The sequence below is a fragment of the Cryptomeria japonica genome, chromosome 5 (assembly GCF_030272615.1).
Source record: "Cryptomeria japonica chromosome 5, Sugi_1.0, whole genome shotgun sequence".
Classification (NCBI taxonomy): Eukaryota; Viridiplantae; Streptophyta; class Pinopsida; order Cupressales; family Cupressaceae; genus Cryptomeria; species Cryptomeria japonica.
Window position 1 is genome coordinate 192,029,226 of NC_081409.1, and position 144,179 is coordinate 192,173,404.

The window sequence follows — 144,179 nt, forward strand, 5'->3', positions numbered from 1 at the left end:
GAGGCTAAGCATATCTTTAGAGAAGCGAACACAGAGGCAAATGCTCTCTCAAAAGCTGCAGCATAAGGCATTTCTATTCACTGGTGGAAACAGGAAGGCTAACCTTTACAAGTTTTAATTCTGCAGCAATGATTTCTTCTAGTTTGATGCGAGCATGGTAGGGTTTCTCAAAGCAATCAAAAAGGTCTAGTAGAGCCTTTCCTTTCCATAATTTCAAACTTAATCCATGGCGCTAAAGTTTGGGGAACGGCTATTTTTTTGAATTCAAATTTTTTCGCCATCTCCAAGAGATGAATGGACACGTCAGCGGTGACGTCATTTATTTTTGTTCTTGTTAAAATAGAATTGTCTTACTCACCTCCCGAAAAGCCATCATGCGGTAGCCATCATTCCTAGCACTCGGCATGTGTTGTCCTCAAGATAGACATCATCTCAACAATAGTGAGATTTGACACGATTAGGGACAAATATCTTTCGCCACCTTTGCAGGCGAATTTAATGCAAGGCATTTCTCATAAATGCATGTTAAAGAAAGTGTCACCTAGCCTTTGCTAATCTTTATATGCAAGTTATTAAGTATTCTTTCTCTGCAAGTGCTCTCAAAAAAGATTAAACTGCTTCAGACCCTCGACAACCACCAAAGCGACAAAGAATCCGGTAGCCATGTCTGGTGAGGAGTCATTTGGGTTCATAATGAGCATTTATCCAAGGCCAATTTCATGCTTTGGTGCAGACACTCTCATCTCCCTTTCGGCTTCCACCTGACAAGTTTCATTCAGAAAAATCACAGATTTAAGATTGAAGCGGCTACTGCTTTATCCAGAGCCAACAGTCATCCTGGTTGTAAAGATCATCTTGGGCAGTGGGCATATAAGCAGGGAGGAATACCCTCGTGACAATACTAGTATTTCATCTAGATTTGTTGCCTCCCTTTTGGACTTGAAGTTAGATAAGCAAGTTGTTTGGACCCTCACCAAGAGGTTTTTCCCAAACGAAATCCTGTTGGAATTGCAAGAGATCCTTAATAAGGCGCATCATGATTTAGGAGCTCCTTGGCCGAGTGAAATAATTTTGTTCAATGTTCTCAGGGAACTTATCAAATACTATCATTTTTTGCTCGACTTAAAGGCAAGGACATCAACAAGCACGGATCATTCACAGGTATGGGGCTTAGATTTCTCAAATGGCGCTTCCTTTGAGAGAATCCTAAAGATTTGGGCAAGGAGGAAGAGCTCCTTGAATTTGCTAGGCTGAATGGAGTTTTGCCCCAAAAAGAAGAAGAAGAGGAACCCCATGCAGAACAGGGCAGGTGAGGTGGTGGCAAAGGTTTGGGTCGCGGTTCTGGTCGGGGCGGAGGACAGCCTCTGAGCAAAGGCCATGGAAGAGGTAGAGCCCCAATGCCCCCTGCTGAGCCAAAAGATCTTTAAACAGATAGGTTCCTTATGCTGGGTGGTCCTTTGAAGATGTTACTAAGCCTTTAGTTGGTTGTTGGGCTTTTAAGTTTTTTTTTATTTTTTAAATTTAGATAATCTCTATTAAAGTTAAACTCACAAATACTATGATAAGCTTTTGATTACCATTGCTATTAACTCTTAAGGTCTTTAGAATTGATGAAGAAACTGTATAGGGTTTAATGCTTTTCAAGATAAACTTTTTTTCATACTCAGCTCAGAATATGTGGGCATTGAAGCTAGATTCCCTCACTGTATATTCAGGGATTGGTTTCAAATATCTATCTTAGGCTCTTTGGTTTTTTGGAATTCTGGATCTTTATGCTGTAATCTTTTCCAACAATGAATATATAAATCTGGCTCTACCTTTATTGATCAAAAAATATATATCTTTGTTTGTTCTTACATACAACTGCAAGTTTCAGATATGCAATAATCAATGGATAAAACATTATCCATACATATATAATAAGATTTCGAATGAAAAATGTGAAGAGTCTGATAATTGGAGGGAATTGGTGACCATTGGGTTTCATTATCCAACAATATCAACACATTCTTGAAGATGAAAGAGAGATTTTTGATAGCCGATAGACCAACAAGTGCCAAAAGGAGAATACTTCGTGCCACTAATGAAAAAGTGATTGTCCAATAAAAGGGAAGAAATGAAACAAGAATTTATACACACAATTATCAGCATGTTTGTAACTTTCAACGTTTCAAAAGCTTGCAAGTACTTTCAACAGCACTCACTAATTGATTAATAGCATGCAAGTACTCTTATCTAGACAAACTAAGAATATTACATATCATTTGCACGCCAGGGGTAGGAATCGCGTGCTCAATAAGCTATGGAAGGTTTTTAAAAAATAAATAAATAATAATGAAATACAGTTTATAGAATGCGCTTAGTCAGTCTTAAATCACACACACTAAGCAACAAATTAAGCCTAGAAGTGTATTTCTAGTGTGAGAATATATATTAAGCAACATATTAAGCCTAGAAAATGTCATTCAACTCTAAGGCAGTGATCCCATGGAAGGGGTTTAAGCTCTATTTTTAAAGAAGAGGCGGTCCCATGGAAAAATATTTTGTGGCTACCGGATTGATCAAAATATTTTCCTAAAAAATAGAGCCCCTACCTTTTAGCCTTGAAAATCTAAGCTGGTGAAAATGGGGTGGGGCTAGAAATTGCCCCACAACTTAGGAATATATTATGCCATTTGTCAATTATATAAATTTTAGAAAAAAAAACTAAATTTATTTACTACCAATTTACATAAATTTAGGAGTTTAAACTTAAGTCAATCTCACTACAAAGTTCATGACATCCTTAAATTTAAGAGTTGAAATTTTTAAGCTGAAATGCAAAAACGAATTCATGAGACCGCCACCTTTAAAATATTCCTAAAACACTTTTAAGCCTAATGTGTGTGAAAATATCAAAGATAGTTCATTTGCATGCAAAGATAGTTTAAGCTGAAATGCAAAAACGAATTCATGAGACCGCCACCTTTAAAATATTCCTAAAACACTTTTAAGCCTAATGTGTGTGAAAATATCAAAGATAGTTCATACGCATGCACCTCAGAATAGAAATGTCATGTCAAAAAATAATCTGATTTGAAGAAAGTTCATAAGCATACAGCTCAGAATAAAAATTTCATATAAAAAATAATCTTATTTGAAGAAATTTCATAAGCATGCACCTCAGAATAGAAATTTCATATCAGAATAGAAATGTCACGCGCCTGAAACAATCGCACATGCAAAAGAAGATAACTCCAGCGAAAACCAAAAAAAACTTGCATGTACAGGCGCGCGCCTCTGCCAAGAGAGGATAATTTTAAAATAATTTGACACTTTGGTCGAAAAGATTTCATCCGAAACCTCTACGTGGCATTTTAATTGACTGCCACCTCACCCTTTTGACAGTTTTTATTAAGCTCTTAGTTTCAATTAAACTTTTTTCAGTCAAAATTATCATATATATATATATATACCAAGTAACCAAACTGTTCTTCAGTCATGAGCAACCAGGAATCAGCACAGCCGCTATGCATTTGTTGCCTCGGAAAATGCACTCTTAAGGAAGCTGTTCTCAAACACGAGACATAACATCAAAATTTCAGCATATAGGCACTTTTTCCATTATCAGTTCCAGAAAATTGTGCCCACATAAACACTAATACCAGAGATCAAAGACAAACAGCATTAATTAGTGTTTTCACATCAAGAAGTGCGAGTATCCCCCCACAAATGGGCCACTAGCATCAGGTAAATTCCAATACCATCCGCATTAACCACAACTGGATATTTCAAAAGATGACCATTCGTTTCATTACTTCTTCTGTTGTGAATTTACTCCAATTTGTTTCAGCAATTTTACTGACCATTTGGGCACAGACCAGGCTTTCTGGATGATCGGAGGAAGAGTCAAGAGTCCCCAAATGTTCTGCCCAACGTGACTTCTTGTATCCATAAATCTGCATGTACAGAAATGTTGGCAATAAAAATATATACGATCAAATCTAAAGAAATGTTGAAAAAAAAATATACACCATCAAATCCAAAACAAACCTAAAAATCATCATTAATTTTCATAATTTTAAGAAATGCTTGTTTGTAGCTGAATGCAAATAAATTGAATGATAGCACTTTCACTAATATCTGTCTCCTCATAATGATAGCGCTTTCACTTTCACTTTCACAAATAGAAATTTTAACAATTAATAAAAGCTTAAGGGCATTAAGTTGGTAGTTGTAATTTTGAATGTTTTTAACATGGTTAGATGATAATGTACTATATGTGTTCAAGCCTATTTCGTCTTTGTGTATACGCATTTTCTAGTTTCTATTTTTAACTCAAAATGTAACTATGTAGTTGTAGAATTTAATTTCAACCAAAAAGCATAAAATCATCGTACCTTGCATTGAAGTGTGCTTCAATGTCTTGTCTTTTAAGTGAAAAAAAATAACACTTTATTTGTATTTAGCATGATCGTGACCATCCCAAAAACAGTATAAAGATTGTTAATAAATAAGTAAATATTGTCCAAATTAGATTGGTTTTGTTTACAAGGAGCTTCTCTTAATCTAAAGAAATATTATACTAACATTTATGTCACATTGCAAGCTTCAAATTAAAATGCTAACAAGGAACATTCTAATTATGTAAGAAACAATATTATTAAAATGCTAACAAGGAACATTCTAATTATGTAAGAAACAATATTAAAAGGCTTTGTATGCACGTATTACTTTGATACCTTGATGATTAATTTTACACTTGCAAATACACAACTACAATAATAGGTTCAATTTTATTGATGAAGCATTTAATAATCCATAAAAGTTAGTTTAAGGTATGTTTCCTTAAGAATCTTCTTTACTTCAAACACTAGAGATTTTTTATTATGGTATCTACATTCCTATTTATGGTGTGTCTAACATGTAATAAGAATATATAGGTAGAAAGGAGATACTGATACCATTAATGAGTAAGTTCGTTCAGTTTCTTCATTGAATAAATGAAGAAAAGTCAAACAAATGGTTATTATATAAAGACAAATATTCCTTACCATATGATGCATTGGCGTGACCACTAAGATCACAAATATAAAAACATACCTAATGCAATCAATTACACCAAGTTACCAATAAAAAGTATGATAAATATATAGATTGAAGCCAATATATAAACATCATCCAAGATGTAATTATTCTTCTTCCTTTAATATGATGTTTCTTGATATTTGATAATATGGGTTTTTGAAAGAGCAAGATACGGGACAAACAAAACAACTCATATAAATGAAACAAAGGAAGATGAAGTTGTAGCTAAGATGTCAAGCACAACAACAAAAAGAGCCAATAAGGATCCTCGAGATCCAACCTAGACAATGTCAAATCCAACTCTATTAAATCTCGCACCCTTTACACAAGTGTGAGATCGAGAAGATTTGGAAAGACCTTTCTTCTACCTTTGTACCACAATCCAAGAAATACTATCCTCCATGTTCTCAAAACAAGGAGAAGTAAGAATAGATTCCACCACAAAAAACCCATCTATGTGTGCAATAGTTGCGATGGGGAGTCAAAGCAAAGTGATCAAGCAATGAGCAACCACCACTCGGGTAGACTGAAGTAGATCTAAGGCTATAAGCATGAAAGGTTGAGTAGTCAGAGCTGAGACTCGCCAATAAGAGTTGATGGTACAACAAGGGTGGGGCTCACTAGTCATACCCTATTCATGAGAATCAACACCCTGAAAAGATGTGACATCCTAAGATTAGCCATTACCCAAAGAGACAAAGGCATGAACAATCAAGTGATCTTCACAAGCATTCTTCCACCATGTCGCAATACCTTTGTGCATGGAGAGAAGGTGCCCAACAACCAAGTGGCCAACAAAAAAACATCATAAATATCAAAAGGAGAAGCCCTCATAGTCAAGCAGTTGAGTTCAAGCCCTATCCCCAACCATCGAAACCACTTCTCTATGAAGAAGCTTTGATATGTCAATATCCACCAAAATACAAGCAAATGTTGAGTGACCCATGTATGAAGTGTTAAAGAGTCAGGCTTAAAGAAGTGACCAGTAGAGTTGGGAATGGACTTGTATCAAGAATCTTCCCAAAATTGATTAGGACAATGCGGAATGCAAACCTACACTAATGTTACATTGAGTGGTTTAGAAATGAGGTTGAAGGATGGAGTCCAAGGGTTAACAGAAAGATAGTACTCTTGAAATCCACAACCCACTTTCAAGCACCAAATCCCTATCATGTGCCAAGTCAAAGGACACAATGAGGAAAGCCCTACCACAAAGGAAGAACTTGATCTCACCCAAGATGATAGGCCTCAAAGATTCAAGACCCATTTATGAAGATTGAAAAGGGAAGGACAAAAATTGTTGAATCTGTAAACCAAGCCAAGCCTCTAGAGATAAAAATCTTCATTTTCTATCACACCTTGGCCACAAATCACCATCGAGGAAGATCTAGCACGAGGTTGTAAATTCTTATATAGAAGGGCAAGAAACTCCCATAATCTTAGCAAAGGAACATTGACCACCAACACAATAAGAAACAACTTTCACATTCCCAATAAGAAAGGCACTTGGAAACTCAATAGATTGGAACAAAGACCACAACAACACCTCCTCTAACCCCAAGGAAAGGCTAAGTGGAAATGTAGCCACAACACCCCCAATGTCAGCCAAACTAGGGTTGACACTAGGAGTGGAAAGGGTATGGGGCTCAACCAAAGAACTGCAGACAATAGGTGCAAGGACTCATTTGAAGCCATAAGAAACACCATCATTAGCAAGCGAAGCCAAGGTAGAACCAGCAACCATTGAAGCCAAAATTGGGGTGGATGAGTGATATTTCAAGCATTTCAATGGAGAAGTCACGTGATGAGCAAGAGGAGGTGAGGAAAAAACACCATGGACATTTGACAGCAACAAGACAGACCCCTCACATGCTATCATGGGCATGGGGTGCAAAAAGAACAGGGGAGGGTAGAACAGGCCCTACAAATGCATCCATGTGAGCAGGAAGAGGAGTGCAAGGAATTGGAGACACCATATCAAACTTTGTATTAATATAATGTTTAACTCTATTTCAGAAATCAAATTTATGTTAACATTTATATTTCCAAAACTCTCATGTAAATGTTGAAACAGAATCATATTTCTGTTTTGATTTGGTAACTTCCCCTTACAGATTTAACCTTCAGCGTGCTTTCACCATTCAAGCATATCCCATTCAACAAAAAACAAAAATATTTGAAACGATTGCAAATTTTCTTCCTTTTTATTTTTATGTTATAGATCATATGATAAATGTTAGGAAGAATAGCAGCAAATCTATATATTACACCACCTGACCAGACTATGCCTTGTCTCGAGAATTTTGGTGGTATAAACAAAAAATTAGGCCATTAATTAGCTTTATTTTTACTTGAAAAAAACAAATCCAGTTGATAATAAATGTCAATGCAAATGATGCAAGTTTTGCCTCAAAACATGCACTACTGGGACTTTTAAGGAAGCTGCTCTCAAAACCCACTTTTCTATTGCCAGCTCCAAAACATTGTCACCACATAAACACTTCAAACAGAGATCAAATACAAATAGAATTAACTACTATTGTTACATCAAGTAGTGAGAGTATCAGGAAGAGAGCCAGGTGCCCCCACAATTTTGCCACCAACATCAGGGAAATTCTCATACCCAGGTAATGGTCCAACTTTACCATCTGCACCAACCGCAACTGGATATTTCAAAAGGTGACCTTTCATTTCTATCACTTCTTCAGCTGTGAATTGACTCCAATGTTTTTCAGCCATTTCATTGACCTTTTGGACACAGTCCAGACTTTCTGGATGATCAAAGGAAGCGTCAAGAGTCCCCAAATGTTCTTCCCAAAGTGACTTCCTGTATCCATAAATCTGCAAGTACAGAAACCGTTACTTATAGCTGAATGCAAAAACAAAATGAAGATGCCCTTATCACTTTATCTCTTCACATGAAGATAAATGATCTTATCTTATGATGTGATCTTTATTGGATAAGAATAAATATCAATCCTTATAACTGCATATGATAATGGCTATATGAGCAAGAAGTTTTAAACATCAAATGGGCTAAACCGCTAAACTACTGTTCTTTACACTTTTGTGCAGATGTACTCTAGAACACTGGAAAACAGTCAATGAAACACCACAAAGATAACAAAAAATGATATAACTGAAAACTAAGAGAATGTATCTTTTCCAAGTAATAAAAAGTTCATTCCCCATACCAAACTAGAAATATTATTCAATGACTTTTTCAACCTATATCTTAAAATCATTATGCCCATGAATGGTGGCAGAGGTCACCACACCCATATTTCGTAAGGATGTTTTTGGTGATGGATGATTGTACTCCCTCGTATTACATCAGAAACAGAGAATGGGCACATACATGAACTAAGTATGGCAACATGCAAATTTTGTGCTTGAAAACAACATAGAATCAATTTTATAGACTACAAAACAAGGATTGCTTAAGGAAAACCACTAGATAGAATAAAGTCTCAATTAATATATAATACGCATCCAATTAAATATAGGAGGTTTATATGTGAAAAGCCATGGAGATTTGTCTGAGATTGAAAGGGTAAAAAACCATGCAGTATAGGGTTGCCCACTGCTTCAAAGACCCAAAATTGCACTGTAATAAATGCACCATCCGAAGTTGGGAAATGGAACTCGTTTGAATTTTGCACCAACATTAAAAGATAAAATGTGAGAACTCATTGATAACAAAGAACTCCAAGGTGAGAAATGAAGTTCATTTCATTTAACCAAGAAGAAAAATGAGAACCTCAATTTCCTTTTTCTCAAATAACAATTGCCTGCAAAACTAGTGATTTTATGAATGAACAGTTTTTCAACTGTGTCTCAAGAAAAAAATGTGGCCCCAAACTTGCTGATTAATCTTACCGATTGGCAATTTTACAAACACTAAATAAAACAATAAAGGTGGCAACCTCTATAAATATCAACTAGACATATTGATAATTAACTATTACAGATATAGGACTCCACTTGTGTGTATTCATCAAGACGGGGGAGAATAAGCTATTTCAAAGATCAAGTCATGAGATTTTCTTAAATTTGTGATTTTTTCATGTAAAATACTGCATGTCCGGCTGATCCTTTTTCATGATTAATGTAACTATGAAGCTACTTATGAGTACATGCATAACAACACCCAAAACATGCTTAAGGGAACATGGCCACATGAGGGCTTAACCTCAAAGGAACACTTTTGACCCCATTTAACTTAAAGCCTACATATTGTTGAAACATTGATGACAAATTTCCACTAGAAATGAACTACAAATGTTTGGCATATGGTGACAATGTCTTCGAAACATATTTAGAATTTTATCAATCTTCAAAAATTAAAAAACAATTCCATCTTGAAACAATTGTCTAAGACAATATTTTGTATAGTCAAAAAATAAAACTAAGTGTTCAAAGGGATCTAGTGCCAAACCTGCCCATGTGGGTGACGTCGTAGTTGAGCCCATGTATGGTGAGGTTGGTAGGAACCCATAGCAATTTCTGTGTCTCTTGAACCATCCAATGAACGTTCATTGATATTTGCAGAGCCAATGATTACATACTCATCATCAACTATCATGCCCTTTGCATGTACATATATCATAAAGCGGCGATATTTTTGAGCTTGACCCTGAAATCCATTTGCATACTTCAGTATTTCTTAAGTATAGATTTTCTTTGATTAAGTACCCTGAATATCAACTCAAACTACAATAAAATTAGCAAAATACCATAAAAATGCATTGCTAGACATGTTAAACAAAACCACGCACACCCCTAAGAGAAACATTTGTAGGCAGTGTTACTCACACTTCCATCTTTAGTAAACAATAATAATAAATACTTCTAGTGAGTTCTCCCGTTATAGCATTATTACTTATTAATTAAACGTATTACATTAGCTTGGTAATATATCTGGTCCTTTTTGGACAGTTACAGAAATACTTCCTTCATCTCCTCTCTTACATCCTCGCATATTTTATCCTTTCCACTTAATCCTTGTCCTTTGCCAATGCTAATAGATAGATATTGAGAGTTTCACTATATTAGTACTACCAACAGACGTTATATTTTGGGATGTTGGAGACCAATTGTAAGAAAAGTTCCACCCATCACTTAATAGTTAATTGAAATTCCAAACAAGCGTGAGATGACCATCAAACCATTAAATTTGTATTATACATCATTTTCAACGGATTTCAAATATAGTTAACCACAAATTTAACTACTTTCAAACACTTTTGGTGACCACTCAGTCTAACATTTTTTATTTTTTTATTTTCAAATCATTTGCTTATAATCAATATATGCAATCAGCATAGCTATAATTTTAAAAACTTACAAAAGTAAGAAACTATGCATCCCTTTATTTAAAATTCACTTTATTCAAAAAAAATAGTATTGAAAAAAATCTAAATTCTATATACATACTCTTTTAAATTAAATCTAAATAATAAGCTTTATTATATTATGTGTATTTAAACATATATATTTGAAGATAGTTTATAAATATAGCTCAAATGAGCATCTAAGATAGCTAAAAGTTAAAACTAATACTTAGCTCCTTATGAGGATTAACATTTTAGATAAACTTTAGAAATTACCACTAGAAGCTAACCAGTGGAAGAAGACCAAGAGTCCCCACTTAAAATTCCACCTTAGATGTCACTTTGGAGATTTTGACCTGAGTCTCCCCAATGAAAACCCAATGCTTTAACCACTTCATCACAACCCATTGGACTAAATTTGTAATTTTAAAAAATACCATAAACTTACTCCTTTATATTATTCTAAATAAAAATCACAACTTATTTTATATATTTTTTTGCATAAACATAGTAGATTCTGTTGATTGTGTATCTTGAAAGTAAAATTAAAATAACTCAGATAAGGAAGACTATCCTGAACCCAGCACATAAAAGCAAAATTTTACTGCAATCTTCTTGACATCGCAAATTGTGGTGGGTACATACTGGGTCGCCTTGCTGACTAAAATAAAAAATGCGACAAAGTAGAGGAAACACTAGCAATCAAAAAAATGGAAGACGTTAATATTTTCAATGATGCCTTTACAATGAATGCACTGCACAACTTGCTCAGCCACCACCAAGAAAAAGAAGATAAAAAAGAAGAAACAGGAGAAGCAGTGGCAGAGAAACAACCCTATCACCAGCTGCAGGGGATTTTTTAAAAAGAAAACTAACACCCTTCTGTGAGTGTTTTTGCAGTGTATATCACTGTGTTTTACCGAAAGACAAATTAAAACCCTACAGAACTTTTTCAACAATTTGCCCAGAAGCACCTCAGTGCAACTGCAATCATCCAGGTACGCACAGGCATGATTCCATACAAATCTGGATGAAAAAATCCATGCCCTGGCTAAATCTATATGCAAAACAAACCCGTATATGGTCTGAAACAATTGTACCTAGAGATGTCCAGGTTTTTAACACATTCTGTAACTTATGGAAGAAATGATTATTGACCTTTTTGGAAAAAAAAAAAAATATTGATTGGATGTTTCAGATTAACATTATTTACTAAAAAACAAAATCCTGAAAAATAAAGTACTAGAGTATCTATGCCTCAAGTTTAGGCTACATCAAAGTCTTAAATGTTTTGCAGGAGTTACACAAAAACTAGTTACAGCTGAAAGTTCATTACTTGCAACCTTGCAGTATTATTCCTGCTGCTCTGGATATTACCTGTATTTGCAAGAATCTTATCCACAAGATGGAAATTATATCTTACAGCTTGTCTCATTTCATGTATTTCTTATTGAATCTTAAAATATCACAAAGGTATCATCCACATTATCCTTAATTCCATCGTTTTCCCCTTGTTGTCCATAAATGATAAGGGGCATTCTCACAGCTTGCTTCTTTTCTAGCTAGCTGAGTGGACAATTCATGCTCATGGGGGATGAGATCCTGCGAGCCACTATTCATAAAATATGGTTTGATGAAAATTGCCTCAAAAATTATGCAGCTGAATCTTAATAAATTGTCACATAATTTGATAAACTACAAAAACACCACTTACATGAAAATGGATGAGCTAGGGAGCTCCATAATTAATGGTCCATAAAGAACACCACTTACATGAAAATGGATGAGCTAGGGAGCTCCATAATTAATGGTCCATAAAGAACAATACTTGATGAAAGTTTAGCAAATGGGACAGCAAGATAATTGGGCTTCAATGTGGGGGGAAATCCATTGCGAAGAGCACTTGAACGGCAATATTGGGAGTATGACCTCTAGGAAGTCCTAACACTTCACCATTGTGTATTACCTAGATGCAATGAATGCTAAGAGGATTGTTCATGCTCATGAAAGATGGATTCTTGTGAGCCACTATTCATGAAATGTGAATTGTTGAAGTTCTCCAAATGGAACAGGAAGCTAAGTGGACTTCATTGTGGGACTGGGAGAAACTCCATGATTAAGCATACTTGAGCTGTAGTACTAGGATAAGTCATGTGTCAGGTAGTTCTAGTGTTTCCCTCCTACGAGCATCACCTAGATGCAATGAATCCTAAGTGGACCATTCATGCTATTGAGAAATGAGATCTTGTGAGTCCCTACTCATTAAATATGCAGCGATGAATATTGACTCAAAATAATGCAACTGAATTCTAATAAATAATCCCATAACACATTGCGAAAACACCACTTTTATGAGAATGAAAGAGCTAGGGAGCTCTATAATGAATGGTTTATAAGGCAAAACACTTGTGAGCGAAACTTCATGGTTAAGCACAATTGAGCTGGAATAATGATGGGTGACCTCCAAGGAAGTCCCAAGTTTCATTCCTAATTCAATGACTCTTAAGTGGACCATTCACACTCATGAGAGATGAGTTCTCAAGAACTACCCATTTAATATGAGTCAATCAAGATTGACTTCTGAATTGAAGCTACATAGCCAAATCCCAGTAAATCACTACATAATTTTATATGCTACAAAAACACCAGCATTATGAGGATTTAATAGATTTTCCGTCAACATCTACCCATAGTTCTTTCTGAGATTAGCCTCACTTAAATCATCCTCAAATGTACTTTCCAAGAAGCTTGTTTTGCTCTTAGTTCTCTTGTCATGTCCCACCATGTTAGAGGAATCGCAGCCTTAATTATATTGATCACAACCCTTATTAATATTTAGATCTAGGCATTAAATAGCAATTCATAATAGAGGCCAACTCAGAATAGAATTGTTTGTGTTTATATAAGGGCCGACCGAGGAAAAATAGGAAGGGCCAACCCTTGCTGTTTAGCACCCACCCTAAGAAATTTAATTGCAATTAAATAAACCTTTATTTATTTAATGGTGCTGACCCCTTATGGAGCAGAATCAGAACAGAAAGAAAATATAGCAGATTTCAGAGCAGAAATGTATGTAAAAGCTTTGCATGCAGAAAGTTTCTAAGATGATATCAGATAATTAAAAGCAGATTTTGTACAGTCATCGAGCAGAGATACATATAAGATTTGCAAGTAGAAAATACGATAAATTAGTTAAGAGCAGATTCGTAAGGTGCAACAGCAGATATAGGAATATGTTATAAACAGATTTGGAAGGGAATAGGAATGGGAAGTCAGAGTGAATTCAGAATAATAGCATCCACCTATAATAATAATAATACGGGATTCAAGCATCTCCAGCAATCGTTACAAAGAACACAAATACAGACCAAGGAAAGATCATAGTTGAGCAGCAAGTGCGAACTAGGATCAGACCTGTAACAGATCAGATCTAGATTCATTATTCAAACAGATATAGCTTTAATAATTAATTTTGTGGGCAAATTCTAGGGTAAATCCAGAAGGGGACATTACAATTGGTATCAGAGCACCGTTCCTGCCAGCCTGAGGGACGGGGAATAATTGATGCAACATAGCCAAAGGGCGCAAAGGGCCTTGGAAAAAGAAAGGAAGAAACTTGCATCCACCAATAACCCTACACCCAACAACACAATGAGCAAACAAATGGGCAAGAAAATAGGACATCTTTTCAATCAGAGTAGAGTTAAGGAGCAGACCTTAAGAACAGAATATTGCAGATCGAATTGGATAAATTCTATCACATATATAATCTGCATTTATTAAAGAAGATCCAGTAATCGATCAAAGAATATCATATATATATATATATATATATTGGAATAAGTCACCCAATAAGAGCAAAACTAAGAGATAGAACTCATTCAAGGTGAATACAAAACAATGCATCTGGAAATTCAATCCTGATAAGGATTATCCATTACTTGTTGATATCAAAGAGTTATATTTTTATCATCTTACCACTCCTTGGCAATCGCCTTGTGAGGTCATGGGAATGATATAGGTGGGTCCACTTGAGGGGCTAGCATATATGGGCACCAAGGTGGGGTTAGGCCCCCTCCCAACCCTGAATGGCCTTTATGAGCAGCAAGGTGGGGTTAGGCCCCCTTCTTGGCTCATGAAGCAAAAAGGTGGCATTGGGCCCTCTTTCTGTCTTTAAATGGCTTATGAGCAGCAAGGCGTGGTTAGGCCCCCTTCCCAGCTCTAAGTGGCTTATGAGCAGTAAGGTCAGGTTAGGCCCCATTCCCGGCTCATGGGAGCAGAAAGGTGGAGTTAGGCCCTCTTTCTGGCTCTAAGTGGCTTATGAGCAACAAAATGGGGCTAGGTCCCCTTCCCGGCTCACAAGAGTAGTAAGGCGGGGTTAGGCCCCCTTTCTAGCTCCTAACAAACCCTTCGATCCACTTGCCCTTTGCAGATCCAAATACTTATTTCTTTCTTCTTTGATCCTGCCAGACTACAAGGTAAAAATAAATCAATGGATGCATTTTAGTCAATGAGAAGGGATCTAACAATACATGTATTTGTGTGTATGCTCCGTGTCTACATATATTCATATGATGCTTTGCTTTTTTATGTGTATTCTCTGTGTTTGGTTCATACCTGATGTATTTTCAGTATGTCTACCCCAATGGTTACTGTAAACATATTCCTCTCATCGTGAGATTTCTATTTTTGGTTGATCTAGAATATGAGAATAACTAAGAGCGAACCAAAAGATATAAATTTATTTAGAGAAGCACAATTTAAGGTCATAGATTTGTGTCATACTTCTAATCCTCATCTTAATATGTGTTAAGCTCACCCTTGCTTTAACGCAAAAAAAAAGATATCCATAATATTGAGTAGACATTTGGTCAACCTTTTCAAGTGATGCCAGGAGAGGGGACCGATTTTTAGATGCCTTCTTGTCCGTCCTCTCTAAATATGGGAGAAGACTTACTCAAAATTGCGAACCTTGCCAACTTTTGATTATGTCATTGAGAGTTATTAACAAACATATCCTAAGAAAAATTGCAACTTGAAATAATATAGAGTAGCACAGCAGAAATCAATTGAACAATTGAGGATCATCTTGAGCACTCCCTTGTTGGTCATCGCGATTTGAATTGCTTGAGGAAAAGCAATTTCGGGGAAGTGTTGATGTGTGTTTTATACCTCAAACAAAGAATAAAGTATTGAATATTCAATCCTCTCTTGAACAAAATCTTCTCAAATGCTGAACTAAGTGATCATTTGAAACGACTCCAAGGTTTATACTATCAGGTCTTGACGTGTGGATAGTCTCAATGGTTTATGTGATTGCTGGTAGTCCAAGGGGGACTTACGTTGTACTTGAATGCTGCTAGAATGTGAAAATTTACTTGATTTAAAAAAAAAGACAAAAGGGATTGAGGGTTGAGAAAGGCTACGCTACTCCTAAGATCAATGATGACAATCGATCATGCTTGGATGGAGATTCCTTAAACCGAGTTTTGCTTCGCTATGTCGCCAACAACTACGCAAAACAGATGCAATTTTCCAAGGGAAATGAAAGGTTCAGGCTAACTATACACTAGCGCAACTTGAATAAACAATACACTGGCGCAACTTGAATAAACATATCCAAAATTGAACTTAGCATATTTTGAGGTTCAGGCTAACTATACACTGTAATTGAAAATCATCAAACCACAAATAGTATGAACCAAGGAAGTATCTAACATCCACACATTACTCCATCATGATCAAAGAACTTCATCTAATTTTGAGGATATAACAAGAATGTTGGCATTGAGTTGTCATTGATGTCAACCGGTAGAGTGTGTCAATCCGGTATGAAGACGATTGAATCGGCATAAAGAAGAGAAGTATGATTATGTGTTGATAGATGATATCACTAGTATGAGGTAAGATGCAGGAGTGAGTTGGCATGCCTAAGTATTAACCGGTACCGGTAAGGAATAAACTGGTATGAAGGTTGGCTGTTTGTTTGTGATGAAGAGGCGGAATGTTAGATGAATCACAACAACACCCGGTAAGCTGAACTGAATGAATGGCATGAAGACATACCGGAAGGCAAGATGAACTGTCAGTATTGTGTAATGCCGATAGCAGTGGTTGTCCTGTGTATTTGGCATACCGGTAAAGACCTGTACCGGTAGAAGGGTTTGTACCGGCAGGGATGTTCAGGGTGGAACCGACTCTTTGTCGGTGAGTTGAAACTTGAAAGTATGTCGATGTGTGCCATGGGGAGCTGAGGTGGCAAACATGTAGAGGTTGATAAAATGTTCATCGACATAACTGTCCGTGCAGTTGGTGGTCATTAAATGATAAATCCAAAAATCACGGGATATTATCTAACTGTTGCGGCTCGAGGAAGAATGGACGACAAAGAATGATCAGGTAGTAGTTGGCATGGTGATCGGGGCATGAAATTCGATTGCAGATTGACCTTCAATTAGAAACAACTGGATGAAATGAGGTTGACCAAGATCAAGGCTGTAAAGCAAGGTAAGGTTTGCTATTTTTAGAAAACATGCATTGGATGAATAAAAACGTGTATAGATGCATCTCCCCATAGCAGGTGAATGATCCAAGGCGGATCAAACAAGATTTGATGCAGATTTGGTTGAAGGAAAGAAACCCTAACCGCTTGATGTTTGAATTTGTTTTTGGCGGGAAAACTTGTTTTTAAATATACAAGTCTAAATCAATGAGACTGCTGCTCCGGAATGATTTGTGATTATGTTTGTGAATGAAAGAGTGATAGAAAGAATTGTTTAAGTGAAAAACAAGAAATCTTAAGTAACTGTGTGTAGAAGGAGAAATCGGTCAGGTGTGAAGTGAATCCAGCAGACAGAGGAAGAGAAGTTTCAACAGAGTAAGGACGAGCATAAAGGCAGTGTTGCAGTGTGTGTGAAGATTTCACAGACCGATAAGATTAAAACCAGTAGAGCTAAGTATTGAAAGGTTGCAAAACTTCATTTGCAACAGGGAATTTATTTTGTATTTGAATCTTGATATTGTTTTCACTAAGTAGATGCTTAGTGCAAGGGTTGTAGCTTCTTTAGGTTGTAGCCTATAAATTGTTCAGGGGTTGGTGCTCCTTTGAGTCGGTGCTCATAAATCAGGGGTTGGTGCTCCTTGGGTTGGTGCCCTAAAATTGTAATCAGATCAATTTTATTGTGAGGTTGGATTGGGGTAGAAGATCTCCAGCAGCTATTCTTACCGAGGTTTTTCCCATATTGGGTTTTCCTTGTATATCTATTATTATGTGATGCATTATGGTGTATGAGTTATTTTGATGTTATAGCAAATCCCTTCATACATTTTGTTTGCATAGTTTGGCTTGTCGGCCAGCACTCTGTTTAATTCTTAGAGTTCCGATATATCCCTGTTTGAAAGAAAAAGTGGTAAATCATTGATTCACCCCCCTCTCAGTGATCCATTGTGTCCAACAATTGGTATCAGAGCTTAGATAGCCTGTTGTGCCAAAGCGTTCTCTAGCTTGGGTAGATCCTATTAAGTGTTCACAATGGCAAGAAATGAATCAGCCTCCTCAAAAGCCCCTATGTTTCATGGTGTCAACTATGTCTTTTGGAGTAGAAGAATGGAAACCTATTTATCTTAATCTAGGTTGTGATGTATGGATGTCGGTTGTCAATGGGTATACAGTCCCTAATAATCCTCCTACTGATCCAGATGCTAAGAAGGAATATGAGAACAATGCTAAAGCTAAAAATGCCATTCTTCGTGGGTTATCTGATAATGAGTTTGTTAAGGTCATGCACTGCTCATCTGCCAAAGAAACTTGGGATAAGTTGCAGAAGATATTTGAAGGCGATGCTAAAGTCAAGGAAGCCAAGTTACAGACATTGAGAGTACAGCTTGAGGATTTGAAGATGAGAGAGGAAAAGAAGATTGCTAACTATCTCCAAAGGATTGATGAAACAACAAACACCATTAGAGGGTTTGGTGAAGAAATAAAAGATGAGGTGGCAATGAAGAAAGTACTTAGATCTCTCACATCTAAGTATGATACAAAGGTTTCTGCAATAGAAGAAGCAAAAGATCTGAAAGTCTTTACAATGGATGAGTTGTATGGTTCCCTAACTGCTTATGAGATGAGGACTGTCGGTACTGAGGCTGTGAAGAAAGAAGTTGCATTCAAAACATCAAGGAAAGAAAAAGAAGAGTTTGCTCATGATGGAACCGGTGAAGACTCGAATGATATCATGGCAAACTTTGTCAGAAGACTCAAGACGGGTTCAGGCAAATACAAAGGCAAGCTACCCCTGAAATGTTTCAACTGTGGAAAGATTGGACATTTTGCTGCCAAATGTCCCTATGGTGATAAGAATGAAGATGATTAATCAAGTTGTAGAAGATCATACGGTAAGGACAGAAAGAAGAATGTCTACCGGCATGGCAGAAGAGGAGACCGAAAGCAGAGCAGCCTTTACACACATGAAAATGATACCACAGATGAGGAGAGTGTCTCAGATGACTATTGCAGTGAAGATGAAGTCAAAGCAAACCTCTTTATGGCTCAAGAGGTTTCGGTGCCTGAAGAAGGAGAAGAAGAAGAGCAAAAAGGAGAAGTAGACCTTGAAGCAGAGCTCATCAGCACCTTGGAAGAACTGAAGAAAACAAGAAGAGATCTGAAGAAGGTGAAAAAGGCTGCAGCTGAAGAACAAGAGTTGTTGGAAGAATCTCTTGAAGAATCCAAGAAAACAATTGCAGATCTAAAACTTCAATTGGAAAAGGCCAAGTGGATCTGTGAAGTTACTAGTACAAACTTGAGTAAAAAGGAGAAGGAGCATCAGAACCTGGAAGAAGAAATTGTCAAGCTCGGGAAGGAATTAGAGAAAAGCAAGGAAGAGGTGAAAGTGAGAAACAAATATGAAGGCAGCAACGAAGCTTTAGACAAGATGTTGAGCAAATAGAAGCAATCTAAAGATATCGGTGGCTTAGGATTTGAGGAGGGTCAAAGTTCAAATAGCAAAGACACATCCAGTAAGGAGATACCGTTTACTTCTTCAAATGAAGGTGAAGAGAAGAAGACATTCACAGTAAGCAAAGATACCGATAAGAAGACATATGCAGATGCTGTTAAGAACCGCCACACAAACCGGTATACACAATCAATGAACCGAAGGCCATACACAATGCACCGACATGCAGATCCAAGGAGAAATGCAAGAGTTGATCATGAAGGATTCACCAGAGTTGGCAGCATGAAAGGAAGACCCTCGATGAGGCAGTCATTTGCAAGACCAAGACAATCTAACCGGTATGTTCCAAACTTTCATGGTTATTGTCATCGGTGTAATAAGTTCGGTCATAGAATGGTTGATTGTAGGAAAATGAATGTAAACCCCAGTTTTGAGAGTAGAAACTCATTTGCTACATTGAAAGGTACAAATGTCACATGTTATAATTGCAATGAGTTTGGTTATAAAAGTTATGTGTAGGAGAAATGTGCAGATGTCCTACAAGAATGCTTTGGATACATCTTTCAATGCTAATGTAAAATGTTACAAGTGTCAAAATTTTGGTCACATAGCAAGGCATTGTAAGCTGAGAATTGATGAGCAAAAGAAAACAATACCGGATCAGAAGATAGAGACTAAACCAGAACACAAGATGACAGAAGAAGAGAAGAAAGAAGAGAAACGAGTCTAGATAGAGAAGGAGAAGAACAAGACAGAGTCAAGTTTGATTGTGCAAACTACTCTGCATGCTGAAAGGAGGAATCTATGGGTAGTAGATAGTGGCTGCTCAAATCACATGACCGAAGACAAGAAAAAGTTCATCAAGCTTCTTGATTGGAATGGTGGCTCTGTCTGGTTTGGTGACAACTCCTCTATTAAAATTAAGGGTCATGGTACATTGAATATTGATGGAAAGTTCAAGGCTCATGATGTGTACTATGTGGAAGGGCTAAAGCATAATCTGTTGAGTATAAGTCAGATATGTGACAAAGGGTACACGTTCTCATTTGACACTACCGGTTGTCAGATAAGCAAGCAGAGTACCGGTCAGGTTGTAGCAAAAGGAAAGAGGATGGATAATAATGTCTACAATCTGAAGGAATGCTACGAGTCCCAATGCATGATGGGATAGGTTGATGAAAGTTGGTTGTGGCACCGGAGATTAGGTCATGTAAATTTTGATAATCTAGTGAAGATAAGTAAAAACTGGTATGTGAGAAATATTCCACAAATAACTAATCCAGCAAGTACGTTTTGTGATGAATGCATCAGAGGCAAGCAAATCAAAGTGAGTTGCAAAATGAAATATAAAACACCTCAAGACCTCTGGAGTTAGTACATACAAATTTGTGTGGACCAACAAGGACAAGGGCTCTGTCCGGTGAGAGATACTTCATGTTATTCATTGATGACTACTCAAGGATGACTTGGGTGACATTTTTACATGAAAAATCATAGGCATTTGAGAGATTCAAGATCTTCAAAAGGATGGTTGAAAATGACAGTGGACACCAGTTAAAGTGCCTAAGATCTGATCAGGGTGGAGAATATTCTTCAAATGAGTTTATTGACTATTGTGAGAAACATGGAATCTGGAGACAGTATTCAACAGCAAGAACACCACAACAGAATGGTGTGGCAGAAAGGAAGAATAGGGCAGTGAAGGAAATGACTAGAACAATGTTGAATGAGGCCAACATACCAGATACATACTGGAAGGAAGCAGTTCATACTGTTGTCTACACATTAAACTGGGTACAGCTAAGAGTGAACAGTAGAATGACTCCTTATGAGTTACGGTATGACCGAAAACCATCACTCAAGCATTTCAGAGTGTTTGGAAGTAAGTGTTTCATCAAAAGAGATGTTGATGGGTTAGGAAGTTTTGAATCCTATTGTGACCTTTTTCACACACCGCCCCATTTCAAATGGGGACCCTCTCTTTTCCTTCTTTCTAGGGTTTTTGTTAGTGCCCGTGGCCTTCCACTTCAGTTTTGCGAAGCTTTGCTCAGTTTTGAACGGTTCGAGTCCTAGAGATTGAAAGTTAGTTTTTGCAAGCCGAGTGATAACATAGTCCGAATACCGTCAAAATGCCTAGAAAGGCCAAAGGACGAAGATCACAATTGATTTGGACGAATTTGAACAACTTTCTATTTTTAGAAAGTTCGTTTTTTTTGCTTTTTCCTATTTTTTAGAAAGTTCCGTTTTTGGCATTTTTAGCCCAATCCCCGGTATGGCTATTGTTAGAAAGTTAGAAAGTTTTCCCTATTTTTTAGGGATGCCTGCTTTTTGCTTTTTCGGAGTGGGGACCTAGGATTTGCACTAATACCACTGACCTGCTTCAATTGCGATCAAGAATTTCCAAGTTTTGACCTAAAAAGCTAGGTTCCTACATTTCAGGGGTCATGATGCTTCAGATGGTTTGCCTATGTATGAATTTCAAATTTCAAGTTAATCTGGTTAAAATTGATAAATTGAGAAATTGTTGAAATTTTCCAAATATTTTTGAAGTCTGGCTAATGAATGATGTTGAGTGTTATGGTAGGTGATGAAAACTCCGCCCAAGCTATGAGGGAGATAGAAGAAAACTCTGCCATCCTTGAGAAGTGAAGAAAACTCCGCCATGCTGGTAGAGGTATCATAAAACTCCGCCTTTGGTGAAGTCATTCAAAAGTCCGCCATGTTGGAGGGAGCACAAAAGTCTGCCATGCTGGTGGAGATGTCACAAAAGTCTGCCTTGGAGGTAAACTAAAACTCCGCCATGCTTTAAGAGGGAGCACAAAAGTCCGCCCTCCAAGCAAGTGGCCATCCAAACTCCGCCTTGCCTAGAGCCTCCAAAAGTCCACCCTCCTTGGTGTCTTTCCAAAGTCTGCCTTGGTGGTCATGCCTTCCAAAGTCTGCCATGAGGTGTCTTCAAAACTCCACCCTATGGGATGATAGCTCAAAACTCCACACTATGCTTGAAGAGGTCTTCCAAAACTCCGCCCTCCTTGGTATCTCATGAAAGTTCGTGCTTGAAGAGGTCATCCAAAAGTCCGCTTGCTTGAGAAGCCTTCAAACCCCACCCTCCAAGCAAGGTCAAGTTGAGAAGTCATCAAACTCCGCCATCCTTGGTGGAAGCCTAAAAGTCCACCTTCCTTCTTAAGCCTCAAAAGTCTGCCCTATGGATGGAATGAAAGGTGGTCTAAAGCAAACAAAACTCAAACATGAAAGAGGAAGTCAAAACTCCGCCCAAGCTATGATGGAGGTAGAGGAAAAGTCTGCCCTAGTCTTGGAAATTGAGGCAAAGAAAGTCCGCCCTCCTTGTGAAGTCCGCAAAGTCCGCCCTATGGATGGAATGAAAGAAGTTTAAGGCAAACAAAACTGTAGCATGATGATAGAGGCACCTCCAAACTCCACCCAAGCATCAAGTTGAAGTCTCAAAACTCCGCCCTACTCTTGGAAGTCAAACAAAGTCAACAACAAGTTCAAAATTGAGTTAAAATGCGAGTGATGTCATCAAATCTTCATAGAGTTTGAACAGCTAACTGATTTAGAAAGTTGAAAAAAGAGATATTCGAAGATCAATGAGCTGGGAAATCAAAATGGAAACTTGAGTTTGAACCATGAATCAAAATTAGAAAGAGGATATTTGCAGATTGAGGCAATTTTTAGACTGAGTTCCAAATTGGAAACCTTTTGGAAGATGCCAATCTATAGGCCTAGTTCTAATATGAAGTGGGAAAACAAATTAGAAAGTTGTAGAATAAGATTTTCAAAGAGACATGAAGTCGAATTTAGAAACATGAATTGGAGGGTATTTGCGTGTTTCTAATTGTGAAAACCAACTTCATTACAAATACATTATTCATTTCTTCATTCTCACACAAGAAGTTCGAACTTTCTGAGCAAGAGAATTATTTCGCAGATTGAAGGTCATTTGGAAGAAAATTTTGGTGTTGCAAGGATATCTCTTGCAGTTTGGGCGAGCTTCTTGAGGAATTCTGATTTATTAGCTTCATTCTTGTCAAGAATCCGCAGATTTTTGGAGTGGAACTAGCTGGTAGAAGGCAGATTCGTCAATTTTTATGAGTTTTCTTAAGATTCCTTCTATCTTCTAGCCTTATTCTCATTCATTCGAAGGTGAAGTTGGTTTTAAAATGCAGATATATTACATTTTTCTGAGTTTTCCAGATTCGTTGGAAGTATTTTTTGTGGACTTATTCAAATTTGTAGTGAGAAAGATCATTTAGTTGACTAAATGGAATGAGAATTTTGAAGTTATAGAACTTGGCCTTTTGGATTGCAATCAGAAATGTCCTTAGGTTGGAGAGTTTACATGTGAAAATTCCATTCTCATGGCTAAGTATGAAAATGAAATAAAATCTCCAAGCACTTAGCCATTAGCAGCCTCGATTTTCTTTAATCCAAGATCTGATTTCTAACTTAAAGCTTCATGTTTATTTGCAGATTTTAGGCACGATGAAGTTCCAAGTAGACAAGGATGCTCCTCCTAAGTCGAGAATGGCCTCGAAATGGATGAATGTTAGTGACACTAACCTCGGGCATATCAATCTGAGGGAGTTCAAGAAGCGGATGTTCGGTTTAGATAACCTTGTGCCTACCATGACCGCGCGAAAGATGATGAAGAGTGGCATCGTGCATGCTGCCGGTTTTCTCCCTACCATGGAGTGCACTGAGTTGGTATCTGAGTGCGCTAGGCACTACAACCCTGTCAGTAGGGATATTGTCACACCAGATGGAAGAGTGTTGGCAAATATCAGCGATGAGGCCATCAGGGAAGCCTTCAGAATTCCAGAATATCATAATGATGTGTACATAACCAAGGATGAAGCTGATCGCATGTATCAGGATCATTTGGAGGAGTATGACGCCATCGTCAATCATTCTTGGCTAGACAAGCCAAGGAAAGGTGCTTCCAAACTACAGAGGAAGAGCTTGGTGAGGGCGTACTTCAAAGAGGATATTGGAGATATGATTGTCCTGCTAAACAAGATAATGGGTAATCCCCAAGGCGCCCCATTTGAGCCTTGGATGTATTATTTCATAAATGAAATAATGAACGGAGTTAAAATGATAGACTGGGCTCGAATGATAAGTGATAACTTGGACAGCCAATTGAAGAATCTGGAAGCAAATAGGACCTTCTTCATGAGCTCGTACTTGTTCTATTCCCTGGCTAGAACCTACAGATACAAAGGCCTCACCTGCAAAGGAGAAGTGGGAAACAAAGAAAATCAGCTTCCCGTCTATAACTGTTATCCCCAGCTTCACATGGAAGAAAAGTTCCATTTCAAGAGGGTGAATGATACATTTCTCATGCACATCACAGGGACGCTACAAGTTGGACTACATCAAAGACTCTCTCAAGAGTCTATGGACTTCACAAGTAGATTTGGCTATTGGCATATTCAATACCCGAAGTTCACTTACATCAGAATTCAGGGGTTTTCCAGATCTCCCTATAAGCTCCCAGCTTACCCTACCAACCGAGTCGTGCTACTAGAGGTTGTGAGGCAATTAGAGGGATATATGACAGTTCAAAGAGATAAGCAGAAGAAGGCAGGAACCTCCTCTCTCACGATTGGAAATGGACTAGAGACGTGCCCGTCATCACAAGCCGCTGCCACTGCTGAGAAAGAGCTGGCTTGGTACCCTTTTTACCAGTACAAAACAAGAAAGAATTTGGATCAATTCCATAGGATGAAAAGGGTCAAAGGGATGACATTTGAGCACAGAGCTGATTTGGAAGATTATTGGGCTAACGCAGCCAATAGTTTCGAAATCAAGAGGAGATTTTGGTCAAGGATTCCCTTGAGCATGGTAAGAGCAACGGAAGTATTTAGAGTTGCTGATCAAGTAGAAGACAATCTTGAGCTTCAACAACCAAACTTTGAGAAGATGAGCAATGAGCCACTAGCCTTGATCGATTGGTCAGAGGGAGAGAAGTCAAATCTATCAGACCTCATGAGGTCGGTGGTCGAATACTCTAAGTGGTGGACATCTGAGAGGACGAAACAATTGAAGTCTAAAGGTGTGGCCCTGACCTATGATTTAATGGGGGTAGATGATTCTCTGTCCTCCAACCCTTGTATCTCTACGAGCAATGCTCGGAATCCAGAGAGTGTTGGGTCCCGAAAAAGGAAGGAATTAGTTGGAAGCTCTGGAAAGGCCAGGGGAAAGAAAATTGTCGGGGAGAGACGTGAGTCCAACGAAGGTCATTCCATTTTGAGTGCCACATCTGTTGTGCCTAATCAAAATGCAGTTGAAAAGCAAGAGATGGACACATATATGGTAAATAATGAAGTGAGAGTGCCTTCTCCTTCAATTGAGGAAATAATGAAAGAAGCTGTCCAAAGTCCGAGCAGGGAACAAGTTTTAAATGCAGCCACAAAAGTTGAAGAGCCTGAGCCCCCAGTAATTTTCCTCGATGGTATAGTTACTGGACCAGAAAGGACAGATGATGTGCTTGATCAAAATACTGTAGAGTAGTCAACCATTCCTGATTGGTTGAGGGAAAGGATAAGGGCTAAGGTTCCTAAGGAAACCCATTCTGAAGAGAATACAACAGCATTTATGGCAAAGGTGCACGAACCAGTCGTAGTCAAGCCACCTAAGCCGACCAAAAAATGCTCTTTGATTCAAAGGGATAGCGCAGGGTTTAGGACAGTTCAGATAGCTGTGCCAAAGGAAGGAAAAACTCGAGACAATATTACCCCGGAGGATTATAAGATTACCACTATAGAGTTGGGTAAGCCTACTCAAGACCAAGAAGTCCAGTACTTTGACGACTCTTGCAACGCTCTCAAGGCGAATCTAGCCCAGGAGAAGGAGAAAAGAAAGAAGGTTGAAGAAGAGAACCAGCAGTGGAGAAAATATGTTCTCCATCTCACCAGGCCACTCAACCATGAGATATTGGTCACCCCTCCGCAACCTCTTCAGCAAGAGTCAATGAAAGATTACGAGGACATGAAGGGCACATTCAACAGGGCAAGGAATGGATTTCAGATGCTTCGGCACGTGGTGACATTCTTGTAGAAAATTTAGTATTAGCACATGAGTCGGCCTCTTCATTGGTCAGCCGAATTCAGGACCTAGCTACAAATTGGGAAGATTTTGAAGAAATTCAAGATGAAATACTTCCGCAATTGAAGGTTATCCAAGGTCTGTCAAAACGAAGTTTGGTGGATGCAGGTGTCATACAGGCTGGGGATAGATATGACTTTAACACCTGGTATTATGCTTTGGTCACCAAGATTGAAGTACTGAAGAAATCCAAGACTAAGTGCTTTGAGACAGAGGAAAGTGTCAGAGAGATTTTGAGTAAGGTGTTTCATGTTGCATCAGAGATCTGGAAGAAAGAGAGTATACAAGAAAAACACTTGCAAGCAGAGAACCTGAGAGCCAGAATTCAGTCGAGCTTTTTCAAAGACTCGGGGATGATTGATAAGGGCGATCTTTCAAGGATTGCAAGTTTTCTCTTCATTGACAAGAACTTTCTTGCCCAAGCAGTTGAGTGGGAAGGCATCCTCGCCACATGTACTAATGATGTAGACATCATCTACTTCCAGATTAGCAACTTACCAAGTGTCACTATGGAGGAGGTCAGGCTCATCGTGTCCAGATACACTGAATCTGCAAAAGAGGAAACTAGACACTCACCTCAGTGACAATAGCAGATGTGCCACATGTCACTTTCTCACTCTTTCAAGCTAATAGAGTTTTGGGAAACCCTAATTAGGGTTTTTAGCTTCCAATCTGGGCCCTTGATCACTGTTTGATCTCGATCGTTCATTTATTTTTGAAAAACTATATAAGGCTACCTTCTCTCATTTGGAGAGTGTGAGGTTTTTGACATTTTGTTGCGTGAAGGTCATTTTCAAATGATATATTGCATGTGTGCTTTCTCTTAAGGCTTTGTAATCTCTGTTGTTTGAATGATTAGCATGGTTTCAATTTCCTCAACACTTTAGTTAAAGTTAATTTAGATTTGCTTTCATGTTGTTAGAATCGAATGAAGGATTTGATAAGTGTTAATTGACGGTGTATCTTTGCTCATACTTTTGGTGAATGGATGATTTCCATTTCACTATGCAGAGTTAGTCTAAGCCTATCCTCTGTGCCTGCCAACATTTCAATCATAAGCACAACCTGTTGAAGATTGCACCTGATTTGTGTAGTTGTCTTCAATGTGGCGAAGCAAAGTGTGGTTTCCCGAGAACACCCAATTGATACCGTTTCCAAAATTCGTAGGATTTGATCAGCCTTCTTAACCCTATCCCTGAAAATCAAAAAAAAAAAAGAGAGAGCCCCTAAAATTGCTAAATCCGTCTAAGTCCAGCAGCTTAAAAGACATTTGTTAACGTAAGTCCCCCTTGAGATTTTCAGCAAACACTACCCGAGTAGCTATCCCACTAAAGTCCCTCGTTCGCACATATAGACCTTGGAATCAGCAGTGATTTTTCAGGAGAGGCTAGAATACCTTTGGGTATCTTATTCTAATGTTTGGTAGATGATAAAACAGACACCAACATAAAATGGCGCTAGAAGGAGGGTCTTTCATTATCAAGTCTTGAACAACCGAACTCGAATTTGTATTTGCAAGAGTTGTCTACAACTTTTTTTTTACCCTCCTCCCACGCACCAACATAAAATGGTGCTAGAAGGAGGGCTTTACCAAGAGAACAACTTTCTAAACAATTGGACTTAAGATCACACAAATTCATATTTGCAAGAAATTGCCTACAGCTTTTAACCCCCCCTCGCACATGCAACATACAAAGGCATTAGGAAGGCTGTATTCCTATCAATGCAATATAAATGGACAAGACTGAATTATAACTACATAGGAGACCCCTTGGTTATATAGCCAACGTGAGAACAAAGAAGTGCATAAGGTTATGACAAGTGTCGTAATCTTATGACATGAGACAAAAAGTGACAACCTATCATCCCACATAGAGTGAAAAAGTGATAGTGTGATAACACCAATAGAGGTGGATCACCCACCAAAGTATTCTATAATGGTCATCTTCTATTCTTAGTGGTCATCTTAGTTGTAAACTTATTTAGCGTGTTTTGCTTTTTAGTTCGTTAAGTGAAACTAGTGCTTCTTTATTAAAGATGCATAGTTAGCTTTATAAGCTTTATTTAGTATTTTAAGCTTTTTAGCTTTTTTAGTTCACTTAAAACGACTAGTTCTCAATTAAGAACGTCATCTTGTAATCTCTATATATACGGTTGTATATCGTTGAATAGATCATTCAAATGTTTTTCATGGTATCAGAGCATGAAAATTAAAAATTTCGGAAGTATTTTTTATTAAAAAAATTTTGAAGTTCTTTTAATAAAGTTTTCTTTTTTAAATACTTTTTTCTTTCTAGGCGAATTTTTCATGGTATCAGAGCGAGCTGATGGGCATATTTAGGATTTGGCGATTTTTTTAATAAAAATCCATCGAGCCTTTCTACCTAGAAATAATTTCTAGATATTTTTTTAAGGTTTTTCTAATGAAAAAAGTCTAATTGCTCTTTTTAGTTCGTGGTCAGATTTTTCTTTTGCAAGGCATTCTTGAAGGTTCTTTTCAAGATAGGGTTTTCTATAGACTTTGCAACCTTTCCTGAGTTTTCCGGCGCAATTTTCACGTCTGAAAAATTGCAGACTTCAAGGTTTTTCTTAACGCGCGTTTTCATGGTCTAGTTCGAAGGTTTACTGAACAAAGAGTTTGTGGGCGACACGGCTGTTCTATGACCAATTATTTTTGCGTGAGGAAAGCCTTTTCATGTTTCACGATTTTTGTTTGTTTGCTCCTGCGAATCGCGTCAGGGTTTCTGCGATTTCTTTGAATATGATTTTTGTCTTTTCTCTTTGCAATTTCCACAATTTCTAACCCACGACCTCTGTGAGTTTTCTGGGTCTTCAATTTTGAGATTTTTGGTGCCGTGCTCTGCACGATTTTCATGACTTTCTCAGCACGACAACGGGAAATTTATTTTTCTGTGTTGTGTTTTGTGGCGCGACGTCGACTAGGGTTTTGATCAACCCACGCCCTTTGCAATCTGGTTTTTGTGGACGATTTTCGACGGGAATTTTTGTGCCCTACAAGCATACACGAACTAGGATTTTTCGACCCATGTTTTTTTCCAGATCCGACGGCTAGGGTTTCTTCAATGATTTCTTTTAAAATCATTATTTTTTGCTCAAACAGATTTCGCAATTTTCTGGGATTTGTGCCAAGACAAAAAAAATTAACTATTTTCTCAAAATTTGCGCATTGGTATTCGTGCCTAGAATTTCGTTCGAGGTTTTCAAATTTTGTGCAGTTAATTCTAATCTGATTCTTTTGTCTCGTGCCTTCACTAGATTGACCTCGTTCAACATCGGTTTTCATGATGGCATCTTTGACCAACATCATGTTGGAACACAATCAGAAGTCCAACAGCTGCAACAACACTTAGAAACAGCGCATGTTGACTAGTCCTAGGGTTTTCATGATTGTTTCCTAAAAAATTGTTTGACAGTGTTCTGATTTTTTCAACAAAAAATTATGGGAGGGTTTTGCTTGATTTTTCCCTCAAAAATCAGGCTTTTGCCACATGATGTCTAGTGTTTTGCCGCGTGACATTTTCAAGGTTTTTACGATTTTCACGTGAGATTTTGGGTATCTGGATTTATGATGGGTGTTCCTATCTTTGGGTTTTTACCCTTTTTTTCCAAAAGAACGATGCTTTGTAAAATCCAGTTTTCTAGGTTTTCACGATTTTTTCCTCAAAAATTGTTTGTTGGTTTTTTCGATTTTTTACTCAAAAATCATCAATCACATATAAAATCTAAACTGTATACAGAATGCAAAAAAAAACATTGGTCAAAGGTGCCTTCGCAGTGATTTGATGCAAAATACAAACTCATTTCACATATCAATAATACACGAAGTTCGCATGAAATTTTGTGATTCATGAAGTTCTCAAGTTTGATGGTTTTTTCCCTCAAAAATCATGCTTTGTTGCAGTCAGTTTTGGGTCCCATTGCTAGGGCAAACATCTGCAACCGTAGTATCTTGCAGTCTATTTTGGAGTTGTTGGAGCAAATTGTGCTCAGTACTCTTCTGCAAAAGGGTTTGTCAATTTTTCCACAAAACCATGGTTTCGGGCTTCAGTAATTCATGTGTGCCAGTTCTCTAATTCACGTGTGAAGTTTACATCAGGTTGGATGGATTTTTGAACTCTTGGTCATTTACATTTTGTAGATCCTAGGAGGGTCTCTATAGCAGCAAAGTGTTCTTTGCATTTGTGATCAAATGACCTGCAATGTCTTCTGTAGGGTATTGAGTACGATGACCATTAGGGGGGGTATTAAAATAATATTAATATCTATTCTATAATGGTCATCTACTATTCTTAGTGGTCATCTTAGTTGTCGACTTATTTAGCTTGTTTTGCTTTTTAGTTCGTTAAGTGAAACTATTGCTTCTTTATTAAAGATGCATTTTAAGCTTTATTTAGTATTTTAAGCTTTTTAGCGTTTTCAATTTTAACTTAAAACTACTAGTTCTTAATTAAGAACGTCATCTTGTAATCTCTATATATATGGTTGTATATCATTGAATAGATCGTTCAATTATTTTTCACAAAGGTGGAAAAGTGCAACCACGAAAGGTGGACATGATAATTTGATAAAGGCACTAAAGGTGGAGACACCACCCAAAGTGGAAATTAAAGACTCCTATGTAATTTCCTAAGTAACCTTAAGTAAAGTGTAATTAGGACCTAGGTGAGAGATAACCAAGGTAAAATGCCTTAATTACACCAACAATTATAATATTTTTAATAATATTATAAGAAAGATATATCAAAATTTTAAAAATATTTTTAAATAATATGTTCGACAATTTGCAACAGGTGTTATGGAGTTAATTTTCATCATAGGTCATGAACGAATATAGTCAGGGCTGTTCAATTTTCATCTTAAGTGCACCTTTGTTGATTGTTGACTCAAATAAATCTTCGGCAATGATAAAAAATATTTTATTGACTGTTGACACAGAGCCACACCGGACCCACACCTAGACCCAGCACGAATCTGGACCCACATCCGGGCTCTAGATGCTGTACTCAATAACAGATTAATTTCAATAGCAGGTTTGTAATGACCATGAGAAAGGTACTTCCCCATGTGAGGTCGAATGAACCGATGTTCCTGGTATTGTATTGCGGAGCATTTGATGCTAATCTAGGATATAGTTTGCGTGATAAGAATCCTCAAACATTGAGGGAAGTTTATGCCATGGCAATCAATATTGAAAGTAATATATGAGGGCATCCAGAAAAAGTGTTACGGGAATTGATATGAAAATCCTAAGACCAAAAGTGGCCATTTCAAATAAGCCCCTCACAGTTGAAGATAAACTTGATAAGCTAGGGAAATGAAAGCTCTCTCACATATGGTTGCAAGAAATCAGAAAGGATAACCTTCTATCATGCATTTCAATGAAGGTCAAAGACTACAAAACTAACAATAGGCCTTATAGTCATGATTGGTCCAAGCGACCCAAGCAAGATGAAAAGAAGATCATTCCCAGGTGTGGAAATCGAGGACGCCAAGAGAGGCACACCCCTTATCCCTTGAGGAAGGATCATGTGAATCTTCAAGAAGATTCATTGTGATATGAAATGTATTATTTGCCTCATGACCCGACAAAATGTGTTGCTGCTGCAATGCGTGTAGAAGAGAAAGAATTCCAAGACGAAGATGGTACACCTATGTATTATAATGCAAACAACATTAACTTTGATTCTCTACTGGTTTTTAACGTCTTACAAATATTACTTTAATTCTGCACAATCATATGTTATTTTGGAACAACATTTAGTATGCCCAATAGGCTTCCCTTACAAGCAAACCAGACTTTGTATGTCAAATATAGTTATTGCTTTTGAAAAAGGTAAATCTACTAGGGTAAGAGATCTGTTTTTTTGTCTTTTGTTTTTTTTTAATATGTTTTGATCTGTTCATTTGATTTGAAAAAAAAAACTAATATAAAACATTGTCTTAGTTTGGGCTATTCACCCAAAACAAGAGATCGTTAGTTCATTTTGAGAATGATCTCTATCAGTAACAAGCCATCCCCTGTAAGCTTGAGGCCAAAATTCCAAGGTTTTGTTGTCACAATATTAGCCACATTACCAGAAGTTCAGAAGTCATAAATCCAAAACCAAATGCATTTCCACTTCAAAAGTGCCTATGCAGACCCTCATAATTATTTAGGTCAACACAGCATCGAGCTCAATTTATACTTTAAAAATAATTACTGAAATCATTAGATTATACATGGAACTCTTTTAGGCAAATTGTAAATGTCATCCCCTAATTATGGACCATGAACAATAGATTTTTATAAATAATCAATTAAAAGTGAATTCCATCAACACATTTTGATCCCGAATGCAGCAAAATTACCTTACAACTTTTCCTGTATGTTATTATTTATTTTATCTGCAGATTACATGAGATATCATCAACTTCCAGCAATATGAACCAAACGAAATTATTTTTTCTTGTATGTCAGGCAATAAAGGATAGTAGAAAGAAAATGTTCCTGACATGGACACCTAACATAATCATTGTGTGTTGATGTAACAAGTATTAAAACTAAGAAAATGCATGGTGTCAACTAGTTTTCTTTGACATAAATTATTTTGAAGAGTCATGCCCTAACATGATGGTGATGAAAAATAAATTGAATGAATGATTCAATAATCGGATAATTACATTGAACAATATACACACGTATATATAGAGGTTACAAGACAATGTTCTATAAATAGAACTAGTCGTTAAAGTGAAATCAAATAAGCTAAACAGCTTAAAAAGCTAAATATAGCTTAAAAGGCTAAATAATAAAAAGCTAACTTAACAAGCTAAATAAGTCAACTACAAAGCTAAATAGCTAAATAAGTCGACAACTAAGATGACTGCTAAAAAGAGAAGATGACCGTTATAGAAGATATTAGTATTATTTTAACAGATGATACAAGATGACTTCAATCAAGGGCGAATTCCATCATCAGGAATCAAATGTGCAGATCATTTACCTCACACGGTGCAGTTATCGTAAAATTCCAAAAATAAAAAGACCATTTATCTCACATAAAGAAAAGTTATTGTAATATTATATCACAGACAAACCTTTTCCCTACATGTATGCTCTTTTAATTGAGCATATACTACAAATGCAAGGAAAAAAGCAGACTACATTATATGAAAATTAGTCCTGGTATGTGTTGATGTGTTTTTTATGCACATGCGAACACAGAATAAAATACCAAGGTATCTTATCCTCTCTTGAACAAAGTTTCCCCGAATGCTGAAGATTCTACCGAAGGATCAATCGAGGCAACTCCAAGGTTCTAGTATGTAGATTCTCTACGTGTGGATAAGCTCTTGCGGTATGATGTGATTTGCTGGAATCACAAGGGGACTTACGTTTGATGACCTGAGCGTCTGATTTGCTGGAATCACAAGTCCTATCTACTAACTGGGAAATAAAGAAATATCAAAAGATGAAAGGCTTAGAAAGTCTAATCTAGAATGTAAGAAGATGGATGAATGACTAGGTGGAGTCCTACTGGGTTGGGTCTCATCATCAGATTGAACAACCCGACACCAACTCAGTGCAATCTTCTAAGGGATACTTCAAATAGATTCAAATCATACACCATCAAACACTGATCACCATTCAAGATGATGCATGAACAATAGACGTGTAATGACTTGAAATTAAGTTCATTCTATGTCAGTTGACCACGCAAGGCGCACTTACAGTCAACAAGAGGTTAGTGGTTTGGACTAGGCAGATTCCACACAAGTGCATTCAACAATTTTCTCCATTCAATCTAATTATTTACCATCTAATACAAAGATTCAACAAGAGACCATGCATATTGCAAAGAAACAACACATTTTGCCATGATTTCAATGAAAATGGGGTTTATTTACAATCAAGGGGCAACAATTTCTTGCCTTGTCCTCCTAATCTACTCTATTGCTATTCTATTCACTATTCTATTTGCTATTCTATTTGTTGACTATTCGCTATTGACTATTCTCTAACTATTCACCGACTATTAACCTTTACAAATGAAGAGCTAGGGTTTTATATAGAGAGCCCCTTACAAATTGATGGCTCTAATTGACTTAGAATCAATGGCTAGGATTACAAGATAGAAACCCTAATTAGGGTTTGTTATAACAAACTTCCTTAGCCAATGAGAAAATTACATTCAATGAGTGTGGACCAATAGGAAGCAGGGGTAGGTACACTGAAGTTTGTGTCATCCCTGATAAATTAGGTACATTGAATCTGGACATGCTGAGGTGGACCAATCTGACTGGAGGAAAAGTGACTGGGATGCCACCTTGTCTGACGTTTGTATCTTGGTTGATCCTCCTTTGTCCTTGATGCGAAGAATGATGTACCTCCTTGACTTCCATGTGCTTGATGAGGCTTCCTCACTGTCAAGTGTTCTTTCTCTGGTAGCATGTCTCGCCTTGAAGTGTTGGTAAGGTCATTCTTCTCTGTCATCATGTGGGTCTTTTGTGTGGTAGAATGGAGTCTTTTGAGGATAGCCTAGAACTCCTCAAACACTTGAAGTCTTCCAACGCTTTAGAAGCACCTTGAGTCCTCCTACATGCCTTTGAAGTGTCCTTGATAATGATGCGCTTAGAATAGGTCGTCCTTGTCCTGGCCTAATTTTCTTCCATCTGCAAAACAAACTAAAAGGTGATTAAGTACACATAATAAATTCATTCTAACATAGCATTTCCTACCTTAAATCATCAACATGAAGGCATTAGAAACTAATTCGTTTAAGATCCTCTCCAGGGACAGGCCCTATAATAAAATTCGCTCAGGACCCTTTGGAAGGGTCAGGAGCGAAATTTGACAGAGTTGCTCAATTAGACCTCATTTTCAACGTTACTTTACCAAGATCAAGTCACTCGCCTCCAAAATTGCCTAGGAATAGGTTTTGCTCAAGGACCTAGGCAAAATATTAAACCTCCTAGGAATTTTGCTCTGGACCCTTTGGAAGGGTCTCGAGCGAAATTTGCATTTTAGGACAAATTCTTCACATTTTGCGACCACAACTTACTCAAATGCATGCCTAAGGATGTTTTTAATCTCAATCAACACTAGGCTTGATGCAAGTTTGGACCCTTTGGAAGGGTCAGGAGCAATTTTTATGATTAAGTCTAAATTCTATCATTTCTCTACTCCAAAATGCCTCCCAAGTCAAACATACACTAGTCTTCTCTCCACCAAGGCCTAGGAATCCATCTCTTGATCTCAATCATGAGCAAACTAGAAGATTTTGAGAATTTCGCTCTCAACCCTTTGGAAGGGTCAAGAGCGAAATTCATGATTTGCTTGATTTCTCTCACTTGGCTCTATCCTTCTCACTTTCTTTTACCTAGACTCTCATCTTTGGATCCCTCTCTCATGAAGGCAACACTTGTTTGACCCCTAAGAAGGCCTAAAAGGAGAAATTCGCTCCAAATCATGGCCAAGGACAGGACCTATAGAGAATTTCGCTCTGGACCCTTTAGAAGGGTCATGAGCAAAATTCAAGGTTTAGCTCAATTCCTTTATTACATTTGGTGGTCACAAGCTATTCAAAGGCATGCCTAGGGGTATCCTCAAGCTCAATTCACCTTGATCAACGTTTGTCTTGACACAAAATTTGAAGAGAAAAGAGATTTTGAGAATTTCGCTCTGAACCCTTTGAAAGGGTCAGGAGCGAAATTCACATTCTAGGCTTGATCTCTCATTTCTTGAACTCCAATCTCCATTGCAAAGCTAATATAAACCAATACACCTTCAACCACACCATAGAAACCAAGGATTTGACCTCATCTAAAGGGAAAATAGGTGTTTTCAAGAATTTCGCTCAGGAGCGAAATTCAAGATTTAGGACACAATTCTTCAATCCTTCACTTTCAATCTAAGTCACCAGGTTCGAATTCGAATTCGAAGTTCGACAACTTTGAAATTCGAATGAAGTTCGATGCGGAAAAAATTTGAAATGTATAAAATTCGAATTAAATTCGCCATATGTAATTTTTTAAAATTTTTAATAAATATATTAAACAACATTATAAATTTATAAATTAACATTATAAAGTATAAACTATTCATTAACCTAAAAAAAATTAAATAAACAACATTATTAAATAATAAACCTAAAAAAATATTAAATAAACAACATTATAAATTTATAAACATTAAATAAATAGCATCATAAACATTATAAATATATAATAAACCTAAAAAAATATTAAATAAACAACATTATTAAATAAATAATAATAAAATTTATAATAAACATTATTAAATTGTTTATAAAAATATTAAACCTAAAAAAAAATATATATATAAAAATATATAATATAAAATTACAAACTATTAATATAAAATTATAAATTTTTAAACATTATAAACATTACAAATAAATAATAAACCTAAAAAAAGTTAATTATAATGTTGTTTAATTAATAAACCTAAAATAAAAAAAATAAAAACAAAGAAGCCGAAGCCTACCTGTGCAGCAATGGTTGTCGTGTGCAGGTCAACCGTGGGCGATGTCGGGTTGGGGTAGCACTGGCCGTGGCTCGTGGTTACAACTCCGTCCGTGGCGGGTAGCAATGGTCGTCGCTGCAACTTCGTCTGTGGCGACTGGAACTAGTGTGTGGCGTCTGTGACTCCAACTTTGTCCATGGCCGCCGTATTTATAAAACAAACCCGACGAAACCCTAAAACGCGCAAAAAAAACACGCAAAAAAACGCTTTTCGCCAGCCCTAATTTTTTATTCGAACTTCAAGGTTCAAATTCGGCCGAACCTGGTGACTTAGCTTTCAATCACTTCCTAAGACAAAAACATGCTAATCTACTTCCAAATATGCCCAAGGAACTAAAATGTTGACCTAAACAAGGAAGAAAATGAGGTTTATGGAGAATCTCGCTCTGGACCCTTTGGAAGGGTCAGGAGCGAAATTCACATTCTAGGTTGATTTCACACTTCTTTCATTCGATCCACCTTCAAACTTGATCAAACTCACCTCTCTTCACCACAATCAAGTCTATTTGCCATCCACTTAGCTCAAAATCTTCATTTTCAATGATTTAGGCAAAATAGAGGGTCAAATTGAGGATTTCACTCTGGAGCCTTTGGAAGGGTCGGGAGCGAAATTCCTAGTTTGTGTTAATTTTCACCATTTCATTGCCTCAAACCTCCTTTCAAAGGCTAGAACACATCAAAGCTTCTCAAACCATGCCTTAGGAGTCACAAATTTGGTCATATCAAAGAGAAAAATAGAGGATATGGAAATTTCGCTTTGGACCCTTTGGAAGGGTCAGGAGAGAAATTTCATTTTAGGCTCATTTCTCACTTCCTTTCTCCTTTCCTTGGCTTGGATATAACTTGTTAGGCCTCTCCCTATCATCATCCAGTTCAAATTGGCACTCACTTCAAGATTTTGTGAAGAAATAGGGTCTTATATGAATTTCGCTCTGGACCCTTTGGAAGGGTCAGGAGCGAAATTCCTCCTTGTGCTCAACTCCTGACTTCATTTCCCATATTTTCTTATCCAAACAAGTGTTTTGCCTTTACTAATGCCTGGGAATGAGCTAGTTCCTAGTTTGGGTCAAGGTGGAATGTCTTATAGAGGAATTCGCTATCAGAAGGGAGCTTGACTGCAAGACCGACCCGTCGAGCAGGGACGAAAGTCGGCCTTAGTGATCCGACGGTGCCGAGTGGAAGGGCCGTGACTCAAACCTTTGATGCATTTCCTTTCATATCTTTGCAAATTTGCTCAACCACTCACTGACTTAGGTCAAATCTTGAGTCCCTTGTGAAATTTCGCTCTGGACCCTTTGGAAGGGTCAGGAGCCAATTTCATGATTAGCTCAAGTTTCTTGACCTTTCCTGCTTATCTCACCAAGTCTGGCCTTGCACAAGGCGTTCCCAGAGGATAAATAAGTCATCTTCACACCAAATCATGCCTAGGGCTTCATCTTTCACCTATTGGACCAATCTTAAACTCTCAAAGATGACACTCACTCACAAACCTTCACTGACCTCTTCAAACTCAAGCTAGTCACACCTAGAAATAAGAGCAAAACTTGACCTGGGGAAGGCTTTCAAAGAAACCCTGACCTGGACCATCTACTGACTCACCCTAGCTCAAGCAGAGCCTGCTATCTTAATGATCCTTCTCACAACTCTCAAAGTGCAAAGGCTAAAAGACAAGAACCTAAAAGACCTAAAAAACAAACCCTAGAAAGCAGAAAGTAGGGGTCCCCATTTGCAATGGGGCGATGTGTGAATACGTCACAACAATATGACATGAAATTCAAATTTGGCATGAAGTAACACTGCATGTAACCTTGCTTCAAACTACTATTGTACAGCTAATACAAGAAATCAACATAACAGAACATGTTTGCTGCTACTTTTATCAAAAAAATAAAGATCACATTATGTGAAAATTGATCTTGGGTATGCCATAACATTTACAAACTGGCCTGAAGTAAAAGTTCATGGAGCCTGGCCTAAACAATATCACACGGCCAATAAAAGAAAACAACTGAACATGCTTTATGCTGCTTTATTTATAGCAATGCTTGGGAAACTTGTTTCTTTGAAGCTTATGTCTAACTACCCGTAGGTTGAATATTAAAATTGAACACGAGTGGATAGAACAACCTATCAGAGTCTTCAAATTGTCGAAGTATACAAAGGAAATCATACCTGGGGACTGTTTTCAGCTGGTTTGTTTGACAGGGAATCTTCATTATCATTCATAGCTTCCCGATTTCCAAGGCAATAAAAATTCAAATAGTCTTGTGGATGTTGTGTTTCTGACAACCCTGCATCTTTTATAGCATCTGAAATAATGATATACATCATCTCCATTGTCTCTTTCTGCGAGGAAACATTTAAGATACATGATAAGTCTTTAAAATAGAAACTACAAAAGTTGCTTATAATGAAAGCATGAGGGACAAAGAAAGCTCAGAACTATCAATTACACTCATTACTTGAAAATATGTAGGTGGACCATGTGACTATGATAGCCTTAAGATTGAAAATATTATGAACATTTACAACATCCAACATAGCATAACATACAATTAATGGATAAAAAAGGAGTTGTTTGCATGCAGTCATTTGTATGTGTGGGCACATGTGCTTGTACGTTTATAATTTAGAATAATAAAGTTCTTAGAAACAAGCAAAGAACTTTATGAGGTGGAATAAACGAGCTAAGAATACAGAAAAAAGCACGTGGGAATATAACCAATGTCCTCTAAGGAATTGGTATCACATCTGATAGAGAGCACCTTCCCTCTACCTGCACACACCATAAAGTATCTATAAACTTGCATGGAGTAACACATAGAGCATTGGTACAGAGAATAAGCAACACTAAACCACATCTACAGACAAGTACCCCTGAAAAAGCATTGCGAATTGCATTAGGCTACTATGGCTACCTAATTACCGACCAACCAAGTCATAACTAATGATATCCTCAGCTTAAGTATACTCAGGACAAAAGGTTGCATGCAGGCTTATATATCCATAAGTGTACTCATATGTCTTTGTTTCAACATCAATAGATGTGCCTGGATACTCAACTGTATGGTTTTATATGAGTAGATCTTCATGCCGTTTAGCTGTAAACTTATAAAATAGTACAGTGCCCATTGACTTATATACAGTATTTTGCCCCACCAGTGATCCCAACGTCTTTCAATACTTGCATATCTAGGTTAAACCACAGGTCTTTACCTTATTTTCATCAATTTGTGCCCATAGCCTGACCCATAGATGGACTACTCGCGAGTAGTCAAAAACTCGCGAGTTTTTTGGCTTGGCGAGTAAATTCGCCATTTACTCGCCAGAAAAACTCAGTGAGTCCATGCCATAAACTTGCGGATGCAGCAACAAAAGGCAGAAACGTCAAAAAAGTCAGTCACTTGTTCATTTTGTGTGTTCTAATTTGCTGCTAAGAGAAAAAACACCCTCCCAGGCATTTCCAACCTGATTTCCAATAATTTTAGTCAATTTGGAGCGGATTTGAAGTGGTTTTCAAAGCTAAATCCAATTCCCAGGGTAGGTTTTCTGACCTTTTTTTCTATGTTTTTTTAAAACATTTTATTGCTTTTTTGTTGCATCTAGCTTATACAAAATCAGCAATGGCCTTTCCTAAGTAGTCTAAATTGATTTAGAGTCCAATGAACAAGATTTAACACCATTTTTTGACAATTTTTACTGATTTTTTCACTGTTATTTCAAGAATCTCTAGTTTTCCAAAAAAATTAAAACCCTTAAACATTTTTTTTTTTTTCAACTTTCAATGATGTCTAAAATCATTTAAACTAAAATAGTTAGTTTGCTAAATTTTTTAACTAAAATATTAACTTTGTGTTTTCACTTTGAATGTGTAGGTTAACCATTAATTTATAATGGCAAATAGAGAAGGTTCTACAGTTGGTTCAGCTTCAGGGTCTACCCCGTCAGTAGATGCATGCCCATCTGGGTATGTAGGCACTCGTCCTAAAGGTGCTAGAGACGGGGCTTCAAAGTATGCCTTTGAAGGACCGTAACTTAGGTCGGTAATATGCATTAAATGTGAAAGATTATTTCATGGAGGCATAAACCGCTTCAAATACCACCTTGCAGGCATCGGTAAGCATGTTGCTAGGGGATGTCTTGGGGCCACAGAGGAAATAAAAAGAGAAATGAATGCCATACTTGCAGCTAGGGAAGAGAAAAAGTTGCAAAGGGAGAGGACAAAACTAGCCATGAGAGCATTCATAGCTAAATCTCAAGGTGCTTCAATCGACCTCAGCCAATGTATCCACAAATAGTGGGCTCTCTTTATGGCCCATGTATCTGCAAATCCAGCTCCACCTCAGCCACCTCTTTAGCTACTTCTAGTAGAGCACCTGCTACATCACCATTAGTGCCACAGTCAATAGGTGATTATTTTGTGCCCAGGAACACAACTGGAGCACAACCATCATTAGAGGCAACTAGGCGGAATAGGGAGGTACATGAGAAAACAAACATTGCATGTGTCGATTTTTGGTACTTCAACAACATCCCATTCAATGTGGCAAACAATCCTTATTGGCTTAATGTGGTTACCCCATTGATAGTTTCGGTAAAAGATACCAAGCCCCTTCTCACAATGACTTGGGTGGGAGGTTAGTAACTTAGTCCACTTCTTTTCATTTTTAAATGTTTTTCTTGATTTTTTTATCAAAATTGTGTACTAAGAACAAATTTCACGTTGTACTTGTAGGTTGCTCGCAAATGCAGTTGATAGGGCAAGACAAGTGGTGGAAGACCAAAGAAATGAATGGAAAAAATATGGCTGCACTATTCTTTCCGATGGGTGGACAGATGGCAAAAACCGCACCATTATTAATTTTTTGGTTGCTTGCAAGAATAATGTGGTGTTCTTGAAATCAGTAGATGCCTCCAACAAGGTGAAAAATGTTGAAACTTTGGCTCTTATGTTGAAGCAAATTGTCACAGAGGTGGGAGTTGACAATGTGGTGAAAATAATAATGGATAATGCAACACCATATGTGGCAGCAAGCAGTACCTCCAAGAGAGACACCCCCACTCTTTTTTGGACACCTTATGTAGTACATGTCCTTGACCTTCTTTTGGAGGACATAGAAAAACTTGATTGGGTGACACCAATTGTAAAAGATGCAAGGAGGATCACAAAATACATCTACAATCACCCTTGGATTCTTCACTTGATGAAAAAACAAACCCAAGGGAAAGAGTTAGTAAGAGCAAGTGTCACAAGGTTTGCAACGATTTTCTTAACATTGCAAAGCATTCTCGGTGCATTGATGGCTTTGAAACAAATGTTTGTGAGTCAAGCATGCCTAGACTCACCTTATTCAAAGAAGCCTAAAGAAGAGAGTGTTGCATGCATAGTCTTCAACAATCTATTTGCACAAAGAGTTGCAAAGATTGTGAAGGTAACTTCAAAACTTGATTTTTTATTATTCTTGATTCAAGTTTCTCATTATTAATTTGTAACTTCAATGATTAATCTTTTTGTAATTTGTATTTTTCAATTGTAGGTATCAAAGCCCTTGGTTAGAGTTCTTCGCTTGGTAGATGCGGATCAAACCCCAATGGGGTATGTTTATGAGGCCATGGATAGGGAGAAGAAGTCTATCAAAAATTACTACAAGGGGGATAGATTCAAGTTTCATCCCATCTGGTAAATTATTGATAAGAGGTGGAACAATCAACACCACCAACCCATTCATGCAGCAGGATGCTATCTCAACCCTCGTTTTAAGTTTGAAGAATCTTACTCAAATCCCAATGGAGAGATCATGGAGGGCCTCACTACATGCATTCAAAGAATGATACCTGAGGTTGAGGTGAGAGACCTCGTTGTGGCCAAACTCCAAAATTATGAGGAAGCAAGAAGTAAGCTATTCTCTTCAGAGATGGCCATGATAGGAAGAACCACTCAAACCCCAAGTAAAATATTTGAAGTCATTCAAATGTATCGTACAAGCTACAAATTTCAAATTTACAAGTTTACAAGTTACAAGTACGACTATTGATAATTTGATAACATATGTTTTCAATTTGTTTTCTAACTCTTCAATATTTTATTTTGCAAATGCTTGGTGGCAAAGTTGGGGTGGAATACCCCAAATCTGAAAAAAATTGCCCTTAGAATCTTATGCCAGCCTTGTAGTTCATCTAGTTGTGAGTGCAATTGGAGCTTGTTTGAGGCCATCCACACGTAGAAGAGGAGCAAGTTAGCTCAAAAATGCCTCAATGATCTTGTCTTTGTGCAATGTAATATTCGGTTGCACACAAGGGAGGTAGAGGAAACACAAGCTGGTCCAATTGATTTGGATGATATAGATCCTTATAGTGATTGGACGTCACAAGAGCAACCTTTGTTGTTTACTAAGGATGACATCTATGATTTGGAGAGGTAGGCTATGGTGGAGGGTGGTGGTTTTGGATTCACACTGGATGACATTGAGAAGGATGAGGATGATAATGAGTCATTGCCAGTGCTAGGAGCAGCTAGAGGCATAGCTACAACCAGAATGGAGGTCGAGCCACAGCCAGTCGTGCCAAGCAAGGAGGCACAGCCACAACAAACTCCTAGGACTAGACCCTCTAGTTCTACATCTCCCCTAGTTTTTACTAGAACTAGGAAGAGAAAGATGTAATTGTATTGATGTATTTACTTTTAGTTTTACAAAAACTATTTCCTATTTTGCTTCCAGCCATTGATAAACACCTGCTTTATGCATTTGTCTGCTAGTGGCGAAGTAAAGTTTGGTTGATCTCATCCGAATCATTCCTACCTACTAAGTTCTTAGATTAGAGTAGCTTTCCTACAACTTTTCCCATTTTATTTTCCGCATTTTCTAATAAAACGGTCCTAAAAAGAGCCATTCATAGCCAAGTCACGAAAATCTCCTTGAAAGTTATAAATTTGAATGTCTTCTTCAAGTGTGCGTAAGTCCCCTTGGATTACCAGCAACATCAGCAAATGAGTCTATATCCACATAAAGTCACTAGTACGTAGTTGGAACCTTGCAGTCGATGTATGATCTTCATGCAATCTTAGCATACATCTGATTTTGATCAAGTGAGGATAAAGTAGCTGTTCGAAAACTTTATTCTATGTTGGTGTGGTCACGAAACACGCATCAACAGAATTGGCAGTACAAGGAGGGCCACTGTGGAACTTTCACTAAAGAAGAAACTAATTTTCTAAGGAGAATCATTCAGATGAACCAAGATGGTGTTTCTGCCTAGAGGTTCACTCGCTATCTTACAGCAGAATTTGGGATTCAACGATCATCAAGAAAACATTATCTCAAGACTACGTGATCTTGCCTGGAAATTGAAGACAAGTGCACCTTAGTACATGCGTGTTTGCTTTGTGTTGCAAGAAGAAGAAGAGAAAGCCATAGATATCGGAGTACCAATTGAAAGAGAACTTCTCAACTAGAGATTTCCACTCACTCCACTTCCTCTACATCATCAATAGTCTAAAGAGTTGAACTTGAAGATAGACATTGGATCGCATCAACTCCTTCTCACCAGAGAAACATCAAAGAATTCTGAGATCCACTCCAGGAGCAAAGGAATTGCAAGAGTTGAAATTTTCTCCTAAGTCGAGACATGGAAAGAAAGAAGCTTAGACAAGTTAGAATTCACCAAGTGTAGAAGATCTTACTCGTCTATTTCAAACTCCACCCCAGTGACCACTGCAAGGATTCGCTTGCACAAGCAATCAGCAAGGACCTGTTCAAGTAGTCGCACTAGCAATTATGCAGCAACAACTAGTTCAAGCAATGGCTGCCTAGTGTCCTCAAAATGCTTCTCCTCTCAGGGCATTCACTGCCTACCATGATATGCCCAAGAATATGGAGCATTTTTGTTCCAAATTCCATGTCAATGATGTCAACCGCACTGCTGATGAACATATCAAAGTATTTGAAGACTCTCCAAAACATAGATATCCAGAACCAAGATGTCGCTTGCAGACTATTTCCATATTCACAAGGCGAGGAAGCATTCTATTGGTGCATTAATCTACCTATGGATTCAATTGCAACGTGGCACCAAATTAAAGACACATTCCTGGGAAAGTTCAAGTTGCTTATTTCTCCGATAAAGATATACAGACAATTCATCAAAGTAAGGCGGCAAGAACGCAAACCAATTGGTGCCTTCAACAATAGATTTCAAAGGGCCTATTCCAAGTTGTGTACGCCATACAATGTGAATGATGAGGCAGCCAAACAAATCTACTACACAGCCTTGGATTGCCTTACTTCCATGTTCGTTCAGCAAGCCAATCCAAATGACATGAAGGCAACATACGATGAAGCTGTCAAGATCAGCCTTCGATCACCAATAATTGTGGCAGGAACACCTACTTACTTCGAACAAATTAGCACAACAAATTATGTCCCTGCTATCAATCCAGTTCCTCCCCCGCAAATCATTGGTGCCACATCCAGGAGCTTTGATATCTCAAGTGTTGCCACCACAACAGGTTTGTCTACAGAATACAACATCTTCATCTAGAACTTAGGAAGAAAAGGATGAGATGAAGGAGTTGATCGAACAAGTGAAGAAGTTGTCGACTGAGGTGACTTACCTCAGAAATCAAAATAACCAGATGCAGAGCATGCAAAGGAATTATCAAGCACATCAAGGTGCCAACAAAGGATATCAAAATAATCCTTCCAGTCACCAGGAAAATCATCAAGGACACAATTCCATTCATCAAGAGAATAGTCATGGTTTTCAAAATAATAACCAAGGATTCCATAAGAAAACATGGAATACATCACCAAATAATGGGGGTATGCCTTCACCGCTAGATAATCCACCACCCTTAGAGAACTGGCTGGCAAACAAAGTTTTTCTTGCAAAAGTTGCCTTGTCTGGATGGTGCAGACTTCATAATATTGATCAACACCCTGAGCTACAATGTCGTGAATTCCAAGTAGTTACTGATATCTTTAGGATGGAAATAAAGAATTTTGAAACTCCTGGAAATTCTCTAACATCAAGATATGAGTTAGTCCCGACACCAAGATATGATCAAGCCTTAATCATAGAGGATTTCAGATTTCCTCCTGAATTCCAGGAATATACACCACCACATGGCAATCAAAGATTTCCACCCACGTCAAAAAATGGCCATGTGGAGGCGCCAGAATATCAATCTGTCTCTCCAAATGAACCTCTTGAAAAGGATGGATATGTTTTCCCTCCACTCTACAATAGTGTCCTGGTGGAAGGAACAAGTGAGGTTCAAGCATTTCAGCAATTGTCTGGAAATGCAAATCCTAAAGCATACTAAAGGAATTACCGGAATCATAATCCATTAACTACATCAATTCCTCCGAATAATTTTTCAACTCCTCTGAATCCTAATGCAAGCAATGTTCCAAGTCTTCCAAGGGATTCGCTGGAGTATAGACAACAAACTATCCCACAGAATGAAAGAGGACAATCATCTTCTCAACAAGCAGAATAGAGACAGCAAGAAAAACCTCCTAGAGAGGAACTCAAAAGGTTAAGCTCTTATGTGTTGGAAGAATTTAAAATGATAAAGGTGAGCTTGCCTTTGTTTGAACTGATGAGACTTTAGGAGATCTAGGATACCCTATTGGAAGCGCGCCCAATACATTGAATGTTCTTAGAAGCGCGCCCAATAACTCTCAACCTAATCAGGCACAGAATACAAATGTGGTGCAGGATGTACCACAAATGACTCACAACACATTCAATGCTTCGCAACAACCTCCAAGCTTCATAGGAATGGGGCAAAGTTTGCTTGATGCTCCAAAGAATCAGAATGCTGCAACAAGTGAACGTGCGCCATAGAGTGATCCTGCAACAGAAAAGAAAGAAATAGTCAAGTGTCAGTGCACCTGTAAAGCAAGCTTCTACCAGTACCATTCAAGCACAAGTTGGAAACAATGAAGCTCAGCAAGAGACAAGAAGGCATGAGGTCAACAATACCAGTGCCAAAAGAAGAAAACTTGCAATTTTCTATCAATGGATGAGCCTGCTACTTTCATGGTATCTATTAAAATCGTGGTATCTACTCCTACACAACTGTCTAATAGATTCTGGTGCTTCAAACAATATAATGCCTTTAGCGGTATGCAGAAAATTGGGATTGACATGCAATTAGCCGCCAATCCAAGAGTCTAGAGTTGCATTGATATTTCAATTATTGACATACCCGATGGCTATGGCATGCTTCTAAGCAGAGACTGGTCAAGGAAGTTGAATGGATGCATATCTACTGACTTCTCTCACATGTGGTTGTCGTGGAAAGGAGTCCCCAACCAAATAAAGATTGAAAGCACGCCTAGACTTCCATTGATGATCATTGAGTACGGCAAAGGAAATGAAATCTTGTTTCTAGAAATAGACTTGGGTTCATAAAGACCTGTTGATGTGTTTTTTATGCACATGCGAACACAGAATAAAATACCAAGGTATCTTATCCTCTCTTGAACAAAGTCTCTCATATGCTATGCTTCGCGATCAAATGAGACAACTCCAAGGTTACGAAATGTCAGGTCTTGACGTGTGGATAAGTTCAATGGTTTGATGTGATAATGCTGGAATCACAAGGGGACTTACGTTGTACATGAATGCTCAATCTTATCATGGATTAGGATAAGTATGCCGATAACTTAGGATTTATCAATATGGCTCTGGATTTACTTCTTACTAAAAAAAAGGGAAAAAAGAATAGGGTTCAGGAAATCTATTCTAATCCTAGGAATGTAGGAAATGATGAATGGATCTAGTGGAATCAAACCAGGCAAGGTCTCACAATCAGGTATTGACACAAGCTTAGTGCAATCATCTAAGGTATACTTAATGATTTTCAGACTATTACCATCAAACGTAGACACCATCCAAGTTGATGCTTGTCAACGAACACATAATAGTTGAAGTTATGCTTACTCAAATTCCAGTTGACCACACAAGGCACACTTACCAGCGGCAAGAGGCTAGTGGTATGGACTAAGGATTCCACACAAATATACTCAACAAATCTTACACTCAATCTAACATACGTGAAAATAAATTCTAATCTAAATTCTAATCTAACTTGGAGGAATTGAGAACCATGAATGCAAATTCAACACTTGAAGAGCAAAATCACCAACAATTGAACAATGATTAGGATTCAAATAGCTGCAGCATATACCAACAATTCTACAAAAACTCTCTCTTACAAATGAGAGGCAAGGAGGCATATATAGAGCCTCAAAAGAAATGAATGGCTCAGATTGATTCAAGATCAACGGCCAAGATTACAAGATAAAACCCTAATTAGGGTTTGTACAACCACCATTACATTGGCCAATAAGAAACGAGGGTAGGTAAGATAAATAATATTTGATGTAGCGTCGTGTCACTTATTCCCTCCTTGAATGATTGTTGATTTGGCACCCTTTGATTGAACGAATGGTGACTAGGATGCCACCTCAGCTTACGTTGCACACTTAATCAATATGCCTTGTACATTCTTCATCTTCACAATGTTTGGAATCCTTTATGATACTTTGCATTCCATCCTTATGTTAAGGAATTCCATGAATTGTTCCCTCCTTATGTTCGGAAAATTTCCCAATCTTGGAATCCTGAAATATTTCCTTCCTTGACACACTTCGATATTGAAATTCTTTGATGTAGTTCTGGATTTCTTGATGTAAAATCCTTTGTGTTCATTTCTTGAACTTGCTTTCCTTCATTTGTTCACCATCAAAGTGAAGTCTTCTTCATGATTTGATCTAGTCCTCATCTTCACCTTCTGGAATCTCTATCCGGAATCCCTATCCAGTCTTTGAAGTATTGATCTTCCTCATCTGCATTGCGTGCATCCTCCTTCACCTCAAGCCTTGATCATCGTACTTCCTTTCCTCATAACAATCCTGCAAAACAAATAAGCATTGAATCAAACACTAGTATGCTAAACTTAACTTCAACCTTGGTGGGAAATTCATCCGCATATGGACTAATCATTCTTCAAAACCATTCGCATTATCCTTGTCCATTCCTCACTTGGTGGAAATTTGATGCCTATCTGGACAACTTCCTTCCTTTGGTATTCCGCCCTGCAGTGGAAATACGACCCTCCTCCAGACTCACTGTCCTTGAAAATCTTGTGTTGACTGGATCCCCATTCCATGGAGTGGAAATCCGGACACCATCAGAACTTTGTTCCTGACATTTTGTCCCAGCATGTTAGGTAATCTTAGAAAATTGTAACATCAATTTTGGAAAATATGAAGGTCCGGATTAAAGTCTGGAAGATTTTCCTTAAGAAAAACGGATTTTCAGACTTAGGATAAGTCTGATCATAATTGCTAAGTCTGAAAACACCCTCTGAAAGTCTGAAAATGGCTCCAAAAAGTCTGAAGACACACTGAAAATGATAAATATCAATGGCTAGAAGTGGTCACAGCCATGTCACATGCTTGCATTTGAATTATTTTGACCTTCAAAACTCAGAAATGGTCACATCTGGGCACAACTATGTGGCTGGAAATGAAGTTTAAGTCTGAAGACAACCTGGTATACTCAGAAAAATGTCAAAAATGGTGCCCGGAAGTATACCACAATTCTGAAAATGCTTGGAAAAGGGTGTGGAAAAGTCTGATTTTTAGTTCTTAAAGTCTAAAGACACCCTTCCAAGGTCCAACAATGGCTGCCCAATGTCTGAAGACAACTTGCAACTTCAATAAATCAGTCATTTAAACTTGTCGCAGTCATAGGAAACACCTGTATTTGATGAATTTCACCTTCCGAAAGTGAAGTTTGTCAAATTTGGGCACAAACAAAAGGCTGGTAAAAAAATATCTAAGTCTGAAGACAAATCTGAAAATGGAGTTTCAGACTTAGATCAGCAATGGAAGCTCCACCAAATGCCCAAAAAACTCATAAGAAATGATGCCCAAGTAAAATTTTCCAAGTTGACAAGTGGCTGGAAATGAAAATCAGTCTGAAGACAACCTGCAACTATGGAGTTTCAGACTATAACAATAATGGCAGCCCTTGAAAATGCACTGAAAACTCCTCCAAACAGCCCTTAACCAAAATCGCCTTAGCGTGGATGAGGTAGGCAATGAAGAATAATTCTGAAAATGTGTTCCCAGCCAACAATGGAGGTCAAATCACTCCTAGCAATGGCGCCCAACAAGGTTTGAAAATAATGGCAGCCACCAAGCATGAAGAAAATCACCCCAAACAACGGCACAAAGCACTCCCAAATAAAAATCGAAATTTTCCTAACCATGGCGCCCTTCCAAAATTCTGAAAATGTCTTCAATGGCAGCTCGGATCTACAACAATGGAGGTTGGAACAGCCAAGCTGGAAAAAATGGAGGAGGAGAGAATCCTCAACCCAACACTTCACTTCAACACTTTGCCAAAATTCGCCAATAAGGGAGAAAAATCACCTTTCATGGAGACACCTGGCAAATTTAATAATAAAATAATGTTGGAAACTCCTCTCATATACTTGCTTTTACCTTTTTCACCACACAAGCAATGTGGGATAAAACACTTGTATAAATAGTTGCTTGGTGAAGCCCTAACTTGCTTCTAGAAGGTTCAAACATTAAATGATTATTTGCAAGTTATTAAATTTTGCTTTTAAATTTTAAATAATCATCAATAATTATTTAAAAAGAATTAAATGGGGCTTATTTATTAAAATATTGCAAATTAAATCCAAAATAAAGCCTCCAAGGGAAAATCGATATAGGTTGGGATTGAAAAATCCCTTTAAAAATCACTTAAGTGTCAAAATTTACCCCATAAAGGAAATTCGACCCATGCTTGGAGAAAAATCCATGCTCAATCTCATCAAAATGCACACAAAAACCCTCCCAGGGGAAATTCGATGTGAGATGGACAAAAATCTAGACAAAAATGCACTCAATTTGCAAAAAATCACCCCCAGGGGAAATTCGATGTGTCTGGACAAAAATCCACACTCAAAACTCACTTAGCTTGAAAAAATACCTCCCTGGTGGAAATTCAACCTCAATCTGGATGAAAATCCGGACTCAAAACTCTTCATAATGTTCCCAGTGGAAAATCGATCCTTGTCTGAATAAAAATCCAGAAAAAAATCCTTACAAAAATGCTCGGGGGAAAATCGACCTCTGTCTGGATAAAAATCCGGACAAAAATCCTCACTTAGTCGTCATAAAAATTCTAGTGGAAAATCGACCCAGGCATGGAATTATCCTTGCACTCCATTCCGCACTGCAGTCCGCACTTCCAGGGGAAATTCGATGGCAGTCTAGATAAATCCTGACACTTAGCCAAATTTTAGCACTTCCAAGGGAAATTCGACCCAGGTATGGATAAACAGTGGGGGAAATTAGTGGCCAGTATGGATTTCAGGGGAAACCCATGTGTAGTATGGATTTTGAGTGGGGGAATGGGTTGGGTAGTCTGGAATGTGAGGGGAAAAGCACCTCTAGCATGGATTTTGACCCTTTAACTCTTGGAATATGAATTTCCCTTATGATTTTATCATTTTAACCACTCAAAATCACTCAGCGACTTCAAATTTGACTGGACTTAGACTAATTTTCCCAAAATATGAGCGAAATGCTAGGAAAATATTGGAATAAAGTGCGAAACCAACTTAAATAATACCTTGGAAGCAAGAAAACAACTCCAAAAGGTCTATGAATATCTTGGCACTTTAAAATCACTAATGCGCGTTTAGAAAACATGTTAACGTTCAAGAGGTCAAACACTTAGACAAAACTTAGGATCATTAAAATATCAACTTTAGCAACTTGATCCTATAACTTCAAAAACCCTAGACGGCACTAGGCATGATCAAAACTCCAAGACTCGGGCACGGGAAACGCAAAATTGCCCACTCTAAAAAGCGAAAAGTGGGGGTCCCCATTTGCAATGGGGTGATGTGTGAAGACGTCACAACAAAACCCAAGGTAGAAGAAGTCCTGATGTTGCACAACTCAACAAAAGGAGAGCAAATGGAAGAGACACCTGATTATACAGAAGTACTTAAAGAAGATCCAAAAGAACAACCAGGTGGAAGTGAAGACATGTTTGAAAGCTTCAGAAACTTTGTCCTAAAAAGTGTGAAGCAAGAAGTTGAACTGGGTAGAGGCACCTATGTCCGAGACCTATTATTACCAGACTAGTGCAGAATCCATAATGCCTTCCACTCAGAATTCACATGTGGAATGTGCAAGATTGCTATTGAGCAAGTATCAAAAATGGTTCCACAAACTCCAACAATGAAAAACATCGCAGAAACCAGTATTGCTGGAAATCCTTCCAAGGAAATGATGCCAAAAGTTGAACAAGGAAGAATTGAGGGTCTCCAAGAACAAAAGAAGAAAGAGGTTGCAGATACATGAGCTAAAACCTCTAATACTCAAACAACTGATCAAGTATGGACATTAAGGTTTGACAAATCAAAGTCAAAAAGCGGAAATGAAGCTGGTATTGAATTAATCAGTCCAACTAGAGAAAACTACTTAGCTGGACATAGACTGCAATTCCCATGCACAAACGATGTTGTTGCATATGAGTCTTTAGTTCATGGATTGCTACTTGCTATCCAAAAGGGCTCCAAGATCTTACACGCGTTTAGGGATTCGGAAATTGTAATAAGGCAAGAAAGTTATATGCCTGGCATGATAAAAGATTATGCCGCTACCGCAATAGAGTGTGGGACCTCATTGAAAGCTTTGTTGCATTCAACATTAAAACAGTATACCGATCTCAAAGCCAGACAGTGAATACATTAGCATAGGCGGCTAGTTCACTAAAACCTCTTGCCATGAAAGGTTTAAAAAAATTCACAGTGGAGTTGACTTCAGTTCCCTCTGTACCTGACAATATCACTAATTTCCAAGTATTTTAGGATGAGAAGCATATTCTGGACTTTCTCACAAATTCAGATGTGTTTGCCACTCAAATCATTCATGAGGAGGAACTAGAAGAAGCTGAGTTTGATGCCGAAGGGATCATGAACTTGAAACGAATACCATCACCCAAGGAATGATAGAGCTACAGAGAATCTTTGATCCAAACAAATTGAGTAGAAATCAAACAAATGAAGGAAGCAAATCTGAAGCTATGAACCTAGGGAAGGACAGGCAGGTAAAGAATTTTTTCATTGGAAAGGTTTGTACCCAAGAGGAGAAGGAAGGAATCCTACAGAACTTGAGAGAATTCTCTAATTTCATTGCATGGGGATATGAGGAACTAAAGACATATGATACTTCTCTCTTCATACACAATTCCACTCAAACCAAGAAGCAAGCCTTTTTGGCAAAGACAAAGGTCAATGATTGCTAGAGCCATTGATATATAAGTGAAGAAATTACTCTTAGCAAGGATCATCTTTCTAGTTAGGCACTCGACGTGGGTCGCCAAATTAGTTATGGTAAGAAAGAAAATGGAGAGATAAGATTGTGTAGACTTCTGAAACCTAAACAAAGCTTCAGAGAAAGACAACTACCCATTGCCATCATTGGATGAAGTGTTGCTGGTGCAGGGCACCTAACACTCCCAAGCATGAATTTTTTGTTTTCTTTTGTAATGTCCCCACTTTAGCAGTTGACCAAGTGTATGTGCGTTTGCCTAGCTCTACATGGTCCCGAGGGCTAACGAAGGGTTTAAGGGGATCCTGGAGTGTTTTGGCCTAGTCATTTCCAGTTTGGGTTAAAACGGAGTTGATTTACTTAGTTTCAGGCATACTTACTATTCTTAGTAAGTCAGCAGGACACAACGGAGGCTAGCTTTGGTGATTGGATTCGATACTCCTTGACGAGAGCTTTTCGACGAGCTATCACTCGCACTATTCGGAGCCCGATTGCTAATATATTTTAATGCTTGAAGTGTTATTAAAGTAACATTTAATTTAATTGTAAAATATTAAAGTGTTACTTTAATATTTATTTTATGGGGATGTGTGCAAATCAAAGGGGCACCCAAGGGAGACATAAGTGAATATTTTAATATGTTTTATATTGAACATCTTTTATCCCACATTACTCAAGTGAGTTGGGTCGACCCTTGGAGAAAGAATAAAAGGAAGCTTTTGTGGCTTCATTCAGCATGTTGAATATGAGAAGAAATTGATGTGTGAGTTGCAGATCCGTTCTTGGCATTAGAGGACGTCTATCCTCTCTTGTGACATTCTAGACGTCATTCCCTTGGGGTTTGGCCTTTGGAATCCATTGCTATCAGCTTCATTAACAGGCAGATTGGGTGCATCTCCAGCTACAGGCAAATTTGGTCTTTTGCTCATACCTTCTTCACTTCTTGACCAATGCTTATGCCATTCTGAAGGGATGATTTTATGAAGATATTGGACTGATTGAAGACTAATTAATACTGTAGCAGCACTGTAGCACAACACTAATCACATTACTGTAGCACGGCACTATTCATGTTACTGTAGCAGTAACATGGGAAGTCATTGTTGGAACATTATGTCAAAAATGCTGGAGTATTTAGTGAGTTGAAAAATCTGCTATGTATTTGACTTTAATAATTCTGGAAATAATATCATATCAGCAGTAGTTCAATCTTCATGTTGCATATTATTGTAATTTCCTTCTAGTTCATGTTATGTGATTTTAAACCTATGCAAAGACTTAAAAACAAACAAACATTTCATTTCCGAAGCCATAAGAGGTTTAAACATTAAATGGAGAAATAAGGAGTTGGATGCAAACTGTTTTACTAAATTCCTATCAGCAGTTGGTTTAGTTTTTTGGGCATTCTCGGGTGTCCATTACATCTTTCAAGTTTTTTGTGTGTCTTTATGATGTAATAATGGACCAACCATTTGGGACTCAGTAGAGCCATGGTTGTGTTGTCTAAGTTTTGGTTTGAGTCATTTGTGTTCAGGATGTTGTCAGCTTGAGAAGTGAGATGCTTAGGTAGATCATAGGAGTAGTACTCCAAATGAATGTTATCATGTAATAGAGGTCTATTGTTTTGTGTTTAGGTCTTCTAGGGTGTTTGAGGACCTTCAGGAGTCTTGAAATGCATTAAAATGCAAAGTTGCATCTTAGGAGTCAAAAGATGGAAAAAGTTGTTGAGCAACATTTTGCAATTTTTGCAAAAGTTGCATTTTTGGTAGATGGCATTGAAAAGTTGGTTGAACCACTTGAACCAACAGCATAAAAGCCAAAATTCACTTCATTGTATGGGCTGGACAATTGGGAAGGCAATAGCAAGTTTATGGTTTTTGAAACAATCTTGTTTTCTTCACCGTTTGATAGTTTATTGAGTTATTCATTGCTTGTACGGTCTAGTACGGACTTGATTGTATAATAAACTCATTGCAGGGCATGAGTGTTGATTGAATTTACTTTCCAGTAAGCTTGATTTGTAGGATTGATTGTCCTTAGTTGCAGAGATATCTTCCATTCTTTGCAACTAGGATTAAAACTCTTGCAAGGAGGGTTTAAGAAGAAAAATGGCTCTAACCTAAGCATTCTTTGATGACACCTGTTGAAATCAAGAGGAATGTTAGGTCAGGGTCTGTACATAGGTTTAGGATAGTTTTTGTTGTTTTGCGAGTCCTTGAGGAGGAGAGACAATGAAGCCCTAGGCTCACCGCTGGGAGTAGGTGAGTTAGGACAGCAGAAGAAGTGTGATTTTCAGAGCACAAGAGGATTGGTACAAAACAAAGTGTCATATGGTTGGAAAGCCCTGAGTATGCCCTTGAAGAATCCCTAATTGTTTGCAGGAGATGTTCTAACTGGTGAAGGGTTTGAAACACATCTTTCCAAGTCACCCAGTGAGGCCTAAACCATTGAAATTAGTGCAGTATTGGAAACCCTATTTGTACAGATAACCCAGATGCAGATTTTTAATATTGTTTGTAACTCTGAAAAGGGTACTCAAATCCATAATTTATTTCTAGCCTTGTTTGGGAAGTTTGCAGACTAAGTTCATAAAACCGCCAAGGGAGGGCTAATTCAATTAGGTCTATTTGAGCCCGATAGAGACCTAGAAGGGTTAGGAAACCATAACAATGGGTCTGGAGATGCTTAAAGCCTCAAAAGACTTCAAAGACACTTTGTAGATGCATTTTGAGTACATTGAAAGTGGTTGGGTGTTCGGATCCTTGCAGGAGTGGTTGGAGCCTTGAGTGGTGTGTGTGTGTGATTGAGGAGGCAACCTCAATAGGAGGAGTTGATTGTCCAAAACCAGTGGCTATACCTTGGAGGCAAGCCAAAGTGGTTCAGAACTTGGAGGTCTTATTAGCAAAAACCCCTACTAAGTGCCACTGGATGGGCTTGAGTAGTTGCAAGGTTAAGGAGGACAAGTCAATCCAGAAGTTGAGTTGGATCAAGCTCCAAGACTCTCTGCATCAGAGTGGTATCAGAGCCATTCTTTGAAAGATTTGGTGTATGTCAGATTGTGAAGAACAAGAAGCAAGTCCAATGCCTCCAAAGCCAATGACTCATGAAGTCGTCTGGCAATTGGTGGCAGAGATGATAGAAGGACTGAAGGATGCAGAAGGAAGTAGAGGAAACAGAGATGTTAAGAAGGAGAAGGGAAAGGTTAAGATAGAATGGGATGATGAGACTGATGAAGAAGTGGAAGATGGAGAGGAACCAGCAGCAGTAGCAATGCCCCAAGACCATAAACTATTCTTGGATGCACTCAAATCCATCTCCAAAGATAACTTGGATGGATTACCCACCTATGGAAGAAATCTCAATGGAGAAGAGTTGCTAGAATGGATAGAGGCCCTAAATAATCATTTCGATTATAAAGAGGTAGCAGAGGAGAAAAGAGTAAATGTGGCCAAATCAAGATTAAGAGGATCAGCATTAGTTTGGTGGAATATAATGCAAGAAGAAATGATGCAAGAAGGAAAGAAGAAGATAACTTCATGGGAGCGTATGAAGATCAGACTTAATGCTCAATTTCTACCGGGGGATTATGAAGTTCAAATCCATAAGAGACTGCAAAATCTGAAACAAAGGGAGTTAGATGTTAATGCATATACTAAGGAATTCCACAAACTCAATTTGAGGGCTAGAAAGCATGAGAATGAAGTGGAGAAGTTGGCCAGGTACATGAATGGCCTTAGACAGAATATACAAGATGAGATAAGTATCCTCACACCAGACACTGTCCATAAGTGTTTTCAGTTGGCATTAAGGGCAGAGGAGAAGATCAAGAGGAAAAGTGAACAAAATCAAAAACATAGAGGTGGTAAGAATTTCAGAGGTAGAGGAACCTTTGGTAGAGGGCAGCAATCATCAAGAAATGAAGAGCAGCAAAGCCAAGAAGGCAGTGGGGACTCTCAAAGAGGAACATTTAGACGATCGTTTAGGGGAAGGAGCAATTTTAGGGGCAGGTTTGGAAGCTCAAGAAGAGGAAATACCATCTTCACCGGTAGGTGCTATCACTACAATCAAGTTGGACATACCATGAGTAGGTGCCCGGGAAAGGCCTCAAGTTCAACAAGCTCCTACATGGGTGAGAGGACTCAATTGGTGCAAGAGGAGGACACTCAAAGTGTGACTTCTTCAATCAGCAAGGCAGGGCCAGTGACAGATGGAAAAAACTTGATGATGAGGAGAACAATGCTCAAGAGCCACCACAGAGGAAAAGTTTGTTTAGAACCACTTGTAAGTCACATGGGAAAATTTGTAAGGTGATTGTAGATTCAAGTTCCATTGAGAACATTGTCTCAGTTGAAATGGTGGACAAACTCAAACTAAAAAGACTACCACATCTCACTCCTTACAAGGTATCATGGCTCAACCGGGGTCAACATGTCTTAGTTGATGAACAAGCATGGGTGGACTTTGAAATTGATGAGTACAAAGACAAACTACAATGTGACATATTGCCTATGGATGCTTGTCATTTGATGTTGGGCCGTCCATGACAATATGATGTGAGAGCTAATCATGATGGAGAAAAAAACAGCTATCTTATCACTAAGAATGGGAAGAAGTACCAAATGGATCCACTACCTAATCCAAAGGAGCAAAAGCAAATAGGATCCAGTGTGATGCTAATGAGAGGACAAGAGTTTCTCAAAGTATTAAAGCAAGAAGGTCATCAACACCATGCTATAGTGTTGAAGCCTAGAGATGAAGCTAAGGCAGATCCAATGAGTGAAGTGCCTCAAGAGGTGCAAGGTCTACTCAAACAATATGCAGAAGTAATAGGAGATGACATGCCTGATTCTTTGCCTCCAATGAGAGATGTACATCATCAAAAAGACTTAATACCAGGGGCCAATCTGCCTAACAAAGCTGCTTATAAAATGACACCTAGTCAAAACGAAGAGATCGCCAAACAAATGCAAGAACTCTTAGACAAAGGGTTTATCAAGAAGAGTTTGAGTCCATGTGTTCTTCCTACTGTGTTAGTGCCTAAAAAAGAAGGCAAATGGAGAATGTGCACTGACTCAAGAGCAATCAATAAGATTACTATAAGATACCGGTTTCCCATGCCAAGGATTGAGGACCTGTTGGACAATCTAGGAGGTGCAAGCTACTTCACAAAGGTGGACTTGAAGTCTGGTTATCATCAGATCAGAATCAGACCTGGAGATGAATGGAAGACAGCCTTTAGAACCAATGCAGGCCTATATGAGTGGTTGGTGATGCCATTCGGCCTCACCAATGCACCTAGTACCTTCCAAAGGCTCATGAATGAAGTCTTAGTTGAGTTTATTGGTAGATTTGTTATTGTGTATCTTGATGACATTTTGATCTTCAGCAGGTCCAAGTAGGAACACCTCAAGCATGTGGAGATGGTCTTGAAGAAGTTGAAGGAGGCTCAACTCAAGATTAACCTTGAAAAATGTGAGTTTTTGAAAACAGAGCTTGTATACCTTGGTTTTGTTATTTCTCAAGGATGTTTAAAGATGGATCCAAGTAGGGTAGAAGCAATACTTAATTGGCCTATCCCTAGGGGGCATAAGTGATGTTAGAAGTTTTCATGGAATGGCATCTTTTTATAGGAAGTTTGTGCGAAACTTTAGCCATGTTTGTGCTCCTATTTTCAACACCAATAAAGGAGGGATTAAGTGTCACTTTAAATGGACTGAGGAAGCCAATAAGGGGTTTGAAATGTTGAAAGCTAAGATAGCAGAGCTGCCAACCCTTAGATTGCCTGATTTCAATCAGTTGTTTACAGTAGAATGTGATGCTAGCCAAAGGGCAATAGGGGCAGTTTTAAGCCAAGAGGGTCATCCTATAGCCTTCTTCTCAGAGAAGTTAAATGAATCTAAACAAAGGTACTCCACATATGACTTGGAGTTATATGCAATGGTACAAGCATTGAAGAAGTGGCATCATTACTTGCTGCCCAAAGAGTTTGTAGTTTTCATTGACAACCAAGCCCTTAGTTTCCTCAATGGGCAAGAGAAGTTAAACCAAAGACACCTAAAGTGGGTTGAATACCTACAATCCTATACATTCACTATCAAACACAAGAAAGGGACAGCCAACAAGGTAGCTGATGCACTAAGTAGGAGAGTTATGACTATGCAAGAAATACAATTGCAAAGTGTGGGTTTGAGTGAGTTAAAAGACCTCTACAAGGATGAAAAGGACTTTGCAAAGATATATAGTGTTTGTTCTGATTTTTCTAACACCTCACATGTTTCTTATTCAGAATACATGATACAGGAGGGTTTGTTGTTCAAAGGTCATCTTCTTTGCATACCTCAATGTTCTATGAGGCAAAATATTATCCAAGAGAAGCATCAAGGAGGTCTAGGAGGTCATTTTAGCATTGATAAGAATTTGGAGCAGGTTGGTAGATTTTATTATTGGCCCCCATTGCAATTAGAAGTGAGAAGGTTTGTAGAGCAATGTACAATCTGCCAAAGAGCAAAAAGATCATCAAGTAATGCAGGTCTATATCAACCCTTTGTAATACCTCACAGGCCTTGGGAATGTGTGAGCATGGATTTTATGTTGGGCTTGCCAAGAATCCCAGAGGAATTTGATAGTGTGTATGTGGTGGTAGATAGGTTCAGCAAAATGGCACATTTCATCCTTGCAAGAGCACCAATGATGCCACCTATATTGCAGGCCTCTTCTTCAAGGAGATAGTTAGGATTCATAGTCTTCCAATCAGCATTGTTAGTGATAGAGATGTGAAGTTCTTGAGCCACTTTTGGAGGACGCTTTGGAGAAAGTTGGGCACCAAGTTATCCTTTTCATCTGCCTATAATCCTCAATCAAATGGTCAGACAGAGGTAGTCAACAGATCATAGTTAAACTTGCTAAGATGTCTTACAAAACAACATGGGCAGACTTTGGATCTAGTACTCGGTCAGGCAGAATATGCATATAATGACTCAGTAAACCGTAGCACAAGTAAAAGTCCCTTTGAGATAGTATATGGATTTCATCCTAGGGGCATATTAGAGCTCAGAGATCTCAGTTCAATGGCACCTAAGAGTGCACAGGGAGAGCTTTTGCAGAAGGTATTAAAAAGTGCATGATAAGGTAAGGCAGTCTTTACAACAAAAGTCCGAGCAGTATAAGGTTCAAGCTGATAAAAGGAGGAGGAATGTACAATTTAAAGTTGGAGACTTAGTGTTAGCATACCTTAGGAAGGAGAGACTTCTAAAAGGGCAGCCTATCAAGCTCATGATGAAGAAAATTGGACCTCTCAAGGTGGTGCACAAGTATGGACAGAATGCATATGAAGTTGAACTTCCTCCCAATATCTTAATTGTATGTGATCTCTATCCATACAAGGGAGTGTCACAAACAAATCACTTGGACATGCCATCACCGGTTAATGAAGATTAGATAAGGGATTTGCCACCTAGTCAACTGGTTAAGTTGGAGAGTATCATGGACACCAAGGTAGTAAAGAAGACAAGCAAAGGAATCTACAAGCACTATCTTGTCAAGTGGGAAGGGCTAACCGATTCAGATGATATGTGGATGTCAGAATCAGATATACTTCAGCATGGAGTGGAGATTGCAGACCTCTTAACTCAAGGGACATGAGTTCTTTGTCCCAGGGGAGTATGGTGCAGGGCACCTAACACTCCAAGCATGAAATTTTTGTTTTCTTTCAAGTTTTTTGTGTGTCTTTACGATGTAATATTGGACCAACCATTTGGGACTCAGTAGAGCCATCGTTGTGTTGTCCAAGTTTTGGTTTGAGTCATTTGTGTTCAGGATGCTGTCAGCCTGAGAAGTGAGATGCTTAGGTAGATCACAGGAGTAGTACTCCAAATGAATGTTATCATGTAATAGGGGTCTATTGTTTTGTGTTTAGGTCTTCTAGGGTGTTTGAGGACCTTCGGGAGTCTTGAAATGCATTAAAATGCAAAGTTGCATCTTAGGAGTCAAAAGATGTAAAAAGTTGCTAAGCAACATTTTGCAATTTTTGCAAAAGTTGCATTTTTGGTAGATGGCGTTAAAAAGTTGGTTGAACCACTTGAACCAACAACATAAAAGCCAAAATTCACTTCATTGTATGGGTTGGACAATTGGGAAGGCAAGAGCAAGTTTTTGGTTTTTGAAACAATCTTGTTTTCTTCACCGTTTGACAATTTATTGAGTTATTCATTGCTTGTACGGTCCCGTACGGACTTGATTGTATAAACTCATTGTATGGCATGAGTGTTGATTGAATTTACTTTCCAGTAAGCTTGATTTGTAGGATTGATTGTCCTTTAGTTGCAGAGATATCTTCCATCCTTTGCAACTAGGTGTAAAACCCTTGCAAGGAGGGTTTAAGAGAAAAAATGGCTCTAACCTAAGCATTCTTTGATGACACTTGTTGAAATCAGGAGGAATGCTAGGTTAGGGTTTGTACATAGGTTTAGGATAGCTTTTGTTGTTTTGCAGGTCCCTGAGGAGGAGAGACAATGAAGCCCTAGGCTCACCGCTGGGAGTAGGTGAGTTAGGACAGCAAAAGAAGTGTGATTTTCAGAGCACAAGAGGATTGGTACAAGACAAAGTGTCATATGGTTGGAAATCCCTGTGTATGCCCTTGAAGAATGCCTAATTGTTTGGAGCAGATGTTTTGATTGGTGAAGGGTTTGAAACACATCTTTCCAAGTCACCCGGTGAGGCCTAAACCATTGAAATTAGTGCAGTATTGGAAACGCTATTTGTACAGATAACCCAGATGCAAATTTTCAGTGTTGCCTGTAACTTTGAAAAAGGGTACTCAAATTCATAATTTATTTCTAGCCTTGTTTGGGAAGTTTGCAAACTAAGTCCCTAAAACCGCCAAGGGAGGGCTAATTCAGTTAGGTCTATTTGAGCCCGGTAGAGACCTAGAAGGGTTAGGAAACCATAACGATGGGTTTGGAGATGCTTAAAGCCTCAAAAGACTTCAAAGACACTTTGTAGATGCATTTTGAGTACATTGAAAGTGGTTGGGTGTTGGGATCCTTGTTGGAGCCTTGAGTGGTGTGTGTGTGTGATTGAGGGGCTAACCTCAATAGGAGTTGATTGTCCAAAACCATTGGCTATACCTTTAACGCAAGCCAAAGTGGTTCAGACCTTGGAGGTCTTATTAGCAAAAACCCCTACTAAGTGCCATTGGATGGGCTTGAGTAGTTAAGGGTTAAGTAGGACAAGTCAATCCAGAAGGTGAGTTGGATCAAGCTCCAAGACTCTCTACATCAGAGTGGTATCAAAGCCATTCTTTGAAAGATTTGGTGTATGTCAGATTGTGAAGAATCAGAAGCAAGTTCAATGCCTCCAAAGGCAATGACTCATGAAGTCGTCCGGCAGTTGGTCCTAAAAAGACTAACATAGATTGTATGTTGTGCACATTTTATTTTCTGCATTTTCTAATCAAAAGGTCCTAAAAAGAGCCATTCATAGCCAAATCATTCGCCAAAATCTCCTTGAAAGTTATAAATATGTATGTCTTCTTCAAGTGTGCGTAAGTCCCCTTGGATTACCAGCAACATCACCAAACGAGTCTTTATCCACATAAAGTCGCTAGTATCCAGTTGGAACTTTGGAGTCAATGTATGATCTTCCTGCAATCTTAGCATACATCTCATCTTGATCAAGAGAGGATAAAGTGACCATTGGAAAATTTGATTCTATGTTGTTGTGGTCACGAAACACGCATCAATGGGTATGCCACCTCATATTAATGGCTTGGGGGACATGAGGCCAAGGGGGGTAAGATCTGCCCTTGGGCCTAAGATAAAGGGTATCTAGGGCACCCTATCGAGTCATCCTATCCAATTGGCATTAATGTATGAAGTATCTTGTGGTAGTGTGTAAAGTATTTTTGGTAAGGCATGTGTGGCTGAATTGAGATATAGATCAGTATATATGTGATATACTCTTTTGATGATGATGTAGAGAGATAGATGTGTGACATAGTGATCGGATGTGATATGATGCCGTGAAGCAAATGTGAATGACTAAAGAGCTACTGAAGTGTGCAAAGTTTGTCTACTGAGCCTAATTGGAACTATACTCCATGCATATGTAAGATCCAACTATAACAATTCATTTTGTCTACTTGTTCTCTTGTGGGCAGTAAGTCCTTTGGCAATGAGCCTTCATCTTTTGGGCAGTAAGCCCTCTGACAGTGAGACTCAGGCAATGAGCCTTGCAGTGAGCATTTTGTAATATTGTATAACCAGTTATATTATATTGAAAGTTAACCCTCTCCGTCATTTTTTCCTAACGAGTTTCCACGCGAAAAAATCTATTGTTCTCTTGTGCATGTTGTTGTGGATGGTATCTCTACTTTTTCTGCTTATTTGATTATTCATTTATTTCTGTTACATGCTTATTGATGTGAATCTGCAAAGTAATAATTGAGTTGATTCTAAAGTTTAAAAAAAGGGAAGAGACAATCTCAGAGCTAGTGCTCTTTTGCCTTTTAATCAGTGTAAAACAAAGGGAAGAGACAATCTCTTTCAAATATGAATAAAAGTCATTGACAATATCGTATATGCCATAAACACAAAAAGAAATAAAATAGCTAAAATGGAAGAATTTCATCATAATTAACTGATGCCAGAGAATTTCAACCTGTCTGCAAACATATTGTAAATGCCAGGAAATTTCAACTTCTCTACAAGCATATTGCTATGGCTAATTTATGAGGATTTTGACTAGAAGGGAGTATGATATTGCTATCACAAATTGTAACCTTGTGCTCTGTCATTTGACCACAACGATCCTTGATTTCCTAATATTGCTTGCTCATTTTCAAAACTTTCTATTTTCTAAAAAAATTTCCCACTGATACTTGGTGTAGATTAATAACCAGCTTAGTTGGTCGGTAGTTATGCCCATGTGGCAAGTTAGTTAGGGTGATAGGTAAGATATTTATCCTTTATCTACACCTCCACTCCTAATGTAATTACTCACCTTCTAATCCAATCTTATATTGCCTGCAATTCTCTTTCATTTTTGTTGTTTCCATTTTGCCTAGTATTCCTGGCTAAATCTTACAATACTGCAGTCAGGTTTTACTATTTTGGCACAATTTTATTTTGTGAACAAAATGATGATTATCTAACTGTTCACAACCAAATATAATAGACTGAGAGAGCAGGCCTGTAGACCCTAATTAGCTAAAAATCAAGTAGATGGACAATAATCAGATCATAGATAAAAAGTATAAGCCAGGTGCACTTTCATGCTCAATGTTGGACTACCCTTATGCCTGTGCGTCCAGGTGAAAGAATACTCTCCTTTTTAAGATATGTGCCGAATGCATGAAAAAAAATGATATTAATGAAGATGATATTATGGAGGGCACGTGCCCATTTAGGACAAAGACTAGAGGCCTAACTACAACCTGAAACTTACATGAGAACTTAACATCAAAAAAGTAAAAGCTTACAAGCAAAATAGCACACTGGATAATAAGATGTCATGTCTATTAAAGTAATTTTGTAATGTTTCTATAATGGTCATTCAGTTAGTTAGTTTTGGATCTTTCCTTTTCGTAGGTGGTTCTTATTTAGAATGTTTTCTTTCGTGTTTCTATTCTCGATCGTTTCCATTATGGAAAGATCCTCTTGTAATCTCTATTTAAGAAGCCTCTGTTGATGTTATAGCAGCAGGAGATATCTTTCTCCTGTCTACTGTCTTAACTGTTATCAATATCTTATTCATCACTGTCTTATCAGCGATCTCATTTCCACTAACTATAGTTAATAATAATTTGCATGTTCGATATTCTACGTGTGGAGTGTTTTAGTTAGTATCCATTTGTTAATGGATAATTAAGTATAATCGCCTATCGGGTGTTAATTTAAATGCACCCCCTCTTTGTTGTGTCACCCCGATTGGGGTCATGTCTGTTCACATCCCTTGAAACGGGTATTTCATCCTTTCTATTGGGGTATTAGAAGTGATGACTGGAGAATTACATTTTGTTCTTATACATGCGATAGTCAGTGAATGATCTGTGGTGATTGTAAGTGAATGCTATCATCCATAAATTATATGTTGTGCACATTCAGTCAAAACTCGTGAAAGATATATATTCTTATATTAATGTAATTAATGATCAGCAAACTGAGAACAAACAAATTAAATACATTGGAGAAATATAGCACTTGAAGGAAAATCGATATCAAGCAATATATTGATATATATTGCTTCAGATTATAGCAAATCAAAGAAAAAAAATTTCTGTACTGCTGCCTATATAATTCTGATCCAAAATTTAACAACCTCTGTCTCATTTGTAAAATACCGAATAACATTTTATCTCTGGAAGTTTTTTGATCAGTTTTTTAAAACCAAAATTACATTTTTGGTGGATTTTATATAGAATGAAATTGATGGTTTTTTTCTGCTGGAGATCGAGGGTTTTTTACAAGCAAAGTTTTTAAATTATTTTTTGATAAAAATCATGGATTTTCTGTTTTCTGTGGCTAGGGTTTCAGCACGAGAAGACTTCATGCTTTTAGAGGATTTTGCGTGAATTTTTCCACATAAAATCATCAAAGGTGTTGCTGTTTTTTTTTTTTTTGGGGGGGGGGGGGGTGTTTATTTTTTTTGAAAAAAAATCATACAACAATGAAGGAAAATTGAGTGAATCAATTTTCACCGAATTAACAAACTCAACCACAAATGCAAATCTGATAAACTGTAGCAACAACAAGGATAAGCAAATAAATAGCACAACACACAACACCAAGATTTTGATGTGGAAAACCCGGTTAAGGGAAAAATCACGATGGGAACCTACCCACAATAAGATGATACTCTGCAATAGTATATGAAAATATTACAATGGGGAATGCACCAGCATTCAGGCACACTACTTAGAGCTTATAGCTCAAGATACAATAACCCGGAAGGCTACAACCCTTAGGAAAAGCTCACTACCTTACAAGGAAGTCTCACTGACTTACAAAATATTCGGACAACAATCCGGAATCAAATGAACTGCAATAACGGCATCTGCTAATGCTTGATGACAGTTCCGGTTAAGCTCATATGTTTGCTCTGCAACACCAATATCTGCTCAATACACCACACCGAAAGACGAATCCCTTGTTCACACATACATCACTCTCTGATAATGGAGACACAACCTTGATACCTAAATTACATGACTATACCACCTATTTATACAAATCATCAACCTTGACAACAAGGTCGGCTAAACCCTCAACTCATAATTACAAAATTACATCACACGATACAAAGATCGACCACCGGACAAATATAATGATACCTAAACCAAATCTTCAAATACGCAACACCACCGAAAATCACACCAAAATCAACCGCAACACGCTACACCACCAAGAATACCGCATAACACGAAGAACGTCACCGGTTCGACAAAATCACCAAGAACTCGCACAACAATCAATGCGGATCATAAAAACAAGTAGGACACAATTAGGAAACACCAGCAAGCACATTTAGAATCATCCCTAATAGTTGTACCAACACCACTTATCAAATCTTCATCGATCAACATTTGAACCTCAAGAACACTCAAACAACAACTGTCACGAAGAAAGATAACTTGCGGAGCTCCAAATAACAAACCATCTGAAATGAAGATACACAAGACCATCCCAAACAATCTCCCAAAAACTCAACTCAAGATCTGATCACACCGGAATATACCGAAGGAAATACTGAACTCTGCAAAACACTGATCAGAAAAAAACAAATTGCAAACTGGATCATATGATATGATCAATTAAGTTTCTCGGATCACCAAAACCAATATAGAAGAATATAATGATACTAGAAATATTCCATACACTAAACAATGATCCCAATAAACCAATCTGAAATCACGGAGCAATAAATCACAGGAATATGTTGACATCAATGACAACAATATATCCTAGCAGCAGCAATGTCCAACAATCTCCCCCTTTGGCATTGATGGCAATATATGAATGTGAAAAACAATCAATGCAAAGAAAGAAAACATCTCCAACAAACTCCCCCTAAGATCAAGCAGATAGAACAGTTTTTCGCATGCTTCTCTCCCCCTTTGACAGCAATGCCAAAGATCTCAAAATAGAAAACCGAACTCTCCCCCTTAGATAAGCAAATCATGATTCTCTCCCATATAACCAATCCAACAGACTACACCAGAGGGGCAACACCAACTCATCAATCCGGACAAAGAAATAAGACTCTGAAGTCCACCGGATTGATGCAACTCAATGCATCTAGTTCTCATCAGGAGGGGTAGATACCCCTAACTTGTCTCTCAAATAGACAAATGTATTTGCAAGCGAAGGCTTGGTAAAAATATCAGCAATTTGTTACTTTGTAGATACATATTCCAGTTTCACTTCCTCTTCACTAACTTATTTTCTCAAGAAATGATACTTGATTGATACATGTTTAGTTTTTGATTGTTGCATCGTATTCTTTGACATATTAATAGCACTGGAATTATCACAATATATGACAGTAGGCTCATCATAGATAACTCTAATATCTTTCAACATTTGTTTCATCCAAACTACCTGAGTGCAGTTACTAGCAGCAACAATGTACTCAGCTTCAGCAGTAGATAAGGACATTGAATCCTGTTTCTTACTAGCCCATGAAACCAATTTTTTACCCAAAAAGAAAGCAACACCGAAGGTACTCTTTAGGTCATCAACATCACTAGCCCAATCAGCATCAGTGTAAACACATAACATGAAATCATCATTCCTCGTATACCACAAACCATAATCCACAGTCCCTTTCAAGTATCTGAATATCCTCTTTACAACAGTGACATGACTCTCTTTCGGATCAGCTTGATATCTAGCAACCATGCACACAGCATGCATAATGTCCAGTCTAGTCTGAGTAAGATATAGCAGTCCACCAGCCATAGATCTAAACAAAGACTGATTAGCTTTCGGAGATTCATCATTTTTAGACAATTTGTAGCCAGTCACCAGAGGAGTTTCAACCGGTTTGGAGTCATCTAATCCAAACTTCTTCAATAATTCCTTCATATTTTTAATTTAAGATATAAAAATACCTTTTCCAGACTGTGAAATCTGCAAACATAAGAAAATTTCATCTCCTATCATAGACATCTCAAATTCTTTCTACATATCACCGGCAAACTTCATACTCAAGTTATCATCTCCTCCAAAAATAATATCATCAACAAAGACTTCAACAATTAAGATGTTATCATTCTCAATCTTGAAATACAAATTACTATCAGCAGTACCTTTATTAAATCCCAATTTCGGCAAATACTTATCCAATCTAGCATACCAGACTCTAGGGGCTTGTTTCAATCCATAGAGCTTTCTTCAGTTTGCATACCATGTCTCCATCATCTGATAATGTAAATCCATCAGGTTGCTCAATGTAGACTTCTTCCTCAAGATCACCATTTAGAAAAACTGACTTGACATCCATCTGATATACTTTGAAATCTTTATAGGCAGCATATGCAAGCAATAGTCTAATAGCTTCAAGTCTGGCTACCGGAGCAAAAGTCTCCTCATAACCAATTCTTTCTTTTTGTGAATATCCTTTGCATACCAGTCTTGCTCAATGTGTTGAAAGAAGAGTTTAAATTAAAACATATTCATATTTTTTTTGTGGCTCTGGATATTAACGATCTTATGACAAGAAAGTATATGGATGAATGGTTAAATGGAATTTGGTCGTCAACAATTTAGAGTTCCAAAATTATTTTCGTAGAATGATCCAGTGCAGTCTTTTTCTTATTTTTTCCAAAGAATATTCCATAGAGGAAAAAGTGATTAAAAGATAGTTATGGAACATTGGAAAAAGCACATTCCATGCCCTGGCTTAATTTCCTGAGGCAATAAACGAGGTCCTAGCTCTTTCCTATCCTAGATGGGTCACCATTAAAGAGGTACCTCCCCAATTATGGGCTTTCTTACTACAATTACTTTCTCCAATAGGCAATGTGATGAGAATAGAAGAGACCAAGGCAACCATAATGCACATGGTGTTGGAAATGTTGTCATTGATGTCAAAGGAGGTTATCATTAATGGCAAAGTGATTGTTGCAGATTGGCAGATTTCGTCATTGATGTTAAAAGTGAGTTTGTATATGTAAGATTATTTAAAAGGTTGTCATCATTATCATTGATGACAAATAATAGTATGGAAGTTATGAAGAGTTCATTTAATATGTTTAGTAAGTATGAGGATACATTGATCACATTTCAAGACACTAAACACTGCATGGATAGAGGCTCTTCAAAGGGTACCTACAGTCAATGATTAAAGATTAGACACCATAATTAACATGGCAAGTATGAAGCCTATTAAAGACAGTGATTAACATATTCACCAATTAAACAACAATGGCAAGAGATAAAACTTGTTTGAACAACTGGTTGAACAGTTAACTTGAAGGAATTTTGACAAAGTCAAAGTGATTGCTAGAACAATGAGTTCCTTCCACTGACTTCATTAATATGTGATCAGCAATCATATTAAGGAACACTTCAATGATATATGACTGATCAGAGCAAACAGCACAGTGCCTTGTTAAGAAGAAATTTTATATGATATACTAAGGGAAGCTTTAGAGATAAAATAGTGTCTTGTAATTAGAACAAGCTAGCAAATCTAATGAAGAATGATGAAGAGCAGTGAACAAGTTTATCATGCATCAATTATAGTAAGAGGAGCAGCTAATATATTAAGCCTTGCAATCACAGTTTATGTGCAACAGTGAACAGCAATTATCTTATGAACAAGAAGTAAAAACACAGCAAATTCAGACCCTCATAAAGCAGAGATGGAAAATAATAAAGGAGAAATAGTAATATAAAAATTTAATAAAAAAGAAGAAAATGACAAAAATCAGAAAAAGACAAACAGTAAAAAGACAAAAAAACAGAAAAAGACAAAAGACAAAAAGTGCACTGATTGCATTTAGATAAGAAGAAGCAACGACTAAGAAAAATTAAAGAACATCGAATGATTTTGAAAAGCCATATAAGACAAAAAAACGTATGAGACAAAATTTCATATAAGACGAAACTCATTAAAGACAAATTATGAAAAGCAGCAATTAAATGAGATTAATAAAGCAGTGACTAGAGGTTGATGATTAAGTGGCAGCGACGATAACAAACACTGACTAAAGGCAGCGATGGCAATACAACACATGGTTGAAAATATTAATTATAAGTTTGATATGACTTCGTGAAGGATACGATTTCATTGTGAAGTGGTGCGATCATGTTAAGGCAAAGTCAAACAAATATTATGAAGAGGTGCAGTTTAATGTATTCACTAAACATTCTCAAAAAGCTACGATATGTTTAAAGAGAAGTCAATATGTTTAAAGTGATTAATAAAGAGGGTGTAATGTGTTTTAAGGAAAGGATAAGAGGTGTGATTTCATAAATGAAATCTGAGTTGGTTTAATAAGGGCGTCTCTCTTTAATTTTTAAAGGATACGTCACTTCAAAGAATATAAAGATATAAAAAGGAGAAGACTGAGATAAAAAGTGTTTTAAAGGGTGTTGTGTGAAGATCAATCATATACTGATATCAGATTGTGAGAGTGATATGTGAGGTGTATTTGTGTGAGTGTATAAACATTGAAGACAAATAAGATACAAATGGAGATATGGAGTTAAATGAAGATAAAAGAGTGCAGATTTAATGAAAAGAATTTCAAAAGAGGAGTAATATACGTTTATCACATATACACAATGAGGTGATGAGAAACATGAATAATCAGTTCTAGAAGAGCAGATAAATGAATTTAATGTAAGCAGATTTAAATGAAGAATGTGCCAAGTTGATAGGTGAAGTTTTAAAGGAAACACCAAGCAGATTTATGGAAATGTTTATGTCAGACCCGTGATCAAACTTATAGTAGATTCAACAAAGAATATATGCAGATTAAAGATAATTATAATGTCCATCATCCGTTGAAAAAGCAACATTATGAAGGTGGAACAATAATTTGGAAGTTGGTGCTTCCAAAAGGAGAGATTGGTGTCTCTCGCTAAGTTGGTGCTTAGCAGTGGGGGTTGGTGCCTCCAGTAGGTTGGTGCCTACAAATTGTGGGAGTTGATGCTTCCAGTGGGTTGGTGCTCACAAACTAAGTTAGGGGTTGGTGCCTTTTGTAGGTTGGTGCCTACAACATTGTAAAAGAAGAAATATATAAAAGAATTAATTTGTCGTGGTTTTTCTCCCATTTGGGTTTCCACGTAAAACATTGTGTTATTGTGTTCTTACTATGTGCATGATTGTTAAAAGATAGTGAATAATGCTATTATGATTAATAAAGTTAAATTGGTAAAACTTGTTATACTAATTTAACCCCCCCCCCCTCTCAGTATAACCTTGTGCTCTTCACATGGATGCTAGGGTATTAGTCACTCTTCCTCCTAGAGTTAATATTCTAGATGTGATCAACATAGACCTTCGGGAAAAAACCCTAACCTATCAAAATGAGATCCTAGGTGACATGAACGTTTTTTTTGTGCAAGAAAGAGGACCATGTTAGAAGGAATTGTCCAATTATTAAGAATAAGGGTAAAAACCCTAGTTCATCCCAAAAAGCATCATATCCTTCTATTAGTGAGAAAACAAATAAAGAGTACTTTAGCAACAAAGAAGCTTACCCTAAATCTAGTTGCGATGGTTTGAAAGATGTGGGGTTTGTTCATGGTAAGATGAAGGAAAACCCGAAGTCTTTTAAATTAGACCACACTAATAGGCAAGATATGGTGTTGAACAATGGAGAAAACCAAGTTAACACCAACAAATTAGACACTAATATTGTTAGATTAGACTCTTTGTCTCTCATTTCTAATGTAAACGAGAGACAATCATAATAATCTGTCAAGAAGATCCTCACCTTCTCTCGATTGTGAAACCAATGAGGGCACAAGAAGGCTTCAATTGAGTAATGATGAAAACATTAACAGAGTAGATAGGATTGATAGTGGCAAGGATGATAGAACACAAAAAGTAGGCAATATAAACTCACGAATTGACCAACCCATCACCAATAATGAAGGGTCCCCAACCTATGGACCTGGTGATCATAATATGAGGACACCATGTGTGGCCCCATAGATGTGCCCCCCCTCGATGTAAATAAGTCTAAAACATGACTTTTATCCCTAACCATAGACTGCAACACAAGAATGCACAAGAGCTAGTGTTGGATAAGATTGGGCAGAATATTGCTAATGATAATGCTAATCATATGAATTCCTCTAGAGTTTCAAGGTATTCTAAAATTTCTAACTCCCTAAATAAGGAGACAACAAAATGGTAAGGATGATGATATTGGAATTGAGGAACCCTCGAAGACCGGAAATGACTACCGATACACTAAGAATAGCAATGGTCCCTCAATGGTCAGAAACATTGTCCACCAACCTCGTTCCTTGTGTACACTTGAATACGAGGTATAAAGGTATAAACTACAACACTCAGAAAGTACTTGAGGCTCAAACTTTGGTTTGTGTTCCCCAAATTTCTTGCTACCAGGTATCATCTCTTTCAGATGTGGCATCCTATTAGAGGCACCTCCTATATTTAGCAAGTAGTTGTCTCTTAGGACCCCCATTGGCTCATACTCACACTTGAGCAAGCCCTTGTAATTTTTTTGTGCATCCTCTTTATTTTGGAATAGCATCTTATTTGCATTGTCCAAACTTATTGTTGTCTTTTGCTTCTTGCTACTTTGTTTGGCAAGCTTCTCTCACCTAGTTCTCGGATCCACTCTTGTACTCATTGATTTGTGGTCATTCAGAAAAATTTACAGGTCCCATGTATTTCTCTTCTTATAGGTCTCCATAATGAAATGCACTCTTCACATCCATCTAATGAACCTCCCACTTGTAGAAGGCTGCCAAAGAGAGAACCCTCAAAATAGTATCAATGCATAAAAATGGGAGTAAATCGTAGGTTATTAAGTCCTTCGGCGTCGGATTTCTCATGATCTTACTTGCAATATTGAGCGGAGAGCATATGGGAGTCTATAGGAAAGGCACCTTTGACCAAAGATTGACTAGACAGTTTTAGAACAAGGTCAGACTCAAATCCAAAAATTCAAAGAACACACCACAACAGAATTTTCTCGAGCTTTCCAAAAGTCTAAACAAATTTGATAAATTACAAAAATTGCAGCTTGTAGAGTGACTTCTTTTAAAATCCCAAAAGCGCAATAATTTTATCAAAAACGATCACAGAAAGCAGTAATTTGGATTGTAGGTCCCTAATGTAAACCCCAACTATCTTGAAAAAATACCAAAAATTTCACAATAGTTCGCAAGATATGCATAATTCTTGAAAATTAGGGTTTCCTTAGAGAACATTCTTTAGATTGTGATGCATTAAAAAAGTGCCACTTGCCTACATTCATACCATGAAGTATTTAGAAAGTATGCACCCTTGGGAATGAACAGAGTAAGATTTAACAAGACAAGAACAATGTGAAAAAGGAGACAAAAGCATGTGATGGTACCTATAGACATTATATAACTTCATGAGAAAACAATCGGTTCGGAAGCATATATATACACACCCTGACCCAATATACATATCAAAGGAGGCTGATCTGGCACAAAGCTAGAGGAAAGCAACCTGAAGGTACTTTGCCTAAAATAAACAAAAGAAAACAATAGAAGATCCTACACAAGATTACAAACTCCAAATAAATCATTAAACAACAAGATGTTTTATATGGGTAATAAAATTGTAAGGACAGAATGTAACAGTTTTAATTTCATTTACCTATTTCTTCTTTCCATTGCTGAAAATGTTGGATTTATTTTGCATGCCCAAGCATGGGCCCAATTCAGGTAACAGATAATTCCACTATTGAGGAGCACATATAAAATTCTACTAACATCACAGTAAGTAGACCGCAAAGATTTCATATTAAAAGAAAATTCTGACAGTAGACATAATTTCATGATGGTAGAGCAAACATAAAGTTCTGCAGCTGGGGTATATCATCAAATTCAGTAAAACATTATTACCAAAACAAAATGAAAAATCCTCTGAATTATATCAGATCAAATGTTGGACTGAACCCATGACTTAGTATGCTATACAAAGTAGAAGATGGCTTCACAATACAATTGGTTCTGCCTCTAAGACCTTAGAAGTGTGTCAATAAAATAGCATTTGCACTTTTTGCAACATATGACCAGGATGAAATATGTTTTTCTTTTCCACTTTTTACGAACAGACTAAGACATTCTTTGTAAAGATCTCAATACTGACTCAAGCTAGACTAGCACATGCTGTTGCCCTGTTGGAGGCTGACAAAATTTACAGCCAGAAAATTATAGTTCTTTTCTTCCAGAGCATAACTCTGTAGAGAGTGCTAAGATATCCCCACTTTCAGCATGACTCAGGATGAAAACAAAAATACATTAAGGAAATCTGAATCATCCCATCAAACAGTTCTCTTACCTGCCAAAATAGTATTTCTTGTACAGCTGCACCGTTTGGAACACCTTCTGGCCACATTGGTATGACTACATATACAGAAAATCTTTCATTATTTCTAATTTTATCAGCCGTCTTCAAGGCTAGCTCCATAGGAATTAAATTGTTAGCACCTAGGCATAAGATGCAAACAACCATAACTTAGTGAAGCAAAGTAAATACAAAAAGATACAAGGGCATAAAAATTAGACAAAAAGAGCAAACAAACATTACAAGCTTTAGTCATACCAAATGAATATTGAGTTGTAACTGAAAAATATAATTTTAGACCTAATGTAATGCTCAATTACACACTGTGGGAGAAGTTCTTTTGCACTGCAGCTTATGAGGCCAACAATCATCATTTCAACAAAAATAGAACAAACACTTTGTTCTGGAAGTATTTCTTCATGTTTTTGAGTCGGTTTTTCTTGCCCAACACATACCCCACTTGTGCCAATCCCCATTGATTCCCTAATGTTTGAAACATACACATCTGTATCTATATAAAGAGATAATAAATGAAATGAATTCAAACAGTTCTAGTCTAGGGTATTTCACCAGAACTAAAAATCTCTAGCCTAGGCATTGGGCATGTGGCCTTGACCCATGACCTTAGTAGACCCTTATTTTACTGTATACCTTAGCTTATTACTTGGAGGTTAATCATTAAATAAATAAAAAATGAATCAAATTGTATTCGCGTAGTGATAGTCAGAAGATACGTAACAAAGACATAATAGGCTAGCAAGCATGGCCTAAAAAAGATGCAAAATACATTCATCAGATTGTCACCCAGTTTTTCTAGTTCCAGCATACAATAAGTTTTCCTTAAGTTTTTGTTTGATAAACAAAACAAGAAAGAAAGAAAGAAATTATATTAAAGTCCACAAATGACTGAAAATATGTCAATGGGACTGGCACATACATCGGGTACTATTACGTGACTTTTTACCCAAAAGTGAATGAGCAAAAAAATTAATATTGTAATTGGGGAAGGGTTAAAAGAACTATTAAATAAAAATATAATTTGTTATTAAAGAGTGAGATTAATAAAAGGAACGAAGTGTATGTTGGTTGTTCAACTACTCAGACAAACTAAATATTTTTTGTAAACCTGGCTCTAATACCAAAATGTTGAGGGCCAGTTTCTCTAATTTAATTAATAATCAGCCCTATAATCCTGAGCTGTATGCAGCCTATAAGCTTTACGGATGGTTTGAAAATCGGGTATTTCAAGAAGACTTCAGATCAGCCCATTCCAACAATCACACCAAAAATTTGTTTTTACCCCAATCTAACAAGCGAGCGAGAGAGAGAGAGAGAGAAGGGGGGGGAGGTGGAGTAGAGGGGTGAAGAGATAAAGAGAGAGGGAGTGTGGAGGGGGGGTGAGAGGGAGTGAAGAAAGCAGGGAAGGAGAGAGAGGTATGCTGGGACAAAGGGGGTGAGGGAGAGAGAGAGAGAGAGAAAGAGAGTAGGAAAATGTTTAACAATAGCATATGTCCAGCTAAGAACAGCCACCGTCCATTCTTTTGGGTTCACATGAGCATTTTGGAGATAATCAAACCCCAAAAATCTTGAGGGATTTTAGTGCAGAGGGAATACTAAGTGTGACCGTAAACATTTTTTCCATGAATTGCAAAATTTGGACCATTTGTTTCTTTAGTGCAGAGGTAATCCTAAGGGTACCATAGGCAGTTCTTTTGTGTGAACTGCATTATTTTGACTACTTGTTTCTTTCTCTAGTGCAGAGAGAATCCTAAGTGCATCACTCTTGAGCATCAAGATAACTTCTCTCTCTATCTCTTTATTGATTTCTGGCTTGAACTGAGTAATTTTCCTTATGATGTCTCTGTGTTTCATGTTTTGGTGACTTGTCTTTAAAATAATATGTTTCCTCTTCCCAGTTGACAACCCAACTCCCACAACCCAACTTGAATCAAGAAGCTCATTTCATATGATACAGCTGATCATCTTGCTCAAACACATAGTACACCATTTCAAAACTTTTAAATTTTATATGCCCACTGCCTAGTGATCTTTCCCTTCAAATCACACTTGGTGCTTTTAGGGCGCTAACTATTAAGTTTTCTCAGCATGTGTATACAAATCAGTTACGTTGATCCATTTAGGTAGTTGCTAATTCATATTAAATTTTCTTGTTTTTGTCAGAAAAATTACACTCACGGATAATGGTGTGAAAACTATTGCTCTGAATTTCAATCAGTATTTTCTCACACATGCATTTTATAAAACAGCCTTGAGATACAACATAGTAATTCTAAACCACTTCACTGAGTAAAGATATGCACCTGCATTTCTGTATTGGGGCCAGTTGTAAGATGATCCCAAAAAATATTGGTTTTCAATATAAATAAAGTGCTGTGCAGATCGGATAGCTTTCACATATGCCGTGTGAATGCTTTTGTCTATAAGTAAGTTCTTCCTGCAGATAAGGTTCTGTAAAAGGGAAAAGACATCACTTACAGCCACACTAGTATTTCTTTATTTTATATAATCTTCTATAGTGGGAACAAATAACAATCAATTAAAACACTAAAAGCTTTACATGATTTGATCTGTTCACTTTAAAAAGATTTTTAAAAAATAGAATTCATAATTTATTTTCGTAATGCTAGAAACTTTGCAAAAATGAAACAGAACACAAGCCTAAGTCTAACTAACTGATAATTTACTTACCTTGGCTTCTGCTTCTTTGACATTCTTAGCAAAGAATTTCACTGATCCAGAATCAATGGACCGAAAAATCTAAGAAGAGATACAACAAATTCAGCAACTCTAATCAGTTGAATAAAAACAATGCCAAAGTGATGCCCTACAATGATGGGATTTGCTTCATCGAACCTGCACATGCCAGTTTTCTGGATCATCTTCCTCTGAAACCCATAAATGATGATCACCATCAGGAACATCTTGTTTAGGACTAAGAATCCATGAGATACGGTCAAGTTTGATCAGTGCATCATCATGCCATCTACTAGCTTTCTTGAAACGTTGTCCAAACTCATGCCATCTTGTTGCTTTACGCCATCGTTGCTCAAAATTTGTGAGTACATCATATGCAGCAGGGCCATCTATCTTACAGTGCAAGTCATGCCATGGCTGCCTTGGTCCACCAGCATCACCATTTGTCTGTTATAAAAGAACACTGTTATAAATTGCATTCAGGAGAGAGCTCTGGACTTTAAAAGTGTTTTTAAAGAGCTGGACAGCCTGTGAATACAAGCATTGTTCGAGAAATTGCCCAAAACTGACCAAGCTGAAGTAGGAAGATATAGAAACTAAGGATTAAAAGGTTAAAACAGAAGCTTCAGCATGAAAGCATGTAATGTTGGAAACAAACTCAAACTATTGATTGTATGCCTACCAACCGTTAAGAGTAGTGAAGGAGTAGTGCAGGATGCTTCTGTGACATAAGAAAATTCCTGACTATACATCTGCCCCACCTTAAAGACTAGTAATGACTTCTGTGACAAAAGAAATGGGCATATGCAAGAAGTCTTATACGACGAAAGACAAGTAAACCAACACAAATATCTATTCAGAGAAACTATTTTGAGGAATTTCCTTTATATTGAAACATAGAATAGAAGTTCAGAGGACAATGCAGTCTAAATCTAAAAGATCTTTTCAGTACTTGGCCTAAATGACATCTGCAAAGTTGATTGTTATTTATATATAAGAAACTTAGAATACAAGATCTCACGTCAGACAAGGGAACTGTCTATATCTTGCAAGGAGATATGCCATGTGTACTGTTATCAATGTAACTTTTTTGCTTATGTTAGTCACATAAGTAAATGGGAAAAAAAATATAAAAGACACTAGCAAGAAATGTTTATAGAAACATAATGACAGTCTATACTGAGAAAGACACTCTTCGGAGAAAAATATGCTTAGTGTGAAAAAGACAATTCAAAAACATTACAAGCTCAAACCCAAATTATTCTGCTTTCATTACAAATAGAAATAAGGCACTGGAATTACAAACCAATGTACAGAGATCTCAATCCCTTTAATAGAGAAAATGTGGAATTACATATACAGTTGAGAAATAAGAGATCCATGAAGAATTATAACCAAGTCATAACTATAAATGCCATATCCCTGTGTAGACAGCGGGATCATGAGAGGCATAACTGTATGAGATTTATACACATGTATATTTTCTAAATTTCCAATTAATAAAATTATGTTGACCGATTAAAGGTGTTTATACCTTTAAATGAAAGAATGCATCCTTTTTCCAACCGTCTCCGAAAAGAAGCCATGCATTCAAAAAGGGGTTGCGTGATTTCAAGAAGGTATAAACCAGGCCACCAAGGGAAGCACAGGGAAGAAGGGAGCAAGAACGGGAAATCAAAAAGGAGAAGCAACAAACAGGTAACCCTGTTACTCGGCATTAATATTAATTCTGTTTCATTTGCAATGCATCCAAGTGGCCAGCAGGATAGTATGTGGATGTTTCAGGCTGAATCGATGTGGAGGAGCGCTGGTTCTTCCCAGAGATGAAGAACCAGAGCCTAGACGTGCTGAAAACCCCCCTCCCCATCACTGGCAGTCTGGTACACTCTCAGGCTAAGTCATCTGGGTGGCTCAGGTCGTCCATGTTGTTATCTTCCATTGAAAGTATTGTCATACGCAAATTGCTTCAATCTTAATTTCTGTAATTTACTGAAGTCTTAACAGGAATAAACATAGTTCATGTAGTAGTACAGACAACATGCTAGTAATCAGATTAATTATTATTCAATACATAATGTGGATCTGTAAATAAACATTTTACAGTGAATCAGTCATATTTATAATGAGTAAAACTAAAGCAATCAAAGTTATAGTGAACTTATCATTCATGACAGATATAAGACCTGCAATATCAGGTCTAGTTATTAATTATTAAAATGAACTCTAACCACAGACAGCGATGAATTAAATAAATATACATAAATCATTAATCCATAGACACATTAATGTGAGATAAGGAAAAGAACTATAATTACTAGCAATCATGCTTCTGCAATTAAACAAGAACGTAATGAATCCACACTACAATTAATAGAATGAGTAAAACCAAGTAATGCATATTCTGAAATCATTAAGCTTTGTTCCATGTGGACATTTGTTATCTTCCTGCTGTTTTTTGTTTGTTAGCACATTCGGAATAAGGGGGTCCCAGCCAGGGGTATGTTGGACCCATCCTCAAGTAACCCTATGAGCCCCAAGAGAAGGGATGGGTTTGGATGGGTAGCCTAGCCAACTTGGAGTGCCCCCAACGTCCTGAATGGGTCTATTTTATGTAACTGAATTACTATTATTGCTGATATATGTGTATTGCAATGTCTATAATGTTGCAGGGAACCCTCGATCCGATTTATTGCCCTAACCAAACCATCGCAGTGACAAATTTGATCCTAATCTCAGGAAAGCAAGGCAGGTACAGCAAAGGTACATTACAGTGGTATCAGAGCATCCTTCCTGCCACCCTGTGGAAATAGTTGATGCAACAAAGCCAAAGAACCCTTAGGGCCTTAGAAAGAGAGAGGAAAAAGGGGACCAACAACATGAGCAAACAAGCTAGTAATGAACTTAGGGCCTTCATGGAGCAAACGGCTCAAGCACTAAGGGAACAAGCTGAAAGAACCATGCAGGCCTTTGTTGAACAAAATGAGAGGAACAACCAACTTGTCCTTCAGGGCCTCCAAAACATAAGTAACCATAATGCCAAAGAAGCCCAATCCAATCATTCTGAAAACCACCACCCCACCCCGTTAAAGGACACCAGCTCAAGGCCCACTCGCCCTTCATTCCTACCTGAGGAGGTGCCAATAAGAGATGATAACCATTATAGACCCATGGAAGATGTAGATAAGATTCTTGCAGCCTACCATAGGTTGGATCCCAAACTACGAGATCTTGTAACCTTCAAAGACTATTGTGATGCCAAACTAAAGACACTTGGTCAAAATGAAAGATATCCTCCATCCCACAAAGAACTTCAAAACAAACTCAATAAGGTGACCATCCCTAACTTTGATGGGTAAGGAAAGGTATCAGCTAGGTCATGGGTCAAAAAATTGGATACCTATCTATCCCTCAGCCCCATGACTCAATCCAATGCCATTAAATTTGTTATACTTCATCTATCCGGAGTTGCCCATGAGTGGTGGCACCATGACCTCATCACCCAAGGACATCAGCTTAAAAACACATATGATGAGTTCACCCAAAAGCTTATAAAAAGATTTGACCAAAAGCATCCCGAGTGGTGCCTTCGAGAGCTCACCCAACTAAGGCAGCAAGGGACTATTGAAAACTATGCCACAGAATTCCAGAAATTAGCAATGATGGTACCGGGTCTAACACCAGAAAGGCTTACTTACCTATTCATAGAAGGGCTGAGGGGATCAATCAAAAGCACAGTAAGTGCACATGAACCCCAAACATTAGATGAGGCTATACAAAAAGCTATGAAATTTGAAGAAAGCTCACCCAAGGATAAGACCAAATCCTTGGGCAACTCCTCCAAAACTCTACCCAAGGACAGTAAGCACAGCCAAGAAGGGATTGTAAAGTCTTGTACCTATTGCAAGGGAAAGAGAGAGAAGGGACATATGTGCTCAGCCTTGGAGGACCTTAAGAAAAAGAGATTGTGTTTTACATGCCTAAAACCATATGAAGGGATAAGTCATAAATGCCAAAGTCGGGCTCACAGGATAGAAGCCCCACCATATACGGATGAGGAAGAGCCGCCCAACAAAAAAATGAGATTGGGGGAAGAAGATCAAGCCATAGTTGCCACTATCACCCATGCTGCTAAACACAACCTGTTCAGAATCAAGAGCTCGCTTAAAGGGAAAAGGGTAGTCACACTGGTGGATAGTGGAGCCTCCCATAACTTCATCGATGAAAGAATAGTCAAGCAACATAAATTACCCACACAAACCTTCAAGGGGTTCGAAGCAACAACAACCATGGGGGCAAGGGTACAATGCACTAAGTTGGTACCTAAGTTGGAGTTCACAATAGGTAGCCATCCAGTAAAGGAAGATCTCTACGTGGTACCATTGGACACGGATATCATATCGGGGACTCCATGGATTTATTCACTGGGATGTTTCATGTTCGATCTCCCAAACCAAACAATCTGATTCCAGCATGAAGGGAAGGAAGTTACTCTCAAGGGCTTACCTGATGGAAGTCCAAAGGTGGTTTCATGTAAAAGAATGGAGCAAATTTTCAAAAAAAAACGAGAATGGGTGGCCCAATGCAGGATACTAGATAAGAGCAATACTCATGAGAAATCCATTCATGTGGACATCCAACCCATCATGGAGAAGTATAAAAGGGTATTTGGAGAAATTCCCCAAGGAATGCCTCCCAAACGGGGGTTTGAACACACTATAGAGTTAAAGGATGGGGCAAAACTAGTCATCACCACCCCTTATCGCCACCCTCACAAATATAAGGAAGAAATTGAGAAAACCATTAAGGAACTACTGGCTATGGGACACATCCAACCTAGCTCCACCCCTTTCGCATCATTGGTGGTACTTGTTAAAAAGAAAGATGGCACTCTAAGGATTTGCATTGATTACAAAGCACTGAATAAGAAAACCATCAAAAATAGGTACCCAATCCCAAGAATAGATGAGTTGATAGATGAACTACATGGAGCCAAATATTTCTCCAAGATCGACCTTCGATCAGGATATCATCAAATCAGAATGAGGGAGGAGGACATCCCCAAAATATCATCAAATCAGAATGAGGGAGGAGGACATCACCAAAACAGCTTTCCGGTGTCACTATGGACACTTTGAATTCTTGGTTCTACCTTTCAATCTAACCAATGCACCAGCAAAATTTCAGTCATGTATGAATCATACTTTCTGCAAGCAACTAAGACAATTTTTACTAGTTTTTTTTTTACGACATTTTGATCTACAGCAAGACTTGGGAGGAGCACCTCAAACATATTGAGGAAACATTGAGGATCCTAGAGAAAGAATCACTTTATGCAAAAGCTTCCAAATGTGAGTTTGAAATGGAGGAAATCCTATATCTAGGGCATAAGATTAATGCCGAAGGAGTTAGCGTGGATGAGGAGAAGATAGACACTATCAGAGAATGGCCTAGACCTAAGTCCCTCACACAATTAAGGGGGTTCTTGGGGTTATGCAGTTACTACAGAAGGTTTGTACGGGGGTTCTCCAAAGTGGTAGCTCCTCTCACCGATCTAACTAAGAAAGGAGCCTTCACTTGGAGCGAGGCAACCCAAAGAACTTTCGAAAGTCTAAAGGAAGCTATGAGCTCATGCCCCGTCCTAGCTATCCCTGATTTTTCCTTTCCCTTTGAACTACAATGTGATGCCTCCGGAGAAGGGATTGGAGTTGTCCTTATGCAAAACAAACACCCCATAGCCTTCGAAAGCCGTAAGATAACAAAACGGGAAAAGCATTACTCCGTCTATGATAAAGAGATGTTAGCCATCATGCATGCACTAGCCAAATTCCGCCAATACTTGATTTGCACCAAATCCGATGTAAAGACAGATCATAACAGCCTAAGATTTTTTTTTAATCAAAAGGATCTAAATGACAAGCAACAAAAATGGGTCAGCAGGATACAAGCTTATGACTTTGATATTGAATACTTTAAAGGAACAACCAATGTGGTAGCAGATGCCTTATCAAGGAAGCCACAAATAAATACCATAACTTCTATAAATGCTGATTGGAAATATGATCTTTTGGCAGAATATGCCAAAGACCCTTTTGATAGCGAGATCTTGAGGGACCCATCAAACCATGCAAGAATACAAAGTTGTGGAGGACCTTATCCTATATAAGGACGGGGTGTACTTGGTGCCCAACTCTAAACTCAAGGAAGTAATAGTTAAAGAGTACCACGATAATCCATTGGCAGGACACCTAGGGTTCTACAAGACATATAAACAAATCAAAGAACGGTATTTTTGGAAAGGACTTAAGAAGGAAGTCCAAAACTACGTACAAGAATGTACACAGTGCCAGAGGAACAAGGCACAACTTAGCCACCCAGTCGGGTTGCTACAGCCATTACCCATTCTCGACCAGAAGTGGGAAAGCATTTCAATGGATTTTATCACCAGCCTACCCAAGGCTGAAGGAAGACATTGTATATATGTGGTAGTGGACCGTCTCACTAAATATGCACACTTCTTTGCTATATCAAATAAATTCCAAGCATCTCAAGTAGAAGAAGTGTTTTTTAAGGGAGTCTTCAGACTTCATGGGCTCCCCCAAAATATCATAAGCGACCGAGACAACCGGTTTATGGGGCAATTTTGGCAAAAAATCTTCAGGATGGCAGGGACTAGTCTCACCCCGAGCACTAGCTATCATCCTCAAACCAATGGACAAACGGAATCGTCAACAAATGGATTGAAGGATATCTAAGAAATTATGTCACTGGGCAGCAAAAAGCTTGGACCAAATGGTTACATTTAGGAGAATACTGTTATAATACTACACATCATATGTCAATCCAAATGAGCCCATTCAAAGCACTTTATGGTTATGAATCCACCTCTTTTAGATCACTAATTACTCCAAAAAGTCAAGTGCCACGAGCCAAGGATTTTATTCAGGAAAGCATGGACATCCTAAGGACTCTTAAAGATCACATACATCAAGCCCAAAATCAGCAAAAGATGTACGCTGATTTTAATTGTACTGGCAACATGCTAGTAATCAAATTAATTATTATTCAATACATAATGAGGATCTGTAAATAACATTTTACAATGAATCAATCATATTTATAATGAGTAAAACTAAAGCAATCAAAGTTATAGTGAACTTATCATTCATGACAGATATAAGACCTGCAATATCAGGTCCAGTTATTAATTATTAAAATGAACTCTAACCACAGACAACGATGAAATAAATATACATAAACCATTAACACACAGACACATTAAAGTGAGATAAGGAAAAGAACTATAATTACTAGCAATCATGATTCTGCAATTAAACAAGAACGTAATGAATCCACACTACAATTAATAGAATGAGTAAAACCAAGTAACGCATATTCTGAAATCATTAATCTTTGTTCCCTGTAGACATTTGTTATCTGCCTGCTGTTTTCTGTTTGATAGCACATTCAGAATAAGGGCGTCCCAGCCAGGGGTATGCTGGACCCATCCTCAGGTAACCCTATGAGCCCTAAGAGACGGGATGGGTTTGGATGGGTAGCCTAGCCAACCTGGAGTGCCCCCAATGTCTTGAATGGGTCTATTTTTATGTAACTGAATTACTATTATTTCTGATATATATGTATTGCAATGTCTATAATGTTGCAAGGAACCCTCGATCCGATTTATTGCCCTAACCAAACCATTGGAGTGACAAATTTGATCCTAATCTCAGGAAAGAAAGGCAGGTACAGCAAAGGTACATTACAATAAAATTGAGAAGAGTAGAAAGGTCAGAAATTTGAACGATGACAAAGATGTGGAGAAGTAGCCATCAACTATTAGCAATAAGTTTTTAACAGTTTGTAACATATAAAAAAATGTAGCAAAGAAAATGATTGCTTTGTTGGGGCGATGCAATTGTATAGAAAATAATAGATATCAGAAAAGTCAATTGACATCAGCATAACAACTTGCATTAAGTAATCAGTCCATAAATATGTCCATATGTCAAGTTTAGATAAGATTGAGAATTGTCTTCATAAGGTTGGTACAATTTTACACATTGGTCTGAAGACAATCTAAAAGGATATAAATTGATGACAAGAAAGTAAGTGAACCTGCTTCCACTTATGTACTCATTTTGACATCAGTCTAATTTATGAAGTCTATGTTTCTCTCATAGACTCTGAATGTGTTTTCCTTGTTAGTTTTGTGTAACTAGGTTGTAAAATAAATAGGAGATGGGTTCTAATTGCCGCAAGGCAACATTAGAACCCATCCCAAAAAGGGTCGGGACCTTTCCCTTTGTAATCTCACCTTTTAGGTTGCATGGAGTGTAACCAACAAATAGGGTTGGGCCCTCTACCTTTCCAAACGTATGGTGTATTATCTTAGCGCCCTAGAATAGGGCTGCACTAAATGGAACGTGGAGTTGAGATATAGGGCCGACCCTATTCCTATCTTGCACATGTAACGTGGAAAAGACAAAAGTCTTTAGCGCCAAAAGTGCCTTATTGGGCCGACCCAATAAGGCACCTATCCATATATATAACAAGCCACAAAGTTTGTATTCTACACAATGAACACACACGAATTACCTCTGCTGTGCGAAAATCAGAATAAGTGTGAAATCTTCAGTTGTGAAGCAAAGTACTTTTCAGTCATCTATCCAACCATTAATGCGAAGCCCTTCTTCAAGTCAAGCGAAGTTAACACTCCAGCTGTGTGTGAACTCATCCAAAGCAAGGTGCAGATCTAGAGCGAACTTGGTGTGCTCTTACAGTGCTGATTAGTGCAACTTGTGCTACTGAATGTGCAGAAACAAAAGTACAGATCTGAACCACAAAGTTGTGCAGGTTCAGTGTGCTGGAGTGCAAGGAAAAGGTTGCAGATTGATGTTCACAGTTGCTGACCTAGAGGCTGTCATAAATCTAAACTAAGATAAGTTTGTTCTTATCTATCATCACTTCTTGTTGATTATTCTACCCTAGCTGGGAACTTTGTAACTCTGCTACTTTAACCTAATCTAATCAGATCTGAGGATCTATTATTGCTAGGTTTTTCCTCCAAGAGGGAGGTTTTCCCAAGGTATCCTGTGTTATGTGTTGTTCTCTGATTTCTGCAACTATATCTGTTAGTAATCATAAATATGTTCTCTAAAATTAACATGGTATCAGAGCCCTAGGTCTGTATAGAGGCTGTGATCAGATTTGTGCTCATATCTAACCTGTTGTTGAAAGGTTTAGTCCTCATGGCTTCTTATATCAGGGCTGAAGATAGGTTGGAAGGTCTCACAAATTACTCTTTTTGGAAGGTCAGGATAATGATGGCATTGAATGATCTTGCTAAATATGTTGGCAAGAATGCTAAAGAACCTGAGGATGAAAGTGAGAAAGTAGATTGGAAGAAGAAGGACTTCCAAGCTCAAAGGATAATAATAGACTCCATCAAAAATCACTTGGTGCCATCCATCTCCATGAAGAAGACCGCTAGGGAGATGTTCACCACATTGGAAAAGATGTACGAAGTCAATAATACCAGCTTCATACTTGCTTTAAGGAATCAGCTCTCTTACATCAAATTAGAGAAAGAAGAACCTGTAGCTGCTTACTTCATGAGAATCTCTGAGCTAAGAGATCAGCTTGCTACCGTTGGGAAGAGCTTTGAAGACAGTGACTTATCTATGACTGCCCTAAATGGTCTTCCTCCCTCTTGGGAACCGTTTGTTCAAGGAATCAGTGCCAGAGTTGAGCTTCCTAAGTTTGATCAATTAATGGGAGATTGCATTCAAGAAGAGTCTCCGCTGGCTGCAAAAGGAAAAATTAAGAACCCTTATGATGAGCAACATGTTCTCTTGGCTAAGAAGGAAGGCAGCCATTGGAAGAAGAATGATCTTAAGAGAAATAGAGATTTCAGCTCTTCTACCCCTCATTCAAGGAAGAGACCAAGAGACTTATCTCACATCCGATGCTTCTGATGCAACAAGCTTGGCCACTTTGCAAGGGACTGTCAAATTCAGGACGAACAAGAAAATGCAAACATAAATGAAGTATCAAATCCCTACAATCGTGAAGATTTCCTCTTTTCATCTATTGGTTTGTAATCCATCCCTAAGTTAAAACTTCTGATCTTGTTGTTTTATTTCAGTAATGATGTATTGGAAACTAACCCTTACAGTTGTTCTAGAAGGAAAATTTTCAGGTCCTCAAGCATGATCTAAGAAGGCCCACTTCAGCTCATGCCATCGGATCTAGATTTGAAAGTCTACTCAAACTTTCAAACCTTCTCTTTATTAAGGATACAAATTGATAAATTCTATTTTAGATTGATTGCAACTTTAAGTCAAGAAATTTGTTGTGGATTTATCATCTAGATAGAGTTTTAGAGGGAGTCTCATGATACTGTCAAAATACCTTATTTCAGTAAATCTTATTGCGGGTTTTCTAAACTTTGTGTTTCAGCTCTAATGATGGATTTAATAAGAATATGTCTAATGTATGATCTCTACTTGATTATAGCAAGGTTACTTCTTTTTGAATTGATGATATATATCTAATATTCCTTGTCTATTGCAAATGTTTTTTTTTATTATGATGATACTAACCATGATACACTGGGTGTATCATCCACCCTCTGCGGAGTGCAAGGTGAGTCCACCCTCTGCAGAGTGCAAGGTGAGTTCACCCTCTGTGGAGTGCAAGGTGGCAGTTATTTCTCACCCTCTGCGGAGTGCAAGGTGAGTTCGCCCTCTGTGGTGTGCAAGGTGACAAGTTGTCCTTCTCTGTGAAGAAGCTTATGTATCCTCTGCGGTTGTGCATGATTTATGTTATATGGTTATATATATCTTTGAGTATTAATTATTGCAGATGTGCATATGGAAAGGTCTCTGTCATCCTCTGCAGATGTGCATGATGAAAGATCATGGTGTTACATGCAAGTCCCCAGGAAAGTGTAGAGTTATGAAGCGTTGGCTTCATCCTCTGCAGGCATTGCAAGAGAAGATCATGTAAAGATTCATTGTAATGTAATTGCGTGATCAAATCACGAACTGTATATTGCTTGTACTATTAGGGTTGGGCCCTATTACTAAACCTTGTAAATGTTCATACCATGAGATTGTTCATGTGAATTTGATTATGTATTTATTTTTCTCCCTAGTTAAGAGGGAGTGTTAGTTTTATGTAACTAGGTTGTAAAATAAATAGGAGATGGGTTCTAATTGCCGCAAGGCAACATTAGAACCCATCCCAAAAAGGGTCGGGACCTTTCCCTTTGTAATCTCACCTTTTAGGTTGCGTGGAGTGTAACCAACAAATAGGGCTGGGCCCTCTACCTTTCCAAACGTATGGTGTATTATCTTAGCGCCCTAGAATAGGGCTGCACTAAATGGAACGTGGAGTTGAGATATAGGGCCAACCCTATTCCTATCTTGCACATGTAACGTGGAAAAGACAAAAGTCTTTAGCGCCAAAAGTGCCTTATTGGGCCGACCCAATAAGGCACCTATCCATATATATAACAAGCCACAAAGATTGTATTCTACACAATGAACACACACGAATTACCTCTGCTGTGCGAAAATCAGATAAGTGTGAAATCTTCAGTTGTGAAGCGAAGTACTTTTCAGTCATCTATCCAACCATTAATGCGAAGCCCTTCTTCAAGTCAAGCGAAGTTAACACTCCAGCTGTGTGTGAACTCATCCAAAGCAAGGTGCAGATCTAGAGCGAACTTGGTGTGCTCTTACAGTGCTGATTAGTGCAACTTGTGCTACTGAATGTGCAGAAACAAAAGTACAGATCCGAACCACAAAGTTGTGCAAGTTGAGTGTGCTGGAGCAGCAAGGAAAAGGTTGCAGATTGATGTTCACAGTTGCTGACCTAGAGGCTGTCATAAATCTAAACTAAGATAAGTCTGTTCTTATCTATCATCACTTGTTGATTATTCTACCCTAGCTGGGAACTTTGTAACTCTGCTACTTTAACCTAATCTAATCAGATCTGAGGATCTATTATTGCTGGGTTTTTCCTCCAAGAGGGAGGTTTTCCCAGGGTATCCTATGTTATGTGTTGTTCTCTGATTTCTGCAACTATATCTATCAGTAATCATAAATCTGTTCTCTAAAATTAACATTCCTTGACTGCTAATCTAGATATAAAACAGTAGAAATGTAATATTTGAGATACTATCTGAAGAAAATCAACCTAATGATAAGTTACACTAGCTCAATCTGGAAACAAAATGAAAAAGTTGCAGGACACTGCAAGCCCTGTTGTCAACAAGAGAAGAGACAGTAGAAATCCTCTGCCAAATTCTGTGTGATTTATTATCAAATTCTTGTTTGCCATTCTCTCAGGCTAGTATGCTGTGGTCATAAATTAAGTTATCGGGAAATAGAGATGGAGACGATTACAGGAAAACACATATTTTATGATGTGCTGTAAAACATATAAATATAAACAGCCAGCTATAACCTGAATACACACACATGATGTCCTAGCTTTCAAGATAATCAAAATGTGCTTAAAATTCACATAAACATGATAAACCAATTGCTCAATTCATTCTTTGCTTTGAAAATATCACAAGGATAACTGCAAGTCAAACCTTAAAAATAACTCAGCAGAGCAAAGAGTGAAATTAGAAGGGTCTGTACTCAAAAAGAGTCCAATTGGTCAATAATACTTAAGTGAATTTTAATATTTGTTTAGCTATTGATTCTTTTAAATAGACAGCAAACACAGAGCTATGTGAATGGCTTACATCTTCTAGTCATAACATAGAGTTAGGCTCACTGAAAGAGAATATGCATGAAAGATGATGATAATTAAATGCTCTTCGGTACCAAGATGTCCATAGCTACATGCATAAACCATGCAAACTTAATTAATCCAAGATTAATGCCTGGGACTCGGACGTAGAGGTCATTCTGTGGTCAGCTGATTACAAGCCAATTGCATTGATTGGATTGAGACACTTTCAGGGCCATAGTCACTGCATGTGTGTGTGGGTGCGTGGGGGTGTGTGTGTGGGTGTGTGGGTGCATGTAGTTGGGTTGGGGTCGTGTTGATGTGTGTTTTATGCACATAACATTTCAGAATAAAATACCAAAGTAATTTACTCTAACAAAATCACCTCAGATGCCAAGGGTAAGATCAACTAAAATGATTCCAAGATTTCTACATGTCAGGTCTTGACAAGTGGGTAACTCAATAGTCAATGTGAATTGTTGAGTTCACTTGGGGACTTACACAAATGTTAGGATTATCTTCTTCGATTATGAAATATGTGAAATAGCTATGCTGACAACTTAGGATTTAGCAATGTAGTTCTGGACTTAGTTCTTACTAAAAAATGGGCAAAAGGAATAGGATTTGGGAAATCTATTCTAAGCCTAAGAATGTAGGAAATGATGAGCAAGTTTAGTGGAATCAAACTAGTCAAGCTCTCACAAACAGGTATTGACACAAGCTTAGTGCAATCATTTAAGGTATACTCAAGGATTTTCAGACTACCACCATCAAACGTTGACACCATCCAAGTTGATGCTTGTCAAGGAACACATAATAGTTGAAGTTAAGCTTACTCAAATTTCCAATCGACCACACAAGGTGCACTTACCAGCACCAAGAGGCTAGTGGTATGGATTAAGGATTCCACACAAATATATTCAACAAATATTTCACTCAATCTAATAAACATGAAAACAAATTCTAATCTAAAATTCTACTCTAACTTGGAGGAATTGAGAACCATGAATGCAAAGACAACATTTGAAGAGCAAAACCACCAACAATTGAACAATGATTTATATTCAAATAGTTGCAGCATATACCAACAATTCTACAAAAACTCTCTTACAAATGAGAGACAAGGAAGTATATATAGAGTCTCTTACAAAAATGGATGGCCAAAATTGATTCAAGATCAACGGACAAGATCATGCCAACAAAACCCTAGAATTGCCCTAATTAGGGTTTACATCAAAAATGGTGCCACCAACATATGGCCCAATAAAAAGATACCTAGTCATCAAATAGGGAATCTTCTAGAAGATTCCTCCCTACATCTCTCTCTCCTAGCATATTCCAAGAATCTAGCCAATACAAAATCTAACTCCTCCATGGAAATGCTAGGTAAGGTATCTTGCTGCAAATCAATCACGTCCAGTGAATCCGAGCAAGCATCCAAAGTGTTCTCCTAATCTAGCATGAGCTTCTGCGAACTATGAACATGAATCAACAAAGAGACCAAATCATCTATCTGACTCTTCTTCAAAGAGTCCAACTGACAAAAATACATAAGTTTCATCTTGTCTCTTAATTCAGCTAAGTGTAAACCACTAACATCACTAACATCAACACCCAATAACTCCTCAATTGAGGCAAGGATCTTCATCTGAATGTCCTGAATCAATCCTTCCATCTCCGTACAACTCAATTGGGCATTCTCATAAGTTGACTTCTTCACAGCCAATGAACAATACCAGCCATGGAAATTGTATCTGTCTCCACTGTGCACAATGTTCTCGCTGATCAACGTGGACTTGGGAATCTTCTTCAACGCTCTAAGGCTTGGAATAGTCTTCTCCTGAATAGGCCGGAATTCTTCCCAAACTCCCTCCAAATACTGGATTCTAAACATGAGCCCTATTGTCCTATCATATGCCTGGACAAACTAAGTAAGGAAATCATCCGCCTGTTTTCTTGCACTCTCAATCCACTTCTCCACCTCCGAGAGTGTATCTCTTGCTGCCTCATAGTGTGAATGTAGTCCATGATCAACCGCAATAGGAGAAATAAGGGTGGGATTCTCACGCCTTATCCCCGCAATATACTCTCTAAGTCTAATATTCTCTTCTTCGTACTTCTCCTTCTCTTCAATTTCTCCATCTAACCTTGCGTTGATCGCCTTAAGGTTATCACCAACCTCCTAAAATTCTTGCTCTCTTGTAGTACGGCCAAGGGCAACTGAAGTAATCTAGAAATCCATAGGAGTAGCAATGTCCGTTGTCACACCTCCAATAGGAACAGACACCTGCGCAATCTGCATTCCTGTCTCATCTCTAGCTATGTGCGACAAAATCTCAGCTCTCTTGGGTTCTTTCTCCTTATTGCTCCTAGCTAAGTAATCATCAATGTTACCAATAGGTTGTACCTCTATCATTTTCTTACTCTTTTCCATACTTTTCATCAACCAATCAGGAATAGCGGCCATCTCCATACCATCATCGAGACACATATCTCGATCAAGTCCTCTCAATGTCGAGATAACATCATCATCATCATCAGGATTACTCCTGGTCAAATCATATATCTCATTTCCCAAACTAACCTCCAAAAGGAGAGTAGGGGATCCCGGCTGATCATCATTCTCATTTGGTGGAGCAGATGTCACTGTGGCATGTAACTCCTAAATATTCTTTGGTAGTATCACTGTGTCGGAACATTGTTGGGTTTCCTTATTCTGTTATGTTATTTCAATTTCCTTAATTGATGAGACATTGAGAGGTGGTGAAGGAATGATAGTCTTTTGTTTCTTCTTCTTGACCTCCTCAATCTTCTTCCCTTGACTCCTCCTAGCGTGTTTTTCCTTCTCTTGGGAGCTTGACTCTCTTCATTTGCATGAATCCTAACATCACCGATAGTCCTCTGATCATCTTCGAAAGTAGATTCTTCTAGCTTCATCTTTTCATAAGTGAAGGAAACACCCATATCAACTAATTTATTCATCTAAATATCTACCCATGTACGAGAGAAACTCAAGACCTCTCTCATCAATACATTCAAATCAATCTCTTCTGATTCTGACCAATTAAGCAATAAGATTGTCTTCTTCATTTCATTTTCATACTGTGGATGCGTATGATCCCTATCATCTAACACCCGATCAGGAATGAGGAAAAATCCACACTTCCTCATGAAATCCACTGACATTCTAGACCACATTCGTCTCTGCCTGCTCGTCCATCAGGTTGGCCCAATAATCTTCTATGTCTACCTTGTGGATGAACTTCTCTCCCCTAATCCTTCCAACTTTCTTATCTGGATCAAATCTTTCTCTTTTTTTGAAGGTTGCAAATTGATAGAATGCAAGCTACTCACTCGCAATGCTAGTGGCTAAGCCAGACTAGCAAACCTCCAACGTCTTCCCAATTGAAATAGGGAATGTCATGCATGTCCTATGCTTCTCTCTCTGAATGGAATCAAACTCTAGAAGTTGTCTCACCACTTCCAACAAGATCATTCTGTCGAACGGATACCTAGGAAGCCTGTAGGGTTCGAATTGAAACCCATGAATCCTAAGGTTCGTGAAAGTGGGAAACTGAATATACCACAATCCATATTTCTCTATTAGCTCTGTTGCCTCCTTGGACAATCTTCTGTGGATTTCGCCTTGCAGCATCCGCGTGATGTACATTTTGTGAATAAATCATTCACTCTCTTATAGTCTTCAATTCTATACATGTTCAGCTAGGGATAGCACTCATGACTCCTGAATTGTCCTTGCCCATTCCCGACTTCACCTCTGCATAACAATCCTTTGTATGAAACAAACCATGCAAGCAGGTATACCAAGTAGGAAGTCATGGCGAATGACTTAGACTGCTCTACATTCCTCAGCTGAAAGTCCAGATTGTCACTTATGTTTCTAGACCAATTTATCAACGTCCTCTAAGACAATCCTGGATGAAGTAGAACATTCATCCATCGTATATTGCACCCTGTGGCATCCCCATCACTTTGTTGAGCAGGAATACTAAGTCACTATATTCCTCTTTGAAGTTTGTGCACATGAATGTCTTGGGAGCCTTGGAATGATGAAGCCTAGGCTCGATCATCCACTCTTTATTTATTATATTCTTTACACGCATCCATCTTCTTCGTGTACCGCTATTCATAGTCATCCTTAGTTGCATTCTTCATATCTACTCCACGTGGAATTCCAAACACCTCAGCAATCGCATCCTCAACAAGGTAGGCAATGACAATGCCCTTAGGAGTCTTGATCATTCGCAAGTGAGGATCATAACATCATGCACACTCCAGGATAAGCCCACTGCATTGTATGGACTGTGGAAATCTGAGGACTTGAAAAATACCACTCTTCATAATGTTTACATACGCTTTGGAAGGAATCTGATTTCTGACTCCGAACATTCGTTGTCGCATCAAGTTCAAGCTCAAGAAATGCACGTTTGTATCCGTAATCTCCGTCCATCTAGATGATCTTGGATAGAATCCAATCTCTAGTATCTTTTGTTGTTCTCTTCTTTCCTTAAATCCGGACTTCAACATCGCACTAGTACGAAGCTTGAAGTTAGAACCTAGGAAAAATATAATATTCTTAATAGAATTCCTGACTTCTTAATGATTTAGGCTAATTAGGGTATGAAGTCAGGAAAATAGTCCACACTCTAGGTAGATCTTAACAATTTATATACAAAATGTGACAAGATTAGGGTATGAAACCCTCATGAAATCAACACCTCCTTATACTTAGAAATTTTGTGCAAATTATAGTGCAAAGGAGTATACCGAATCAAGAGTGACTAGGGAAAGGTGTGAAAGGTTGTGTTTTCACAAAAAATTATGTCTGAAGACACCTTCCGCAGTCAACAATGGAGGTCACAATTTTGAAGACAACCTGCAACTAAATAAATTAACCTCTCTAAACAAGTTGCAATCATTCAAAAATATGCACAAACTTGATAAAAATCAGTCTTGATGACAAAAATAATCAATCTTGGGAGTATAGGTATGGCTGGTAAAAGATAAGTTTCTGAGGACAAGCAGCCAAAAACACAGTTGCAGACCTAAGACAGCCCTCCAATGGTCTGAAAATGATCCCAAAATGCCTCCAAAATGTCTCTAAATGCAAATCGCTATAGCTGTGGTTGGTTGGCAATGAAAGTTTAAGTCTGAAAAATGAATGTACAGCCAACAATGGAGGTCACCCTTGCTGCAATAATGGCGTTTAGGCTCAGATTTGAGGCAACGACAGCAAGTAGGGAGCAATGGCGGTATCAAGCATGCATGGAATTCACCAAAATATGTCACAAAACACTTGCCAAATAGAAATCGAAATTTTCCAGCTATGGCGTCACCTCACACAAGTCTGAAAACATCATCAATGGCCCTCAAATCTGTCAACTTAGGTCTGAGAACAGCAAGCAAGAATGGCGGCATCAACAAAAATCGTCCAAGTTGGAGAAAGAAACTCCAAACACAAAAAATCGCCCTCCTTAGCAAAATTGCTACCTCACCAAAAATGGCGAACTTCACCAAAAATCGTGGCACTTGAACAACAATGGCAGCAACCAAATCATGTCGTCTAGCTGGAAAATGGAATGGCAATGGGAAAAAATGGCAGCAAGAAGAGTCTTCAACCAATCACTTTACTTGAACACTTGCTCCAAAATCGCCAACCATGGAGAAAATCGCCCTTTGCACAAACACACTTGGCAAACTCAAATAATAAAATAATGCTAGACTCCTCCCTTTAAAAACTTGCTTTCATCATCAAATCTCACCACACAAGCAATGTGGGACAAAACACTTGTTCTTATACTTGCTTGGGTAAAACTGATTTGCTTCTAGAAGGTTGAAAACATTAAATGCTTATTGCAAATCGTTTATTAATTGTTTTTCATCTTTTAAATAATCATTGTCTTTTTTTTAAAAACAATTAAATGGGGTTCATTTATTAAAATATTTCAATTTAAATCCAAAATGGGCCAATTAGGAAAATCGATCCTAGTAATGATTAAAAACCCTCACAAAATCACTTTAAAAATCATCAAATACCCCCTTAGGGGAAAATCGATCTCAGTCTGGATGAAAATCCGGACTCAAAATTATCAAACGTGCATAAAAATGGGGCTAGGGGAAAATCGATATGTGTGGAATGAAAAATTCCACTTAAAATTAAGTCATCACACAAAAAATACCCCTCTGATGGAAAAAAGACCTCAGTCTGGATGAAAATCCGAACTCAAAATCATGAAAAGTACTCTCAGTGGAAAATCGATATGAGTCTAGATGAAAATCCGAACAAAAATCCTCAAAAACACAAAAGACCTGGTGGAAAATCGATCTAGGTGTGGAATGAATGCAAACATCATCCGCAACCTTGTCCATACCTCCCTAGTGGAAAAACGTGGGTAGTCAGGATAAATCACGACACTTAGTCAAAATTTATGTTTCCAGGGGAAAAATGACCCTTGTATGGATTCACAGTGGTGGAAAAATGGAGCAAGCATGGATTTCAGGGGAAATCCATGTCAAGTCTAGATTCTGAGAGGGAAAAACCATGATAGTCAGGAAAATGAGGGGAAAAGCACCTCTAGTATGGAATTTTGACCTTTTAACCCTTAGAATATGGATTTTACTCCGAAAAATGATGATTTTTCCACCCATAATCATTTAGAAACTTCAAAACTTAATAAAACTCAACTAGACTTGGGCAAATATATCAAAAAATGGAGCGTAACACAAGGGAATCTATAGGGACAAAGTGCGAAATCAACTTGAATAATTCTCTAGGAGCGAGAAAACAACTCCAAAAGGTCTGAAAACACATTAGCACTTAAAATCACCAATGAAGACATTTTAAAAAACACGTTAACGCTCCAAAAGGGTCAACACTTAGACAAAACTAAGATCATTAAAATCTCAATTTTACGTGCCTAATCCTTTAACCTCAAAAACCCTAAACGACACTAGGCATGATCAAAACTTTGAGACTCGGGCACGAGAAACACAAAATTGCCCACTAAGCAGCCAAAACCCTAACTTAACAACACAAAAAGCAAGAAAAAAGGGGGTCCCCGTTAGCAATGGGGCGATGTGTGAAAAGCTCACAGCAGGTCGGTGAGTCAGTGGGTGGGTGTGGGTGTGTGTGTGTGTGTGTGTGTGTTCCAGCAAATTAGATCACAAACACTCATTCACACTTCCATAAACAAAGCAAAGAACTTCCAGAAAAGCAATTAAAAATTCTTGAAGAAAGACCTGAGTCGATGTCTGATGACAGACCAAGGGAGTATAATAAAAGCTGTCCAACTAGCATGCATGCAATGGGATTCCAGGTTGATAAAAGCAGCATTATAATCCTTGCAATTAAGGAAGACAACACTATACCACAAAGGATATAGGAGTACAACAAACCACAGAAAAGCATGGATGTTGTGGAGCTGTACACACTTGAGTTCTGACTACAAGATGAATCTAGGATTGGCAAGAATGCAAAGTAGATACTCCATCCTACTGTGAACAACCACAGAGAAATAGCTAGGATTGAGGTGAACAACTAGCAAGAGCCACAATCAAGTGAAAAAGCTTGTCAGAGTAGGAGCTAAGACTTTGAGGATTGCTACCAATTGTACAATATACAGATGTCCTGGGTAATCATGCCTCTCTAACAGTGGAAGACATCTCAAAGCACATGTGGAGCTCACCATTTAGGAAAAAATAGGAAGGCAACATGGAAATGCTATTGTGTGAAACTATTCTAATTTGAAAGGATCTGGATGACCACCCTAACTTGTTAATGAAGGGTTCTAATGAACACACATTGAAGATGGAGTGCATTACACAAAAGTGATCATATTTCTTTAAACAAAAAAGTTAATGGAAGGTTGGATAAACTTATCATATCGCTATCAAGAGAATATCAGGCTGATAGATATCATGTGGTATTGATTCTTTGGAACAAAGAATCAGTACTGCAAAGCATACGAGGAGAATATGGCAACTAGCTTAGACAAAATAAGAAAGTAACATTAGAGAGACCCAAATGCGTAAATTGTTTTCCATCAAACAGTAGCCATACCAAGACCTTCGCTTGCTAAATGACCCCGGGCATCTCCATCTCCTTGCAACTCAAAAATAAATCTAAGTTTAACATTCTGAAATTGACTTCAGAAAAGAATTTGAAATATTTGTGAATGGTATCTCATTACAACTATTATAGTAATGTTTTGTTTATAAGAAACAAATGTACATAGGCAGAAATCTTTTGTTCCAGTTCTTACACCTATTTGCAATTTACAGAGATTCTTAAAGTGTAAGCATCATAAAATAATAAAAACACAAACCTGACCAGAGATGAAACTTACTAGAAAAGTAGGATTGTGATAATCTTCTTTAAATATGTCAGTTTGAAGATCTCGAAACAAGCGATGCTCTGGAGTGTCATAACGTCCATCACAAAGATCAAGCCCGCCAATGAAGGCAGTAAGTTTTCTATTATTTCCAGGACCTTGTGAATCTACAATCACACTTTTCTGATGATGAGTGTATAAGCTACCGACAACCTGGAGAGACCGATTCCAAAATCAAAACAACATAAATAGACTGAAAGCCAAAAGAAAGTATAACAAGATCAAGTCAACAAAAACGTGAACAAATTTGTCTTTGATTAAAAAAACTGTTATAAATTTTTAGAACATTTTTTTTCAATCTGTCTGATAGAAGGCCATCATGTGCAACAATGTCAATGAGTAGGGAGCAGGGTCCCAAGGGATTCGACCCCTTGACCTCCAAGGGAGCCAGCACCTTTGAAGGGCAGACTAAGGAACAATTTTATTTCATTATACTACAAGCTAATGCATCTCTTGAACTTCTGTTTCTTAATAACCTGCAACAAAGAATCCATTAATGGTGCAATTTTATAAAACATTTGGCTCCCTGCATCTATTGGATGAACAAAAAAGCTCGTAAAGGAACCTCTTCAAGACAAAATAATATTCTCTCGTGTTAGAGAAATGGAAAAAAAGATAAGCGACATCCAAATTCATAATTTCATTCTAACTATTACTGAGGTACACTCTTCAGGTCAATTTTCATATTGCTTAGGCATTTGACTGATAAGTTACATTATTTTCATAAACTCTTATTCAGTCAAATTGCATAAGCTTTCTCCTTCAGAATAAAATATTTTATTCTTGTGTAAGAGAAATGGAAAAAAGAAAAAAAGATAAATGGGATCCCAATTCACAATGGCATTCTAACCATTGCTAAGGTTTACTTAGTAGGTGATTTTTCATAATGCTTAGGTATTTGACCAATATATATTCATTATATTCTTGAAGTCTTATAAATTAAATTGCATAAGCTTTCTCCTCTATGCTGATAAAGAATATGGAGGGTAAACATGAATATGCCACATAATTTCCAGAGATCATACCAAATGGAATGTTCATGAAAAATCTTACAGAAGATACACTGGTTAGCTCCTTTCTATATGATTAGCCCACTTAACAAGGTACCCGATGAAGCTCCATCCTTAGCTAGCTAACAACCTAATAGATCAAACAAAACTTCATAATGCCAGGTATCAAATGGATGGTTATTTATCAGTGTTCCACGGCCGTTGGGGACAGGGGTACGATTTCGGGGATGAGGGGACAAAGGGCCTAAGTTTGGGGACAGCATGGGGGGGTCGGCGGGGTGGTGGTGCTGATATAGTTATACATATAGTACTTGAATGTAGAGACCTTAAAGTTTGTATGATCTAAAACTGTGTTATTCTGAACCAGTAACTGCAAATTTAGGAATATATTTGTTATTGAACTGATATAGAATTTTCTTTACAACAACAATTTAAGCTTTCAGATTACATAGAACTCAATATAGAATTCGAACAGCAACACACAGCAGAGAATAACTCTTGAGAGTTTTGTCTCAAGACCATATAGAGCTCGAGCAGCAACACACAGCAGTAGTGGTGCTCTTGGGGGTTCCATCCCAAGACCCAAATCGTGCACAAAGGCAGACCAAAATATTCAGCTAACCAGAAAACAAAGTAGAGTCTTCAATATATACCCACTTGGGCAGTAAATTAACTTGTAGTGCAAGGCAATTAAATAATCGGATTGCCTTCAATGAAGGGATGCCTATCTGTAAAGAGGCAACCCACAGTTAGCAGCGAGTTGGCTGAAGTTGGTAGAAGCTTCCAGATTACAAATAGTGGCAGACAGTTGGCACAATGTAAATCTGATTTGGCCCCCTCCAAGAAGTCAGTAGAAGACACAAAACAAAACAAAACAAAATCTGATTTTCTTCAAGAAGTCAGTTGTCACTGCAAAACAAAATTCGGTTGTCAAAACAAAACAAGATCTGATTTTTTCTGCTGAAGGACAAGAGTGTACAGTTGGCTACCAGCACTGCCGTCCAGACCAGGTGGCCCCATTTTACGGGTTCATCACATTGAAAAACTAGTTGTGAAAAGATGTATAACAGTATAAGAATTACATTTCAAATGAAACTATAGGAGATTAGTAAAATTATAAAATAGCAAAATTTGAAATACTAAATCTAAAAAACGAAGATTTCTTGAATGCCAATTGCATTAGTCTTTTCTAAGTTTTTTCTCCTCTTTAGCTAGCTGGTAAAAAAATCAGAATTAGACATTTGAATGTAATCAATAGTTTTAGTGATTTTGTATTGCATTGGGGGAAGGGGTGGGGCCCACGTAAAATTAGGGTTACCCACCAACCCCAAAAATCACTCAAAATTAATAAAAACAAATTCAATTGTTTTTTGACATGTTCAGACAGGAGACTCCTGCAAGTCTCCCCGCCCTTCGAGAGATGCATGGGAGTCTCCAAAGGAATCTCCACCGGTGCTCTGCTGAAGACGCGGAGATGTCTCGGCGTCTCCAAAGTCTTGGAGACGCCGAGACATCTCCACGTCTTCAGCGGAGCACCGGTGGTGGTGGTGCAGCACCGAGTCTTGGAGACGCCGAGACATCTCCGCGTCTTCAGCGGAGCACCGGTGGCGGTGGTGGAGCACCAGTGGCGGTGGTGGGACGACGGGAGACGCCACGTCCCCGTCTCCCCATCTTGGAGATGTGGGTCTGAGGAGGGGGAAACGCATTTCCATGGAAAACTGTTATGTGCTTTGTAACATCATGCATAGTGCACATTCAAACAGTTTTACGAGCAATGATTGTGAAATCCTTCTCTATAGTAATGACTTGACATTAAACCTTTGTTTTTCAGAATGATTATTATAAACATTGCCAAGACGAGTAGGCCTTTAAGGAATGATTTGTTACAAATGCAGTTCATTTCTACTTTTCAAGCATTCCAACAGCAGCACATCACACTTCAAAGTCGTATAAATCATAAGGAAAGTTCGTATAAATCATAAGGAAAGTTAAGCTAGAGGTGAAAATCCCAAAGTGGTTGATTACATTCATCATGCCCCCCATACTAACAATTTAACAAATACTTAAAAGTGTTTTTGTGCTAAGTAGATCCATTTCCTTGTAATTATTATCAACATACATGAGAAAAATTAGCGTAACGACTATCCATGAAGGTCATCTTGAGAAAAGTTAAAGGCACATAGGTCAAATCCCACAAAAATTAAAAATCCAATTGAAAATGCCTAATAAAGCCCTCAATAACATAACACATACGATAAGATTGGGCACACTGCATTGGATTGAGACTACAATCTAACATTTTATCCAGAATTTTGTTTTCAAAAGCTTTCTTTGATTGGATGAAAACAAAAAGAATGATAAAAGATGCATGGGAACCACTGAAGTGCTGTACCTTCAAGGCAGTATGCTTTTTGTTGATCTCTTCTGTTGTACACAATCCAAAACTCAACGATTGTGTTACATTATACGCATTTTCCATCATCAATTTACCGATTAATTGTACGGCAAATCTAAATCCATATTAATAGTCATTCCTAACAAGTGATAATGATGTCATTTCTTGGTCTGGTTTTTCAGACTAGCAAGTTTTGGCAGGTTGATCATGATCGATATGTTCCAAAATCAACAAAGTTAATTCCAAACAATGGTGAATGTGACTTGAAGCTGCAAAGAAATATATTAGCAAGCTAAGGACAATGAAATGAGTCTAAGAAGCACACTAGTATGTGAACAAACCTATCCAAACAAGCAGATTTGATTTTGTAAATCCATCAAGGCAGACCAGGTATTTTTGGTGCATATATTTTTAGCAAGAAGTCAGATCGTTGCATTGTGAGGAAGCAATTTTGTTTAAGTAAATCAGCATTCAGTTCACCACATGGAAGTCTTAGAAATAAGTAAGCACATTTAGTTAAGTGGTGGATCATTCGAAGAGAATTGTTCCATGCAAAGTGGTGGCACTTCGGTCAAAGACAAAGATAAAGACTTTCAGAAAGTGAATTGAACCTTGGAAAGCAGCAAAGGATATCCTAACCAGCTCCAGTCAGAGAAAAGACAAAACTCCCCAGTCAGCACCAAAAGAAGGCAAGGCAATTATTTGAGAAGTAAATCAAATGCTCAATTAGTGAGCAAGTCGACGGCCAGCATAATAGATGAAATTTGGTAGCTATTACAATAAATTGTGCCTATATGGAGAAAGTTTGTTTCATCATAAATTTAAAAGATTTTGTATCTTTTAGAAAAACTAGTCAACTAGTGGAAACTGCACCTAGAACGAATAAAACTGGTGCCTTTCCTTGTGTTGCCTAGTCAGATGCAGTCAAGTTAGTGAAATCATGCCTAGGAAGAGACAAAAAGCAATATCTAGTCAACACAAGGTAGTCAGACAAAAAGCAATATCTAGTCAACACAAGGTAGTCTCTAACATAAAGAAAAAAATACCACATTTTAGATTTATTTGTATTTTCTAAATTTACGGTGAAATCAAGAAATCACACCATGTAGAAAGGAGCTAACCCATAAGAAACACACCTTGGGTTTGGAATCTATGGAATGTACAAATTGAATAAGACAAATGCAGATATATTAAGAGAATCATACCCACCAATGAGAAGAAATAGAATACTGGCATGCTTTTTATATGATATTGTCATCTCCTAATCGTGCCAACGTAAGTGACAAGTTAATCACACTTATTTTCAAAGTTTGTTTCAAATACAATATGGACCTAGATTTGTAAAGGTGTTGATATTCTTAAAATGGCAATAACTCCTCTAATTTCTGCCCTCCCGCTTATTTTTAAAGTTTGTTTCAAATACAATAGGGACCTAGATTTGTAAAGGTGTTGATATTCTTAAAATGGCAATAACTCATCTAATTTCTGCCCTCTTGAGGACAAGTCAACCGTACAAAGAGTTCAATGTCCATATTTGGTGTTTGAAAATATTAGAAAATAGCGACGGTGTCTTATATGAGAAGAAACCCATCAACCAATCATCTTTTGTCATCTTTTTTTGATTGAAGACATTTTGAAAACAAATATAACTACAAGAACAAAAGAGTGGAACTAGCAATTGCATGGATTAATTTTTAGAATAACTGCACAAAATATTTTGTAATAATATTGCATTTCAAGAAATTAAGAATAGAATTTGTTACCTTTTATTATTTTCTCACACATAGCTCTATAAGCAAAATAAATGTCATTTTTCATTTAAATCCTAATTTTACTTCTCACGCTTATTGATCAAAAAAAAATTTTACTTCTCACGCTTTCATATTGTTGAAATTCACCAAGTGTTATTGTTATTCAATATTTGTCATTCACTCAATGAAATTTATTAGGCCTTTCTTGCTTTTAAATGTCTATTAAGATGTCTCCTTATGTATGCCAAGGGTTAAATTGCTTTGATATGTTTGCAAGTTTTGTATTGTATAATTGTAGGTTAAAATTTGCTTGTATTAAATAAAACAGCTTGCATACCTTCATTTTGAATCCTAGATATTTTATGAATGGCTACTACCTCATTTCTCTCTCTTTTTGTTTGCATAGCTTCATTTTGAATCCTAGACATTTTATGAATGGCTACTAACTTATTTATCTCTCTCTTTTTGTTTTAGATATATTGTACACTACAGAAATGTTGTATGATCAATGAGAAAAAGATTGATTGCTACATCAGAAGGGTGAAACTTAAAAAATGGACATATTTGATGAATTAAAGCACATGGAAAACAATAAAAATAGCAAACTCAATGATGTACTACACATTGACATCAAAATGGACAAAGCATAGCGTATATTTGAATGACAAACTTTTAAAGGGTACTATAGAAAAATTTGTTCTAAAGGATGTATTAATGTCATGTCCTCTTTTTGAGATAAGAAAATTATTTAATTTATAAAAAAATTACTTGAAGTATAATATTCATAAAAAGGCAACTTATGTTTTATAATTTATTATTAAAAAGGTTATTTTAAAAGAGGGGCCAAACATGACACTAAAAATGGCGTTCACAAATTAATCTATTTTACAGTGTTACCCGGAAACGCATTTCCACCCTAAAGGCACACGTTCCGGAAACGGAAACAGTTTCGGGGATGGGGGGACGGCCAGAAACGTTTCCAAGCCGTCCTTGATCCACGAACATTTTAGGAAACCATCCCGGAAACTCGGAAATAGTCAAGTTTTTTTCAGGGATTTTTGACCGTCCCCGAGACAGCTGGGGATGCCCAAGCTGTCCCTCGACCATCCTGGGGACAGATGACCGTTTCCGACAGTAGACACATTTAAAAAACAATTTTTTTTATAAAAGTTATTTTTCATTCCAGCAATATTTTCATATTTATTATTTATTATTAAATTTTTATTTTGATGAAATATTGCTGTGATTAAAAATTTAAGGAAAGCATTTAAAAAAATATAATGAAATATCGCTGATATTAAACATTTCAGGAAAGCAATTAAAAAATATATATTTTTAATATCGAAAGCAGTTAATTTTATTTTTTATTTTTAATATCAATATAATAATATCGATATCATATGATACCGATATGTCATATGATATCGATATAAGTCAGTTTTAAAAGAAAAAATTGGAAAAAAAAGAACCTTTGCCATTTATTATTGACAGAGCTTTCACTCACAGCAGCGATGCAGAATAGTTATCCCTCTCAGCAAGGGAAGAGAAAGACTGTGAACTGGTGAAGTGTGAAAGGGTTTTTAGATGTGAAAGGGTTTTTAGATCTGAGCAAGGGAAAAGAAGACTGTGAAGTGTTATAATGTTATGTAAATTTCAGATTTCTATATATATATATATATAGCCATCCCCTGCCATCCCCTGCTCCGAGAAAAAAAAACATCCCGGAAACCCGTATCACCATCCCCCCATCCCGGAAACTCGGGGTAACAAGGGTATTTTATAAAGGTTCTTCTAGTCACTTTTTAAAAATCAAGTTTAGAGGGAAACGGAGAAAAAAATATATACTTTTCCTCAGAAAGCCTACAAAAGGAGGAGTTGAGGAATGGAGAGGGTTACCATTTCATATCATCAAATTCATTTCTTTGAAGATTGAACATTGTTTTTCTTTTTTGGCCTAGGACAAAACTCCTTTGGAAAAGAACGGATTTGAGGACGAAAAGTGCATATTGATCATGGATTGCAACATACACTGAGGTATATTGATGAATATAGTACAATGGTGTTGTGTATATGTTCTTGTGTCTCTTTCTGCAATGTGTGTTGATAGCGGATCAGTGATCACTAATCTCTACTTAGATCAAACTGTCATAGCTCTTGGTTTCAGGAGGTAATCGTTAGCAAGGAGATTTCATGCTACTAGACTTCATAGTTGAGAGCTAACACCTAGTGTCATGTCCCCACCAAAATGAGAAGTAGCAGCATTATTGATTAAATCAAATCGCAGCCTTTAGACTTTATTCCAGACAGCTGCCTTAGAAATAACAGCAGTTTAAATAAGAGAGTTATTTAATATTAACCTAAGGGAAATAATGATTCATTAGATTAAATAAAGAATATACTTCACGACAGAGATTTCCTAGAATATAAAAAAAATATATATATATAATTAAGGTTCAAGAGTTGTGACTCTCAAAAGGACAGATAATGAGAAGGCAAGACTTCTCCCTCATATTAGAAGATATAAAAGGGAGAAGAATTCATTTGAAGTAGGACATCCAGGATGGAATAGAATGAATGGAAATAAGCATTTGATCTATAATCAGAAAATAAGACAAATAAAAGCAGAATCTGATCTAATATTATCAGCCTGAAATTAGTAGGTTTGTTGTTTATAACTAGGGAGGCGGATTCCAATTGCCAATGGCAACATTGGAATCCGCTTTAGGGCTGGGCCCTTTCTCACGCCACACTTAAAAGATTGTGTGTTCCCTTCAAATAGGGCCGACCCTATAAAAGAACACGCCACACATTAGATGAAATAGAACATAAAATGGCGCCAAGTTTAAATTAAACCAAGCCAACTTAATAAAGGTCAAGCATCATATAAGTAAAGTACTTTTGGCAAGCATCAAAATAATCTTCATTCGTTCAACCCTCAAGCGCATTAGCTCTGCAATCTAGTGCGAAATCTGATTGGAGAAGTAGGCGAATTCATCTATCTGCTGCAAGTTAATTCTGTGCAAATACATCTGCACCTTGAAGGTGAATTCCATCCAAATGATGCAAAGTATGTCTGCTGTTTGAAGGCATAATACTTCTGTCATATGAAGAGCTAGGTCATCAAGGTGCAGATCTGAAGATGACATTTCCATTGATTTGAACAGCAAAGAAGTACTGTTTACCCTAGGTGTTTTCATCAAGCTACCTAAGAGATAAGTAATGTAATCAGAATATTGAATATAATCCATAATCAGATCTGAAGATCCTTTCTGGCTGGGTTTTTCCTCCTAGGAGGTTTTCCCAGGGTAATGGTGTCTTGTTTCATTTTGCTTATCTTCTATGTTTTGTTCCTAAGTCTAAAAATCATTAATTCTAACTGCAAACAATCTAATTTAATAGTTAAATTCTGATTTCTTGGTCTTCCATTAATCTGAAAGTATAAAATTCAACAAGGTTTACTTGTGGAAATGTGATATGAGCATATGAATGCAATATTTATATTTTGCTAAAATTTATAGGGCTAATCGATGGATAGATAACTGATTGAAATAATAAGACATTACAGTATTTGAGTTGTAACAGTAAGAAATTAAAAAGGCAGTAAGTTGCAGCAGACTGTTATATTTCTTAAGTGAGTGGTATGCCACATGCTGAATCTAATATTCATTAATTGGTGAATCTGTTTAGGAATAGAATTTATTTATTTATTTAAGTTGCCAATCCATCAAGAATCTTAGGATTAGTAATTATTCAATTGAACTTTCCTACAAGCAATCATAGTAAAGAAATGTGATAGGGAGATGCAGTACTACTGGTTCCGTCAATTAGGTAGACCACCCCAAGTTGGTTTGCTTGTGGGCCAAGGGGTCAAATTGTCTTGGATGGATGTTCTGCACTCTTGGGCTTAGTTGTGGAGAACAGTCTCCGGGTGCCCTATCATGCTTTCCCATTGATTTCTAATATGGTTGGCTGTTGGAAAAAACTATAGTATGGATCCAAACGCATAGGAATCATTACGAACATTTTGTTTGATGTTAATTGATTATTTTTCTAAGTTCAATTGCTATTATGTAATTTAGTTAAAGAATACTCTTTGACAATAAATTGTATTATTGGAATTGTTGTTTTTGGGGAAAAATCAGGTATATCCCAAAAGGGGGCATTACACCTATCAGGTCCTAGCTTTGTCAACCTATGTTTATATCATATTCAACATTTTAAAACCTCGCTCTAAATATGTAGCATACCAACCTCCACGAGAAGAGTCAAGTACAGTGTGTTACTTGTAATTTTGAAATTATTGACGATACATTGTTTTTGTATTTGTTCAATTTTGCTCCATGTTACTTTTAAGGTTGATAACTTTTCAAAAAATATGACACATTCCAGACAAAAACACACAAGGGAGCATACTTTTTTTTTTAAATCATAAACAGTTTTGTGACATACTTGATATCATTCTTCTGAATAAAATGGTAAATTGATTGTCATTTCCTAATTCTATGGTGATAAAACTTCAATAAACAGAATTTAGAAAATCTTGTGAAATTTACCCGCTGTTTGACCCAACTCAGCTTACTGCTTGCATATCGAGGTGAAAGAACACAGTGAACTGATGAATGCTTGAAAAATTTTTTGGTTTCTTCATCATGTGTTTGCATAACTCCCTCCTACACTTACCATAAAGATAAAAAGAATTTAGCTATTCCAGTTTATAATATCATGCTTACTTACAGAAATGTCTTAGTGTAAATTCAACTGGAAGAAAATTGTTGAAACTCATAAATATATTACCAACTATAATTTCCTCTGCATACTCAAAGGCCACAATATGTCATTCACACAAAAGAAAGTACATAGAAAGAATATTTATTAAGTCTACAAATGACATGAGTACTTCAATGGAACACAAAAGCAAATTCAGTTATATTTGAAAATTCAATTACATTACAAAAGTGCTGCAATTAAAAAAGCCTTAGGTTTTGAAAACTTGCTAAACAGTAAACCACGAGGAGAGCTGGAGAATTATTGCTCACAGAGATAATTTCTTTCTCTCTTTTGATATGCTCATGTCAAATTACAGTACACGAATTTTATTGAAGATTGCAAATAGTTTATGGCAGATTGGAGATAATACTTTCAAAAATTACTTATGAATACAAAGTTACAAACCATGAAAAGGTAGGTAAATGTAATATTCACTTTAATTTTAAATTTCAAAAAAGCTTTACTGCAACCACAAAATGATATTACAGATGGAAATATTAAAAAAATAAATACTTACAAGACGCACGGTGACCAAGCATGCCAAGAAATTGAAACAATGCAGTGCAGACATAAGTAGTTTCAACAGAAAACATAAATCAAGAGGTGGATTATGATAGAGAGTATATCAAACATACTGTTTTAATTAGGAACTTGTCATGTGATGTTTTGTCATCCCAGACCAATAGCAGCACACGGACACCTTCTTGAGATTTGTATTTTAGAAGTTCCCCCAGGTTCAAAAGTCCTCCCTCTGGCAATGGTTTTGTTGGTTCCTTCACAAGCCTTATTTTGTGATATATGGACCATCCTGTAATGTAGACCAAATGGTGTGCTTCAAGTATAGCATGGCAAATATCCTCCCAGCATCTTCCACGTTCAAACTCCTTTCCACCATCCAATCGAATTGGCAGGTGTAAATGATCACGTACATGAGCATCCTGATACAGGGAAACCATCCCACCTTTCCGAAGTGGGAAATAAGTGTGAGGAACACCAGAATGATCAGGCCCAGAACCAATGCCATCTTTGTACAAGGGATCAATCTGAACTGGGGCAAACTGGAGTGAAAGACGCAAAGCAGAATCAGGTTTAGGTGGTTTTCCATACGAATTTAGCACTGGAAACCAGTCATCCGTTTTCTCACCACTTAAAACTTCTTCTGCCGATATTGCAACAGTCCCTATTAGTTGAGCTCCAAAAAGATCATTGTCCTTAACAAGAAACTCCACTTTCCCCGCAAAATGAGCCAAGTGAATAGTAAAATGCTCGTCCCACTTAGGTAATTGGCTGTTGGTTATAATACGGGTTTGGGCAACAGTTGCTCCAGCAACTTGGACCGAAACATAAGGATCGCTTGTAATAATTTTATGATGGTGACGCTGTCTATTTTTCTGCCGATATTGCCCTCCACATGAATTGAAAAATGTGAAAAATTGTCTAGCTCTCTCTGACATCATATCCATATTCGGCAGATCCTTAGCCTCAAAAATCCAAACATCCAAAGTACCGTGCAGAAGAACTTTTTTCTGAGATGGGACTTTCTTCAATGATACGTCTTCCATCTTTTCAGTTCCATTAAATGAGCCAATATCAGCCATTGTAATCGAGATTAAAAATAGAAACACAAATCAAAAACTAGCACCCAACCTAAAGCCGTAAGCACTCGGAAGTTGGAGATTTTTCCTGGTAAAGAGATGTCGTCAAATCTGCACTTGCAACTTGACCCTTAAAAAACCCGATTCAGATCTTCTGAACATTCAAAAAACGAGCTTCAATACCCAGCGTGTAGCCGTAAACACTCAAAAATGAAAAATTATTCCTGGCACTGAACTTGCAGCCTTCACCCTTATCATGGACCCGCATCTCAATCTTCTGACCTATAATACCCAGCGTGTAGCTGCAAAGACTCAAGAATGAAAAATTCTTCCGGGCACTGAACTTGCAGCCTTAGCTCTTATCCTGGAACCTCTAACTCGGTCTTCTGGCCTTTAAAAGTGGGCTCTAGTGCCTAGCCTGTCGCTTTTAACACGCAAAAATGGATAACTCTTTCTGCAAGGAACGCCCTCAAATTTGCACAGAACTTACAGCCATGGCCCTCAATTCATACAACCCAATTCCAATCTTCAGGATTTTGAAACTAGGTATGTTAATCATCCAGCCTGTAAAAACTTAAAATTACAGGATTCTTTCTGGTGGGTGTGTCCTCAAACTTGTACACAGACCTGATCTGCGGAACCCAATTCAAAACTTCAGCATTCCCAAAGTTAGGGTTCAAAACCAACATTACAGCTCCAAAAAGCAGAGATTATTCCTCGTAAATATACCTTAAATATCTTCTTTCATCATCACTACACTCAATTCATAACTTGTAGACTTCGAAAAGTGGACTTCAAGACTAATTCCAGATGTTCGCTTCTTTAAGTTTTAAAAGAAATAAGATTTCCAGCGAAGAACAACTACGGGTGGGGCAGCTACCAAAACAGATTGTTGATACCTTCCCGAGCAATTTCTTTGAATTCAAAAGAATTATATCTTATTAATCCCTCCTCATCACGCTACATCATGACGAATCCCAGTCTACTTTAGCGAAATCAAAAACAATGTGAAATCAACAGATCTGAGTAAATATCATGGTTTTGTACACAATTCAGTTTAACCAACTGAATTTTTTTTTTTCTCTTCTCAGTGATGCATTGAAACTGAGACTTACCTGAAACAGCCAATGACACTTTCAGTTGAGTATGGACTTGATGATGGGGCACCTCACCAATTCACCTGGCCTACATGATCGACATGTGTATTCTTTTCCCCGATTCCAACTCCTGGTCTTTTCCTCCACTCAGAGATGAATCAACATTGGTTCGAGGGAAAAAATCATTTAAAAAAAATTTCTTTCACCGATGTGAAAGATTGCCTTCCTTTTTTCATTTGTTTGTGTCTAAAACAGTTCATTAAATAATTATAGCTAAAATGATTTTTGGGGTTAAAAATCTTCCATCAAGAAAAGAATAATCTTTTTTGACCTAATTTTTGAATAAGTCATTGGATTGCAATAGTGTAAGTTGTATTAAAAAATTGTTTATATATAATTATAAAGTCAAGTTTCGTAAAAAGAAAATAGAAAAGATAATGAATTTCATGTTTTTTTTAACCTAATTTTTGAATAAGTCATTGGATTGTAATAGTGTAAGTTGTATTAAAAAATATTGTCTATAGATAATTATAAAGTCAAATTTAGTAAAATAGAAATAGAAAAGATAATGAATTTTCACATCTATTTCAACGTGAAGATTTAGACTTGCAAATATAATAATTTTCTAAAAGTTTGAATCCAGTGAAAACCACAACGGAATTCAAATGCATACAATATTAGTTGAATGGACTGTGGATATTTATTGATGTTGACAACGACAATGTCATGCTTTAGCCAAGATAATATAGATATGTTTTAATTGAATTTATGAACTGAGATAAATGAACACTTCAGAATAATATCTAGACATTTTTACATTATTTTATATATATAAATACCTTGATTTGAGAAATCAAAAAGATTATTTTAAAATTATAAAATAAATTTTGCCACCATATATATAATATTTCTTAATAAGTTTTAAATAAGATTTACAAATAATTTATAAATTAATATAATTCTATATAAAAAAAATTTAAGAAACTGTCAAAATTTATTTTACAATTTTTAAATAATATTTTTTATTATTGGATGGTGGCCCAGCTATTAAATTACCAAAATAATAATAATATTTTTAATATTTTTATATTTAATTTTAAATAAGATTTCTTTTAATATTAAATTAATTGTTTATCTTTAAACTTTGATATTTCATATTCATTTTGATTGTTGGCTACATATTAAGATTTTAAAAGATTTTTAACTTTTTGGTGGAAGACTTTATATCATTGTCAGCATTCATTTGGCTGGTACATAAACGGATAGCTATAGATAAGGGAGCCCTACGTGTCAATTGATGTGCAAAAACGACAAACAGTACGCTCTCAATAAAAGTAGTTATTCGATTTCAACTTCAAAAGGAAAGGAAAATCATGTCCCCTTAGATAGCGAGCCTTAAAATGGTACATGTTATAATGGGAATAAATCATATCCACAAATTAAGGAAAAATGTTTTAAATTTATTTTACTATAAAATAATTAATTATAATGAGACATATAATAAATTAAACTTCCATTAATAAAAAATCATTATTTATTTTTATATGTAAATATGTATAGTCATTTATTTGATTTAAATTCATATTTAAAAGTATTAATGACATTTTTTTTAAATTATTTAAAAAATGAAAAAATATTTATTTTTTATTTTTTTAAAATTAAATTATTAATTTTTAATAACTAATAATAGTGAAAAATTAAATAAAAAATGGTGTGATGAGGGCCTCTACAACAACGATCATGGCTGAGGAATGAATCTCCCCAATTTCCTTTCCGAAGGAGATGGGGGAATGAAGATGAGCCCACATACGTTCAAAGCATTGGGGTGGCTATAGGAGCAAACAGAATACCGATTGGAGCGAGGAGACGAGGATTTTTTCAAAGCCATTATGATACAAGCCCTAAATGGAGATATGGTGATCTTAGGAAAGGTTTGAGATCGAAGTTTAATAGAGGGGTATACAGACAAGCTACATGGGTACGGGAGGACTCGAAAAGAGACAATATGTTCAAGAACCAAAATAGAACTTAGCAATGGAAAATAAAACCATGGGAAGGTGGAGATCTGAGGCAGAATAGAGCTAAAGGAGGAGATAAGCAAAAAACAGACCCTCACTCTGTTAAGAGAACCGGTAGCAAGATAATAGTGCTACCTCCAAATCTTTTGAAGACATCTGCAAATCATCTAAAGAATAGAGCATTATTTATCAAATGAAATGGGACAAAAGGATCACAGGAGGAAATCATGGCATGGGGGAAAGAATCCTTTCCAAGCAAGTTGAGTATCTGCCCTCTCCAAAATGAGTTCTTTTTAATAGAATGCATAGATCTCAATTTGAAAATGGATCTCCTCTATGGAGTTCCAGTTTTTTATAAAGAATCTAGTTTCAATAGGTTAAACTGGAACCCTAGTTTGGATCCATGTAAACAATATTTTAACAAACAAAAAAAGTTGGATTAGTTTGGTTGGCCTCTCGACAGAATTTTGGCATGAAGGTGCATTAGTTAGAATAGGAGATGCCCTGGGAACTTGTTTAGGAATAGAAGAGGACTTTCTGAATGGAAAGTTAGGAGATGTAGCTAACCTCTATGTAGAGATAGATTCAAGCATGGGGATCTACAAACAAATAGAAATCTTGTCAGAGTTTGGTAAGTGGAAACAAAGAATTGAAATGTTGAAGAACGGTATTCCTGAGAAATGTTTGATGAGGGAAGCTATGAAAATTGGGAGTTCTTCTAACACCCATGGAACAAAGGATCCCAATATCTTGAAAGAAGATATGAGAACTAATAGGGAACAAACAAAGAAGGAAATGAGTAATGGAGGCTTAAAGTTCGAAAAGAAACAAGCATCAGGTGACTCGAAAGGGGAGGACTCCCAGATAGCCAAAGGGGTCGAGGGGGGCACATTAGTTATCCATTCAACTCAAGAAATAGAATCTACCCATATGACTCTTAGGGAGATGAGGATTAAAAATTTAGGGTCTAATGGTATAAAAGGAAAATTAGAGATATCAAGACAAAATACAAATCAGGGTTTGGAGAGGAATGAAGAAGTTTCTTCAAAGTCTAAGTAGAATGTCAGAAGAATCACAACTCTTGAAGAATTCAATGATTTAAAGAAGGATAGTGAAGCCTTGAATGAAGAAATCAACCTACAAGTGTTTATCCTCAACAATGCAAGAAGGACTGGCTTGATTAATCAAAGGAATTTAGTGTTTAGGAAGGACCATCACAATAATGTGTATCAGAGTAATAAGGTTGGAGTCTCCCTAGAAGATTCTCAATTAAGGAATTCAAATGAAGAGAGGGTATTTGAGACAATTATGGAGAGCCCTGGCTTTGAAAACAAATTGATAGAACCAGAAGCGATGTGTGAATTCTTAGGGCCCTCTCCATCAGCAACTCATGAACTCAGAGGAATAAAGAGAAGCAATTTTCAAAATGATTCAAAAAGTTTTAGAAAATGAAGGGATTGAAGAAATGGAATAGGAGCTTCCTATTGATGCAAAAAACCCTATTATAATGGAGGAAGATGAGGGTGGGGAGGAATGTTTGGGATTATGCTTATGCTACCCCAAGAGGGACAAACAGGATTGTGGGAAAATAGATAGGAAATGGAGAGGAAGGAAATCTTTAGCAAAACTTAGGTTAAAGGACAGATTTGCTATAGACCAAACCAAGATAACCACACTGTTGAATGTAGGGAAGTGGAAGAACCTTCCCAAAGAATCATGAAGATACTAACATGGAATGGTAGGGGACTCAATGCCCCTAACAAGAGGCGCTTAATTAAGCGCGACATTAAAAGGAGTCAAGAAGAGGTAGTCCTAATACAAGAAACTAAATTGAATAAGGAGGAGATGGATGATTTTAGGAAGGGTTTAGGGCTTTGGGAGGTTAAGGCAGTTCAAGCTGAAGGAGCCTCAAGAGAAATTACCATATTCTGGAATCCAAGGAAGATAGATGTGGAATTGTTGATAGAGAGAAGTAATTAGATGGCAAGTTATGTAAAGAGCATCAATAGTGGTATTCGGTTTAGACTGATTAATATTTATGGACCCACCCCGACTGATAAAAAAAGGAATTATGGAGAGTTATTGAAGAATATACCAACAATAATGATTTTCTGCATACAATCATGGGAGGAGATTTTAATGTCATTCTACATCTATCATAAAAGAAGGGTGAAATTTAGAGGGAGCTACAACCACAAATTGATTTCAAGGATTGGGTAAACTGAAATAGCATTCTAGAAATAAAGTGTGATAATGGTATCTTCACATGGAACAACTGCAAGAAAGGATTTAGCAACATTGTAGAGAAACTAGATAGGTTTTTCTTTAAAGGGGATTTTTTATCCTTTAAAGGAGAAATGGTCTCCTCAATTGTGGCCCAAGTTGGATCAAATCATTATCTAGAGGTAATGGATATTGCTAAGGAAAAGAGTGATGCAAGTGTGGTTGTCATTATACCAAAAGATCAACTTGTCAATGCTCGATACAACCACTAGACTTATAGAATCCACAGGAGGTGGTTAAGCCATGTCACAAACCCAAGCGTTGCACTGCACAGCATAAGGAGACCAAGGGCACACACCTTACAACAATCCCCCCAGCACAAGCGAGGGGTTTGAACCTGTGACCAAGCTCGAATACCACTTGTTACAAGTGTGGTTGTCGTTGCATCAAAAGATCGACCTGTTAATGCCCAATACAATTGTAGCGTCATAAAATTGTGACCTTGCAATTTTTTACCACATTTGGGTCTTTGCATTGGCGGATGAATCCTTAAGCCTGGTTGGAGACCCAAGGCATGCTCATACCACCTGAAACTTGCATTTTCTTGCACCCCGCATTGCTTGCTCTCACTTCATGTCCTGAACTAGGGCAGGACAGGGGTGTGGCGCCCCTGTCCCAACCCTATTTTGGGCTCCTTTCATTCAAATTGTGCATTTGTCTTGTCAATCATGAGTGGGAAAAAGTTTTCCTATGTCATCCTAAGACAAAAAAAATAGTTAAAAACCCCTAATTGGCAAGTATATAAGGAGCATTTTCCCCTCCCATTTGCATGAGTGAAAGTAAGGTGAACAAGCATTATCATCCTTGAACATTCAAGCATTCAAGAATCTAAGCATCCTTTCAAGCATTGAGCATTTCAAGTCTCCTTTCAAGCATTAAGCATTTCAAGTCTCCTTTCAATTCTAGGTGTTGCATTCAAGTCAAGGATTCAACCATTGAAGAGGAGATCCCTACCAACATTGAAGACATTCAATTCCACATAGCCTTTCAAACAACTCTATCTACATTTTAATTACATCCTCTCTTGAGGTTAATCCTACTTCAGACATTCCCTTTCATTTACTTGCAAGTATTTTTCATCATTTGGTTACTTCCGAACCCGGGTTTGACATGAAGGCAAACCCCTGATCCCAACAACTTTCCTCTCTTTTATGTGTGTAGGTTGCAGGTGCGCAACTGTAATTGTAGGTTTAGAGTCCATTTTTAGAGATGGAAAAACCTTTTTGGCGCGCAAATTTTTCAGAGGACCAAGTACACTTTCAACCCAGTCCCGACAAATTTTGCTCAAATTTGCAGGGGAGCTTCGTGACAATATCTTACTGCTAATTCCAGGTGCACATCTTCATCCCGCATCTCTATCTCAAGATATAATCGTTTCTTTGTCATCTTTACACTTAATCTTAATTCACTTGACTCAACTTGTCTATTTTAAAAAAGGGTTACTTTACTTTCCAAATCCATTGCCAATTCCTTACAATTCATGTAGCATCCAATCTCTTTCCATTGGGATTGGATCTAGTGAATTCAATCCCCTCTTTTAAATGTAATGTGTGTGAGAAGTTAAAGGGAATCCTTTGTGAAACTTTCACTCCTTTCTTGAGGAGGGTAAAGCTTTCCACTTGATCTCCTCTCATCATTTTTCACCACATTACAACATCCACAAGACTTATAGAATCCACAAGAGGAGGTTAAGCCATGTCACAAAGCTGAGCACTGTGCTGCACAGCACAAGGAGACCAAGGGTGCACACCTTGCAATAAAGAGACCCATCAACAACCCTTTCAAATTTGAGAATATGTGGATGAAGTATGGAGAGTTTTTTAATCTAATTGAGAATTGGTGGAAGGAGGAAAATTCCGTTGGATCTAAACTTTTCTGCTTTATTTTCAAAATGAAGGCTCTAAAACAAAAATTATTAAAGTGGAACACATAAAAATTCAAAAAAAAATTCACAAAGAAAAAGGAGGTGGAAGATGAACTGGTAGAAGTCACTAAAGATGTCATTAAGAAAGGAATGGACTTAGATCATTACGAGAAAGAAAATATGTTTTTTACTGAGTGTTAAGAATTGTTGGCCAAGGAAGAGATCTGTTAGAGGAAGAAATCCAGGGAAACCTGGCTCCAGAAGGGGGGTGGAAATTCAAAATTCTTCTATGCCAAAACTAAAGTTATTAGGGGCATCAATAGGATTCTCAGCATTAGCAAAGAGGATCGATTAGTGGTTGATAAGCTAGAGGAAGTTGCCAAGGAAGGAGTTTATTACTTCAAAGAAATTTTTAATAATTGGGAAGGATCCAATTTAGTAGATCAAGAAGAACTATTGTCTAGTATCCCCAACAAGATTTTAGAGATCCAAAATCACAAGTTGGCAGACAAATTCTTAGAGATTCATACAATTTTATTCCAATTACACCCAGAAAAAGCCCCAGGACTAGATGGATTCCTCACTGGTTTTTATCAAAAATGTTGGCACATCTTAGGGAGGGAAATGGTAGAAGCTCTTGAAGTGACTAGAAATGGAGGAAGACTCTTAAAAGAAATCAATCACTTTTTTGGTCTTGATTCCTAAGAAGGAGATCACAAGTGGATTTGAGGATTTTAGACCAATCTCCCTATGCAATACTATATATAAGGTTTTGGTGAAAGAAATGGCAAACCGTCTCAAAACATTATTGTCATAGACTATCTCTAAAGAACAATTAGGATTTGTGCCAGGAAGATCAATTTTAGATGATTTATTATAGCTCAGGAGGCCATTCATTCCATACAGAGAAAAAAGCATCTGAGCATGCTAATAAAATTAGATATTAAAAATTCTTATGACAAAGTCGATTGGAGATTCCTCTGTAAATGTCTAGAAGCCTTTGGGTTCAACAAACAGTGGATAGAATAGGTTTTTTATTGTATATCTACTCCAAAGTTTTTAGTGATAATTAATGGTTCTCCAAAGGGATATTTTAACCTGCATCTAAGGGATTAAGACAAGGGGATCCGCTAACCCCCTTCCAGTTCATTATCATGGCAGATGCTTTGGGTAGAAATATTCAAAAAGCCCAAATGATGGGAAATATCAAAGGAATTAATATTACCAATAATATCCCTATTATATCCCATTAGCAGTTTGTGGATGACACAATGCTTGTAGGAGAGGGTTCTTTGCAAGAGACATCAAATTTTAAGTTTATTCTAGAGAATTATACTAGGGCATTAGGTCAACATATTAGTATTGAAAAATCAGAAGTTTTCTTTTTCTATATACAACCATGGATGGAGAGGGAAATTGTGAGAATTTTGAGGTTCTTAAGGGGTTCTCTTCTTTGCAAATACCTAGGTATTCCTCTTGAAAGTGGAATTAGGTCAACCAAACTACGGGGTCCCTTGAAGGAAAAGATGGATAAAAAACTATCAAGTTGGAAAGGTAGATGGTTGACAGGGCTGGCAAAGTTGTTATGCTAAGGGCAATCTTATAAGCCTTACCTATTTATCTTATGTCTTGTCTAGCATTACCAATTGGAGCCAACGATAATTTAAATAAGGGTATGTGCAGGATCATTGTGGGCCAAAACAAGCCCTTAAGTGGCAATGAAATTTTAGAAAAAAAAGAGTTAGGCAACTTGATGTAAGAATTTGAATAAGTTATGCACATTATTTTAAAAATATGTAAGAATGGAATATATAGAAAATTGAATGTAGTTTCTAAGCTACTAGTTGTTTTCTGAAGAAAAAAAAAACAACCTATTTGATGAAAATTTGTAATTTCAATGTAGTAGTACTAAAATTTCAGGAAAAAAGATAAGAAGTATGTGTATGTCTGACCACCCTAACCACAATCAAACCATAATTTTTTTTATAAGATTTTAAATATAAGTAGTAGACTCATGTCTGTATGCGACACATATTTTTTTGTAACTTTATTTAAAGTAAATAATTAATTATGATTTTTTTTTACTACTTTTCAGATTTATAAAAAACTCGTATGTTTGACCACCTTAACTTGGTCAAAAATTTATGAAAATCATTTTTTTTAATCCTATAGTAGGCGAAGCATAGAATGTGATGCATGTTTCAGATTCAAAAAATGTGATATTGTTTGAAAGTTATAGATGTTTTTCAATCAGCCTATAAATTAGGACTTTAGTCATAATTCAATTAGAAAATGAATAATAATTAATCTATTAAAGTCAAAATAAGGAAAACCTTATATCGTTGGAAAGTTGAGAATTTCCTTAAAAAACCCTTTTCATTTCATCAATTTTAGCTAAAAAAAAGTCGTCAGCCACCAAAGTGAAGTCTGGAAAAGCAAGGAACACTCAAAAACACTTTTTTTTGTTGATTTTACGGGTTTGGCATTTCCTAGCCAAAACCCAATGCAATCCCGAGCCAAATACCAAGGTTTCAAATTTTTGTCAGAGAAATCGGATATCCAATTTGTTTATAATTTTAATTATAAATATTTATAATTAATAATATATAGTATATTATTATATATTATAGGATTAACATATTAATTAATAATTGATATATAATATACTATAATATTAATATATATTGTAATATAATATATAAATATATATATTATTAATATTTTATTACTATATTAATAATAAAATATATTGGATATGGTCACTGGACTGACTAACAGTACTGTATTAATTGATTTTCCAAGGTGGAACAACTAACATGTAACTTTGGTAGCGACTCTGGGTTTGTGCGATTTCAAAGATGAGATGCAGCGATTTCCAACCTGCCTTCATTAGCAAAGCAATGGCGAGATCATTATATACAGTGATGGCAATTCTCTATTCAAGGGTTTGATCTGATTCTATATCCTCTGTGACCATTGTGATCAGCATACATAGCGATTTCATCGAGGTGAATAAAAGAAAGAATCAATTATGTGCGACGCGGATGTAGGGCTCATCATTTTTTTTGCAATAGGGAAGCTCTTCGAGTACTCCAATTCCAGTGTCATCGTAGCTTGAACCCATTGATGCTTCTTGTCAACATGATTCCATAGCGCCACATTGATCACCTCATATGAAAGATCCAGAAGATGTGTCAAAGGAGAAATCGCCGGAAATAGCTACTAGGGTTTTAGCTGTAAATTTCAGTGCTTGAAATTACAAGGGAACACTCGAAGCTTGCGATGGTCTGGCAGTTGAGATAACAAAAGATAAGCTCCACAAGATAAGCTCTGTATAATAGCTTTTCTCAATGACCTCAATCATTATGAAGACTTACTTTTAGTGCAGGAAGGAATAATATGTTTGGAATCTACAGATCTAAGTTAATTTTTCGCATAAACAGAGTGTGGGAATCGGAAGGGCAACCTTGGCGTTCAGATCGATTACAATACTTCTGCGAATCTAGCTGAGTCAGTAGATCCCAACAGTCTAGCACCATCTTTAGGAGATACAGTCATCTTGACACTGTGAAGAAACAGATTAGGACAACAAATACTCCATCCATTGCAGATCTGAATTGCAATCTTATTCTGAGTGTAGATCTGAATCTAGACACTTGGAACCCGCCCCAACCTGGAGGTAGTCAACATCACCTGAAGGTCTACAATATGGAAGCAAAGTATTGAGGGTACAGATTATGTTTAATAGCATCAGGAGGATCATAGTTCACTATTTGTTCATAGCAGTCCAGAGGGTTTGAAGACCACAGTTTCAGTCATTGAAAATAGAGGTCGCGGTCTATAAGATCAAGAGTTTATTGTTGTTAATACAGTGATCGGATATGGCTGATAGAGGATATTTGGCTTCATGGGCGGATGTGGACTGGGAAGACCCACCTCATGTTCCGCAGTGGGTCTACATGAGTGGCAGATGGAAGGACATGGCGATACAAGTAAACCGGAGTGGAAATAACAAGGTTTTTCGGCCAGCTTCAAAATACTTTCAAGGCTTCTTTGGGAACAGACGAAGTGTGGCATGGAGGCAGAATAACAATGGAAGGAGATTCACTTAAGGGCGTTTTAATAATGGTGTGAATCAAGGGAATTCTAAGAAGCAATTCAAAGGCTTTTCAAGGAAATGGTCTTTGGATTTGGGCAATTAGCGAACTTTTGCTAGGGTTGTTGGCTTGGAAAATAAGGAGACTGCAGCTATGGTTTCTGTTTCTTCACAGCGGGTGGGAAATAAGGTAAATGTGAACCTCAAGGAAGCTAGTCCGGAAAAGGTAAGTAAGATACCTTCTGATCCTATTCTGTCGGGGGTTTCTTCATCACAAGTTTGGGCTCCTATCCCTTGTATTGATCTTTTGGGTTCCTATGTCGATAAGAAAGCGAATTGTTTGCATACAAATGCTATTTCTGGGGAAATTTGGGGTGATCAAATTAGTTTGTTAAAGCTTTATCATAAATTGCAGAAAAGATGGGGGGATATGCATTATTTTCAATTATTGTCTACGAATGCTTTTATTATTGTCTTTGGTTCTCCTTCTTTCAGAGATGAGGTATTAAGAACTTTGCATCATTGGTTTGGAAAACATTTAATTTCAATTGCAGCTTGGAAACCTTTTTTTGTTCCTTCTTGGTCTATTTCGAAACTTATTCCTTTCTAGTTTGGTATACCTAAAATTCCTTTTGAATTTATGGATCCAGATGTTCTTGAGAAAATTGGAAATACTATTGGAACTTCTTTAACATCTAAATTGGACTTTGTGGATGGGGAGGTTCTGGTAAAAATTTGTGTTCTTATTAACCCTAACAATGTTTGCCCCCGTACTTGTAATATCAAGTCTCATGATGGTATTTGGCACCAGTCAATTGAGAAATTAGATACGGAGCTTCTTAAGTCTCCTTTACTTTTGGATGCTCTGTTACTCATGGATTTTAAGAAAAACCAGCAGGTTGTTGGCTCTATCCCTAAATCCCTTAATAAAGATAGTTTGTCAGCGGGACCTTCGGTTGAAGGATGTGGAAATGTCTCTTTGCATAAATTGGTAGAAACAGGTCACATTAATAATTCATTGTGTCGTAGTTCCAGGAAACCCAATGTTCACACTTCGGGTTCGGTCTCACTTTCGTCTTTATTGAAGACATTTTCTAATAATGGGGGTATAGTGGATGGTAATCCCCCGATGAATGGAGTAGATCATCCATTGATGATAGATTGCCCTAAGATGCCAAATAATCACACAAAGGGTAAGGGCAACAATTTGTCTTCATGCACTCAAAAGGAGGTTTTCGATTCTTCAAAGAATGTGAATTTAGATAAAAATGTAGTGGTTGATAGGGAAACTATTAAACAGGTATCTGTCATAGGTTTTCCTAATGATGCTTCTTTAGTTCAGGAAATTAAGAATTTGGTTTCTAATAATTCCCCTCTGAATGTTGAAATTAATATTGCTAATGAATCTTCCTTAGGGAATAGTAATCCATTAGAGGTTGTCCTTGTTATTATGCCAGATGAGAATTTGGTTCAGCAAGTAAATGATATTTTTAACAATCATGCACATCAAATGGATGAGGGTATTACTGACAGAGTTGTTTGTTCGATTGAGAATGATTTGGGGGGTATAAACTCGACCCTTCCAATTTCTGCATCTACTAATCCTTTTGCGGTTTTGGCTACAACAGAGTTGGGTTTTGAAGATAATCCATTTATCCTAGCTTCTCCAAAGTCATGCAAGAGTTTACCAATTGTCCAAACAACTCCGGTTTTTTCACCATCGGTGGTTTCTCCTAGGAGAGGTAGGCCTCCAAATAATCTTAAGACTCAAATGGAAATTGACGTTGGAATTCAAAAGACTTTGTCCCTTTCTCCTGCTGGTGGGCAAGGGAGGCATTCGGTCTCTCTTGGTAGGCCTAAGAAAACATGCCTAACTCCAGTAAGTGTAAAAAGAAAGAGGAGTAAAAGATTTGTGACTAGTCCTCCTGTGACAAGATCAGGGGCTGTGAAACATAATTTGCAAGGTTGCTTTGGGGAAAGCAAAAATTCTCCAATTAATGGGAAGAGGGGAGCTTCGGCCTCCCCTCGAAGACAATGAGAATTATTTCTTGGAATGTTAAGGGCTTAAATGCCCCTAACAAGAGACGCTTAATTAAGTCCCAGATGGACTTAATTAAGTGTGATATTTTTTAGTTGCAAGAAACAAAGTTGTCGAAGGAGTTTGCTGATTTGGTTTTTTCATCTTAGAGAAGGTGGAATTTTCTTTCTTCTCTAGCTTGTGGTGCTTCAGGAGGTTTGGCACTGCTTTGGAATAATTATAATATTGAGGTACAGTTAGTGGCATCTGCTACAAATTGGATGTTGGCTTTAGTTATAAGCAAGATTTCGAAGGTTAAATTCTGGCTTTTTAACATTTATGCTCCATCAAGTATTCAAGGGAAGAGTAAGTTATGGGGTGAATTAAAGAGGATTTCTTCTCCCTTAAAACATGGTTCCTTTATTATCTTCGGGGGTGATTTTAATGCTATCACTGATTTAGATGAGAAAAGAGGAGGTGTTTTCCCTAATAAAAGGATTATGGATGACTTTGGGGATTTCATTTCTGATATGAGCCTTTTTTATTGTAAGTCTCAGAATGGAGTTTTCACATGGACAAACATGAGAAGGGATTTTTCTCAGATTGCTGAGATATTAGATCGGTTTTTGTTATCTGAGAATTGGATTGATTCAGATTTTGAATTCTTTTCCTCTATTCTACCAGTCTCGAGTTCTGATCATTTTCCAATTTCCCTTTTAGTTATTGAGGATAAGACTTCTTTTAAGTCTCCATTTAAATTTGAGCCCATGTGGTTTAGGGATTCTTCCTTTTTGCCTCTACTTAGGAAATGGTGGAATTCTGCTCCTTTTTGTTCTGGGTCCCGTATGTTTCAGATTGCTAAGAAGTTAAGTTATTTGAAATTGAATATTAGAGAATGAAATATCTCACAATTTAAGAACATTTTTCAGGAGAAACAAAGGATTCAAGATATGATTGAGTGTCTTAATACTCATGTGCTTCAACATGGTATGGTGCCACAAGTTTTTGATAAATTGAAGTCACTAAAATTACAGCTTGAGGAGGTGTTAGCTAGAGAGGAAATCTATTGGAGACAGAAATCTAGAGAGTTATGGCTTTCAGATGGTGACAGGAACACAAAATTTTTTCATTCTTCAACTAAGATTAAAAGATGTAAGAATAGAATATCTTGTATTCAGTGTCAGAATGGGAATTTATTGACAGAGCCAGAGGACATATCTTCAGAGGCAGTTAGGTTTTTTAAGTCATTATTATCTTCAAAAAATGGAAATTTCAGCAATGATATTATATCTAATATTCCTCCTTTAGTATCTTTGGAAGACAATAAGATGTTGATGTCTCCCTTTTCCTTAGAAGAAGTTAAGAGTGTTGTCTTTGCCATGAATCTGGATAAAGCTCCGGGACCAGATGGTTTTACTCCTTTATTTTTTCAGAAATGTTGGGATTTTGTGGGAAATGATGTTTTATTGGCTCTCGAGGAAGCTAGGAGAAATAGGTCTATTTTAAAAGAACTTAATACTACAATGATTGCAATTGTTCCTAAAAAGGAGGATACTATGACTTCTGCTGACTTCCACCCCATTGCTTTATGTAACACTTTGTATAAGATATTTACGAAGGCAATTTCCCTTAGGTTGGCAGAAATTCTACCTAGGATCATTTCATTGGAGCAAGGTGGTTTTGTTCCCGAAAGGGAGATGACAGAGGGTGCAATTGTAGCACATGAGGTGTTGCATTCTATTTCCACCCAAAGAACGCTGACCATGATACTTAAACTAGACATGATGAAGGCCTATGATAGAGTAGAGTGGGGGGATTTATGTGCTATTCTTGAGAAGTTAGGTTTTTCCAAGGCCTAGGTCAAATGGATTCATGCATGTATTTATTCTGAAAGATTCTCGGTTTTAATTAATGGTTGTCCTTGTGGTTTTTTCACTTCCTCTAGGGGTTTGAGACAGGTCGATCCCCTTTCTCCTTTTTTGTTTATTCTCCTAGCTGAAACCTTTAGTTGGGCTATTAGGGCTGCTAAAGTGGGGGGCTTTGGAAAGGTATAAGGATTCAGAATATTCCCCAAAGTATTTCTCATTGTCTCTTTGCATATGATACTCTGTTATTTGGACATGCTTCGTTAGTAGAGGCAAAAGTGATTAAAGGAATAATACAAAATTATGCATCATTTTCTGGTCAGAAAGTGAATGGTGATAAATCAAAGATTTTTTTCCTTAATACATCACAACTGGTTCAGCATAGGTTGCAATCCTTTTGGGGATTTGAGACTGGAAATCTTCCATGTACTTACCTTGGGATTCCTTTCTTTGTTAAACAAGATAAGATTGGTTTTTGGGATAAGATTATTTCGGTCATTTGTAAAAGAATTATCTCATGGAATCATAGATGGTTAACTTTGGCGAGTAAAATTGTTCTCATCAAGTCTGTTTTGAATGTTGTTCCCATATATCTCATGTCTGTTTTGAAGTCTCCAAAAGCAGCTATTGTTAGTTTACAGGATACTCTTAGAGATTTTCTTTGGAACAATAATAAAGATGGCAAGAAGAAACTCCCTTTAGTTGCATGGGATAAGGTATGTTTGCCTAAGGAACTTGGGGGAACAGGAATTCGGAGTCTGGAAAATCAAAATTTAGCCTTAGGTGCTAAGTTGGTTTGGAAATTATATGACAAGCCTAGCTCCTTATGGGCACATATTATGTTTGCCAAATATTTAAATAATGGACCGAGAGAGTACATTTTTAAAGTCTCAAATTTGCCTTCGGGTTCTGCTATTTGGAATTTCCTTTGTAAATGTAGATCAGTAATTTTGCCTCATCTCTCATGGATTGTTCATAATGGTAGAAAGGTCAAATTCTAGGATGAAGTATGGAATGGACACACACCTTTGGTGAATATTAAGGATTGATCTCCTCTGATCACTGTTCTTTCCTCCCTTTGGGGTGTTTTTGTAGCAGATTATTTTGAAATTGTGACTAGTGGACCCCTTAAGCTAGCTAGATGGAAGTCGATTGATTTCTTAGATGTTGATCAAAGCATGAAATTAGTTTTTGAGAAGATTTTGGGGGATAGAATTGTATTTCTTTCCGATTCTGAGGATGAAATTATTTGGATAAAGAATATTTCTGGTAAGTACACTGTTAAAGATGGTTACAACTCTCTTATGGTTGCTAAAGATTTATTATCTTGGCCTTATAAGTTGTTTTGGCATTCGGCTCGTCTTCCTAAAGCTGGAGCCTTTTCTTGGTTGGCAGTTCAGGACAGAGTCCTTATAGGTATGAGACTAGACAGGCTTGGTATTGCTGTTGTTTTCCCTTGTGTCCTTTGTAACAAAAATTTAGAATCTTCTTCACACCTGTTCCTACATTGTGATTATGCTTATGAATGTTGGCAGTGGTTGTTTGAGAAGTTAAATATATCCTTTGTTATTGGTAAGGATCTCATTTCCCATTTCAGATCTTGGCCCTTTATGTTTGCCTCATCTTTTTATGCATGCCTTTGGATCATATCTCCATCTATTGTGATTTGGAATGTTTGGCTAGAGAGAAACAATGGGATATTTAAAAAAACAAGGTCTCCTGTGTCTGAGGTTCTATTAAAAATTGAGTCTTCAATCTCTGAGGTTGCTTTGTCATTTATTTATAAGAATTTGGAAAATCTTACTTCTTTTTCGCACTGGGATAGTAGAGTTACTAGAGTTTGGAAGCTGTTGTCAGTTTTACCCTCTCATGGCTCAATTTTTAAAAAGAATGATGCAATAGGTAAGAGATGCTTTGCTAGATGGAAACCTCCTCCGCAGGGGCACTTTAAATTGAATTTTGATGGGGCCTCTCGTGATAACCTTGGGCCGGCTGGGGTAGGCATGGTAATTTATGATTTCAATGCAAATTTTATTCAAGCTAAGTGTCATGCTATTGGTTTTAAAACTAACAATTATGCGGAATTTCATGCTTTGTCTTTTGGATTGGATATGGCAATCTCTTTGGGAATTAAGGACTTAATAATTGAAGGAGATTCTATGGTGATTATTCAATGTGTTATGAAAAAGAAATCGAATTGTTGGAATTTGCAATATATACTTGATCCCATTTTACAAAAATTAGAATTGTTTGAATCTTTCTTGGTATCCCATTGTTACAGAGAAGTTAATAAGATTGCGGATTATTTGGCAAATTTAGCCATTGATAGCAATGCTAATCAGTGAGAGGTGGGTTTTGAGGAAATTCCTTCTAGGGTATGGGAAGGTTTGCAACAATAGTTATATGATTTTCTTGAGTAATGTTGATATAAAATTTTATGATGATAATTATTCCCACTTTCCACTTTCATTTCAAGTATTCATGTTCGTTGTATAGAGGAGAGTTCGAGCTCATGGTATTTGATACAATAGTGTTTTTCCAAAGGTTTTTTGATACTTTCTTTTTTGGCAGGAAGGTTTTTGGCTCATGAGATTTGGCACAAGGCTTTGGAAAATTTTGTCTTCTTCCATTGGTAGCAGTTGTGGAGTCTACATTTGAAAATTATCCGATGGGTTTTTTTGGCAAATTGTCATATGGGCTCTATGCAAAACTAATATTATATGTGTTGTGACCGCATTTTGTATGTGGTTTTGGGCGGGGTGCATAAACTGATCTGTCAGATATTATAGGTTTATTTTATGAGCTGTGACCAGAAGTTTTCTTCCCAGGGTTCTTTCCTCCGGTATGCTCTTTGAATCTTGTGTAAAAAATAAAAAATATTAATAAAAAAATTTAGTGGAATAATCCACTTTTATTGAAAAAAATAAAATAAAAGATACTGGATATCAAATTATATCTTATATCCGATACCTTAATTAGGAGAGAGAGAGAGAGAGAGAGAGAGAGAGAGAGAGAGAGAGAGAGAGAGAGAGAGAGAGAGAGATGGTTCACAAGGGATAAGAGGAAAGTCATATAGATAGGGAGAGAAAGGGAAAGGGAAAGGGAGAGGGAGATATAGGGATAGAAGGGTAAAGGGAGAGGGAGAGATGGGGAGAGAAGGGTAAAGGGATCTAGAGAGAGAGGGGGAGAGGGGGAGAGAAATATCTGATACCTTGTTTAGGGGAGAGAGTGAGAGAGAGGGGGGTAAAGGGAGAGGGAGAGAGAGGGACTTGGGGATAGTGAGATTATATATATATATATATATATATATATATATATATATATATATATATATATATATATATATATATATATATATATATAGAGAGAGAGAGAGAGAGAGAGAGAGAGAGAGAGAGAGAGAGAGAGAGAGAGAGAGAGAGAGAGAGAGATGCTTAGTAATGACAAATGACAAGTAAAAAAATTGATCTAAACTACACATTTTGTTATAAGGGCATCTCTTCCTTGAAACAATCTTTGTTTCCTCAAAATGACAAGCATTAATGTTTTTCACACACCCAGATCTTCCAAACATATCAACCTCCATATATGACTTCGCTATGTATTTGAAACAACAAAACCTCCCATTTTAAAACTATGATAATTGGAAAATTCTTTCCAACCATGTCCAAATTCTAGTTTATGATTTTCATTCTTTAACTCCAACTCCTAGTCCTATCCATTTGGGCTTTGCAACACCATATGGGAAAGCATATGATTGTCTTTCTCATCTATTTATTGTGAAACAAATGCAAGAGGAATGCATTGCATGAAAGAGAGTCAAGCACTATATATCCATGTGCAGTCTCTCTCTCTCTCTCTCTCTCTCTCTCTCTCTCTCTCTCTCTCTCTCTCTCTCTCTCTCTCTCTCTCTCTCTCTCTCTCTCTCTCTCTCTCTCTCTCTCTCTCTCTCTCCCATTCTCAAATGGTGATAATTGGAAAATTCTAGTTTATGATTTGCATATGATTTCCTTTCTCATCTATGAACTATGAAACAAATGCAGGATGAATGTGCTACTTGAAAGAGAGTTGAGAACTATTTATGATTTGCATATGATTGTCTTTCAATCATCTATGAACTGTGAAACAAATTCAGGAGGAATGCACTGCATGAAAGAGAGCTGAGCACAAATCAGTCTCCCTCCCTCTCTTCCTATCCCTTTCCCCTTCTCTCTCTCTCTCTCTCTCTCTCTCTCTCTCTCTCTCTCTCTCTCTCTCTCTCTCTCTCTCTCTCTCTATATATATATATATATATATATATATATATATATGGGAAGATATCGAATATCAGATATTTATCCGATATTTTATCCCTTTCCATTTGTGTTCCAAGGTTCAAATGTTGGGCGCCAACGAAAATTTTGGTGCCCATATAAAAATAATGTTTAGGTATTAGATATCCGATTTAAATTGAATGCTGATTTAAATCGGATATCCAATATGTGGACCACACAAGATAGGATTGTGGGTTGTTTTATGCATTCCAACAATCCCTACATTCTTTTTGTAGGTGACAAACACAGGTTTTTAGACATACAATGGCAAAATTCTACTTTTTTGAGATTCTTCTAGACAAATTTGTCATTGGCAATCATTTTAGAGCATCTTTGTGGAAGTATAATGGGGAGAAACAATTGGCAAAAGCAAAAATGTAAAAGAAGCCTTTCAAATGAGCAAATTGAAGTATACAAACAAAGAGATAGAGAAGGTCATAGGAGGAGAAGCCAAGGTATGTCAAATATTGGTGAAGCCTTTGCAAATGTTTTTTTTGGTAACTTAGGGTATCTTAGCCCAACGCCCAAACCAAGCCTTTGCAAATGTTACTTCAAGTGAAGAGGAAATTGAATTTGAAAATGTTGAGTAAGTTATTGAAAATGAAAATGAAGATATTGATATTGGAAATGTTGAATATGATATTCAAATTGGGAATGACAATATTGAGATAGATACTAGAAATGTTCAATGTGATATTAAATTTAGAAATGAAAATGTGGGAATTGAAAGTGAAAATGTGAGAATTGACATTGAAGGTGAAAATTTGGGAATTGATATTGAAGGTGAAAATTTGGAAATTGACATTAGAGATGAAAGTTTGAGAAATTTTGACATTGGAGGTGGAATTTTTCAACCAAGTGAACATTATGTAACACTGAATTACATGAGAAATGAAGACCCTCTCGTGGAAGAAAGAAAAATTCCAAATCCAAGACCTTCAAGAACCCTAAAATGGTTACTTGAAATTGATGAGAACATTATTGACAATCTTGAAGGCAAGAGGTCAACACAAACCATTCAATTGTGGGCTACAAAATTTTCCAACCAATAATTTAGTAATAAGACATTGACCGAGCAATGCCAACTTTTTGTTCAATTGCTAAAGATGCAAAAGATGAGACCCTTGCTAGCCAAATTGAAGATTCTTATGAACAAGAAGATGGAGAAAATTTCTATTATTGTCAAAAATATTTTTAATGTTCTCAATTCTTTTGGAATAGCAAGGAAAAAGATAAGAGAGTTTCTCAAAGATTGATTACAACCTCCTTATTAAGCCATCGTTTTAGAAAGGTTCACTTTATGAGACAAACTTGTGTTGATTTTAACATAAATCGTAAAACTTTAGATACAACACTTGCGAGAAGAGAAAGACTTGACAATCCTCTTCAAAATAATACATGGGCTTTTGGTGGGAGGCTTCCATGTGTTGATAAGAAGTTGATCGACAATGTGAAGGAGAAAATTCAACAATTTTGGCATTCTAACTCTAGAGTATCACGCAATGTAAGGGATAATAAAAAAACAAGTTCCTCAAAACCCATATTGGTTATGCAAAACTAGAAGTTTTGGCCTTAGTTTTGCATAACCCGTATAGGTTATGTAGAACTAGGAACCAAAGAGGAAGTGGAGAGAGAGAGAGAGAGAGAGAGAGAGAGAGAGAGAGAGAATAGGATAAGTAGAGGGGGTTAGAGAGAGAGTAGGGGGTAAGAGAGATAATAGGGGATAAGAAGAGAGGGAGAGAATAGGATAATGAGAGAGAGAGAGAGAGAGAGGTGATGATATGATGAATCAATAAGGATCCACACAACTACTGAGAGGGGGTGAATCGGTAGATAGAATAACCAACTAAACTTTCACCGAACTCAAAAACAATTTGTGGACTAACTGGTTCAAACACTGAACTACAAACTGAAACTGCATTGTCAAGTATACCTGTTGACTAGCATACCAAAATAATAGTATAACAGATCCGAAACTCTCAAACCATTTAACCAATACATCAAACCTCTTCACTAACATTAGTAAAATCATATTTCAGATTATTGTCGGTCATCTTAACATATCTAAGTGGCTTTACGAGTTAAACAAATTAACCATATCAAAACATAACCACAAAAACCATTCACCACTTGACACAATGTTTTTTGATGTGGAAACCCAAATGGGAAAAACCATGGCGGGGATGAATACCCACAAGTATTCTAAAATCTTCTGAAGTTCACCCTATTAGGAGCCAAGCCTTGTTAGAAGCTTTACAAAAATGTCCTGTTAGGAACATATCCTGTTAGGGACCACCCGGTTAAGGGATTGACTATAATGCCCTGTTAAAAGCAATACTCTGTTAGGAGTAACCTCGATAGAGGATTTTAAATCCAAGCTAATAGATCACCTGGTTAGAGGATTTAGAAAGCACTAAGCTTGTTAAAACTTACCCGGTTAAGGGATTTATCTGTTGTAATTGTTAGAGAACAACATGGTTTTGTTGATCTGGTAAATAGCACTACTCTACTTGATCAGATCCTTTTCATGCTCCTATCTTCCTTCAAACATACTGGAGATACTCCTTATGGTTTAGAAATCAATCACACTGGCACTTAACCAAAATTGTCATTACACAACTCATCGACCTTACAAGAAAAACAATAGGTCGATAACACATCACAAGACCTAAGTTCTCATAGAGATTACAAATAAATCGGTTCAAACATGACCGTTGGATTACATAGCAATCATTTCACATTGTACAAGACAACCTCAACCACTCCTTGATCATTGCTTCATCGAATCTTGTAACTCATCACGTGATTTCCTCTTCATGCTATGCACTCGCTCATTCCCAAGATAAAACAATTATCTCTACACGCCAAAACAACTTTGAAACTTATCACGTGCATCATGCATACGTGGCATAATCATCTTCGATCACCATTTGATCATAGATCAACACAACCGATTCACCAAGCTCCATTGGTTAGGGTTTGACATATCAACAGGTAGGGTTACCGGTTGATCTCACTACTTCTATAGTAATATCGGTTTCCTTCACTAGCTCAACTACTGGTTGCATAACAACTCTCATTACTAGTTACAATTGACATTAATGACAACACTTAGGTTCATCAATATAATCTTCATGCAAATGCCAACAATCTCCCCCTTTGGCATTGATGGCAATACAAATATCAATACACTTTGATTGTGATGATTGAGAGTAATGCACATACACAGGTATAGGAATTCTGGTTTACATTTTACCATGTACTCTCCTTCAACTGAGTCTCCATGTCTTTAGCTGGTATCTAGCTACAATTCTTCTCCCTATCAATCATACAGTTCTTCTCCCCCTTTAACAACAATGCCAAAGAAACATTCAGTGTCATACTTCAATGTTTTGCATCAACAATCTGCAGCTTGATGTTCCCCCTGTGGAGTAGCTCCACTCTACACCAATCCTGCTTCAAGATCTTCAATAAGCTTTGGGACTGATGTCTTCCACATCTACTCAATTAATCTCATGTAGGGGCACAACCCCTAGTCGACCTCTAAGATACTCAAAAGTAGTCTAGGCAGAGGTTTAGTAAAGATATCCGCTAGTTTTTCCTTAGTAGATACATGCTCTAGCAACACATTTTTACTCTACACTTTCTCCCTCAAGAAATGATATTTTAGCTCAATATGCTTGGTTCTAGTAAGCAACACCGGGTTCTTTGAAATATTTATTACGCTGGTGTTATCACATAAAATCCTTACCGGTTATGTGATTTTCAACTTAAAACCTTCTAGAATGTGTTTCATCTAGATTGCCTGGGTACAATTCATATATGCTGCAACATATTTAGCTTCAGTAGTAGACTGTGATATACAACTTTGCTTCTTACTGCTCCAAGATACAAGCCTTCCTCCAAGAAAGAATGCACCTCTGGTTGTGCTCTTCCTGTCATCAACGTTTCTTGCCCAATTTGCATCTGTATAAACTTTCAAATCAAAGTTACCTACATATGGATACCATAATCCATAATCAATAGTACCTTTCAAATATCTGAATATCCTTTTAGTAGCTACCATGTGTGTTTCCTTCGGGTTCTTCTGAAATCTGGCAACTAATCCAACTGCATGAGCAATATCCTGTCTATTGTGAATAACATAATGTAGTTTCCCTATCATAGACCTGTACTCCTTTTCATCAATGGATGTGGAATCATACTCCTTAGATAGTTTACAACCTGTAACCATTGGTTTCCCAACTAGTTTACAGTCTCCCATTTCAAATGTCTTCAATACCTCTTTCACATATTTGGATTGTGTGATAAAAATACCACTCTTCATCTATTGAATTTGCAAACCTATGAAGAATTTTATTTCTCCAACTAGAGACATCTCAAATTTACTTCTCATCTCATTTTCAAAGTCATCACTCATGTCATCATTGCCTCCAAAAATAATATAATCCACAAACACTTCACTAACCTGTGTCTTTTCTCCTTCGGTCTTGAGATATATATTGATGTCTTCACTGGTTCTCTGAAAACCTATCTTCACCAAGTGTGAATGTAGTCATTCATACCATGCTCTTGGTGCTTGCTTCAAACCGTATAGTGCCTTATAAAGATTGCACACCATATCATTAGCATCAGTCAAAGCATAACCATCTGGTTGTTCAATGTAGACTTCCTCTTCCAGTATTCCATTTAGAAATGCTGACTTCACATCCATCTGATATACTTTTAATCCTCTATATGCTACAATTGCAAGTAGAGTCCTAACACCTTCCAATCTAGAAACTAGTGCAAATGTCTCGCCATAGTCTTCTCCTTCTTCCTGTGCATAACCTTTGCATACCAATCTAGATTTGTTTATGACTACTACTCCATCTTCATTCAACTTATTCCTGAATACCCATTTAGTACCAATTACATTTTTGTTTACCGGTCTGGGTACTAGGGTCCATGTATTGTTCTTCTCAATCTGGTCAAGCTCCTCTTCCATAGCCTTGATCCAGTGATTATCTCCAAAGGCTTCCTTTGCTATTCTAGGCTCAATAGTGGGGATCATACATGATTTCTCTCCAATTCTTCTTCTGGTTAGCACACCAACATGTTTATCTCCAATAATTTGGTTAGGATTATGATTGATTCTTACATACCTTGGAATAACATGATCATTATCTTCAGGTTCTTCTTCTTCACTATCTTCATCTTCTGCAGAATCTACCAGTATCGGTTGAACTGTATTGCAACATTCATTTCACCAACTTCTAGCATCACTGGTTTTGGTTCCAAAATCATAATGTAAGGTTCATCTTCCTTCATCTCCTCACTAGTTTCTCCTGTATCTTTGAGACACTCATCCACTCGGACATCAACACTTTCAATAATATTTTGTGTTTGGTTGTTGTAACATTTGTAGGCTTTTCTCTTGGTGGAGTAACCAATAAATATGCCTTCATCACTCTTAGCATCAAACTTACCAACATAGTCACCTCTTTTGATAAAAACATTTACTACCAAAAACCTTAAAGTAACTGATATTAGGTGATCCACCATACCAGTATTCACAAGGAGTTTTATCATTACCTCTTTTAATCAATATTAGGTTCATAGTGTAGACAGTTGTGCTGAAAACTTCTCTCCAGGAAGTTTTAGCTACACATCCTTATATTAGCATCATTCTAGAAACTTCAACAACTGGCCGGTTGTTCCTCTTTGCAATACCATTCTACTGTGGTGTCCTAGGTGCAAAAATATGCCTCTTGATTCCATTATCTTCACAATATCTAGTGAATTCCTCTGAAGTAAACTCACCACCTTGATCAGTTCTTGAGCACTTTATCTTCTTTCCACTTTCCTTTTCAACTAAGGCCCTAAATGACTTAGACTTGCTAAAGGCTTTTCTTTTGCCCTTCAAGAATGTGACCCACATCATTCTTGAGCAATCATCAATGAAGATCATAAAATACCGATCACCTTGAATACTTCTAGTCCTTATTGGTGCACAGAAGTCTGTATGAACCAAATCCAGCAAATGTTCTACTGAGAAAGATTTGCTCTTAAAAGTTGAGGATGTCATCTTTCCTAACTAACATTCCTTACATAGAGCATTCACCGATTTGTCCAACTAAGGCAAACCTCTTACAGACTTAGACTTACTATCTTTGACAATGTTATCAAAGTTTACATGACAAAATCTTCGATGCTAAACCCAACTATCTTCTACTTTAGCAATTAAACAATTGTTGACTTTAGGATTAAGGTGAAACAAGTTACCTTTTGTCTGCTTGCCGGTTGCAATAAGTTCACCTTTGCTTCCATATATTTTGCACATTCCATTCTTGAATTCCAGTGGATAACCTTTGTCATTGAGTTGAGCTACACTCAACAGATTGTGCTTCAATCCTTCAATCCAGTAGACATCATCTGCATTTCTCTTTCCATTAAGAGAAATGATTCCCTTTCCTTTTACCATGCAAGGTGAGTCATTTCCAAATCTCACAACACCTCCATCAAATTCCTTCAAAGTAAGAAACTTACTCCTGTCACCAGTCATGTGGTGTGAACAACCACTATATATAATCCAATCATCAGAACTATCCATGCGAGAAACTAATGCCTTCTAATTTGATGTCTCCTCTTTAATGAAACAAAGATAATGTCTTCATTTGCATCTCCCTAAGATTCCTCATCAGTGATTCCACCATTAACTGCAATGAGGCAATCTCTTTTACCTTTTCCTTTGTACTTCTTGTACTTCTCACGTTTATGCTCATTGTCTCCATTTGGATAGTTAGCTGCAATATGTCAAATCTTGTTACATGCAAAACACTTCAAAGATAATTTACCTTTGTATTTATTGGTACCTCTAGGTAACCGCTTGGCCAATAATTCTTCAAGCTCAATCAGACTGTCTTCATCATCAACTTCTCTGCTGGATCTGGACTCATGACTATGACTAGCTTCTCTGCTTTTCTTATAGGTGGATTAGAAACTGAATTTCTAAATACAGATTCAGATTTCTGAACACTTCCATCAAAACTATTTAATTTAAATGTAGTAAGTTTACCAATGATGGAGTCAAGAGTTACCTTTGTTTTATCAATAGACTTGAGTTCCTGAATGGCTGCAACTCAGATAGCGTAGACCAGTAGAAGGGTTCTCAACACCTTACTAACCACTGTGGTATCCTCCACTTTACCACTAACACTTTTGATCTCACCGAATATCTTTTTGATCATCTAGCCATACTGTTGAATATTCTCACCTTCAGCCATCCGCATGTCATGAAATTTACCTCTCAGACTCTCCTCTTTGGCAATCTTCACATGCTCATCACCATTATAGATATCCTCGAGTTTCTTCCACACATCATAAGTAGTCTCCAGACCATGGACATCAACATACTCTGAATCGAACAAGAAATTGATAATGGCCTCCAATGCTTGATTATTCTCTTTTTGCTCCTTTTGATCATCTGACAGAATCCCACTAGGCAAGGTATATTTGGTCACAACATGTTCCCAATATTGACTTCCTAAGCTTTTGATATAGATCTTCATCCAATCACTCCATAGTTTGTAGTTTTCCATATTAAACTTCGGACCTTCTTTCTTCATCATGTTCTTCTACATCTTTACCTCAAGTTGTTAGGCTTAGACACTAGAGGACCTGAAATGCTCTAATACCTATTGATGATATGATGAATCAATAAGGATCTAGACAACTATTAAGGGGGGGGGGGTGAATCAGTAGATAGAATAACCACTAAAATTTCACCAAACTCAAATGGGAAAAACCATGGTGGGGATGAATACCCACAAGTATTCTGAAGTTCACCCTGTTAGGAGCCAAGCCTTGTTAGAAGCTTTATAAAAATGTCATGTTAGGGACCACCCGGTTAAGGGATTGACTATAATGCCCTGTTAAAAGCAATACTCTCTTAGGAGTAACCTCGATAGAGTATTTGAAATTCAAGCTAATGGATCACCTGGTTAGAGGATTTAGAAAGCATGAAGCATGTTAAAACTTACCCGGTTAAGGGATATAACTATTGTAATTGTTAGATAACAACATGGTTTTGTTGATCTGGTAAATAGCACTACTCTACTTGATCAGATCCTTTTCATGCTCCTATCTGCCTTCAAACATACTACAGATACTCCTTCTGATTTGGCAATCAATCACAATGACAACCAAAATTGCCAACACTACAACAAAATAATAGGTCGGTAACACATCACAAGACCTAAGATCTCATAGACATTACAAACAAATCAGTTCAAACATGACCATTGGATTACGTAGCAATAATTGCACATTGTACAAGATAACCTTGATCGCTCCTTGATCACGGCTTCATCTAATCTTGTAACTCATCACACGGTTCCCTCTTCATGCTATGCACTTGCTCATTCCCAAAGTAAAATAGTTATCTCTACACGCCAAAACAACTTTGAAACTCATCACGTGCACCATGCATGCGTGGCATAATCATCTTTGATCACCATTTGATCATAGATCAACACAAACGATTCACCAAGCTCCATCGGTTAGGGTTTGGCATATCAACAGGTAGGGTTACCGGTTGATCTCACTATTTCTATAGTAATATCGGTTTCCTTCACTAGCTCAACTACCAGTTACAATTGACATCAATGACAACACTTAGGCTCATCAATGCAATCTTCATGCAAATGCCAACAAGAGAGAGAGAGAGAGAGAGAGAGAGAGAGAGAGAGAGAGAGAGAGAGAGAGAGAGAGAGAGAGAGAGAGAGAGAGAGAGAGAGAGAGAGGGAGAGGTAGGGGAGAGAAAGAGAGAGAAGGGGGAGAGGGTGATAATAGGATACGATAATGAGTGAGTGTGTGTGTGTGTGTGTGTGTGTGTGTGTGTGAGAGAGAGAGAGAGAGAGAGAGGGGGGGGGGAGTAGGAGAAGGAGGAGAGGGTGAGAGACATGAGGTAGAGAGAGAACGAGAAGGAGAAGAGGGTGAGAGACTGGGTAGAGAGAGAAGTGTGAGGGGGAGAGAGATGAGATAGAACTCAAGGAGGATAATTAGGGCTCAGAATAGATAGAGACGGTGATGGGGGAAGGAAGACAAGAGAGAGGAAAAGAAGAGAGACATACATGTATACAAACATATATACATATATTTATATAAATATATGTATATATAATTATAGATATGTATATATACATACATAAACACATTATATTGTTACTACTTATTATAGTTGCCATTAGTTTTATATCCAAAGTCATTCTATATACTCTAGTCGGTTACTACTACCGAAATATTCAGTCGGTATGCACATAACAGTCGGTTAAAGAAGAAAACAGTCACAGAGCCCAGTATACACCGAGCTGTCTACCGAGTAACACTGTATGTCTACCGAGCAGCAATAATGATACATTGAGTTGATATACACCGAGTGAAACGTGTTACCAGATTCATTGAACCTAGACACACATGTGGAAACGTGTTACAAGATCAAGGAACAAAGAACCGTTATCACATTGGAAATTGCACTTAAAGATTGTGTATGATTTTGAGGTCATCTAACCAATGAAATATTTTGTATGGTTATTCATTCGATAAATCATGTTTGTAAGATCGAAGCAATGAACCAGATCACCGACATAAGAGATCTATTTATACAGCATGGATTGAGATCAAAATATAAAGATAAGGAGAGATATATATGTGTATGAGTGTGAAAAGCAACATCACGTGAAAGCACTGAGTATTGAGACTGTTACAGAGACACAGAGGTCACCGAGAAGGATTTTAGAGAACAGTCAAAGAACAGAGTAAACAGAAGGGTTTACCGAGTTATTCTATGGGTTACCGAGGTATGCTATAAGCAAGGTAATCTGATTTTGAGCACATAGAATCTGCTATAACATTTCAGATGTAAAGTTGCAGATATTTGTAAAGATTTTATTGTAATATTTGAAGTCGTAAGAGAAACCTTTAACAGGGTAAAAGACTCTAACAAAGTCTATAAATTGTAAAGCCTTTAACCAGGTGCAGCATTTAGAATAAGTGTTTAAAATCCTTTAGCAAGGTAGATCTAAAGATCTTGATACTCCTATCAGGGTAAGCTATCAGAAATAGCTGAACATGTAGCTCTAACCGAGCACTCTTTATTATTGTAGTAGTGAAGTTGTGGGTGCCATCCCCACCGCAGTTTTTCTCTCTAACCAAGAGTTTCTGCATAACCAAAATATATGTGTTATGGAGTGAATCATGTATGATTGTTATCTATTTATTTTAGCTTTATGTTATGTTACAACAGTTTTTGGTTTATGCATAACAGTAAAGATATTGTTGATAAAAAAATTTGATGTACTGATTAACCCCTCCCCTCTCAGTACATTAGCTTTCCATATTGGACCTAACATATATATGTATGTCGATACATATGTGTAGTAAATGCTAAGTTTACAAGCATACATTTTGATGTCTTTATAACCCGTATGGGTTTTGTGAAACTCAAAAAGATGTTTTTTCATAACCCGTACTGGTTTTGTGAAACTCAAAATTATGTTTTTTCATAACCCGCACAGGTTTTGTGAAACTCAAAATGATGTTTTTCATAGCCCGTATTGGTTTTGTAAAACTCAAAATTATGGTTTTTCATAACGCGTATGGGTTTTATGAAACTCAAAATGATGGTTTTAGTTCTACATAACCCGTACGGGTTATGTAGAACTATGAATGGTACTTTTTGTTTTTCAAAACCTGAGTGGGTTATCTTGCACATCAGAACCCGTGCGGGTTTTGGCTTGGTAAGAGGGTTGGAAAATGATCCTAAGGCTTGCAAGCCCATTTTCCCTCCATTTTGTCCCTTTACACGTTTTTTCATCTTTCAACATGATTTATTGACTTCATCATCATCAGGTTTACAAATGATCAAAAGGGTATCTCTAAAATTACCACCATAATCTCACACATCTTCTTAGTTTCTGACCATATAATTTTTTCTATTTTTGGACAACATTAGCATAATAAACTTTAATTTTCTTTACCAGTGTCTTGATAGTCCTCACAAACATATGTCTACCATTTTTTTAATAACTTTTCAAATACATGACCAAAATTAAAATAAATTGCATATTATTGTTCTACACTAGATTCTATACAATTTAAAAAAATAAGTTTTCATTTTCGACTATTTTGATGCAAGTTATGCCCATCGCACGAACATGTACCGAATGTTCAGGATGCGGTCACTTCAAAAAATCATAAAAAAAAAACTCAACGAAAAAATTACAAAAAAATACACAACTTCTAGATCTCAATCTTACCTATCATCCTACCAAAGGGTTTTTCAAAATACTAAATCTAACTATATATTTTGTGCAGCGCACAAAAACAACTATGTCATGTTTTTCTAAAAAAATCAAGAATAGTTTTTCGTACGAGAGAGGTTTGACCCTCTTAATCTTATCCAATTTTAAAAAACTTTAGTAGTTTAGAAACTAGATTCAGAGTACTATAATTCTTATTCTTTTCTCAACTCCTAGTTTTGAGTGCGTGACCTTCAAATATCTCTTTGAAGTTCAGGTTTACCTATTTTCAAAAGAAAAAAAGTGGCCACTTATACCCCCCTTTTTGTTCACCATCTTGGTGCACTTACCCACTTAAAGTTCATCTTTTGTCTCTCAAATTGATGCAGTTGTTTCTCTCAGGGGGAGAAATGTTGTGTGTGGTGGTAGGAAAATAGTTGTAGATGAAATATTGCAGTAATCAGAAAGGGGGAGAAAGTTTAGTTGTTGTTCTATGTAGTGTGCCCTTTGTCCTTAATGTCAAGGGAGAGAGAGAAACTATTGGGAGAGAGAGATAGAAAGTGTTATTTCCTATTGGTGATACAAGTGTTACCATCAACGACAAAGGGGGAGAATGTTGGAAACTTGAGTTGTTGAGTTGTGTTGTCATTAATGTCAATCTATTTGGTGTTGTCATTGATGTCAATATGTGTTGTAGACAGTCTAGGAGTGAGTGTTTTGATGCTATTGTGTGGTCTGGTGGTAATGTTGAGGTGTTTCTGAAAGGTTGGTGTAGTGGAAGTTTCAATATGCAAGAAACAATATTTATGTGTAGGGAAGAGTATTTAATGTCCTGGTGGAAGAATGCTCTGCATTCCTCTAGTTTATGAAGGTTATTGATTGTGGTTCTAGATATAATTTATATAATCTATCTATGTTGCACCATCAATTTTTCAGGTGCTGGTTTGGTCTGTATGGGAAGTTATGTTATTTTGTGTTCAATGTTGCAAATTGGTTTGGTTTCTGGTTCATTGGGGTGGTGTATCTTATCAGATCATGTTTTTCTGGTTCATCTATGCATTGGAGGGTGAGTTTGGATGTTGATATGGGTCTCACTGTGGCATGTCTAGATCCTCATTGTGTAGTTTGTATTGGAAGATATTTTTGGGTTGATCAGTTATCGTGCTTTATTGCTTATCTACATGTTTCATTTGGTGTCAGCCTTGGAGGATGTGTTAGGGTATATGATTAATTGGAATCATTTTAGAAGGATGTTCTATTAATCTCTTGGGTCCCCTCCATCTCATTGGGTGGACTGCATTTGATATTATTGGTTTGGGTGGCCTAATTTATTTAACATTGCATATTTTGTCTGTGGCCAACCTAGTTGCGAGTTTTAATGAATTATCTTGTATATATAGATTTATGGTTGTATGGATTGAAATATGGAATGCTATTGAATAGATGTGAAGTGGATATGAATGGTATGCAAGTAGATTTGGTGTGAAAGTTAGTTTGTGAAGAACTTTGATGATGATACCTTTTGTATGATAGTGTTTTGAGACAGTGTTTGATGTCAGATGTGTTTTCCATGATGTTGGTTGCTTTACATAGTGGTCCAAGGGTAATTTCATGATCAAAAGATCTTATTAATTTCAATTTATCTATTCCCTATACCTTTTAGAAGAAGTTGTGCTCCTTTTAGCACCTTGTACAGTCCTTTGTATCTTGCCCTAAGGTTGTGCACACTAGTTTTGCAACTCCTATTAGGTGTTGTGAGCTCCTTGGCCATGAGCTCCTTGGCCTTGAGCCTAAAACATTGTAATCATTTATTCATATTGTGTGTGATTCTCACTGTGGTTTTTCCCTATTTAGGGTTTTCCACGTAAATATGGTGTTCATGTGTTTACTGTGCTTTGTGCTTTCATGTTTCATAATTGCAATAATTAATTAATAGTTGTTTCAAGTTTGAAAGATAAAGAGAAAAGTAATTTGAGGTTCAAATTGATTCAAACCCCCACCCTCAGTCTCGTGGTGTGTTCAACATAGATTTTCATTTATATTAGTAAATTTCCTTTCATTTAAGTCTCATGAACACATTCTTATTACCTTTTCATGTGAATGTTCCAAGGTTATAAATTGAGTTAGTTGTATAGGAGAAAAATAACACTGATTTGTATGTATTGGTGTCAAAAGATTAGAGTGATTATAGAAAAGATATGATGCACATTGATAATTTATTAAGACGCTTTTGTATTGAATCTTTTCCTATTTTGAATAATATAATTATAAATAACTTTTATTGTGGATTTTTCTCTTGAAACTAGTTCCCACGTAGATCTTCAGTCTTGTGAATAATATTAGGGATGTGTATTGATCATTTTACTTCTACACATGTTGTTAGCTTTTACAACATGTTCTATTGGTCCTAGCTTCTAAACACAATATTAAATTTCTTTCATCCTGGTCAATTGATCATCTTCAACTAGGGATATAATCCCTAACATATCCATTTATCATATTTTTGTGGATCTTGTTATGGCTATAGTAAGGGATTTCACCCTTTTATTTAAATACTCAACTTTCCTATAAATCACATAAATCTTCTTCTTCCTCTTCATTTTCAAATCCATCTTTCAATTCTCCAACATGTGCATCTTCCAATTTCTTAATATTAGCTTCAAAATGCACTATTTGAACAAGTTAATTTTTCCTTTGGCAATAATCAATAAAAAACACTCTTTAGGTTCTCTAAAAAAACATCATTAGAATAAATCACTTTTGAAGTTTGACGAGTCCAAAGATTATAACCCATAAATTCTCATCATATTTTAGAAATATACATTTCTAATATTTTGTATCCAACAACTTTCTCTAGACTCATGAACATAAGTCTCAAAAACAGATAAAGTTAAATGTGATAAACATGGTTTCTTACATTCTACATCTCATAAGTTGTTTATTGATAATAGAAAAAGAAGGATATTATTATTATTTAAGTAGTAAGAAATACTCATAATATCAATTAACAAAGCACTCATCCCATTGTATACCA

At 37.1% G+C, this 144,179-nt stretch overlaps 1 protein-coding gene across 6 annotated transcripts; it reads right to left on the bottom strand.

Moving 5' to 3' along the window:
- Positions 1–7,379: 7,379 nt before the first annotated feature.
- Positions 7,380–111,656, bottom strand: LOC131043274 (phospholipase D delta). Of its 6 annotated transcripts, none has more exons than XM_057976470.2 (11): positions 111,429–111,656; positions 109,354–110,945; positions 108,505–108,621; positions 98,751–98,948; positions 77,797–78,084; positions 77,632–77,700; positions 77,244–77,391; positions 74,917–75,065; positions 39,194–39,367; positions 9,506–9,703; positions 7,380–7,908 (listed from the first exon to the last, which is right to left on the bottom strand). In XM_057976470.2, exons 2-11 carry the CDS (start codon positions 110,314–110,316, stop codon positions 7,615–7,617), a joined length of 2,598 nt encoding a protein of 865 aa, XP_057832453.2. In that variant the 5' UTR covers positions 110,317–110,945; positions 111,429–111,656; the 3' UTR covers positions 7,380–7,614. The 6 variants fall into 6 exon arrangements, with proteins under 6 accessions (XP_057832453.2, XP_057832452.2, XP_057832451.2 ...); XM_057976469.2 differs by having other exon boundaries at positions 109,354–111,273; XM_057976468.2 differs by having other exon boundaries at positions 109,354–111,295.
- Positions 111,657–144,179: the final 32,523 nt, after the last annotated feature.

Coding starts and splice junctions, on each gene's coding strand:
- LOC131043274 (XM_057976470.2), bottom strand. CDS start 110,316: ATGGCTGATATTGGCTCATTTAATGGAACTGAAAAGATGGAAGACGTA. Junction 78,085..98,750: donor ATCACAATCCTACTTTTCTA/GTAAGTTTCATC, acceptor CTTTTATAACAG/ACAAATGGTGATGCTGGTGG. Junction 39,368..74,916: donor AAGAAATACTATTTTGGCAG/GTAAGAGAACTG, acceptor GTTTCCTCGCAG/AAAGAGACAATGGAGATGAT.